This window comes from Rhipicephalus microplus, chromosome 2 (genome assembly GCF_043290135.1).
Source record: "Rhipicephalus microplus isolate Deutch F79 chromosome 2, USDA_Rmic, whole genome shotgun sequence".
Lineage (NCBI taxonomy): Eukaryota > Metazoa > Arthropoda > Arachnida > Ixodida > Ixodidae > Rhipicephalus > Rhipicephalus microplus.
This window is the reverse complement of record NC_134701.1, coordinates 48,601,939-48,746,117: the sequence shown is the minus strand read 5'-3', so window position 1 is coordinate 48,746,117 and position 144,179 is coordinate 48,601,939. Positions and strand designations below refer to the sequence as shown.

Here is a 144,179-nt window from a genome sequence, read left to right as displayed (position 1 = left end):
CTGCTTTGCTTGCGGTTACGCCGGTCACGTAGCCCGTTATTGCTCTCGACTACAGCCGGCTCCCACTTCTCCTGTTGCTGGCCACCTTAGCCGTTCGTATAACGAGGAACTGCCGTCTGTGCCACTGTCGTCTCGCCCAGGTCCGTCTGCTCGAAGGTCGCCGTCTCCACGACGTCGGTCTCTGTCCCCCATGCGGCCAAGTTCTTCTGCTCATGAGCGGGAAAACTAGTCGTCGCAGTCCCAGAGGCAAGGACTGCGACGCTATCGCATTGTGAAAGCCCTCAGAGCCGCCCATCTAATGTCATTGACGTGCTTGTGGACGGTGTTCATGCATCTGCTCTTATTGACACTGGAGCTGCGGTATCAGTTATGAGCGAAAACCTTTGCCGCTTGCCTCGAAAAGTGACGACGCCGATTTCTGGACTGTCCCTTCGTACCGCTAGCTCACATCGTATTAATCCTACAGCAGGCTGCACAGCTCGCGTTGTCGTTCAGGACGTTCTGTATGTCGCCCAATTCATCATCATTCCTGCATGCTCTCATGACGTCATCTTGGGATGGGATTTTCTCTCCCGCAACGACGCCGTCATTCATTGTGCCGCCGCCGAAATTGAACTCTCGCCCTTCTCGCATTTGACGCCAGAAGACGGTCCCTCGACACTGAACAAGATTCTTGTGAAAGACGATACTATAGTGCCTCCAAGCTCGACGATGGGCGTATCGGTCTACTGCGCCGGTCTCTCCGACACAATTGCACTTGTTTCGCCATCCTACCGTGCTTACAGGAGGAAAGGGTTGCTAGTACCTTTCGCAACCGTGCAAATCACCCAAGGCAACGCCGCTATTTTTGTGACCAACCCATCCCCGTACACTGTTACCTTGGTTCGAGGGGAATGTCTCGGCAGAGTGGAACCAGTCGACGACGCAAGGGTCCTGGACGTACCCGAAGACTCGCGTTGTCTCGATTCACGTACCATCAGTGCTGTTTCTACTTCTGACCCATCATCTCCTGATGTATTTGGCCCATTCATTGATGACAACCTTACGTCAGTGCAGCGTTCCCAGCTTCTAGACCTGTTGCAAGAATACCGTTCTTCTTTCGATGTCGGGCGAAGTTCTCTCGGTCGCGCGTCCACTGTTACGCATCGTATTGACACTGGTGCCCATCCACCATTACGGCAACGTCCATACCGCGTGTCGCCTGCTGAACGCCGGCAAATTAACGAGCAGGTTGACGATATGCTCCGACGCGACGTCATTCGGCCCTCGGACAGTCCATGGGCGTATCCTGTTGTTCTTGTTGCGAAGAAAGATGGTTCTGTGCGGTTCTGTGTGGACTACAGACGGCTCAATAAGATCACTCGCAAGGATGTCTACCCACTGCCGCGCATCGACGACGCAATTGACAGCCTTCACGGAGCCCAATTTTTTTCTTCTCTCGATCTGCGCTCGGGGTACTGGCAAGTACCCCTGGCTGATGACGCTCGACCGAAGACTGCCTTCATCACACCCGACGGCTTGTACGAATTCAACGTCATGCCGTTTGGTCTGTGTAATGCACCTGCGACATTTGAGCGCATGATGGACACCGTTCTGCGCAACTTGAAATGGCACACGTGCTTGTGTTACCTCGATGACGTTGTTGTCTTCGCTTCTGATTTCTCCACCCATCTCCAACGTCTAAAAGAAGTTTTCGCACGTGTGAGCAATGCCGGCTTGCAACTAAATCTGAAGAATTGCCGCTTTGCAGCACGCCAACTCACCATCCTAGGGTACGTCGTGTCCAAGGATGGCATTCTTCCTGACCCAGCCAAGCTTCGGGCCGTGGCCGAATTCCCAAAACCTGCGTCCGTCAAAGAACTGCGTAGTTTCGTGGGCCTGTGCTCATACTTCTGACGCTTTATACGAAACTTCGCCACGATTATATCACCGCTGACGAAGCTCCTCGGAAGTAACGGGCCCCTCAATTCGTGGTCGTCAGAGTGCGACAACGCGTTCTTGAAGCTCCGCCACTTGTTGACGTCTCCTCCCATTCTCCGCCACTATGATCCTACAGCCCCAACAGAAGTGCACACGGACGCCAGTGGTGTAGGCCTCGGCGCTGTCCTGGCGCAGCGCAAACCCGGGTTCCCTGATTATGTTGTGGCATATGCAAGCCGTACGCTCACAAGAGCCGAGACAAACTACACCGTCACGGAAAAAGAGTGCCTGGCGATCGTCTGGGCTCTTACAAAGTTTCGACCTTATTTGTATGGTCGCCCATTCGATGTCGTCACAGACCATCATGCACTATGCTGGCTGTCATCATTGAAGGATCCCTCAGGCCGCCTCGCCCGTTGGGCTCTTCGCTTACAAGACTACGACATCCGCGTCCTCTACCGCAACGGACGCCAGCATGCTGACGCCGACGCCCTCTCGCGCTCCCCTCTGCCTGAAGCTAACGTGCTCTGCTCAGTATCCTCGGTTGTTGTTTCTGCCATTGATGTTGACATCATCGCTACCGAACAGCGAAAGGATAATTGGATCGCCCAACTGATCGACTTGCTCTCTGATCCGTCCGCAACGCCATCCACGCGTGCCTTGCGTCGTCGAGCTCACCATTTCGCCATTCGTGACGGCCTCCTACACCGACGCAATTACGACGCCGATGGCCGGCAGTGGCTACTCGTGATACCCCGCAGTCTGCGGTCGGAGATATGTGAATCCTTCCATTCTGATCCACAGTGCGCGCACTCTGGGGTATTCAAAACCTACCATCGCATTAGACAACGCTACTTCTGGCGCGGGATGTACCGCTACGTCCAGCAGTTCGTTCGCTCCTGTCTCGCTTGCCAACGCCGCAAACCGTCCGCACACATGTCACCAGCCGGTCTGCAACCGCTACCTTGCCCTGACCGTCCGTTTGGGCGCATAGGTATTGATTTGTACGGACCACTTCCTCTGACGTCCACTGGCAACCGCTGGGCCATCGTCGCCGTAGATCATTTAACGCGATACGCCGAAACCGCCGCTCTCCCTGCGGCTACTGCGCGTGATGTTGCGTCCTTCCTACTACATCGATTTATATTGCGCCACGGTCCACCCCAGGAGCTTCTCAGCGATCGAGGCCGCGTCTTCTTGTCAGAAGTCGTCGATGCCATTCTCACTGAGTGCCATTCTGTCCACCGCAAAACTACTGCTTACCACCCGCAGACGAATGGTCTGACCGAACGCTTTAACCGCACCCTCGGCGACATGCTGTCGATGTACGTCGCCGCCAACCACACGAATTGGGATACCATACTGCCCTTCGTCACTTACGCCTACAACACCGCCCCCCAGAGCACGACTGGTTTTTCACCTTTCTTTTTGCTGTACGGAAGGCACCCGTCACACACCATCGACACGATACTCCCGTACAGGCCGGATCCATCTGAGTGTACACCTATTTCCGAGACCGCCAGGCTTGCTGAAGAGTGTCGCGAGCTTGCCAAGACTTTCACGACGCATGAGCAAGAGCGGCAAAAGAGTATTCGTGATGGCTCCGCCACTTATGAGCCCACCTTCCTTCCTGGTTCCCTTGTATGGCTCTCAATCCCGACCTCTGTAGCTGGCCTTTCTTCCAAACTACTCCCGAAATATGAAGGTCCCTACCGTGTGATCGAGCGCACATCTCCGGTCAACTATCTTATCGAGCCAATTGAACAATCTTCGGACATGCGCCGCCGCGGGCGCGACATAGTCAACGTGGAGCGCCTGAAGGCTTACTATGACCCGCTCGTAGTGACAAGCTGTTAGGTCGCCAGGCGGCTCCCTCTTCGACCCCGGGGTAATTGTACAGAAGCCGCCGAACACTGAAGTGGGTCGAACTCTTATGTGCTTTCTAGTGGGTCTGCCCAAAGAGAACGCCGCTCGCGCGGAGACCCCGTGTTTTGGCCGTTACTGTCGCCATTGTGTAGACTCGCTGTGTGCCGGCTAATAAACGCCATAACAAGCATAACTGATAACCCTTTCCACGCCATCAGTTTTTGCACAAAGACGGCGCCGAGTCCTACGCTGCTTGCGTCGGTGTGTACTTCTGTTTCGGCGTATTCGTTTAAATGCGCAAGCATCGGTGGTGTCTGTAGGCGTCGTTTAAGTTCCTGAAGTCCTTTCACTTGTGCCACTTCTCACCTAAATTCGACGTTGCTTTCGTGAGGCGAGTTAGCGACTCGGTGATCTGTGAAAAACCTTTGACGAAACACCTCTAATAGGCGCACAATCCGAGAAATCGGCGTACAGATTTCTTGTCAGTGGGTTGCGGGAAATCAGCGATGGTGGCTGTTTCGCGCGGGTCGAGACGGACTCCTGCAGACTTGCTAGTGATGTGTCCCAGGAACAACAGCTCCTCATATGCAAAGCTACACTTTTCTGGCTTCAGGGTTAGTCCAGAGGTGCTGATAGCTTTATGTACCACTTCAAGGCACCGGAGATGCTCGTCGAAGCTAGAGGAAAACACGACGACGTCATCAGAGTACACGGGGCAAGTCTGCCATTTCAATCCATGCCGCACGGTGTTCATAACGCGGTGGAATGTCACAAGAGCCGAGCAAAGGCCAAATGACATGACCTTAAACTCGAAGAGGCCGTCTAGTATAATAAAGGCCGTCTTCTCTCGATCACTGTTGCCAACCTCGATTTGCTAATAGTCTGTTTTTAGGTCCATCGAGGGAAAATACTTCGCGTTTTGGAGTCGGTCCACAGCATCGTCTATACGTGAAAGAGGGTACACGTCCTTCTTTGTGGTTTTGTTCAAATGGTGGTAATTGACACAAAAACTTAGGTTCCCGTCCTTCTTCACCAATACCATAGGTGGCGCCCACGGACTCTTGGACGCCTGAATGGTGTCGTCGCGCAGCGTTTCGTCGACTTGTTTCTACACGGCATAGCATTCCCGCGTCGAGACTCGGTACGGGCTTTGTCGAACTGGCCGGGCACTTTCTTCAGTTATGCAGCAATGTTTCGCGACTGGGGCTTGTCGATCTCGCGATGATGATGAGAAGTAGTCCTTGAATTGCGCGAGCAGGGACTTGAGCTGGCCTTGCTTGCACTTCGAAAGGCTTGGGTTGACATCGAAATCCGGTTCGGGACCTCGATACGTGGAAGCAGCATCGGCAGCATAGAAAAGGAAAAATGAGTTTCTGGTCTCCACGAATTTATCGACGTAGGCAATCGTCGTACCATGGTTTATGTGCCTGTATTCACGACTGAAGTTTGTCAGCATCACCTTTGCTGTGCCGTCACGCAGCTTAGCTGTGCCTCTAGCGACGCAAATCTGACGGTTTAGAAGAAAGTGCTGATCGCCCTCGACGATTGCTTCAAGGTTTTCGGCTTTTTCGATGCCGACGGAAATGACAATGCTAGAGGAAGGTGGCACGATGACCTGCTCTTTTAGGACATTCAATTTGTCATTACATGGCATTTTAGGGGTCGGCAGCGTGTTTTCTGAGGTTAGTGTGATTGACTCAGACCTCAGGTAGATGAGAGCGCTGCGTTGACTAAGAAAGTCCGTTCCCAGTATGGCATCCCTGGAGCAATTATGTAACATGACAAAGCTCGCAGGATAAGTCTGGTTACTAACGGTTACTCTAACTGTGCGGACCCCGGTAGGCGTTATTAAGTGACCTCCAGTGGTCCGAATTTCGGGTCATTGCCATGTAGTTCTCACTGATTTCAACTTCGTCGCGAGATGCCCAGTGGCGGCTGAATAATCAGCTACAGTATCGACGAGACCACTGACTAGGGGGCCGTCGGATGTTACGTCGAGGTCGCTGGTTCGTCGTCGTGCGTTGTGGTTGGGTCGGGGTGTCGGGTCACGGCTGTGTCTGTTTGCTCCGCTTCTTCCACGTTGTCATGCCGTCTTCATGATGCAAAGGTTGCACGTCTAGACCCTTTTCGTCTTACGACGGGCGCTTTCGATTTCGTGATGACGGCGTCATCGGGAGCGGCGGAGGATCTTTGGTAGTTCATCGTACAGCAACCGCACCTCCATCGGTTGCTGCCCTTAGTTTTCCGAATAAGGGCTCGGAGATTGGCCCCGAATAGAGCCAGTGTACTGCCCGTGGTGCGGTGAGGCGTAGCGGCCTGGCGACGGCGAACGATAGGGTCATCGGGGTGTCGACTGCACTCCCGCGAGGTAGTCGGGGAAGTCATACGGTCGTTCACCCCGTTGTGAACACGACGCGTTTATGTCGAAGCCCCGTAAACCCATCTGTCAGTACTGGCAGTGGCGGCAGGTGTGCCCGGCTTCGCTGCAATGGTAGCAGAGCGGGCCGTTGTCAGGCGCACGCCAAACGTCGAATTTCCTTGGCGCGCTGCGCTGGCCCACTAGTGAACGGTATGACATCGGTGGTGGTGGTGGTGGCGGCGGCGGTAGCGTTTGGCGACGGAAGTTCGACAGGGCGGCGTCTTGGCGAGCAGGTGGAGGAGGGGCATGACGGCGGGCTGCACCAGCATAGCTTATGGCTTGCACATGTGGCTGTGGAAGCTGAAGAAAGCACCGTGATTGTTGGATTTCCTGACGCACTACGTCCATAATGGAATCCACTTGAGGCTGCGCTGAAGGTAGGAATACCCGCAGCTAAATTGCACGATGTTTTGATTGTCTCACGCAGGTCGGTGCTTCCCAGCGCTTGGATGTCGGCGTAGCTTGCAGCCTAGAAGCTGCGGTTGTATTGTCGTGTCGGCATCTAGAGCGTCATCTGAATTTTGAGTGCTTCCGAGGCGAATTCAGTGATCGTCTTCAGCTGGTTTCTGATCAGTTTGGCGAAGAGTTGTGGCGTCACACTCCTCATAAGGAAGCCCATTTTCTTCTCCTTGGCCATGTTGAGCTCGGCGTGACGGAACAGCCAGGTCATCTCTTCGACAAAGATGTTCACGCTTTCGTTGGGAAGTTCAACACGTGTTTCCAAGGCAGTAGCGGTACGTGCCCTGCGAATGACGCTCGTGAAGATGCTCAGGAACGTCGTCCGAAAGACATCTCAGGTTCGTAAGGTGGGCTGTCGGTTCGAACCACGTCTTCGCGGCGTCTTTTAGGTAAAAGTAGACGCGGTGAAGTTTTTCGTCGGTGTTCTAGCTGTTCAAGGTGGCAACTCTGTCGTAAGTCTCCAGCCAGCTTTCTGGGTCTTCAAACGATGATCCCCGGAAAGTGGCGGGCTCCTTGGGGTGCTGGAGCAGGATTGGCACAGGTGGTACAGGGGCTGTCATCCTCGCCGTGGCCAAGCTCAGGGTTTAAGTCTTCCGGGTTTGGTCAGGTAGAGGCCTGAACTCTGGTGGAAGCCCTTGCTGCCGGTGGCTGGGTTGTTGCTCAGCGTTGGCGTCGATGTCTCCTTGACCGTGTGGGCTCGGCTCGCGGCTGGAGGGAGGTGTCCGGTACATGGGCCGGGAAGCACCTCTACCAGATATCACGTGGTCGCGACGTCGACGAATGGAGCACACTGCGAGTCGAATAAAAAGCTGTTTTTTCGGGCGAACTTGTACTCAGTAAGCGGGAAGTCCGATTGCAGCCTTGCACTGATAGCGGCGAACGGAGCGTCGGCCGTCGATCAACTAACATGGGGCGAAGTGTGTCGGCATTTACACTCTTGCCATCGAATAATCTGTAGTTATTCCTAGCGATGACGTAGCTTCCAGAATAATCTTTATTGTTTACGAAGTGGGCGTAATGTCAACAAAACAATCTTCTACGGCGTCGCAGCTTCTCGAACATCGTAGGCGTGGTTCGCGCTGAACGTAGTGTAACGAGGCGATAACAAAACATTAGGAAAAGAACATGGCAATATCCACAGTCCGAGAGGTCTGGGGGCAGTCTCGTGGGGTTGCAAGGAGGCTAGTGGAGGCTTACTGTGTCATCAAGGGAAGAACCGGCAGCTCGGATACAACGTCATGGAGGTGACCCAAGACGTGTACGAGCCCGGCGCTCGCCCCTTTGCACAGGATGGCATTTATTACAGTAATTCGACCTCAGGTGGGTTGATAATAGTATGGGTCTTCAAGCCACAGTTTTTTAGGGGGATCCAGAGCCCTTAGGCCAACAGTTTAACCAAAGACGATTCTTAAGGAGCTCCAATATTCAAGCCACATGGAGTCCGTGGGAGAAGAAATCGACGTAAGCACAAGGGCCGAGCTAATTCAAACATAGTGTATATTAACATGCAGGGTGGCAGAAATATGTTAAAGTGGGAGTAAATGAATGAGCAGTTAAAGCAAAAGGAGCTGATGGTATATGGGGTTGCAGAGACACATCTTCGAGACATGGAGCAACCACCTTGCAATCCGGACTATGTATGGGAAGAGAATACACTGCAATATAGAAGGTAGGAAAAGGGGGTTGCAGTTCGTGGCATTATTACACAAAAGTATGGGTTGGCAAAGCGTCAAGCAGGAATGCAGAGAACATTTATGGTTAAAATAGAAAGTTGTTAGGCAGATGACACTCTTTGGTTTATTGTACTCGTGAGCGGGAGCAAAGGCCAGCGAAGAAAACCAGGCAACAGTGGAATGTATAACAAATGGCAATAAAATATGAGGAGAGTGTAAGGTAATTATAATAGTAGATATGAATGCACACATAGAATTTATAGATGGGTATACTGACCCAACAGTCAAAATGATTATAGATATGTGTGAAAGGCATTATTTGATCATTTGCAATACTACTGAGAAGTGTGAAAGGCAGATAACATGGGAGGTAGGAAGCCTGCAGTTGACGATAGGTTATGCGCTGATGTCACATGGAATGTATGATAGGCTCGGGGGACTGCGCATCGATAAATGTGGCTCCACAAGTCTGGGTAGTGATCACAAACGTATCAGGCTAAGTTTTGGAAGAGCAATGAAATTGGGAAGCAGACAAGATGAGCAACTACAGGGGCATTTTTTATTTCGAAATACAAATAGAATTAGCTTTTAAACAAATTGAGAAAGCAATTATTGATAATAAAACAGTGTGGACGTACACAAATCTAATTAGACTGTATGAGCTAAAGCTAGCTAAGGCACGTAACAAGTCACGTCAAAAAAAGGAGATAGACACCCAAAAGTTGGTGGGATGAGAAAGTTGAACGGGCCCTGAAACACTTTCTTGAGTGACCATGAAATCAATTCACTGGAAAAGCATATTGCCTTAAAAATCAACGCTGCTAAAATTTTAAATCTGTCCAGAACGAGCGAAGTTACTAAGATTTGTAACACGATGCAATCGCATTCTCTCGTCTTTCGTCCCGACGAAAGCGCTGGAAGCTAAGCAGGAAGGGATGGGAGGGGCAAACAAAAAACCGGACGCGTGCCTCCTGACCTTGAGCACTTTTTTTCTTTTCCTTTCTTCGAATGCGCGTCTTTTTCAGTGTGATTGTGCGTGCATGCGTGGACAGGTAGTGGCCTCCCGTGGCGATCGAGCACGCCATATTCAAATCAGCCAATGGCTCATAGATGGCCTTACTACGAGGGATTTTTCGGGCTTCTTCAGTGATTTGTCGAGAGAACAGAAAACAATATTTGGCTGACTGATAATTTATTGTGAATTTGAGGCCGCGTGCTGCGCTATAACCTTCGGCTCGCGTGCTGTCGGTAGCCTCTACAACCAATCGGCAGCGTTTTCTGAGCATGCTCAAAACGTTTTGCAGGGCCCTTTTAGGTGAGCCAAATATAGCAAAACGTCAGGACGTCTCTAGGGAACACAGACTTGCTAAGCAGCGGGGTGAACTAACAGGTGATGTTGAAAGAAAATAAGATATCTTTCTAAGCTATAAGTATACTCCGCAAAAAACAGACGGAAACACGAAGCAGGTTTATCGAAAAATTCACATGGCCCCTCGTGCCTTCTTCTCATTGCCCTCCCTTGCTTTTTATTCTTTCCTTTTTATATTGCCTCGGTTTTGCAATAAACTTTCAGTTGATAGTGTGCGCTTGTCTGTCCTTTCTCTCTACTTCGTGTTTCCGTCTGTTTTTGTAGCGTTAGCTACACTGGCCTCGCTGAGCCGATTTTGCGTGGCACTGGCCTGTGCATGCGCAATGATACTACGCCACCACCGCGCGCGGCTTGCCGCCGGTGTGCACACAATTCGATGCGCTGCGCAGACGATCAGTGGTGTCACACACCGGAGCCGGCACCTCCCTCGCACTCGGCCGCGCGCGACTAGCCGCCGCCGGTGTGCGCTTTCCAGAGGAGTGCCGTCATAGCCTTGGTAGACATATGGACGCCAACGCGCACGCCTTCCCTGTGCAGTCGCCATCTGACACTGCGCTGGAGCCGCTTGATAGCGCCTCTGACTGGCGTTTGCCACTGTGGTATAGCCATGGAGAAGGAGAGTGCAAATGCTGCTCAACGATGCAGTAGAGCGGAGAAGCTTAACTCATCGGATCCCGAAGTAGTTGCCCGGCAATATAAATATACATGTGCCACATAATACGTATATCGTGTGTGTTTCATTGGAACAGCTGTAAGCATGATAATCAAGCTAATTCTTGACAATCAAGAAAGCTTTCCAGAGGAGTGACGTTATGGCCTTGACAGACACATTGGCGCCAGCGCGGGCGCTGCTATGCTATCAAAGAAAGACACACAATTACGAATACCGTTGTTGGGCCATGAGACGGCAGCATGTTACTTCAATGACCACCAAGCCGTCTTTGTGGCAATAGAGAAGCTACCTGGACGCTGAACAGAAAATATAAATGTCCCACATAATACGTATACCGTGTGTGCGTCATTGCAGCAGCAGTAAGCATGATAGTCAAGCTAATCCTAGACACTATGGAAAGCTAACAATAATCAGCTGAACCTTTGCTAACGCTACATATATCGTGGCATAGCTGAGCTAAGCCACTGCCATTTTTTGCACAGTACACTTATGGATCAGTATCAACTTGCCCAACTAGCCATTCTTCTTCCTAAGCTGTAGAAGGAAAGCATCCTTTCTGATCAATGAAAAGATTAGCAGAAAGGGAGCTCAGTGGCTTCCAGAAGTACATAAAAAAGAATAGAAAGGCAGTTGCGAAACTTGGGAACCATCGAAATTCCCTAAGAAATGAGACAAGCCTAGAGCAGAGGTTTATGACTACAGCTCAAGGTGTTAGCCTAGAAGGGGAGGAAGCTACCGAATATATAACTACAAAGGTGGCAGAAAAATGTCAACAAGTGCCTTATGCACTGTAACAGACAAGGATATATCATCTGGCGCACTGGCTCCATTTTCACAACGAGCGTGGGAAAGGGCTGAGAAGAGGGTTCACAGTGCTACATCAACAGGCCTTTATGGCATTTCAATTATGCTGATAACGGCATTGCGTCCCAAGTATAAACAGACTTTGAGAGAGGCAGCGAGAAAACATTAAATGACGAGATTGTTGCTGTTGTCTGGCACGCTGTCCACCAAAAAAATTCGTCCCTTCAGTTCACAAGCCCTCCGGAGCTCATCACTCGATACGCAACTTCAGGCTACCCAGAAGGCCCAAGAAAGAGCTGAACATCACGGTGCCCCAGCCCCGACTTGGACGCGGCCACCGCTTTCCGCAGGTCCCCAATAAGGGTTCACACGAAAGCTCCTCAGAATCTAATAGAGTTTTTTGTCTGTCTGTCTGTCTGTCTGTCTGTCTGTCTGTCTGTCTGTCTGTCTGTCTGTCTGTCCTTCAGTGCAGCCAGAAGATTCTGGCGATGATTCTAGCTCGTACGCGAAAAAAAAACATGCGCACGCTGGAATTCCATGCTCTCTGCTGTCTGCCGCGGTCATGGATACTTATTTCTCCATGGCCGCGGTGTCCACCGGAAAATACTTTCTTTCAGTTCAGCCAGAAGATTCTGCCGGTGATTCTTGCTCCTACGCAAAAAAAAAAAACGTGCGCACGCTGGAATCCCATGCGCTCTGCTGTCTGCCGCGGTGTCCGCCAGAAAATATACTTTCCTGCAGCTCAGCCAAAAGATTCTGCCAATGATTTTCGCTCGTATGCGAAAAGAAAAAAAAATGGCCCCGTATCTGCATGCAATCTGCAAATGTCGTCGAAAGACGATAGTGTTGCGGGTGGAGACAGTGAACAAGACATTTATTTATTCGTTGTTATGCGCAAGAAAATCGGTGAATGGTATTCCGGAGGCGCTGCGTTAGAGTGCCTCGAGCGTGCACCGGAGGCTCACGAGCGCATCATGTCATGTCACACGTGAGCCATGAGCGCCATCTAGCAGTTTGTTTTGGAAAACAAAGCGCGTGGCCGTGCGCGCTCTTCTCAAAGGTGATAAGGTGTAGAACGCGAGGCGACGGGTAGGTGCCACCACTATCTCGTCTTAGCAAAGCGTTGGAAACACTTCCTTTTCCATGCGAGCGTTGCATGGTAAGGGCTGCGTGATAAGCGCTATGGTCCTTAAAATTACTTATGTATGCGTTTTCTAGTAGCACATGCATATGCAGAATATATGCGTGTTGTTATGGTGCCCTAGACATGCGCAATAATTGCTTTTTAATTGACAATTGCACACGCATTACCGCTCAACCTTGAGCAATAGTAGGTGGTCGCTGTGGATGGGGTCGGCCTTTTCAAATACCCGATGCCGGGAAGAGTGCACAAACAGAAAAAGTACAGACAGCCAGACAGACCAAAAATTTTGTGTCGAAGGTCTCCAAGAAAGACTATGATCTTTAAAAACATCCACACGCTGGAATCTCATGCGCTCTGCTGTCTGCCGTGGTCATGGATACCTCTTTCTCCATGGCCGCGGTGTCCACGGAAAAATACTTTTTTTCAGTTCCACCAGAATATTCTGGAAATGATTTTCGCTCGTACGCGAAAAAGAAAAAAAAACATGCGCACACTGGAATCCCATGCACCCTGATCTCTGCAGCGGTGACGGATGCTTCTTTCTCCGTGGCCACGGTGTCCATCGAAAAATACTTTCCTTCAGTTCAGCCAGAAGATTCTGCCGATGATTCTTGTTTGTATGCGCAAAAAACAAACAAAAAGCATGCGCGCACTGGAATTCCATGCGATCTGCTGTCTGCCATGGTCACGGATACTTCTTTTTCCGTGGCTGCGTTGTCCGCCGGAAAATACTTTCCTTCAGTTCAGCTAGAAGCTTGTGCCGATGGTTTTTGCCTGTACGCGCAAAAAAACATAAAAAACTTGCGCACGCTGGAATAACATGAGCTCTGCTGTCTATCACGGTCACGGAGAATTCTTTCCCCGTGGTCGTGGTGCCCGCCGAAAAATATTTTCCTTCAGTTCACACAGAAGATTCTGCCAATAATTTTTGCTTGTACGCGCAAAAAAAAAAAAAAACACGCGCTTGCTGGATTCCCATGCGCTCTGCTGTCTGCCGCGATGTCGGCCGAAGAAAATATTTTTTCTGAGTTCAGCCAGAAGATCGTTGCAGTGATTCTTGCTCGCACGCGATAAAAAAAACATGTGCACGCTGGAATTTTGTTTGCTCTGCTGTCTGCCACAGTCACGGATACTTCTTTCTTTGTGGTCATGGTGCCCGCCAAAAAATACTTTCCTTCAGTTCAGCCAGAAGATTCTGCCGAAGATTCTTGCTTGTACGCGCAAAAAAAAAAAGAAACATGCGCACGCTGGAATTCTATGCACTCTGCTGTCTGCCGTGGTGTCCACCGAAGAAAATACTTTCCCTGCGTTCAGCCAGAAGATCCTGGCGGTGATTCTTGCTCGCACGCGAAAAAAAAAAACAAGAAAACATGCACACGCTGAAATTTCATGTTCTCTGCTGTCTGCCGTGGTGTCCATCAAAAAAAAAGACAATACTTATACCTTTAGTTCAGCCAGATGATTCTCGCAGTGAGTCTTGCTCGTACGCAAAAGAAAAAAAGAAAACATGCGCACGCTGGCATCTTTTGCGCTCTGGTGTCTTCCGCGGTTTCCACAAAAAATACTTTCCATCAGTTAAGCCAGACGATTTTGGCGACGTTTTTTCCTCGTACGCAAATTTAAAAAAAAGCATGCGCATGCTGGAATCGCATGCGCTCTGGGGAGCGCCACCGTCTCGGCAGCCGAGTTAGTCGTGCTCCAAATGGGCTCCGTTAATTTTCATGCACATCCCCGGAAATTTTAATCTTAGCGAATTCGCATCAATCCCAGCGGATTCCTGATATCTCCAGGAATTTGCGGAAACCTACTTCGACGTAAGTCGACCCAATTCAAGTCTTTTTCGGCAAGTTTTTCATCCCGCTGCGCCCCTGGCAAGTGAAGCCTAACGCGCCGTTTTGTGCTCGTTATCTATCGACGCGGCCTCGCCGCCCGCTTCGCTGGGCATTGATCGCGCTGTTGGTGTGCCATGAAGGTGATCGTCGCGGGCACGGAAATTACGCCAAATGAATTTGAAGCCAGCGAATGGCTTACGCAAGTGAACAAAAGCCGTGAAGCCCGTACATCAACAGGGACCACCATCCTCCCTGCTTCCGGCACCCAGGACGGACGATCTTTGTCCCATCAAACCTGGAATGCCACGAATGGTGATGCTGCAGCGACCGACCATTCGCTCACACCACGCCAACGTGGGTGGCGAATATCCCTCAACTCGATGACTTCTAAGCAGCCTCGGCTGCCCAGCGATGCCCTCAAGCTCATCGTCCGCCCCAGGGGAGGACTTCTAATATCTAAGACTACCAACTTTCAACTGTTCGAAGCGGTCTGCGCTGCAGAAAACTAACCCAAGGCCTCGATTCGCGGTTAATACCTCATTCAAGTAAACTCTAAAAAGAACAAATTCGCCTCTTGTACCTCAGCCATTGAAAGAGCCCAACTGGTACTGTGACTTAAGGAATTCACACCCGTCAATACGAAATTTCGGTGTACTGTGCACCTGTTGAAAGACAAGGACGCTGTGTGATCCGAAGTGTCGACCTCCGCCTTGACCACCAAGGTATCCATGAAGAATTACAAGAGTTTCGTACCCCCCCCCCCTCCTATCGCTGACTTTCGCCATCTGGGAAACACCACCGCCGTGCTATTGACCTTCATGGAACCTCGTGTCCCTACATGGATATGCCTCTGCAATGCCCGTAACCGTTACGACCTGTACAAGAAGCTCGAAGTGTGTTACCAGTGCAGTGAACCAGGCTACAGAGCTTATGTGTGTTCCAGCACAGTGGTCAAGTGTCGGGGCTGCGCCATCGCCAACCCACCCAGTGATCACGAATGCGTTCCAATGTACCGCTTTTGCGGAAAACAGCATATTACCGGAGACAGCCGTTGTAAGGAAATCCACAGGACCCCATATATCATAAAGTGGCGCCAATGGGAGGCCCTCCATCGAGAGGAATACTCCAAGCAACAAGATCAAGCAACTCAACGGCGGGACACCCTTAAACACTTCAGTCGCTGGGACCGTCACTGGTCTGGTAGTACCCTGCGCAAGCATAGAAACCGCTCTTCCTCGTTCCCATCACTTGGGGCCGACTCTTCCCACAAGTCACCATGGCCATCGTTCAACTCGAGGGTGCCAACTCCTACTACTACTTTCCCAAGTCTACCAGCAGGGAAGCTACGCGGACCAGCAGTTCCCGAAAATCCTGCGGTGGTGCCTGTGAGTATGCAAGGAGGGACTCCCAACACTACACTTGAGAAAGCCATTACTCCCCTCACTGCTGTAGTCACGCAGCTTATGCACAGAGTTAAAACAATAGAACAGCGCATAGCACCCGGTGCTTTTCCACATCCACCTACCATGACACAAACACCCACATCCACCTTCATGGACACTGACCCATCGGCAAGCACAGCCACAAAACGAAAGGCCTACGAGGTGGGCGGGACACAACCGGGTGACACGCATGCCCAAGTTGAACGCTTTACATCAGCTCTGACTATGAGTGAAACACACACAGACCAACGTTTCGCGGTTCTGGAGTGCACCATGGAGAAATATTTTCAAACACTCACAGCACAGTTCACCCAGCAACTCGACTCGTTGAGTAAAGCATTAGACGCTCGGTGTAAATCTTACGACGCTGCCCTAGGCCCAGCTACTTCCTCGGTCCCAGGCGACACAAGCTCTTAACCATGGCGAGCCGGTTGCGTAACACCGCCATCTGGCAGGGGAACTGTCGGGGCTTCGCACATAAGCGTTACGTGCTCCAGCAGTTTCTTGCCTCCCGCGATTGCCCAGAAATCATAGCGCTTCAAGAGGGTGGCAAGCACGCTCACTTAGCTAGATACAAGAAATACACGTCGGGGCGCGCTAACTCTCAAGTGGCAACTCTTGTGAAACGCACCATGAATGTCATCCCCCTTGGAATTGGCTCTAATTTTGCTGATCACGTACTTTTAAAAATTCTGCCCCACCCTTCTCGTAGGCCTGGTTACTGTCTTTTTGTGCTTAACGTCTACAGCCCACCCCGGTACCACCGGGTCGAATTCGGCCCCTTATTTTTCCGTGTTCAACAACTAGCCCAGCTACAGCCGCAAATTATAGTGAGAGACTTCAACGCTCCCAACTCGTCATGGGGCTACCACTACGACTACCCCAAAGGCCGTTCTCTATGGGACGAGCAGCACTCGCTACATCTGAATCTTCTTACTGACCCAGCACATCCCACGCGTAGAGGGGGAGGAGTGGCCACACCAGATCTCATCTTCGTGGTGCCTGGAGTAAATGCCACCTGGTGCAATACACAAGAAACTTTCGGCAGTGACCATTAGGTTCTCGAAATAGTCATTTAGGAGCCCACACGTGAACGTTTTCGTTCAGCAAGACTGATTGACAGGGATCGCTTTCGCACCAAGCGCCAAGAATTTGGAACCTCGCAGCATACTACTGATATTTCCACATGGTCCGCTACCCTCCTCCAGCACGTCGCGGACGCCACAACGGACGTCGAAGTCGAAGAGTCGGTGCCTAGCTGTGACAGATACTACGCGAAACTTTGGGCGTGGAAACGCAAACTTGAGACTCTTCTGCAGGCCTGAAAATGGGATAAAGGGATCCGCCATCGGTTGGCTCGAGTGCACACAAACATTGAAAACTATGCCATAGAACTCACCCGTCAGAACTGTAATGACATCTGTTCCCAAATGGATAAGGCTTTTAACTTCAAGAACACATGACAACTTCTGCGTCATTTGCTGGATCCTGACAGTGGCAAACGACAAGCTAAATATCAATTTGAACGTACCTTGCGTGAATTTGTTGGCTCATCCGCTTCACTACGTCAAGAGCTAACACCTATATCCTTACTGGACCCGGCATTTCTCTTCCTGCATATGAAGGGGATGATAACCCACTTGATGCCCCCATATCTATAGCAGAGGTGTGGGCAGAACTAAACCATCTCAAGACAAATTCTGCAGCTGGTCCAGATCGAGTCACCAATCGCATGCTCCGAAACCTGGATGATTCTTCCGTCCAAGCCCTCACGGGCTATATGCAGCAATGTTGCGAGTAAGGCACTGTACCCCAGAGCTGGAAACTTGCCAACCTCATCTTGATTCCCAAACCGGAAAAAAGCCCCACGCTAGCAAACTTGCGTCCCATCTCCCTCGCATCCTGTGTAGGCAAATTGATAGAGAAGGTTGTCCAGACCCTTCTTATCCGCTACTTGGAGGATCATCATCTACTTCCCGACACCATGTTCGGCTTCCGCCCACACCTGGTGGCACCGAATATCATCCTCCTACTCAAACACCAGATGCTCTAAAACCGCACTCTAGACACCGAAGTCATCGTTGGTCTTGATGTTTCTAAAGCCTTTGATAATGTACAGCACACCACCATCCCTGCAGAATTTACAAGCTTTGGGAGCGGGGAACAGGACGTATGCATACGTGAAGGATTTCCTAACCAATCGCCAAGTGCAACTTGACATCGGAGAAGGAGAGCCTTCCACCATCACCCCCGGCAGCCGTGGAACACTCCAAGGCTCCATGCTATCCCCACTCCTTTTTAATGTTAAACTGTTAGGACTTTCCAAACTACTGACTGACATCCCAAATCTGCATCACACACTCTCTGCAGATGACCTCACCCAGTGTGTTACAAGAGGTTGTGATGGCCAAATCGAAGAAACCCTACAAACAGTAATCGACAGCGTGGGTAGCTACGGTAGGCCTGTCCTGCTCGGTGACCAAATCCGAATACATTGTAATCAGATCACCGGGACGCAAACCCAAACAGCTCTTTCGATCTCCAAGTGAAGGGGATGTGAATTTCCCAAAGAGATCACATACGAATCTTAGGATTGCACCTACAGGCCAATAGAAGCAATTCTACTACGCTTCAGCGAATCGCCCGATCTGCCAACCAAACTGGTCGCCTTCCCAAGCGCATTGCCAACAAGCATGCAGGCATGCGCGAATCCAACCTTCTTTCACTGGTTCAGGAATTAGTCTGCACACTTATCACCTATGTGCCTCCCTACCTCTGCCTTACGCGCACTGATCTCGATTTCCTCAATACTTTGAGGGCGGGTGAAAAAATGCAAGGCATACAAGACCGCCTTTGGACTCCCAATGTCCCCTTCTACCGCCAAACTTATGGTCCTTGGGGTGTCAAACATGGTCAATGAGCTTATAGAAGCTGCCCTTACGTCCCAGTACCAGCGGTTCTCACTCACGCATGCGGGACGTGCTGCATTGCACCAAATCTGACTAATTCCCATGCGGGTGGCCACCACTAAGATGCACTGACAGATCAATGACTCAGTCTTCTTATTCCTCTGATCCCCAAGCACATGCACCCTGAACATCATGTGGATTGTAGGGCTGATCGAGCGCACCAACTACAGAAACGCCTGTCAAGTCGTTTCGATGTCACGTACACAGACGCCTTGCGACATCCACATCGATCAACAATGGTGGCTGTCGCCCTGTCCTCACATCGTGGGTGGAGCACGGCATGTAGTATAATTCACTCCACCGATATAACAGTAGCCGAAGAGGTTGCCATTGATTTGGCAATGACCGACCCAATAACCAAGGTGATTGTAAGTGATTCCCAACTCGCCATCCGAAATTTTTACGTGGGTTATATCTCTACACAGGCATACTCAATCATAAAGCATCACACCCCGCTTGTCTCGCCTCGTTTTCTTACTTGGGCCCCAGCCAATGAATTCCTTAGTAGAAATGCGCAGGCACACACACTCGCCCGAGATCTCAACTGCCGGGCGGAGTTGCTTACGCCTTACACTTCTCATTCTTCGCCCTCCCAGGCCTGAGAAGAATTGACTCCTTTGGTCACTGACAAAAACATTTTAAAGCACTAGAGACTAGGCCATCTCCGCTATCCTCCAGCTCATAAAGACATCCCTCGACGTGATGCCGTCCTGTGGCGCAAGCTTCAGACAGGTGTCTTTCCCAACCCCTGGCTTTACAGCAAGGTATAACCACACATACCTCTTGACAGCACACTGTCAATACTGCTCCCAATCGGCCACCCTCATATACATGGCTTCGACGTACCACAGTACGCTGAAGCTTCTCACACAGAAGATACATGGGAGTCTCTTCTGCATATCCCTGACTCGGCACAGCAACGCCGGATAATCTCACGCGCATTGGAGGCAGCGGTGTCCTAAGAGATCACCGCTGACCTCCTCAAAGCAGCGTAACCGACCTCTCGAGCGGTCCCCTCTTTTGGGAGAAATAAAGTTTTCATCATCATCATCATGCGCTCTGCTGTCTGCCGCGGTGTCCACCGAAAAAAATACCTTACTCCAGGTAAGCCAGGAGATTTTGGCGATTATTCTTGCTCGTAGGCGGAAAAACAAAAACATGCGCGTGCTGGTATCCCATGCGCTCTGCTGTCTGCCGTGGTGTCCAGCGAAAAATACTTTCCGTCAGTTCAGCCAGAAAATTCTGGTGGTGATTCTTGCTCGTACGCGAAAAAAAGAACGTGTACACGCTGGAATTTTATGCTGCCTGCCGCGGTGTTCGCTGGAAGGAATAGATTGCTGTGGCTTTACTCTTTAGATCATGTGGCGGCTAACGCTACCTTGCCGTAAATACTTAGTGAAGCGAAAACTCGATTTCTCTTTTTTTTCCTTTTAAATAGTGAAGTTTAAGAACGGTACTTTGCAGCGAAGGATCTTATTTTCACTCATGACTTGATTGTGGTCGCTAATCAGGTAACCTGCTTCTAGTTATTTCTACCCGCTTAAAGTCTATTTGCCCTCCCTGTCCCTAAACCCCAGTGCTTTGATAAACTCTGCGCCATCATTCTGAACTATAAGGTGAAGCCCTTTACAGAACATTATCCAGTGTTCGGCAGTTTCCTCCTCCACTCCACATGCACTGCATACCTTGTCTACCCCTTCGTATTTGGCCCGATATGTTTTGGTTCGCAATACTCCCGTTCTTACCTGAAACAGTAAAGAGCTACCCCGAGAGTATTCTTAGATCTTATCCTTGGCAATTTCCTCCTCAAATGTTTGATATATCTATAGTGCCGACTTCTTAAAGGCCAACTCCTGCGATTTTTTTAGCATGTCAGGATGATGGTGCTTTTACGTTCCTTAGACACCCTTCTCACGCGCCCTATAACTAAAATGCTTAAGAAATTCGAAAATAATTTTGATTACCGAAAAAACGCAATACCGAAACAGAAACCCAACCAAGTACACTTCTGCGTGTGAGGTAAATATACGCCTGACGCTGCCGGAACCAGCCTGACTGCACATAATGCCCACCAGATGACATCATGGCACTGTTGATGGTACTGCTCATTATGGCACTGTTCATGGGATGGATTGCTGTGGCTCTACTCTATAGATCATGTGGCTGCTAACGCTACCTAGCCGTAAATACTTAGTGAACCAAAAACACGATTTCTCTTTTTCCCCTTTAAATAGTGAAGATTAGGACTGGTACTTTGCACTAAAGGATTTCATTTTCACTCATGCCTTGCTTGTGGCAGCAAATTTTTGGCTTGGACTGTCACGGTGGATGGACGTGTTTTTAGCGCTCGCGATCGGCTGTGCAGATAAGTGGTTTTGCATGTTTTGAGTTTGTCTTTATAATTATAAGGAAGCAGTTAAAATCCCTGTAGCACTTATAGTACTGTACGGCTTTTCCGAGGGTTAGTCACCAGGTATTTATTAGTTTGTACGTGTGTGTTTGGTTTTTGTTCGTTTTTTGTTGTTTTTTTTTCTTTGGCCACCCCGTGGGGGAGGTGCACGTAAGTTGAAAACGCAAATTTTTGTAGTAGAGCTCAGACTTTCTCTTTTTCGTAGGGCAGGGTTTGAATTTTGTAATTATCGACTGAGACAAGTCATAGGGACAATAGGTGTCGAAAAGACATGGTTAAAAAGACTGTAAAGTGTTCAGGATGCGGGGTGGGTTTGAAAGTGAACCCAAGTGTAGAAGCGAATGAAGAAGAGGCTGACGCGAAGTTTAGACAATGTGAGGTCGAGGAAAAAATGCAGAAATCGATAGTTGCCCAGAGTTAACTGCTGATAAGAATCACCGAGCTTGAGACTGCGTTGGCGACAGTGCAAGAGAAAACGAGGACAATGGGAGAAAGGCTGAAGTCCGCCGAGAAAGCACTAGCCAAGGTGAACAGAGGAGCAGCATACAGAGAGAACAGTAGGGAACCGGCAACCATAACGGCGGAGAAGAAAGAGCAAGCAAGTTTGGAAAAAGCAGGTTCAGCCGGTTCAATTGTCACAAAGCCCAGCTTCAGCGAAGTAGTGGTGGGGCTGGGAGGGGACAAAGCAGCCGGCGTCACAGGTGCAAGTAACCCCCAGGTGCAGGACGCTACAGCTGAAAAGTCACAGCATGTGATAATCGCCGGGGACTCGAATTTGAATCGATGCCCAGAAGCCATCAAAAAGAGGGTAAGAGGTGACAACAGAGTTGCAGTAGAGGCATTCCTAGGACGCAAGCTGGAAGCAGTTCTGAGGCAAGCGAGCGCGAAACTCAAAACTACAGCTGATAGACGACACCTCGTGATAATCTCAGGTGGTTTAAACGATGTCCTAAATGAAGATACAACAGGACTAGCAACCACACTGGTGAAAGGCATCGATGACATGCGCGCCAATTCTTCTCAAGTACAGGTGGTGATATGCACTATACCGGAGTTACCGGTGCGTGATAGCAACCTGTTAAGAGCAGTTGTGAACGCAAACCAAGAGATATGGTAGATGAGTCGAGAGAAAGACTTTGAGTTGGTGAAATAAACAGAGAGGTGTATAGGTTGGGTGGTTGTCAACGAGACAAAATTCACTTCAATGGGCGGCAGGTCATGAGGTGGGTTGGCGGCTTGAAGGACGCACAGTAGCTTTTTTTTTGGGGGGGGGGGGGGCAAGCGGGCTCTTCGGGGTTCAGGATAGCTAGTAACGAGGAAAACAACCAAGGAGACTTTATGACAGGTGGTATGAACAGAGACGATTCCGAAGTGGAACCAGTATCTAACATAAATAGAGTCAGGGGCAAAAATGGACGTAGCCACGAGCGCCGAGCCAATTCAGGCATAGTGTATATTAACATGCAGGGTGGTAGGAACAGGCTGAAGTGGGCAGAGATAGAAAAACAGCTAAGAGAGGAGAGGCCGAAGGTAAACGGTTTTGTCGAAACACATCTCAGGGACATCAAACAACCTCCTAACAATCCGGACTATGCGTGGGAACATTGTAATAGAAATGAAGGCAGCAGAAAGGGGGATGGTATTGTGGCATTCGTTGATAAAAGTACAGACTGGCAAAGGGTCAAGCAGGAGTGCAAAGAACATTTATGCCTAAAAGGGAAAGTGGCAGGGCAAATGACACTCCTTGGTTTCGTGTACTTGTGGACGGAAGCAAAGGCCAGAGAGGAAAATCAGGCAGTGGTAGAGTGTATATCAAAAACATTCAGGAGTTAGGAGGAGAGTGCGAGATAATTATACTAGGAGATATGAAGGCGCAAATCGAAGATATATACGAGTATACCGACCCGACCGGCAGAATGATCATGGATATGTGTGAAAGGCTTCATTTGATCATTTGCGGCAATAACGAAAGTGTGAAGGGCAAACAACATGGTAGATAGGAAGGCTGCAGTCGACGGAAGATTACGCATTGATGTCACATAGGATGTATGATAAGCTCAGGGGAATGCACATAGATGAAGGTGGCTCCAGAAGTCTGGGTAGTGATCATAAACGTATAAAGCTAAGTTTTGGAAAAGCAGTGAAAGTGGGAAGGAACCAAGATGAGCAACTACAGGAAAATTTTTATTCAGAAAGGCAAATCAAAATAGCCACTAAACAAATTGAGAAAATAATCACTGAGGATAAATACAGTGTGGACGCGCACGAATCTTATTAGACTGTTTGAACTATAGCTTGCTAAGGCACGTGACAAGTCACCCAGGAAAAGAACACCCAAAACCGAAGGTTGGTGGGATGAGAAAGTTAAGAGCGCCATTGCAAAACGTCAGGAAGCCTCTAGGGAACACAGACATGCTAAGCAGCGGGGTGAACCGACAGACATGTTGAAAGAAAAAGGGAAATCTTTCTAAACTGTAGAAGGAATGGATCCCTTCTGATCAATGAAAAAAATTAGAAGAAAGGGAGCTCAGTGGCTGGCAGAAGTACATCAAAAGGATAGAAAGGCAGCTGCGAAGTTTCGCAACCATCTAAACTCCCTAAAAATTGAGTCAAGCCTAGAATAGAGGTTTATAACTACAGCTCAAGGTGCTAGGCTAGAAGGCAAAGAAGCTATTGAATAAGACTAAGGGTGACAGGAAAATTTCAACAAATAAGTGCCCCATCCACAAAAATAGACAAGGATAGATCAAGTGGCGCAAAGGCTTCATTTTCACAACGAGAGTGGGAAAGGGCTGAGTAGGGGGTTCCTAGTAGTACATCAACAGGTCCAGATTACATTTCAATTATGCGGATAAAGACATTGGGTCCGAAGTCTAAACAGACTTTGAGAGAGGTGGTGAGCAAAACAATAATCGATGGTGAAGTCCACGGTGGGTGGAAACTTAGCAGGGTTAGCATGATCGATAAAGGAAAGGGGGCCAAAGCTGACATAAACAACTACCGACGTATAATACTGACATCAGTGGTCTACAGACTGGCAATGCAGATTATAAAGGAAAGACTGCAGGCATGTATAAGAGATGAGGGGATGCTGGGGGAACTGCAGAATGGGTTTCGGAAACACAGGAGGTTGGAAGACAATCTGTTCTCACTGACGCAGTGCATCGAAACAGAAAACAAACACAGGCCCCTGTGGCTAGCATTTGTGGATATCAAGAGAGCATACGTTAGCGTTATTCAAGAGGAATTGTGGGTAATACTGGACACACTGGGCGTGAAAGATGTAGTCACTGATCTTTTAAAGGATATCTATAAAGGTAACAATGTAGTTGTAAAGTGGGAAAAACAGGTATCCGAGTCTGCGGAGGTGAAACGGGGGCTTAGGCAGGGTTTTCTTCTGTCACCCTTATTAATCATGATGTACCTACAAGGATTAGAGGCCAAATTAGAGGGAAGTGGACTGGGCTTCAACCTCTCTTTCGTCAAACAAGGGAAACTCATTGCACAGGCACTACCAGCATTGATGTTCGCAGATGATATAGTGCTAATTGCCGACAACAAGAAAGATTTGCAGAGAATGGTGGACATTTGCGGTAATGAGTAGATAGGCTAGATTTCAGATTCAGTAAGGAAAAATCAGCAGTCATAGATTTTTAATGACAATGAAGGTAGTGAGCTTAAAATACAGGAGGTCACGCTAGAGATAACAGATAAATACAAATATTTGGGCGTATGAATAAGCAATGGGGTCGAGTACCTAACGGAACACGAAATATATGTGACGACTAAAGGTAACAAGAATGCAGCCGTAATGAAAAACAGGCCACTGTGGAATTACAATAGGTATGATGTTGTCAGAGGAATATGGAAAGGGGCCATGGTTCCTCGTCTGACGTTAGGCGATGCGGTCTTGTGGATGAGATCAGAAGTTCAAGCAAGATTAGACATTAAGCAACGTGAAATAGGTAGGCTTGCCTTAGGAGCTCACGGAAATGCACCAAATCAGGGAGTACAAGGTGATATGGGATGAACATCATTCGAGGGCAGGGAAGCTAGCAGCAAGATAAAATATGAGAAGCGATTGAGAGAAATGGGGGAGGAGCATTAGGCTAGGAATGTATTCAGCTACTTGTACATGAAGATCGTCGATACAAAATGGAGCAAGTGAACCAGAAAATTAACTGGTAAATACTTGAAAAACAGCAGGGGCCAAACCAAAAAGAATTATCGGTTAAGAAGAAGGTGAAGGAAACTGAGACCGATATGTGAAGAATTCGCATGATTAAGAAGTCTGCACTAGAGATCTATCGAACTTTTACGGAGGAAATTGCCAAGGAAAGGATCTACGATAATACTCGGGGTGGTTCTCTACTGTTTGAGGCCAGGATGGATGTATTGCAAACCAAGACATAAGACATATCCGGACAAATACGAAGAGGTAGACATGGTATGCAGTGCGTGTGGAGAGGAAGAACAAACTGCCGAACACTTGATAATGTTCTGTAAAGGGCTTCACCTTAAAGTTCAGGATGAGTGCGCAGAGTTTTTCAAAGCACTGGGGCTTAGGGACAGGGAGGGAATTATAGAATTTAAGTGGGTAAAATTAACTAGAGTGGGGTTATCTGATTAGTGGCTAAAGTCAAGTCACTAGTGAAAATTAAACCTTTCACTGCAAAGTACGACTCCTCAACCTCAGTATTTAAAGCAAAAAATTAATCTAGTTTTTGGTTCATTAAGTATTACGGCTTGGTGCTGCTAGCCAACGCCCGGTGTAAAAGGTACAGCCATGTCCATCCATCCATCCATCCATCCATCGGCATAACTCCAGGGGTCTGGGGGCAGTCTCGTGGGATTGAAAGAAGGGTAGTGGAGGCCAACTGTGTGACTAAGGGTATGAGCCGGCAACTCGGATAGAGCGTAATGGAAGTGAACCAAGACGTGTGCGAGCCCGGCGCTCGCCCCTTTGCACAGTATGGCTTTCACTACAGCGCTGCGACGGGCAGGAGGGTCGGCATAAGATGGGTCGTAGAGCCACACCACTTTTAGGGGAACCCAGAGCCTTGAGGCCAACAGTGTAGCCAAAGACAGTTCTGAGGGGCACATATATTTAAGCCACACGGAATCCATGAGAGAAAAAATCGACGTAAGCACAAGGGCCGAGCTAAGTCAGACATAGGCTATATGACATCTAGGGCGGCAGGAATACGTTAAAGTGGGAAGAGATTTGATTGATTGATTTGTGGGGTTTAACGTCCCAAAACCACCATATGATTATGAGAGACGCCGTAGTGGAGGGCTCTGGAAATTTGGACCACCTGAGGTTCTTTAACGTGCACCCAAATCTGAGCACACGGGCCTCGACATTTCCGCCTCCATCGGAAATGCAGCCGCCGCAGCCGGGATTTGAACCCGCGACCTGCGGGTCAGCAGCCGAGTACCTTAGCCACTAGACCACCGCGGCGGGGCTAGGGGAAGAGATACAAGATCAGTTGAGGCATGAGGAGCTGATGGTATATGGGGTTGTGGAGATTAGTGGCTAAAGTCAAGGCACTAGTGAAAATTAAACCTTTCACTGCAAAGTACGAATCCTCAACCTCAGTATTTAAAAAAAATTAATCTAGTTTTTGGTTCATTAGGTATTACGGCTTGGTGCTGCTAGCCAACGCCCGGTCTAAAAGGTACAGCCATGTCCATCCATCCATTTATCCATCGGCATACATTCTTCATAAATTCATAAATTGCTTCATAAATTGCTCTTCGCGCCAACGACCACCACTTTTGGGCGAGCGATCCTCCACTGCGGACTGCTCTGACCGGCCACAAATCGGAATCATCTTTTGACCCAGGTAATACAGTGCGAATTATTTTCTTGAACTTCTAATTGGTACCGCAGTGTGGATCGCTCGCCCCAACCATGAAACCCACTGTCGCGTCACTTTCTGATGAGTTCGAACAATATCAGGTTGCTGTTGATGCAAAATTGGAAAAACTTTCTGCATCACTGGACGCGCTGAAACTCGCATTGGTAGACAGCAAGTCTGCTGAAATTAAGGATCTACAGCGTGAACTAAACGAGATGAAACTTTCCATGGATTTCATGAATAAGACGTTTGAGGCTGTCAAGGCGGAAAATGCCACCCTTGTTGCCAGTAGCAAGTCACAGGCTGAGCCCAACCATCGCCTTTCCAAAAAAGTGGCTCAAGTCGAGCAATACTCACGTTTAAATAACGTTGAAATTAGGGGAGTTCCTCTAACTCAAAACGAAAACTGCTCAGAGATCCTGGAACTAATCGGAGAGAAAGTCGGTTGCCCAGTGACTCCTGATGATTTTGATACTGTGCATCGGGTCCTCACACATGTAAAAAAATCAACTAAACATCATTGCCAGGTTTCAGTCACGAGACAAACGTTCCAGTTTCCTTTCTGAAGCCCGCAAAGCCCGTCTTGCGACCTCATCCGTCAATTTCAATGATCGCGAGGATTCACCCATTTTTATCAATGAACACCTTACCCCGGAAAACAAAAGATTGCTCGGAAAGGCGCGCGCGCTAAAGAAAGACAAAAACTGGATGTTCGTGTGGACCGAGAACTGTGTTTTTAAGGCGCGTAAAACAATCAACAGTCGTGTATTTCGGGTACTGAGTGACCACGACCTTGCAATTTTTGAAAAGTAGGCTACTTTCCTTGGCTTTGTAGCTTTCTCTCTTCTTCTGTAATGAATTGTGCTTCACCAGCACAGGTGGCTAAATGTTCAGGTAACGCGAATGTTTTCAGCGCAATACATTTCAATGCTCGTAGCCTTAAAAAGAACTGTAACAAGATTTCCACTCTACTTCATACTCTGAACCATCATTTCTCCATCATCTGCTTCTCCGAAACCTGGCTTACTTGTGAAGATCGCGATATGTATGGCTTTGCCGACTATGGTTGCGAATACGATCATCGTAGTGGTAGCCCTTACGGGGGCTCTGCCATTTTCGTTTCAAACCAGCTCTCGTATTGTCGACGCAAAGATCTAAGCATAAATGTTCCCAAATGCGAATCTGTCTGGGTTGAACTCGATCCAATTGATTCTTCAAATGTTAATAGGACAGTCTTTGGCTCCGTTTACCGCTCTCCTTCATCTAATGCAGCTGATTTCTGCGATGCACTTTTTCTTGTGCTTGATAAGTTGTCTTTCGAAAACACAAATGTGTTCATCATGGGTGACTTTAACATCAATCTTCTTGATTCTGCGAATCCTATCACTTCGATCTACACTAGTGCCTTTTGTAGCTACGGTTATGAGTCACTGATAAATACGCCTACACGTGTTGTAGATCATTCTTCCCATTCCCTCCTCGACCATATTTTTTCTAATCATGATTCCCCAATAGAAGCTGGCACTATCGACTGCGATATTACCGATCACTTCCCCGTGTTTTTTTACTTGCACAAGCAGAAAAAAAACAAAACTGAAACCTTCAAGCATTCTATATTTGATCGTGAAAAATTTTTAAACCTTGTATCAGAAATAGACTGGTCCAGCATATTCAATGTCTTGAATCCCGATATCGCTTCACAGCAATTTTCTGATGCAATGATCAATGCTGTCGGTGACTGTACAACAATAATAACTTCCAATAGGCGTTACACTGCCCCTCGGTGCCCTTGGCTTTCATATTCCCTTCTTCTTGCCTTGCGTAAAAAAGATAATCTATACAAAAAGATGAAGCGCAAACCTTTAAATTCAAATCTCCGAGCACGTTATAAACGCTACTCTCAAGTTCTGTGCTCGCTCCTTAAAGCCGCCAAGTGCCGCTACTACGACAATGAATTCAATAGGTGCGGTAACAACATAAATAAAAAATGGAAGTTAGTTAAGGAATTCCTGAATAACGCTACTCAGCACAAGCCCATCAAGTCCATTGTTCAGGGCGACTCATCATTTACTGAACCTGCAGACATTGCTAATGCATTTAGCAATCATTTTTCGGGTGTATGCTCACAACTTCCCTCGTGCCCTTATTATTCTGACCTTTTGCGTTGCCCCCAATCATTTTTTCTATTTCCTACTTGTTCCGACGAAGTCGAAGCTACCATTGCAGGATTAAAGACTACCGGGCCTGGCTTAGATGGTATTCATGGGGTCCATTTGAAACTTGTACGTCGACTTGTTGCGCCACTACTTTGCTATATATTCAACTTAATTTTTAAAACGGGATTATTTCCACAGTCCTTGAAAATAGCAAAAATTGTTCCTGTACTCATAAAAGGTAACGCGCGCTTTATGGATAATTATCGACCCATTTCTATTCTTTCCTTCTTAGATAAGGTTCTAGAAAAACTTATTGAGACCCGTCTTTCCCGCTACTTTAAAAAATTCAACTTACTCACCCCCTCTCAGTTTGGTTTTCGTGCTGCCCTATCAACTAATATTGCGACTGCATGTCTAACAGATAAAATTAAATCTTTCATTGATAACGGCGACGTTGCTGCTGCTGTTTTCATAGATTTTTCAAAAGCATTTGACACCATTGACCATGACATTCTTTTCACTAAACTGGAGCGTTATGGCATTACGGGTCCTGCTCTAACTTTGTTACGCAGCTTTCTTTTAAACAGGCAACAAATAGTTTCTGTTTCCACAGCAACATCACCCCCGGTCACAGTTAACAGAGGCGTTCCACATAGCTCAATCTTGGGCCCACTTCTTTTTTTAATTTACATTAATGACCTTCCTCGCTGTTTAACCTCTTTACAATGCGTACTATATGCTGACGACACTACCATCTTTAACTCCCACCGAAACATGTGTACCTTAACGCAAATGCTCCAAGCTGACCTATTTTCCCTCGAGCGATGGTGTCTCTTCAACAAGTTATCTATTAACGTTCTTAAAACTTGCTTTCTGCTTTTTAGTTCCCCGCAAAGAAAAATTTCCGAGTTCCCTTTCCTGTATATTTCCGGTATTAAAATTGAACTTCGTCGTAGCACTAATTTTCTTGGCGTAATAGTCGATTCTCACCTTAAATTTCATGAGCACGTAATCTTCGTTTCAAAGAAAATTTTGTTCGGCATAAGAGTTTTGATTAGAGCTAGACCATACTTCAACTTGCAAACTCTCCTAACTTTGTATTACGCTTTTGTCCACAGTCACCTAAATTACTGCATTTCTTCCTGGGGTGGTACGTATCATATCCACATCGCCCCATTAATAACACTGCAGAAACAAGCGTTACGCATCATTACATTTTCCCATCGACAAGCAAAATCTTCCCCGCTGTTCTATCAGCTGCGTGTTTTGCCCCTTCATCATCTGTTTAGGTACAGCATTGGTATTTTAGTTTTTAACGTATTGCACGATCACCTTGTCTTGGATATTCTCCCTCATTGCATCACTAATAATCTCAATTCAACGCGCTTTGCCTCACGCCAGAATCTCCTACTTCCGTGTATACACACTAACTACGGCAAACAAACGATTCTATTCTCGGCCATTTCGCTCTGGAATTCACTAACCTCTGATGTTAAATCTTCTAAATCACTTTGCATTTTTAAATCCAAACTAAAGACTTTCTTGTTAGGACCTTCTGTTTGATTGAATTGTAACTGTATTATCATGTCTTTTTTGTTGTGGTATTCATATCCACTTTTTTTTAGATTGACGATGTATTCCCTGTTTTTTAGTGTTCCTGCTTATTATTCTAATGGTTTTTTTTGTTTTCTTCTGTTTTTTAATCATCTTTCTCTTTTTTATGCTGTGTTTATTTGCTGACAATGTATTTCAGTGTTGCTTGATGATTACCTTTTCTTTTTTTTCTTTTTTTTCTTCCATCATGGGAGGTCCCGCCTGCGGTTCTTACCTTGGGACCTCCCAGTGAATCTGTACCCATGCACTTTTCCATGTTCACGCTTGATGAATAAAATTCAATTCAATTCAATTCAATAGCTACAGGGGTCTGGGGGCAGTCTCGTGGGATTGAAAGAAGGGTAGTGGAGGCCAACTGTGTGACTAAGGGTATGAGCCGGCAACTCGGATACAGCGTAATGGGGGTGAACCAAGACGTGTACGAGCCTGGCGCTCGCCCCTTTGCACAGTATGGCTTTCAGTACAGCGCTGCGACGGGCAGGAGCGTCGGCATAAGATGGGTCGTCAAGCCACACCACTTTTAGGGGAACCCAGAGCCTTGAGGCCAACAGTGTAGCCAAAGACAGTTCTGAGGGGCACAAATAGTCAAGCCACACGGAATCCATGAGAGAAGAAATCGACGTAAGCACAAGGGCCGAGCTAAGTCAGACATAGGCTATATGACATGTAGGGCGGCAGGAATACGTTAAAGTGGGAAGAGATACAAGATCAGTTGAGGCATGAGGAGCTGATGGTATATGGGGTTGTGGAGACACATCTTTGGGACAAGGATCAACCACCTTGCAATCGGGACTAGGTATGAGAATAACGCAATAGAACAGAAGGCAGCAAAAAAAAAGGGGGGGGGGGAATTGGTGCATTCATACATAAAAGTATGGGTTGGCAAAGAGTCAAGCACGAGTGCATGGAACATTTATGGTTAAGAGGGGAAGTAGCTGGGCAGATGACACTCCTTGGTTTGGTGTACTTGTTGACGGGAGCAAAGGCCAGAGAGGAAAACCAGGCAATGGTGGAGCGTATATCAAAAGACATTGAGGAATTAGGAGGAGAGTGCGAGGTAATTATACAAGGAGATATGACTGCGCACATACAAGATAGAGAAGGGTGTACCGACCCGACCGGCAGAATGATCATGGATATGTGTGAAAGGCTTCATTTGATCATTTGCGGCAATAACGAAAAGTGTGAAGGGCAAATAACATGGGAGGTAGGAAGGCTGTAGTCGACGATAGATTACGCACTGATGTCACATGGGATGTATGATAAGCTCAGGGGAATGCACATAGATGAAGGTGGCTCAAGAAGTCTGGGTAGTCATCACAAACGTATCAAGCTAAGTTTTGGAAGAGCAGTGAAAGTGGGAAGGAACCAAGATGAGCAACTACAGGAAAATTTTTATTCAGAAAGGCAAATCAAAATAGCCACTAAACAAATTGAAAAAATAATCACTGAGGATAAATACAGTGTGGACGTGCACGAATCTAATTAGACTGTTTGAGCTATAGCTTGCTAAGGCACGTTACAAGTCACCCAGGAAAAGAACACCCAAATCCGAAGGTTGGTGGGATGAGAAAGTTAAGAGCGCCATTGCAAAACGTCAGGAAGCCTCTAGGGAACACAGACATGCTAAGCAGCGGGGTGAACCGACAGACATGTTGAAAGAAAAAGGGAAATCTTTCTAAACTGTAGAAGGAATGGATCCCTTCTGATCAATGAAAAAAATTAGAAGAAAGGGAGCTCAGTGGCTGGCAGAAGTACATCAAAAGGATAGAAAGGCAGCTGCGAAGTTTCGCAACCATCTAAACTCCCTAAAAATTGAGTCAAGCCTAGAACAGAGGTTTATAACTACAGCTCAAGGTGCTAGGCTAGAAGGCAAAGAAGCTATTGAATAAGACTAAGGGTGACAGGAAAATTTCAACAAATAAGTGCCCCATCCACAAAAATAGACAAGGATAGATCAAGTGGCGCAAAGGCTTCATTTTCACAACGAGAGTGGGAAAGGGCTGACTAGGGGGTTCCTAGTAGTACATCAACAGGTCCAGATTACATTTCAATTATGCGGATAAAGACATTGGGTCCGAAGTCTAAACAGCCTTTGAGAGAGGTGGTGAGCAAAACAATAATCGATGGTGAAGTCCACGGTGGGTGGAAACTTAGCAGGGTTAGCATGATCGATAAAGGAAAGGGGGCCAAAGCTGACATAAACAACTACCGACGTATAATACTGACATCAGTGGTCTACAGACTGGCAATGCAGATTATAGAGGACAGACTGCAGGCATGTATAAAAGATGAGGGGATGCTGGGGGAACTGCAGAACGGATTTCGGAAACACAAGAGGTTGGAAGACAATCTGTTCTCACTGACGCAGTGCATCGAAACAGAAAACAAACACAGGCCCCTGTGGCTAGCATTTGTGGATATCAAGGGAGCATACGATAGCGTTATTCAAGAGGAATTGTGGGTAATACTGGACACACTGGGCGTGAAAGATGTAGTCACTGATCTTTTAAAGGATATCTATAAAGGTAACAATGTAGTTGTAAAGTGGGAAAAACAGGTATCCGAGTCTGCAGAGGTCAAACGGGGGCTTAGGCAGGGTTTTCTTCTGTCACCCTTATTAATCATGATGTACCTACAAGGATTAGAAGCCAAATTAGAGGGAAGTGGACTGGGCTTCAACCTCTCTTTCGTCAAACAAGGGAAACTCATTGCACAGGCACTACCAGCATTGATGTTCGCAGATGGTATAGTGCTAATTGCCGACAACAAGGAAGATTTGCAGAGAATGGTGGACATCTGCGGTAATGAGTAGATAGGCTAGATTTCAGATTCAGTAAGGAAAAATCAGCAGTCATGATTTTTTAATGACAATGAAGGTAGTGAGCTTAGAATACAGGAGGTCACGCTAGAGATAACAGATAAATACAAATATTTGGGCGTATGGATAAGCAATGGGGTCGAGTACCTAACGGAACACGAAATATATGTGACGACTAAAGGTAACAAGAATGCAGCCGTAATGAAAAACAGGCCACTGTGGAATTACAATAGGTATGATGTTGTCAGAGGAATATGGAAAGGGGTCATGGTTCCTCGTCTGACGTTCGGCAATGCGGTCTTGTGGATGAGATCAGAAGTTCAAGCAAGATTAGAAATTAAGCAACGTGGAATAGGTAGGCTTGCCTTAGGAGCTCACGGAAATGCACCAAATCAGGGAGTACAAGGTGATATGGGATGAACATCATTCGAGGGCAGGGAAGCTAGCAGCAAGATAAAATATGAGAAGTGATTGAGAGAAATGGGGGAGGAGCATTAGGCTAAGAATGTATTCAGCTACTTGTACATGAAGATCGTCGATACAAAATGGAGCAAGTGAACCAGAAAATTCACTGGTAAATACTTGGAAAACAGCAGGGGCCAAACCAAAAAGAATTATCGGTTAAGAAGAAGGTGAAGGAAATTGAGACCGATATGTAAAGAATTGGCACGATTAAGAAGTCTACACTAGAGATCTATCGAACTTTTAAGGAGGAAATTGCCAAGGAAAGGATCTGCGATAATACTCGGGGTGGTTCTCTACTGTTTGAGGCCAGGATGGATGTATTGCAAACCAAGACATAAGACATATCCGGACAAATACGAAGAGGTAGACATGGTATGCAGTGCGTGTGGAGAGGAAGAACAAACTGCCGAACACTTGATAATGTTCTGTAAAGGGCTTCACCTTAAAGTTCAGGATGAGTGCGCAGAGTTTTTCAAAGCACTGGAGCTAAGGGACAGGAAGGGAATTATAGAATTTAAGTGCGTAGAATTAACTAGAGTGAGGTTATCTGATTAGTGGCTAAAGTCAAGGCACTAGTGAAAATTAAACCTTTCACTGCAAAGTACGAATCCTCAACCTCAGTATTTAAAGCAAAAATTAATCTAGTTTTTGGTTCATTAAGTATTACGGCTTGGTGCTGCTAGCCAACGCCCGGTATAAAAGGTACAGCCATGTCCATCCATCCATCCATCCATCGGCATAGCTCCAGGGGTCTGGGGGCAGTCTCGTGGGATTGAAAGAAGGGTAGTGGAGGCCAACTGTGTGACTAAGGGTATGAGCCGGCAACTCGGATAGAGCATAATGGAAGTGAACCAAGACGTGTACGAGCCCGGCGCTCGCCCCTTTGCACAGTATGGCTTTCACTACAGCGCTGCGACGGGCAGGAGGGTCGGCATAAGATGGGTCGTAGAGCCACACCACTTTTAGGGGAACCCAGAGCCTTGAGGCCAACAGTGTAGCCAAAGACAGTTCTGAGGGGCACATATATTTAAGCCACACGGAATCCATGAGAGAAGAAATCGACGTAAGCACAAGGGCCGAGCTAAGTCAGACATAGGCTATATGACATCTAGGGCGGCAGGAATACGTTAAAGTGGGAAGAGATTTGATTGATTGATTTGTGGGGTTTAACGTCCCAAAACCACCATATGATTATGAGAGACGCCGTAGTGGAGGGCTCTGGAAATTTGGACCACCTGAGGTTCTTTAACGTGCACCCAAATCTGAGCACACGGGCCTCGACATTTCCGCCTCCATCGGAAATGCAGCCGCCGCAGCCGGGATTTGAACCCGCGACCTGCGGGTCAGCAGCCGAGTACCTTAGCCACTAGACCACCGCGGCGGGGCTAGGGGAAGAGATACAAGATCAGTTGAGGCATGAGGAGCTGATGGTATATGGGGTTGTGGAGATTAGTGGCTAAAGTCAAGGCACTAGTGAAAATTAAACCTTTCACTGCAAAGTACGAATCCTCAACCTCAGTATTTAAAAAAAATTAATCTAGTTTTTGGTTCATTAGGTATTACGGCTTGGTGCTGCTAGCCAACGCCCGGTCTAAAAGGTACAGCCATGTCCATCCATCCATTTATCCATCGGCATACATTCTTCATAAATTCATAAATTGCTTCATAAATTGCTCTTCGCGCCAACGACCACCACTTTTGGGCGAGCGATCCTCCACTGCGGACTGCTCTGACCGGCCACAAATCGGAATCATCTTTTGACCCAGGTAATACAGTGCGAATTATTTTCTTGAACTTCTAATTGGTACCGCAGTGTGGATCGCTCGCCCCAACCATGAAACCCACTGTCGCGTCACTTTCTGATGAGTTCGAACAATATCAGGTTGCTGTTGATGCAAAATTGGAAAAACTTTCTGCATCACTGGACGCGCTGAAACTCGCATTGGTAGACAGCAAGTCTGCTGAAATTAAGGATCTACAGCGTGAACTAAACGAGATGAAACTTTCCATGGATTTCATGAATAAGACGTTTGAGGCTGTCAAGGCGGAAAATGCCACCCTTGTTGCCAGTAGCAAGTCACAGGCTGAGCCCAACCATCGCCTTTCCAAAAAAGTGGCTCAAGTCGAGCAATACTCACGTTTAAATAACGTTGAAATTAGGGGAGTTCCTCTAACTCAAAACGAAAACTGCTCAGAGATCCTGGAACTAATCGGAGAGAAAGTCGGTTGCCCAGTGACTCCTGATGATTTTGATACTGTGCATCGGGTCCTCACACATGTAAAAAAATCAACTAAACATCATTGCCAGGTTTCAGTCACGAGACAAACGTTCCAGTTTCCTTTCTGAAGCCCGCAAAGCCCGTCTTGCGACCTCATCCGTCAATTTCAATGATCGCGAGGATTCACCCATTTTTATCAATGAACACCTTACCCCGGAAAACAAGAGATTGCTCGGAAAGGCGCGCGCGCTAAAGAAAGACAAAAACTGGATGTTCGTGTGGACCGAGAACTGTGTTTTTAAGGCGCGTAAAACAATCAACAGTCGTGTATTTCGGGTACTGAGTGACCACGACCTTGCAATTTTTGAAAAGTAGGCTACTTTCCTTGGCTTTGTAGCTTTCTCTCTTCTTCTGTAATGAATTGTGCTTCACCAGCACAGGTGGCTAAATGTTCAGGTAACGCGAATGTTTTCAGCGCAATACATTTCAATGCTCGTAGCCTTAAAAAGAACTGTAACAAGATTTCCACTCTACTTCATACTCTGAACCATCATTTCTCCATCATCTGCTTCTCCGAAACCTGGCTTACTTGTGAAGATCGCGATATGTATGGCTTTGCCGACTATGGTTGCGAATACGATCATCGTAGTGGTAGCCCTTACGGGGGCTCTGCCATTTTCGTTTCAAACCAGCTCTCGTATTGTCGACGCAAAGATCTAAGCATAAATGTTCCCAAATGCGAATCTGTCTGGGTTGAACTCGATACAATTGATTCTTCAAATGTTAATAGGACAGTCTTTGGCTCCGTTTACCGCTCTCCTTCATCTAATGCAGCTGATTTCTGCGATGCACTTTTTCTTGTGCTTGATAAGTTGTCTTTCGAAAACACAAATGTGTTCATCATGGGTGACTTTAACATCAATCTTCTTGATTCTGCGAATCCTATCACTTCGATCTACACTAGTGCCTTTTGTAGCTACGGTTATGAGTCACTGATAAATACGCCTACACGTGTTGTAGATCATTCTTCCCATTCCCTCCTCGACCATATTTTTTCTAATCATGATTCCCCAATAGAAGCTGGCACTATCGACTGCGATATTACCGATCACTTCCCCGTGTTTTTTTACTTGCACAAGCAGAAAAAAAACAAAACTGAAACCTTCAAGCATTCTATATTTGATCGTGAAAAATTTTTAAACCTTGTATCAGAAATAGACTGGTCCAGCATATTCAATGTCTTGAATCCCGATATCGCTTCACAGCAATTTTCTGATGCAATGATCAATGCTGTCGGTGACTGTACAACAATAATAACTTCCAATAGGCGTTACACTGCCCCTCGGTGCCCTTGGCTTTCATATTCCCTTCTTCTTGCCTTGCGTAAAAAAGATAATCTATACAAAAAGATGAAGCGCAAACCTTTAAATTCAAATCTCCGAGCACGTTATAAACGCTACTCTCAAGTTCTGTGCTCGCTCCTTAAAGCCGCCAAGTGCCGCTACTACGACAATGAATTCAATAGGTGCGGTAACAACATAAATAAAAAATGGAAGTTAGTTAAGGAATTCCTGAATAACGCTACTCAGCACAAGCCCATCAAGTCCATTGTTCAGGGCGACTCATCATTTACTGAACCTGCAGACATTGCTAATGCATTTAGCAATCATTTTTCGGGTGTATGCTCACAACTTCCCTCGTGCCCTTATTATTCTGACCTTTTGCGTTGCCCCCAATCATTTTTTCTATTTCCTACTTGTTCCGACGAAGTCGAAGCAACCATTGCAGGATTAAAGACTACCGGGCCTGGCTTAGATGGTATTCATGGGGTCCATTTGAAACTTGTACGTCGACTTGTTGCGCCACTACTTTGCTATATATTCAACTTAATTTTTAAAACCGGATTATTTCCACAGTCCTTGAAAATAGCAAAAATTGTTCCTGTACTCATAAAAGGTAACGCGCGCTTTATGGATAATTATCGACCCATTTCTATTCTTTCCTTCTTAGATAAGGTTCTAGAAAAACTTATTGAGACCCGTCTTTCCCGCTACTTTAAAAAATTCAACTTACTCACCCCCTCTCAGTTTGGTTTTCGTGCTGCCCTATCAACTAATATTGCGACTGCATGTCTAACAGATAAAATAAATCTTTCATTGATAACGGCGACGTTGCTGCTGCTGTTTTCATAGATTTTTCAAAAGCATTTGACACCATTGACCATGACATTCTTTTCACTAAACTGGAGCGTTATGGCATTACGGGTCCTGCTCTAACTTTGTTACGCAGCTTTCTTTTAAACAGGCAACAAATAGTTTCTGTTTCCACAGCAACATCACCCCCGGTCACAGTTAACAGAGGCGTTCCACATAGCTCAATCTTGGGCCCACTTCTTTTTTCAATTTACATTAATGACCTTCCTCGCTGTTTAACCTCTTTACAATGCGTACTATATGCTGACGACACTACCATCTTTAACTCCCACCGAAACATGTGTACCTTAACGCAAATGCTCCAAGCTGACCTATTTTCCCTCGAGCGATGGTGTCTCTTCAACAAGTTATCTATTAACGTTCTTAAAACTTGCTTTCTGCTTTTTAGTTCCCCGCAAAGAAAAATTTCCGAGTTCCCTTTCCTGTATATTTCCGGTATTAAATTGAACTTCGTCGTAGCACTAATTTTCTTGGCGTAATAGTCGATTCTCACCTTAAATTTCATGAGCACGTAATCTTCGTTTCAAAGAAAATTTTGTTCGGCATAAGAGTTTTGATTAGAGCTAGACCATACTTCAACTTGCAAACACTCCTAACTTTGTATTACGCTTTTGTCCACAGTCACCTAAATTACTGCATTTCTTCCTGGGGTGGTACGTATCATATCCACATCGCCCCATTAATAACACTGCAGAAACAAGCGTTACGCATCATTACATTTTCCCATCGACAAGCAAAATCTTCCCCGCTGTTCTATCAGCTGCGTGTTTTGCCCCTTCATCATCTGTTTAGGTACAGCATTGGTATTTTAGTTTTTAACGTATTGCACGATCACCTTGTCTTGGATATTCTCCCTCATTGCATCACTAATAATCTCAATTCAACGCGCTTTGCCTCACGCCAGAATCTCCTACTTCCGTGTATACACACTAACTACGGCAAACAAACGATTCTATTCTCGGCCATTTCGCTCTGGAATTCACTAACCTCTGATGTTAAATCTTCTAAATCACTTTGCATTTTTAAATCCAAACTAAAGACTTTCTTGTTAGGACCTTCTGTTTGATTGAATTGTAACTGTATTATCATGTCTTTTTTTGTTGTGGTATTCATATCCACTTTTTTTTTTAGATTGACGATGTATTCCCTGTTTTTTAGTGTTCCTGCTTATTATTCTAATGGTTTTTTTTGTTTTCTTCTGTTTTTTAATCATCTTTCTCTTTTTTATGCTGTGTTTATTTGCTGACAATGTATTTCAGTGTTGCTTGATGATTACCTTTTCTTTTTTTTCTTTTTTTTCTTCCATCATGGGAGGTCCCGCCTGCGGTTCTTACCTTGGGACCTCCCAGTGAATCTGTACCCACGCACTTTTCCATGTTCACGCTTGATGAATAAAATTCAATTCAATTCAATTCAATAGCTACAGGGGTCTGGGGGCAGTCTCGTGGGATTGAAAGAAGGGTAGTGGAGGCCAACTGTGTGACTAAGGGTATGAGCCGGCAACTCGGATACAGCGTAATGGGGGTGAACCAAGACGTGTACGAGCCTGGCGCTCGCCCCTTTGCACAGTATGGCTTTCAGTACAGCGCTGCGACGGGCAGGAGCGTCGGCATAAGATGGGTCGTCAAGCCACACCACTTTTAGGGGAACCCAGAGCCTTGAGGCCAACAGTGTAGCCAAAGACAGTTCTGAGGGGCACAAATAGTCAAGCCACACGGAATCCATGAGAGAAGAAATCGACGTAAGCACAAGGGCCGAGCTAAGTCAGACATAGGCTATATGACATGTAGGGCGGCAGGAATACGTTAAAGTGGGAAGAGATACAAGATCAGTTGAGGCATGAGGAGCTGATGGTATATGGGGTTGTGGAGACACATCTTTGGGACAAGGATCAACCACCTTGCAATCGGGACTAGGTATGAGAATAACGCAATAGAACAGAAGGCAGCAAAAAAAAAGGGGGGGGGGGGGGAATTGGTGCATTCATACATAAAAGTATGGGTTGGCAAAGAGTCAAGCACGAGTGCATGGAAATTTATGGTTAAGAGGGGAAGTAGCTGGGCAGATGACACTCCTTGGTTTGGTGTACTTGTTGACGGGAGCAAAGGCCAGAGAGGAAAACCAGGCAATGGTGGAGCGTATATCAAAAGACATTGAGGAATTAGGAGGAGAGTGCGAGGTAATTATACAAGGAGATATGACTGCGCACATACAAGATAGAGAAGGGTGTACCGACCCGACCGGCAGAATGATCATGGATATGTGTGAAAGGCTTCATCTGATCATTTGCGGCAATAACGAAAAGTGTGAAGGGCAAATAACATGGGAGGTAGGAAGGCTGTAGTCGACGATAGATTACGCACTGATGTCACATGGGATGTATGATAAGCTCAGGGGAATGCACATAGATGAAGGTGGCTCAAGAAGTCTGGGTAGTCATCACAAACGTATCAAGCTAAGTTTTGGAAGAGCAGTGAAAGTGGGAAGGAACCAAGATGAGCAACTACAGGAAAATTTTTATTCAGAAAGGCAAATCAAAATAGCCACTAAACAAATTGAAAAAATAATCACTGAGGATAAATACAGTGTGGACGTGCACGAATCTAATTAGACTGTTTGAGCTATAGCTTGCTAAGGCACGTTACAAGTCACCCAGGAAAAGAACACCCAAATCCGAAGGTTGGTGGGATGAGAAAGTTAAGAGCGCCATTGCAAAACGTCAGGAAGCCTCTAGGGAACACAGACATGCTAAGCAGCGGGGTGAACCGACAGACTTGTTGAAAGAAAAAGGGAAATCTTTCTAAACTGTAGAAGGAATGGATCCCTTCTGATCAATGAAAAAAATTAGAAGAAAGGGAGCTCAGTGGCTGGCAGAAGTACATCAAAAGGATAGAAAGGCAGCTGCGAAGTTTCGCAACCATCTAAACTCCCTAAAAATTGAGTCAAGCCTAGAACAGAGGTTTATAACTACAGCTCAAGGTGCTAGGCTAGAAGGCAAAGAAGCTATTGAATAAGACTAAGGGTGACAGGAAAATTTCAACAAATAAGTGCCCCATCCACAAAAATAGACAAGGATAGATCAAGTGGCGCAAAGGCTTCATTTTCACAACGAGAGTGGGAAACGGCTGAGTAGGGGGTTCCTAGTAGTACATCAACAGGTCCAGATTACATTTCAATTATGCGGATAAAGACATTGGGTCCGAAGTCTAAACAGCCTTTGAGAGAGGTGGTGAGCAAAACAATAATCGATGGTGAAGTCCACGGTGGGTGGAAACTTAGCAGGGTTAGCATGATCGATAAAGGAAAGGGGGCCAAAGCTGACATAAACAACTACCGACGTATAATACTGACATCAGTGGTCTACAGACTGGCAATGCAGATTATAGAGGACAGACTGCAGGCATGTATAAAAGATGAGGGGATGCTGGGGGAACTGCAGAACGGATTTCGGAAACACAAGAGGTTGGAAGACAATCTGTTCTCACTGACGCAGTGCATCGAAACAGAAAACAAACACAGGCCCCTGTGGCTAGCATTTGTGGATATCAAGGGAGCATACGATAGCGTTATTCAAGAGGAATTGTGGGTAATACTGGACACACTGGGCGTGAAAGATGTAGTCACTGATCTTTTAAAGGATATCTATAAAGGTAACAATGTAGTTGTAAAGTGGGAAAAACAGGTATCCGAGTCTGCAGAGGTCAAACGGGGGCTTAGGCAGGGTTTTCTTCTGTCACCCTTATTAATCATGATGTACCTACAAGGATTAGAAGCCAAATTAGAGGGAAGTGGACTGGGCTTCAACCTCTCTTTCGTCAAACAAGGGAAACTCATTGCACAGGCACTACCAGCATTGATGTTCGCAGATGGTATAGTGCTAATTGCCGACAACAAGGAAGATTTGCAGAGAATGGTGGACATCTGCGGTAATGAGTAGATAGGCTAGATTTCAGATTCAGTAAGGAAAAATCAGCAGTCATGATTTTTAATGACAATGAAGGTAGTGAGCTTAGAATACAGGAGGTCACGCTAGAGATAACAGATAAATACAAATATTTGGGCGTATGGATAAGCAATGGGGTCGAGTACCTAACGGAACATGAAATATATGTGACGACTAAAGGTAACAAGAATGCAGCCGTAATGAAAAACAGGCCACTGTGGAATTACAATAGGTATGATGTTGTCAGAGGAATATGGAAAGGGGTCATGGTTCCTCGTCTGACGTTCGGCAATGCGGTCTTGTGGATGAGATCAGAAGTTCAAGCAAGATTAGAAATTAAGCAACGTGGAATAGGTAGGCTTGCCTTAGGAGCTCACGGAAATGCACCAAATCAGGGAGTACAAGGTGATATGGGATGAACATCATTCGAGGGCAGGGAAGCTAGCAGCAAGATAAAATATGAGAAGTGATTGAGAGAAATGAGGGAGGAGCATTAGGCTAGGAATGTATTCAGCTACTTGTACATGAAGATCGTCGATACAAAATGGAGCAAGTGAACCAGAAAATTCACTGGTAAATACTTGGAAAACAGCAGGGGCCAAACCAAAAAGAATTATCGGTTAAGAAGAAGGTGAAGGAAATTGAGACCGATATGTAAAGAATTGGCACGATTAAGAAGTCTGCACTAGAGATCTATCGAACTTTTAAGGAGGAAATTGCCAAGGAAAGGATCTGCGATAATACTCGGGGTGGTTCTCTACTGTTTGAGGCCAGGATGGATGTATTGCAAACCAAGACATAAGACATATCCGGACAAATACGAAGAGGTAGACATGGTATGCAGTGCGTGTGGAGAGGAAGAACAAACTGCCGAACACTTGATAATGTTCTGTAAAGGGCTTCACCTTAAAGTTCAGGATGAGTGCGCAGAGTTTTTCAAAGCACTGGAGCTAAGGGACAGGAAGAGAATTATAGAATTTAAGTGCGTAGAATTAACTAGAGTGAGGTTATCTGATTAGTGGCTAAAGTCAAGGCACTAGTGAAAATTAAACCTTTCACTGCAAAGTACGAATCCTCAACCTCAGTATTTAAAGCAAAAATTAATCTAGTTTTTGGTTCATTAAGTATTACGGCTTGGTGCTGCTAGCCAACGCCCGGTATAAAAGGTACAGCCATGTCCATCCATCCATCCATCCATCGGCATAGCTCCAGGGGTCTGGGGGCAGTCTCGTGGGATTGAAAGAAGGGTAGTGGAGGCCAACTGTGTGACTAAGGGTATGAGCCGGCAACTCGGATAGAGCATAATGGAAGTGAACCAAGACGTGTACGAGCCCGGCGCTCGCCCCTTTGCACAGTATGGCTTTCAGTACAGCGCTGCGACGGGCAGGAGGGTCGGCATAAGATAGGTCGTCAAGCCACACCACTTTTAGGGGAACCCAGAGCATTGAGGCCAACAGTGTAGCCAAAGACAGTTCTGAGGGGCACAAATATTCAAGCCACACGGAATCCATGAGAGAAGAAATCGACGTAAGCACAAGGGCCGAGCTAAGTCAGACATAGGCTATATGACATCTAGGGCGGCAGGAATACGTTAAAGTGGGAAGAGATACAAGATCAGTTGAGGCATGAGGAGCTGATGGTATATGGGGTTGTGGAGACACATCTTTGGGACAAGGAGCAACCACCTTGCAATCGGGACTAGGTATGAGAATAAGGCAATAGAACAGAATGCAGCAAAAAAAAGGGAGGGGGGAAATGGTGCATTCATACATAAAAGTATGGGTTGGCAAAGAGTCAAGCACGAGTGCATGGAACATTTATGGTTAAGAGGAGAAGTAGCTGGGCAGATGACACTCCTTGGTTTGGTGTACTTGTTGACAGGAGCAAAGGCCAGAGAGGAAAACCAGGCAATGGTGTAGCGTATATCAAAAGACATTGAGGAATTAGGAGGAGAGTGCGAGGTAATTATGCAAGGAGATATGACTGTGCACATACAAGATATAGAAGGGTTTACCGACGCGACCGGCAGAATGATCATGGATATGTGTGAAAGGCTTCATTTGATCATTTGCGGCAATAACGAAAAGTGTGAAGGGCAAATAACATGGGAGGTAAGAAGGCCGTAGTCGACGATAGATTACGCACTGATGTCACATGGGATGTATGATAAGCTCAGGGGAATGCACATAGATGAAGGTGGCTCCAGAAGTCTGGGTAGTGATCACAGACGTATCAAGCTAAGTTTTGAAAGAGCAGTGAAAGTGGGAAGGAAGCAAGATGAGCAACTACAGGAAAATTTTTATTTAGAAAGGCAAATAGAAATAGCTACTAAAGAAACTGAGAAAGTAATCACTTAGGATAATAAAACAGTGTGGAAATACGCGAATCCATTTACACTGTTAGAGCTGGAGCTTGCTAAGGCACTTGAGAAGTCACCCCGGAAAAAATACACAAACCCAAGAGTTGGTGGCTTAGGAAGTTAATAGAGCCATATCAAAACGTCAGGAAGCCTCTAGGGAACAGATACATGCTAAGCAGCGGCGTGAACCGACAGATGATGTTGAAAGAAAATGGGACATTTTTCAAAGCTGTAGAAGGGAAGCATCCCTTCTGATCAACGAAAAGATTAGAACAAAGGGGTCCCATTGGCTGGCAGAAGTACATAAAAACGAAGAAAGGCAGCTGCGAAATTTCGGAACCATCTAAGATCCCTAAAAATTGAGTCAAGCCTAGAACAGAGGTTTATAACTACATCTCAAGGTGCTAGGCTAGAAGAAAACGAAGCTATTGAATATATAAGACTAAGGGTGACAAGAAAATTTCAACAAAGTACCCAATGCACAAAAATAAACAAGGATGGATCAAGTGGCGCAATGGCTTCATTTTCACAACGAGAGTGGGAAAAAGCTGAGAAGAGGGTTCCTAGTAGTACATCAACAGGTCCAGATGCCATTTCAATTATGCGGATAAAGACATTGGGTCCGAAGTCTAAACAGACTTTGAGACTTTGAGAGAGGCAGTGAGCAAAACAATAATCGATGGTGAAGTCCCTGATGGGTGGAAACTTAGCAGGATAAGCATGATCTATAAAGGAAAGGGGTACAACTACCGTCCTATAACAGTGACATCAGTAGTCTACAGACTGGCAATGCAGATTATAAACGAAAGACTGCAGGCATGGATAAATGATGAGGGGGTGCTGGGGGTACTGCAGAATGGGTTTCGGAAACACAGAAAATTGGAAGACAATCTGTTCTTATTGACGCCGTGCATCGAAAAAGAAAACGAACACAGGTCCCTGTGGCTATCATTTTTGGATATCAAGGGAGCATACGATAGCGTTATTCAAGAGGAATTGTGGGTAATACTGGACACACTGGGCGTGGAAGATGTAGTCACTGATCTTTTAAAGGATATCTATAAAGGTAACAATGTTGTTGTAAAGTGAAAAAAAAAACAGGTATCCGAGTCTGCAGAGGTAAAACGGGGGCTTAAGCAGGGTTGTCCTCTGTCACCCTTATTATTCATGATGTACGTACAAGGATTAGAGGCCAAATTAGAGGGAAGTGGACTGGGCTTCAACCTATCTTGCATCAAACAAGAAAAACTCATTGAACAGGCACTACCAGCATTGATGTACGCAGATGAGAGAGTGCTAATGCCCAACATCAAGGAATATTTGCAGAGATTGATGGACATCTACGGTAACGAGGGAGATAGGTTAGTTTCCAGACTCAGTAAGGAAAAATCCGCAGTCATGATTTTTAACGATAATGAAGGTAGTGAGCTTTGGACAGATGAGATCACGCTAGAAATAACAGATAAATGCAAATATCTGGGCGTATAGATAAGCAACGGGACCGATTAACTAAGGGAACACGAAATATACGTGACGACTAAAGGTAACAGGAATGCAGCAGTGATGAAAAATGGGGCACTGTGGAATTACAATCGGTATGATGTTGTGAGAGGAATATGGAAAGGGGTCATGGTTCCTGGGCTGACGTTCGGCAATGCAGTCTTGTGCATGAGATCAGAAGTTCAAGCAAGATTAGAATTTAAGCAACGTGAAATAGGTAGGCTTGCCTTAGGACCTCACGGGAATACACCAAATCAGGGAGTACAAGGTAATATGGGAATGGCATCATTTGAGCGCAGGGAAGCTAGCAGCAAGATAAAATTTCAGAAGCGATTCAGAGAAATGGGGGAGGAGCGTTGGGCTAGGAAGGTTTTCAGCTACTTGTACATGAAGAATGTCGATACGAAATGGAGGAAGCGAACCAGAAAATTGACTCGTAAATACTTGGAAAACAGCAGGGGGCCAAACCAAAAAAAAAAATTATCGGTTAAGAAGAAGGCGAAGGAAGCTGAGACCGACATGTGGAGAATCGGCATGGTTAAGAAGTCCGCACTAAAGATCTATCGAACCTTTAAGCAGGAAATTGCCAAGAAAAGCATCTATGATAATACTCGGGGTAGTTCTCTACTGCTTGAGGCCAGGACGGGAGTACTGCGAGAAAGACATATCGGGCCAAACACGAAGGGGTAGACACGGTATGCAGTGGGTGCGGTGAGGAGGAGGAAACTGCTGAACACTTGATAATGTTCTGTAGAGGGCTTCACCCAATAGTTCAGGTTGATGGCACAGAGTTTTTTAAAGTACTTGGGTTTAGGAACAGGGAGGGCAAAATAGACTTTAAGCGGGTAGAAATAGCTAGAAGGAGGTTATCTGATTGACGGCTAAAGTCAAGGCACGAGTGAAAATTAAATCATTCACTGCAAAGTACCAGTCCTCAACTTCACTATATAAAGGAAAAAAAAAAGAGAAATCTAGTTTTTGGTTCACTACGTAATACGGCTAGGTGGCGTTAGCCACCGCCCGATCTAGAGAGTACAGCAACATTGATCCATATCCAACCAACTAAATCGCTTACGCTGCTATGGTGAATATATAGCGAATCCTGTGTGGCTCGCAACACAACACCACTTTGCACATATCGCACGCCCACCAACACGGAAACGGAAATCGCACACTCAACCAAGGAAGCGCCGGCCGAACCCATATAATCCATAGCAGACAAGCAGACGCTGTAGTGCCAAATAAGTTCGTCACTTCCGCAAGGCAAAACTCTATGACACACACACAATGTTGCCATAATTCTGACAAGCGGGGTGAGCCTTTCAAACAAGCTGTAAAGTTTATTTGAAAAGAATCTGCGAAACTATCAAGCCTACAATTTGGCATGAGTGGCGCAAACGTGTAATTTACCGTACCCAGTAAATTTCATTGAGATCCACTTACCTCCAGAAATCGCTGTAGTTGGCCTTTATTCATGTAAATTCTTCACACACATCTGTATCCGTTTCCTTGCCCTTCTTCTTAACCGATAGTTCTTTTTAGTTCGGCCTCCTGCTATTCACCCGTCAATTTTCTGATTCGCTTCCTCCATTTTGTATCGACATTCCTCATGTACAAGTAGCTGAAGACCTTCGTAGACCAACGCTCCTCCTCCATTCCTCTCAATCGCTTCTCAAATTTTATCTTGCTGCGAGCTTCCCTGCCCTCGAATTATGTGCATCCCATATCACCTTGTACTCCCTGACTTGGTGTGTTCCCGTAAGCTCCTAAAGCAAGCCTTTACCTATTTCACGTTGCTTAATTTCTAATCTTGCTCGAACTTCTCATTTCATGCACAAGACCGCATTGCCGAACGTCAGACCAGGAACCATCACCCCTTTCCAAATTTCTCTCACATCATACCTACTGTCTTCTATGGTGCCCTATTTTTCATCACCGCTGCATGTTACCTTTAGTCGTTATGTACAGTATATTCCGTGTTCCCTTAGGTACTCGGTCCTATTGCTTATCCATACGCCCAGATAGTTGTATTTATCTGTTAATTCTAGCGTGACCTCCCATATCTTAAGCTTACTACCTTTATTATTATTATTAAAAATCAGGACGGCTGATATTTCCTTACTGAATCTGAAATCTAACATACCTCCCTCATTACCACAGATGTCGATCAATCCCTGGAAATCTTTCTTGCTGTCGGCTATTAATACAACATCACCTGCATACATCAATGCTGGCAATGACTGTTCAACGTGTTTTCCTTGCTTGGCAAAAGAGAGGCTGAAGCCGAGTAGACTCGCCTTTAATTCGTGACTTCTAGTCCCTGATTGATTGATATGTGGGGTTTAACGTCCCAAAACCACCATATGATTATACGAGACGCCGTACTGGAGGGCTCCGGAAATTTCGACCCCCTGAGGTTCTTTAAAGGCTTTTAGTTCCCAGCTGTAGATACAGAATAAATAACAAAGGTGACATGGGACATCCCTGTCGGAGCCCGCATTGTATTTGTATATGTTCGATACCTGTTCTTCCTATTTTATAACTACCTTGTTACTTTTATTGATATCCTTTAGAAGATTAGTTATTCCATCTGCCACATTTAGTGTGTCATGTATTCCCCTCAAGTCGATCTTCTTGAATCACAGTATTGTAACCTCCCTTGATATTTAGAAAAGCCAGCCACACAGACCTGTGTTCTTTTTCCGCTATTTTAATACACTGCACTAATCAAAACAGAATGTCCTCCAACCTCCTTCGTTTACGGAACCCATTTTGTAGTTCTCCCAGCGGCAAGAGGCGCGTCGTCTGCTAGCGCTGCTCCGTGGATTCCTCGAGTGGGCACGCGTGTAGTTGTCACTACCTTTCCAGATATTTGAAACAACGCGGGTGCATGCAGTGCATGGCGCGGGTGTGGTTGCTATTGGCCAAGAATATGGTCATATTCTAGTTCACTATAATATTGGCTAAACAGAGCTGGTTTGTAGAGAATTCGCCGTAAAATGTCAGCAGAGCTCCATGCGCTACTCGCTTCGCCTAATTTTTGTGGCGGTGCCCATTATTTCATTCTTTTTCCTGCGCATTCTATACCGACGCGCGGACAGTCTCTCCGCCTCCACGAGGAATTGGTGGGCTGGTGACATCGTGGACTTCGAGGGCGCCGACAATGTGACAGGATTTGACCGGCCGATCGTGCCCAACATCGTGCACTTCGTGCGCCTAGGCAACGCATCACTGAGTCTCGTCGAGGCAGTCTGCATCCGAGCCGCGTGGATACAACAGCGGCCCGCGTCGATCGTCGTGCACTGCGACCAGTGCGACGAATGGGCTCGCCGCTTCTCGAGTGCGCACTGGCCGCTCGTCTCCGGGATCCCGGGCCTGCGGCTGGCGACGGTGAAGAGACCGCGCTACGTATTCGGCAAGCGGCTCAGTTCCATCTACCATGCGTCGGACATCACGAGGCTCCGCATTCTGCGCAAGTACGGGGGCATCTTCCTCGACGGTGACTCGTACCTCGTGCGCTCCTTGGATCCGTTTCGACGCTTCGAAATGGCACTGGGCTGGTACCCGAAACAAGCTCTAGGCACTCAGGTATAGCACGGGAATCCTGCTGGCAACGAAAAAGCGCGCTAACTATACCGGGACACGATGTATTGGCCATGTAGTCGCGTTTGGTCGCGGTGGGGTGGAGTGCTTTGCAATCCGAATATCGCGATCTGAATAAGAAAGCAACGGTAGTCGGAGGTCGATATAAAAACATTTAAAGAAAAGCTAGTTGTAACCAAGTTAAATAGCTATTAATGCATCACAGCTGAAATTAAGGATGAATGGACATGGGTCGGGCATAGGCAGGATAACCGCCTGCAATAAGGTAACTGGCCGGATCCTGAGATAAGGCAAACGTTGTAGGGGAAAAAAGAAAGTTAGGTGAGCAGAAGAGATTAATAAGAAGTTTGCAGGTGTAATGTTCTAGCAGAAAGCACACAATCTACTTCATTGGTGGAACACGTCAGAGACTTTTGCCCTGCAGTGGGCGTAGTCAGACTGCTGATGATGTAACCTAAATGATTGGAAGCTTGGGCTAGTTTGTTCGTAGTCATATTTGCAAGTTCGTTTTCCGGCGCGCTGGGGAAAAAACTTGGTGTGTTTGGGCGCTAGAAGAAAACTTGCAAAAATTATGAAAAAGCAAACTTTCATTCTACTCTTAGTATGTTATTATTAACCTTAGTTTTCATTGGTAAGTATGATGCCGGGTAGTCTAGATAATTTCAGACCATCAGTTGTCAATGATTAGTTTCTATTATTGGAATATGATGACGAACCCTTAAATTTTCATAACGCAAAAGTTTGTGCCCACAAAGCTGTTCGTCTGTCATTGTGACAGATTGATTTTTCAAAGCAACTAGCAGCCAGGGGCTTGACATGAACCATTTGAACAACAGCGCAACAATCAAGTTCACAAGGACAGAAGAGTTTCTCTGCTTCCTTGTTGCACTATGCTGTTGTGGTACACTTTTCTGACCCCATTTGTTGTACCAGTCATGCGTGTTCGTATGACAGGTCCAGCTCACTGTTCATAGAGGGATTCACTGATTCCTGTATTGCTCTTTCTACCTGGTGATGTGCAATCATGCGAACAGGAGAACTAGTGAAACGATGGAAATTGGGCTTGTAGAGAGTTTGCTACTTCCTGGCTGCCGTTGAGGAGGCAGTACACAAAGAAGTGACGGAGACGACCATAATGGAGGCCCAACTGGACAACTTGTGTTATTTTTCAAACATGAACATTCGTCAGGTATTAATTAGCCTTGTTGGCACCTGAACAAAAGGGGAAGTCAGCCGTAATCAAACTGATATCAATATTATGGCATTCTAGAACCCCTCCGGCTCCTCATTAAGTTGTAAGGTGGCATTCTAAAGGACAGGGCATAGAAGCATGGACACAAGAATGAAGTCAGAAGACCACACATGTCTATATTAACAACTGAACAAGCACACAATGGCAGAAAAGAAAGAAGGCACGAAAGTGTATCTGTGCATGCCAATGCAGTATGTGAACCTGTCAGTCTGGCATGCGTGGGGTTTGTGGCAACGATCACTGTTAAGGCATTTGATTTCATGTATGCAAAATAATCGATGGTTGGCTGACACATATCAATATGCTATGCTACAATGATCATAAGACGCGTGTTTGCATTCCCGTGCTGGTACAAAACCGCACACTCATTAAATTTTGATGCGTAGCTAAGCTCTGGACAATGTGAAGAAAATTGAGGTGAGCCTTCAGTTAGTGATCTCTTATGTTCCAATAATCTGTGTTGAGTTGGTGTGAGGCATAGCAAGGCTTCAACTTGTTATTAGCACTTCCACTGTTCACGCACATGTTTTGTGCATGTTGAAAGTATATAATGGGCAGCATTTCTGTCAAACAATTGTCAGGGTCTGCTGAATGTGCAGAGATTGAAAAAAGGGTTACTACCACCTCATTTTTCTTTTGTTTTGCTTCTAGGCATAGTTTTATCATTTCTCTGTCATGCCAACTAGCCCCCCGCTGCTACACCCACTGGTAGCTTCCCTCTCCAAGGCAGCAACACCTTCAGGCCAGGCAGCTGTTAACAGTGTTCTGCTTCGACACTGCATTCTCTGTTTTGGTCGTGAAGGTCATTGTTGTGTTGTCCATTCCTCAATATCAGCAGGATGCATGAGTAAAAGAATGCTTCCAACAACAGCAAGTTTTTATAGATCCTACAGAGACTGTTTGTGAAGCAAAAATAAGACTGTGAGAAGCGCGGACCGCTGGGCGAGTTGGTAATTCATCTTAACTGAGTGCACGAAAAAATTTGAAGTACAAAAGGGAGACACGCGTACATTTATAGAATATAAATGCATCAGCACATTGTCCACTTCAGATGACTTCACTTCATGGAAACAATTGTCTACATAGCTTATAAACATAAGTGGCTGGAGCTGAAACTGTAAAGTGATGACAAGCACAGCAAGCGTGACCGAGATCGTTGCACCCAAGTACTACCACTGGCCTGCAGCACCCACCCCTCGCCCTTCTTTCTCACTCTCTTTGGCCACGGCAAGGAGGAAAATAGAGTTCGGTATAATGGCAGTGACAGGCTCCTGGACGCAATGTGACCAGGTCATGGCGGTTGCGTCATCTTGGAAAAGCATAGTTTGCCACACTAAGCTGGATCACTCAAACCAGCAAGCTATGCCAATTGTGCCTACTCGTTTCAACCACTTCATCCCCATGACTGTTGGGTATCAATTACTTAGCCTGCAGATTAGTTTGTTTTATTTATGTTTTGCTTTGAATGAAGAGGCAGTCAATTTCAAAATGCATTCTAAAGACAGAAAAGCTGTACATGAAGTTAGAAGCACTGCTCCAAATAATTAGTGCCTTTCACATTTTGTTCATTCAAACTCTGACTGTAGTTATGTGTTATATAGACATTAAACTAAACCGTACTTAGTTCACTTACAAATGGTTCTATGCGAAATTAAGGACATGTCGGAGTTCAGGGAACATGAGCATGCTATTATCAGACCTCCACAGATGCCTACAGACAGCCGTCGACTCTCCTATGCGGAGGGAAAAGTCAGAACCACTAACAGAAGAAACAAGGTATTTGAATAGACTCCTCATATATTTACTTGATTAGCTGCCTGTATAGTATTTATGGATGGAAAAAACAATTACTAAATCTAGAGGGTAAAGGATAATATATACACAAACTTTACAATTATGCTCACATGTCTAAGAAAGCTGGCGACTATATCATTATTATAGGTACAGTAGGCATGTCAGCATGCGCTGTTGATGAGAATTTCACGCATACAGCTGCTTCTGGGTCGATCTTGTGAGAACTCTTTGCATTCTCATGCATTTCTTAAATTCTTGAGTCAGCAGTGAGCGGCTAATATTGCCAATTGCAAAGGCTTGCTGTCATGCCACTGCCATTGATGAATCATTACACAATGTTGCCCCTGAATTTTTTTTGGAGTTTCCAGGTAACAAGACTTGTAAAAGGCACTTCTTATTGCTGTTGCCTCAACGAGTTTACATGCTTTTGTTTGCTCTTTTGCTTCCAGGTCCTTGTCGCCCACAAGAATGCCAGATTTCTTGAACTGTGGTACAACTCGTACCGATACTATCGCCCCGAGCTGTGGTACTGGAACGCGGGGCGGCTTCCCACGGAAATGATTTTGGTGCCACGACCACACCTTGTTCACCGTGTGCCTTACGACTTTGGTGTTCACAATGTGGCGCACCTTTTGTATGGAGTTTGCAAGCCCGACTGGAGACATTTCTTTGCCATTCACCTTCTCTTTCGACACAGGAGCTACCTCGTGACCACAGATACGTTCGGGCCATTGACGGTATCCAACGTGGGCCGCTACAACACAACGTTTGGACAGATGCTTAGGCTGGCTTTGTTTGGCACTACAAGACTTGGAGATAACACTGTGAAAGAGCCTCAGTGGTTTCTTGAAAACCAGCTAGACTACGTCCTAGATGCTTGTTAGTTTCTAAGGCAAGAAGTGTAAGTTTAAAGGCCCGTTTTCTTTGTTATGCACAATATTTATGTGAACTAGGGAATTGAGAAGTAACAGTTCTTACTAATATTACAGGCTATTATGGGACTCTGAAACTTCTTTTTTTTTTCAGCATTTGAAAAAGAAAAAAAAAACCATAGCCACTTTGTAGGCAAAGCTCTCATCAAGACATGTGAGCCGAATTAAATGCAGTTGATGATGCAGAGTTGTCAAGGACAGCCAAAAATTACTTCTGGTCTCTTTCTCAATGTCCAGATCAGTTCTGTAAGAAGCGGGCCCAATAATGTTTGGCTGATTTATTGGTTGCAAGAGTATTGTCGGTAATAGTACTGTTGCTAATCTTTAATTAAATGACATCATTACGTTATTACAGTCTTCCAAGCTCGATGGATGGCCTCGTGCTTATAAGGACACTCAATACAAGTACTGTTACGTTGGCGTGGATTGTAAAACAGCATTCCAGAAACCTTTGAGTGTTAATTGTGTGGCAAAGAAATGGTTAGTTTGGAAGGAAATTGCGTTTTGGTTGTCGATATACCATTAGCGGTAGTCAAAGTACCCTACTCTCAGAAAAGCCTTCTGACGTAACAATTGCCATGCTTGTATTTTTCAACAGTCAGTGGAGCAAGTGGCTCTAGTGGAACATGGCGCAGAGAAAATTTAGCTTTCATTGTTTGTAAAGTTACCGTTAAGCTCTTTCTTGTGTGAATCAGTCTGAAAAGCAAAAAAAAAGTGGTTTCGTTTTTCATTCAGTTTTGTAACTTTCTGAAGTCTGCTTTTTGTTAAGGGTGGTTCAAGTATATGTGACTCTACAGAAGCCCTGCTGTGTCATCAGCTTGTGTTCTAGAATGACTCACTGCTGGCGTGATTGCGGTCTACTGTTACTTTTCTGAGTTAGGATAGCCCTGCTGCATATAATATTAATGTTTTAGATCTTCTAAAGTCTTGACCTTTCATCCTGACATTATATGTTATTTGCATTGAGTGTTTTTTGAATGTCTTGTTTGGTTCTACATTCATGCAATTTGGCATCTAGCATATGTCAAGCGTGCTCTTTTGAATACTATGTGGCCAGTTCAGTCACTTTTCTTATACTGAGTTCATCATAGCAGCCATGTAAGTTTGGACTGGGGCCCCTATTCTGAGCCTCTTAGCATGTACTCTAATCCAGCAAAACCGCTGTGTTTAGTCCATTGTGTAACGTAAGTAGTGTGGCGTCCTTCTGCCGGATGGGTTTTCAGACAACGGCAGCAGGTATGGATTAGGCAAGTCAAGTACATGGTGCCTGAGGATTATTTATAGAGGGCACCACACACTCCTGAACTCGAAATATTTGTTACATGCACAAAAGCAAAACTGATGCCCTATGTCTAGACTCACAATGATGTAAAGTTGGGTCAGTTCACTTTGTTCAATGTAGCTGTGCGCATAAGGACAAATTTCTAAATAAAGCGACTCAGTGGGGGCGCTGTCACTACCTGCAGCTTTGCTTATACTTGAATTATCTGAAAAATTGTGGCATCGCATTCCTGAGTCTATTCTATTATTACGTAGAAAATTACTTCAGGGCCTCAGTAGAGCTATATGAGCACCAAATAAATGAGCAGTGTTTCCCAGGCTGTGTTCAACTGGGGAATTCATTGAAATGGCAGCCATAGCCAGCTGCCTTCAGGCATGCCATATGCAAATATGTAGTCCACACTGTGGATTCCTGCAGGAATTCTTGGCAAGCAAGCTATTATATGCGCTGAACTGCAGGCCTGTTCTCTTTAAAGTAGAATATGTAGTTCGAAAACTGGGGATCAACATAGATTCTTCAGTGTGATGTTGCTGCTAGGGTCGGACTAGATGTCTTGAACACTGTATTGAAGTGTAACCTTCGAATCGCGGTAGCATTCTGCAGAGTCTGGGAGGCAAAGCTTGCCGCTGAAAAAAGGTGTGTGCAGTCTGCTTTACATGCAGTGCCTCATGTGCAGTACAGGTGCCTTTTTTATATGTATGAATAGGTCACACATGTTGCCAGGGATTACAACATGAATCATTGTTTACATTCCTAAAAGGATAATGAAATGTGTATTGATATTACAGCCAAATGTTTTTTTAATTACGTTTACATTTCAGGAAATTTTTTATCATTCTATACCTCTCTAAACTCTAGCAGACAGCCAATTTTGAGTAAATACATATGAGCATAGGGTGGTTCACCCATTTTGTGGTACCGTGTGAAATTCTGTACATAAATCAAAATCTATAAAAAGGAGCTTTGGGTAGAAAGCGAGAATTTTTTAGACAATGCCAACCATGTTTTGACCGTGTTCATATTGCTCATGTCTTGCCTTGTCATGGGCGTCAGCAGGAATTTGTCTTGAGGGGTGCAAACCAGAGTTGTGAACAACTAGGGGAGGAGTAGAAGATAGCATGGGTGGGGACAGGTGCTGTTGTTGTGTGATGGGGGCCCCTTATGCACTCCCCCTTCTGTTTGATGCCTATGATTATCATGCCAATTTCATCATGCAGCATGCTCTCATAATATTGGTGTTCATACATCTCAAGTTTTCTCAGATGTGCTCCTGTTGTTAGAGTGTAGAGAAAGTGGGCAGTTTTCTGAAGGCTATAATTTATAAGCCCTATACTAATTAAGTGCGACCACGACGTCTGTGTCATGCAATTCAATAAGCGTGCTTGTTGCTTTCAGTGCAACCAGTTTGTACGTTTCTTTGAAGATCACAATTCATTTAAATGGTTTATTTGCAAGTTTGTCGTTTACCTCTTACCTGGCTGGCCTCTGCACCTGTCTTAATGATGCGACTTAATTCCTATGAGAGGCAAAAGATTTATAGTTTTCAGGAGATAAATAAGGATTTGTCTGTGTGAGCCTCATGTATTGTTACTTAGTATTGGCAGCAAAAACAGCCATCGCTATATTTTATTTCTGTCATTTCCAAGCATAGCAGGCCTAATTGAGTCAAATCGGAGGAGCATAATGGCACAGTGAATACAGAAGTGTGAATAATTATACTGAATCTATGTTCAAATGCTGCTGGACCATACAATTTGCAATTAGATACTCAAAACTGTAACAAAAAATTATAATGTGGCAGGTGACGACAATTAACAAGATGATGTAAAGTAGAATGGCACAAATTGAAATGTTCAGATAACCTAGGATCTCTGCAGACCATTCGAGAAATGAATTTGTGCCTACTTTGCTATGAACCCATCGCATTCAGAGAAAGCACAATTCACTCTTCTGCCTCCCGGTCATTTCGAGTGATTTGATTTTTTGAACATATAAAGCAGGTCGTAGCGTCCTTGCCCCGCCGCATTGGTTTAGTGGCTAAGGTACTCGGCTGCTGACCCGCAGGGCGCGGGTTCGAATCCCGGCTGCGGCGGCTGCATTTCCGATGGAGGCGGAAATGTTGTAGGCCCGTGTGCTCAGATTTGGGTGCACGTTAGAACCCCAGGTGGTCTAAATTTCCGGAGCCCTCTACTACGGCGTCTCTCATAATCATACAGTGGTTTTGGGACGTTCAACTCCACATATCAATCAATCGTAGCGTCCTTCTGTAGGAATTGAAAAAAAAAATAAAGGGAGGCTTTCCTTTTATGTCTGCACTACACTGCACTATCGCCCTTTTAATTCACGCATATATGTCTTAATTGACTGGAGAATGGTTTATCAGAATGGGCACCTTCAATTGTTGATCATGATTCGTTTCTTTTGATGCCACTTCACAATTAACCCATTGTCGTGTGGACAATAATAGCTACATTACAATGGCAGCAGCGTTACTCAACATTTCCAGCTCTTCAACAGCGTGTCGCGGAAAAGCATGACAGTAGAGCTATACAGGCAAAAGTTTCCGTGTGACGCTCATGCTTTGCTACTGCACAGCCTCGAATGAAGTGACAAAGCGAGGACAATCATTTCATGCGGCCATGGGCGCCAGCAGACCAGTGCAAAAGGGGCACTTGCCTATCCAGAGGGGGCCATCGCCTGCCCCCCTCTCACTTCAGTGCCTGTAGTCTGACTCCTATCACCAATCAGGCCCCCCGCCCAAAATGATTGGCTGGAACCGAGCATGCACTCAGTCCCCTCAGGCTACACGAGCTCTTGCACCCACCAAAGCTACGCCAGTGCTCTCCCCCTTTCCTCACCACGATGCAACGCCGGTTTGCACCCCTTCCCCCCCGCGCCATATGAAATCCTGCCGAGGACCATGCATGCTTCAATTCTGCAGAGCGTGTCCCCATTTGCGCCTGCGAGCGTGCGTAGTACCCGTAGTACGTGCAGAAAGGAAATTCCGATTCCCTGCTCCAGTAGCTAAAACCAACGTTGGCTAAAACAACGCATGCTCTTTAACTGTCAAGGCTAGCCAGTTGTCTTCTCGCTGCTTGTGCACATAAGACATATTTCATAAAATTCAGTGAGACATGTTAGATGCTTAGAGCCACGGAGGAAGGAAATGTGCTTAGAGCCACCTCTTTAGGGCCAAACCTCATAAGCGCGAAAATGCACGCGACAGCGACGAGCGACGAAACAGGGCGTTCGCGCGACGTGTCGCGTGCTCGTTTTCGCGCGATCGCTCGGTTCTCCAGATTTGGAAACCGTCGCTCATCGCGCGATCGCTCGGTTCTCCAGATTTGGAAACCGTCGCCCGGAAGTGCTGGGCTCAAGCAGCCAGAAGTGTGGCAGCTTGGGCTAGTTGGTATGGCATGACGATAGTTATAGCGCGAGAACAAAACGACGACACAGAGACAAGAAGGACACGAAAGACACGAGCGCTAACTTCCAACTGAGTTTATTGCGCAGAGCACGAAAATATATATCGGTGCGGGCAGGTAACGCGAACAGGTGCCTTGGATTAGCAAGCCCTCCGTGGCTTAGTCCGAAAAGGAACGCAGGTTCCTCGAAGGATTCGGTGCAAGCAGGTAGCTCTACCTTTCTGGTTTGGTTTCTTCTAGGTTTTTCTTTGCTGTTTTCAGTGCCTTTGTATTTGTGTTGTTTGTTTTTGGTTTTCTTACTCATGTTCTGCTCTTGTGCCATGGTCACTGTCTCCTCTATATATTTTCGTGCTCTGCGCAATAAACTCAGTTGGAAGTTAGCGCTCGTGTCTTTCGTGTCCTTCTTGTCTCTGTGTCGTCGTTTTGTTCTCGCGCTATAACTATCGTCAAGCAGCCAATAGCGAAATACCGGAAAAGACAAAGACTACATAGGTGCACGTGACCCAGCCCAAGTCATGTATGCGCAACAATAAGTAACGCAATGTTTATTACGCATGTGCATATAAAAAGTGCTGCAAGGCAATAATAAACACTTTCCGTTTCATTACACAACAAGATATCTTATTTTTAAATTGCATATTGCTCACTACGCGGTTTTCTTGGTGCGAGTAGACGGCCTCATGCCAGCAACAGTGGAATTTGCTCGCCGAAGCCGTCGCGTGAATGAGGTTTGCCTGCGCTAGCGACTGATCGCGCGAAGCCGATCTACGTCGCGTCGCTTGTCGCTGTCGCGTGCATTTTCGCGCTTATGAGGTTTGGCCTTCAGCACAAACTGCATTACTGCAAACCCTCTAGTTTCGAATTCTAGGTTCGTTGAACTTTATTTACGCGACCCAGATCGGAAACGCTGTGTTCGTAAATGACTTAAGCGGCACAAATAATTGTTTCAATTATTTTTAACTTTGCGCGGTACACGACATTGTTTTGTAAGAGAACGTGCAACCGCCCTTACATTAGTCCAAACGCCGCGCAGCCGCGTGTCGCTAGTGTAGTGCAGCAGAGTAGGAGTGGTAGGTGTTCTCTGAGCCGGCCGTCATCCAGCAGCCGCTGCAGTGGCGTTGATCCGTGCGAAGCGAAACTGAGACCCTAGTAAGGCGAAGCAGCCCTCGTAAAAGGAATCAAACTCGGCACATACCATGTTTGTGTCATGTGGTGGATTTCTGAATCTAGGCGTTGGCCTCGCTCGTCGCATGTGCTGGACGTATGTAACTGCCAAGGTGAGGATATCGAACGACACTTTTCCACCAGTGTGCACGTTATGCCATCATTCACACATTTCGATCGTCGCCCGTACGCGTATCTATGGGTAGGTTTTTTGTATTTGATTCCTGCTAATAGCGCGAGCCTTCTCTGCGATCTCGTTAACCGTTCTCAGCCGGTATTGAACCGACTTAGCATCAAAACAAAAATTGGCCATCGACCTTGACCCGGAGTGAAATGCAGACATGCGCCGCATACAGCGGCCACATTTTTTTTACTCTGGCCTACAGTGAACTAGAATGCACTATTATCTGACCTAAATGTGTTCGTGCGTATATGATTGCAGTCGCTGCTCATGGTAGAGGAACTTGTATGAGGCGGTTCGTTGATGTTGCAAAATTTTACTTGCATAACCGGTCTTCCTAGGGAAGTTATTTTCCCTCTTGCTTCACTGTGAACAATATCGAAAGCCATGCGGAATATATGTAGGCACTTGCAACTGCAGTACTCGAGTGCAATTACAAGACCATCATTATTACCATTTAAGGAAACTTTGCGTGCATCGGCTATGAGTGTGGACAATATTTCCGTGACAATCGTAATAACTCGGACCGTTGGCGGGATCGTACCAGAATTGCGCACGCTTCCTTTGGTGAGCCGACGTTCGGACGCGGAGCCTCCTCATCTTTATAAAACCTCGACAATGGGCGACACACACTGGATTCCATCACTACCGAAGCGAGAAAAAAAAAAAAAAAAAAAAGCCCGAGCGTGTTTTTCTGTGGCGAGTCGCGCGATGAGCGCCCTGTGGTACACGTCACAAATCACCCTACCGACGATTGGTTCAAAGGCTGGGCTTTACGATTTACGTCAAACGTCTCACAGTTGGGGAAAGGGTGGTGGTATTTGAGTTGAGACGCGATTTGTGCGCCCCTCCAGAGACGTTCCAACCGAGGAGGATTTAACTTGAAAGTGAAACAGCTGCTCGCTCTCGGAGCTTGTGTTTCAGTGGGCGCGTATTGAATCCCTTGGATAACATGGTTGTCGCGGAGTTCGAACCGTTCGCGCATCCAAAGGTTGGTAGTTTCACTGATTGTTCAAGCAAATTTTGTTTTCCTTGATTCCTTTGCTCATCCTCGTCTTTCATTATCGTTAGTGCTATCCACTCAACCCAACACCTTTATAAATGAAAACCAATTATTGTGCCCATCACACGTAGCCTTTCGTAAGGCTATTTGTTGCAGTGCAAAAATAATGTGTTTGAAAGTTCTTCGATCAATCAATGTTCAGAAGGACGACATGCAAGGGGTGAAAGTATATTGCTGTCCGATATATTTCCACTTCTAGTGATAAAAATCAGCTGCTTTCAAATACATTTCTTTAGATATGTTAAATTATTATAAAGTGCACTCTAAAATTATATGTATATCACTACTTTCAACACTGTTTATCTTGGTGATACTCTGAACTCCAGAAAAATTGAAACAGGCTTACATATGCGGCGAGGCCTGCCTGCCCATCAGATTTTAGAAAGAGTATCTAAGCAAGCATCCGGCAGTTGTGGCACAAGCAGCTGTGTGTGTGTGTACATGTGGGCAGTTGTATTAAACATCCTTGTATAGCTGTGTTTTCACCATATTGCAGCAAGTTTCAGTAATCTTCTTTTTTTGGGTCGTTTTTTGCAGTAGCATTTATAAATTGCTCATTGTTCGCTGTCATCCTGGATATGGATACGTTGCAGGTCTGTTTTGGGAAAGCCATGTATAGCTTCACAGAAGACGGGAAGCAGAGTTGTAAGATTGACAGAATATATGAATGTTTGCACCTTCTTAAGTGGCACTGTGCTTGCACTATAGTCTTCTTTTGCTGAGACCAGTATTCACATATAGTCATCTCTCAGGAACAGAATTCTAGCTCTCCATTCATGCACATTACAGAATATCTGTTTTGTAATCTGTACTCTTTCCTAGTGTACATTATAATCTATAATTAATGAAACAGTAACAGACAACAATGGTCAGATGCCATTCCTCTACTCGTATGGTGCAGTGTGCTTTTTCTGAGAGGTTTTGTGAAATCACTGCATCATAATACATAAGTGAGAATGTGACTTCATGATGCACTTGCATATAAAATATATGCTGCTTTGAGTACATCTTCTGATGCTCGGAATTCTGGGAGTGAGTGCTCATGAAATGGGTTCTTGACATATGCAAGTTGTGGTTGCTGCATTGACTCTTTGGGCACTTTGCTGACTTTGCTTTCTAGCTTTGCAAGAGGTAGTAGAAATACAATCTGCAGTTGAGCCAAGTATACACCACTGTCCCTGTGCACGTATTCTAGCAGGAATCTTAGAATTGCCCCACTGTGTGCTGCTCACAATTTTTTGCAGAACATTGGAAGTTTTCCCGATTATGTCAAGGTTGTTGAAGTGGGTGCCAGGGATGGTCTTCAGAATGAGAAGGTATGCATGGTCTCCTTTCTTTCTTCTCAACTGTCAAGTTTAATGTACAGCGTTTATAAACCAAAAAAATATTGCCACGAACGTAATTACAGACAGCGACGAAACGACGTCTTGCTTGCCTCAGACCAGGACGCAAAAGCCCTCTTCTTTCTTTACTTCCCAAGGATTCCACCTACAGTTGATGGCTCATACCCATTACCTGTGACATTACTCCCTCTCCTCGAAAAGCATCGGCTCGATGCTGATAATGAGCATTGAGAAAAAAAATTAGAAAGAAAATATGCTACCATGGAACCCAACAACTCCGTCGTAAGGGGAAAAAAATAGGCTGGCGTCATAGAAGTACTCAATAAAGAAAGGGGTAAGTACACAAGACAATAAAAAAAAAACCAAAGTGACAAAAAATAGTCATTGCATGGTAAGTTAGTCCACGTTCGATGTATGACGCGAGAAATATGGCTTGAGTCTTGACACGTGCACCACATCACTTTGTGGAAACCGACGGGAACGTCTTGAGGTGCCCTCAGGGAGAACTTCATACTTAACGTCACTGAGTCGGCGCAGAACTTTGTAAGGGCCGAAGTAGCGCCGAAGCAACTTCTCAGAGTGACCACGCTGTCGGATGGGAGTCCACACCCAAACTTCATCGCCTGGTTTGAAGGTAACCTCTCGGTGTGTAAGGTTGTAGCGGTGTGCGTCGGCAGTTTGGCGAGCCTGAATACGGCATCGGGCGAGTTGACGGGCCTCCTCGGCGCGTTGAGCGAACAATGCAGCGTCCGTGTTGAACATGCTCAAGTTGTTGGGAAGGAGCATTGCGTCGAGCATTGTAGTGACCTCTCGACCATGAACTAAGCGAAATGGGGTGAAACCTGTACTCTCTTGGACTGCTGTATTGTAAGCAAAAGTTACGTAAGGGAGTATATCATCCCAGTTCTTGTGATCAACGGCCACATACATTGATAGCATATCTGCAATGGTCTTGTTCAACCGTTCAGTAAGTCCATTTGTTTGGGGGTGATAACCCGTGGTTTTCCGATGTTCTGTACCACTTAGTCTCAGCACTTCTTGAAGAATCTCTGCGGTGAAAGCTGTACCACGATCAGTAATTATTACAGTTGGCGCTCCGTGACGAACTACGGTGCTGGTGACAAAGAACTGTGCGATTTCGGCTGCGGTAGCTTTGGGCAGGGCCTTTGTTTCACTGTAACGCGTTAAATAATCGGTGGCAACCACAATCCACCGGTTTCCAGACGAAGAGGTGGGAAATGAGCCGAGCAAGTCAATGCCAATTTGATGGAACGGTGTCTTCGGCGTGGCGATAGGCTGTAGTAGTCCTGCTGGTCGGACAGGTGGAGTCTTACGGCGTTGACAGTCGCGGCATGTGCGGACGTACTGCTTGACTGTCTTCGCGAGGCGGGGCCAGTAGTATGAGCGGCGAATTCTTTCCAATGTGCGCGTGTAGCCAAGGTGTCCGGATGATGGTTCGTCGTGACAAGCATGTAAAATATCGTCCCGAAGCGAGGTCGGCGCAACCAGTAGGTAAGTAGCCTGGGTATGGTCGAAATTTTTCTTATAGAGGACTCCATCCCTGATGCAGAACGAGGCCAGCGAACGTGCGAAGTTTCGAGAAAGGCTGCGTTTTCGGCCTTGGAGGTAGTCAATCAGCGGGCTTAGCTCCATGTCGTCGCGTTGTTGTTGAGCCAAGTCGGTTGCTGACACAGAGGAAAGGAATGTATCGTCCTCTTCAACGTCCGCGTTCGTACTTCCGATTGGTGCACGTGAAAGACAGTCAGCATCAGTGTGTTTGCGTCCTGACTTGTGAATGACTGTAACGTCAAATTCTTGCAGCCGAAGGCTCCAGCGTGCTAGACGACCGGAAGGGTCTTTGAGGTTGGCGAGCCAGCATAAAGAATGGTGGTCGCTAACTACCCTGAATGGTCGACCGTATAAATAAAGGCGAAACTTTGTTATAGCCCAAACAACGGCTAAGCATTCCTTTTCTGTTGCAGAGTAGTTTTTCTCTGCAGATGATAGTGTTCGACTTGCATAGGCGATCACGCGTTCTACGCCATTTTGCCATTGAACCAGTACAGCTCCAAGTCCGACGTTGCTGGCATCCGTGTGTAGCTCTGTGGCAGCGTTATCGTCAAAGTGACTGAGTACAGGTGGGGCTTGGAGATGGTTTCGTAGCGTGTCAAAGGCGTGATGCTGATCATGACCCCAAACAAACGGTACGCCGTCTTTCGTAAGTTCATTTAGCGGTTCAGCGATTTTAGAAAAGCCTTTGACGAAGCGTCTGTAATATTTCGCAGAGTCCCAGAAATCGGCGGAGGTCGCGCTTGTTTGTTGGGACAGGAAGTGCGGCAACAGCTTTCGTTTTCTCAGGGTCTGAATGTATACCGGCGTGGCTGATGACGTGACCAAGAAATTTCAGTTCCTCGAATGCAAAGTGGCATTTCTCAGGTTTGAGAGAAAGTCCAGCTGTTTGAATCGCCTGAAGAACTGCCTGTAAGCGCTGGACGTGCTGCTCAAACGTGTCCGAGAAGATGACCACATCGTCAAGGTAGACAAGACACGATTGCCATTTTAGCCCAGAAAGAACCGTGTCCATCATTCTTTGAAAAGTAGCTGGGGCCGAGCATAAGCCGAAGGGAAGGACCTTGAACTCGTAGAGCCCGTCAGGAGTAATGAAGGCGGTCTTTTCGCGGTCGCGCTCATCGACAGATATTTGCCAATAGCCGCTGCGTAGATCCATGGAAGAAAAGTAACGAGCATTGCGAATGCGGTTCAGCGAGTCGTCTATTCGTGGTAAAGGATACACGTCTTTCTTCGTGATCTTATTCAACTTTCGGTAGTCGACGCAAAATCGCAGAGTACCATCTTTTTTCTTTACTAACAGAACAGGGGACGCCCAGGGACTGGTCGATGGCTGGATGACATCGTCCTTGAGCATCTGCTGGACCTGTTGGCGTATAACGTCTTGTTCTTTTTGCGAGACTCTGTAGGCATACTGTCGAATGGGTCTCTCGGTAGGCTCGGTGATGATACGATGCTTGGCGAGCGGTGTTTGGTTAACTTTCGAAGTCGTAGCGAAGCAGTCCCGAAATGAGCCGAGTAGCTTCAAAAGACGTTCCTGTTGTGCAGACGGTAGACCCTGGTTTACGTCGAGAGTGCTTGCAAATGTTAGGGCGGAATCGTCGCACGACGAAAGAGCAGATAATGTTGAGGGACCAGGGACGTCGGCAATATCCTCAAGGTATGCGATCGCAGTGTGTTTGGTAAGATGGCGATACTCCTCGCTGAAATTCGTGACTAATAGGCAAGCCTGCTTTCTACTGGGCTGAACAATACCTCGGGCAACACAGATTTGTTGTGCAAAAAGTAGGGACAAATTTCCTTCTGCAATTCCAGCTTCGGGGACGTCTTGGTCACATTCAACGTTGATGAAAAGGCTGCTGCGAGGAGGCAGAGTAACAGATTCGGAGGATACATGCAGGGCAGCCTTTGATAAGCGGGTGTTTTCCGGTTCAGGATGAAACGGGTCCTCGAACGACACCTACAAGTCTCGTAGGTCAATAATTGCGCCGTGTTCGCGAAGAAAGTCCAGCCCCAGAATGAGTGGACGGGAGCACACAGGTAATACGAGGAAAGACCCTATGAACGTCGAAGCACGGACTCGAACACGGGCTGTGCACATTCCAGTCGGCGTGACGAGGTGGCCCCCTGGCGTGCGCAATGGCGGTCCTTGCCAAGGGGTAGTTACCTTCCTCAGTTGGGATGCTAGGGCGCTGCTCATAACCGAATAATCGGCGCCGGTATCGACGAGAGCAGTGACGACGTGATTATCGACGTGTACGGTGATGTTGGCGGAAACAGTCTTATGACTTTGGGAAACGACTGGAAAGTCAGAACGGTCTTCGTCGGGTCTTTGCGTCGAAGGAGGCTCTTTGACAGTTCCTTGGGACGCGGCTTCACCCCCAGGAGCCGCGGTTTCTAGTTTCCCCTGTGGGGACTCGGTGACCGGCCTCTGAAAGGAGCAAAAGATGACGAGGGAATGCTAGGTGACGTGGGGCGGCGAGGTGATGGTGATCTTGAAATGGGGCGTTGACCAAGGCGAGGAGCTTGCTGGCCCGTAAGGTACGCTTCAATGTCGCGGGGACGCTCACCGTAACGCGGGCACCGAGCATCAGGGTGAAAGCCACGGAGACCAAGTTGGCGGTACTGGCAGTTACGGTAGACATGACCCGCTTCGCCACAGTGGTAGCAGAGTGGTCGGTTATCGGACATACGCCACACGCTGGCCTTTGTGGCGTTCTGCCGCGATCCAGACGGACGATAAGTTGGTGCACTCGAAACCTTGAGGCGGGTGGCGGAGTCGAAGAGGTGCCCTGGAATCGATGGCTAGCCTGATCCATTCTCCCCATGGTGGGATCAGGGCCATGTGGTGCAGGGGATCGCAGAGCCGCCGCATAAGTCAGCACAGGGGCCTCAGGCCTTGCTGGCGCGAGTGGGGTGACCACCTGTCGGATCTCATTTCGGAATAAGTCTGTGAGATCACTTACGGGTGGTTGGGGTCCCGCTGCTTGGAGTTGGCGCAGCTCGTCCCGCACGACGCTTCTTATGAACTCAGCGAGGGCATGCCTCTCGTTGTCAGCCCCGATAAAGCATGCAGCAGGGGTCACGTCGTGGCGTTCATACTGTGACGACCTAAACTGGAGAGTACGCTCCATTGTGGTTGCCTCATTTATGAACTCTGCCACAGTCGTCGGTGGATTGCGCACGAGTCCTGCGAAGAGCTGCTCTTTTACCCCACGCATTAAATGCCGCACCTTCTTTTCCTCGGACATTGCAGGGTCAGCACGCTTGAAGAGTCGAAGCATGTCTTCGACAAACATCGAAACTCTCTCGTTGGGTCGTTGGTTCCGAGACGAGATTGTCTGCTCCGCTCTCTCTTTTCTTTCAGTGCTGCGGTACGCATCACGAAACTGTCGGCTGAACTCATGCCACGTCGCGAAGGAACCCTCGTGATTCTCGTACCACGTTTTGGCAGAGTCTTCTAACGCAAAGTAAACTCTCCGCAGCTTGCGAGCTTCATCCCATTCGTTGATGTTGGCAACTCGATTGAAGTGGTCAAGCCAGTCGTCAACATCTTCATAAATGTCTCCGTGAAATGAACGTGGTGTTTGCGGCGCATGAAAAACATGCGGGAGAAAAGAATAGGCGTCGTTGGTTTGACTCGCCTGGTTGTTAGTTGAAGTTGCCATCTCGCCTTGAGAGAGGGGACCGTACTCGGGAGATATTCCTCGCAGGCGGCGACTGCTTCTTGCCGTGGGAGCTGTAGCTGTCTCCAAGTAGCTCGGTGTGTCAGCTGAAAATCTGCAGCCGAGGCGCATTTACCCAGCACCTCCACCAGTGCCACGAACGTAATTACAGACAGCGACGAAAGGACGTCTTGCTTGCCTCAGACCAGGACGCAAAAGCCCTCTTCTTTCTTCACTTCCCAAGGATTCCACCTACAGTCGATGGCTCATACCCATTACCTGTGACAATATGTTAGATGTTGGGAAAACACAGAGGCATGTGTCGTGTAAAGTTATGTGGTACTTCTATCTCACAAGCTTTGTGCTTAAGTGCCTTAGAGATGTGGCCCTATTTATTCCTAAATAAGCAGTGTCACACTTTACATAGAGCACATTTTTCACGCCAGTGGTGAGGATACACTATATGGCGTTATCTAAACGCAAGGATTCACAAAGGCATTTAACGTAACCTGATGTCTACTGCTGGCATGTGCACAGCACTACTAGGTGTGTGCACTACTGCAGGCATGTGCACAGCAAGCACAGTGCATCCATTCCCACCAATCACCTAAGGGAGGGTGTCCCATTGTTTGAGGTGCAGGATTTTGTCCTTGCAAGTTTATTACTAATGCAGTGGCCAAGGACACCGAATGTCACATTTGACGAACTGTTTACTTGCCACTTTTACCATTACTCAGATATCAGATTATTGTGTGCGAGCAGTTGAGCAAAGCACACTGTTGCCCCATTTAATTTTTGTATCCCCTCCATTTGAATAGTCTATGTAGTACACACCTGTGTGTACTACATAATGAAGACATGGGAAGGATGTTGTTTGGAGTCTTAAACTGTACGGTGGTGACCTTATGACACAAGTGGAAAGGAATTGAAGCGGATGAAAAAACAACTTGGCATTGGTGGGAAATGAATAAGATGCAATTTTCGAGCAACACATCGAATGCTGCATACGCACTGAGCTACGGTGAGAGTTGTTCTCTTGCTCATTTTATCATGAACTTTGACGCAAGTCATCCCAGTGTTAGTGACTAACAGTTGTGGAACACTCTTTTCACCATTTGGAATTTGACTAAATAAATAAATACATGAATGGCCATAGTTGCAAGTACATGAGGTAGCTATTCCATGAAACCATTGGGGGGGGAAAAGGCACTGCTCTATGAAATCCAAATAAAGGTTAAGGGAATGGGCAGGATTGAAAAGGTGGGAAATCCTTGAGTTCTGAAGGCTGCAGAGCGCAAGAGCAGCTGTCAAAATGAGCCTCACTTATACGAACTGTTCCTAGATATGCTACCTTTTCAGTGTAAAATTAAGTATAGAAAGCCGGGCTAGTTCATATTCGTTCAGGGAACTGGAAGCATGGGGGGAACATGCACAAGAGACCGAGAGAAGAGCTTCACAGCACGAGCTCTTTCCTTTCCCTTGTGTGTGTTCGCTGAAGGAATAAAATGTAAGGCTTGTATGGATAGTGCGTGACTTTCACAGCATTGCCTATTGGGACTGGTCGAGTAGACAACTGAAAGGCAAAAGAGAATGAGTGCAGTCAAAATGGCCATAATTTGCATACCACAACATTGTCTGGACAACTGTGTGCATTTCAAATGTCAGGATGAACCGCGAGGGGTCAAAGTAAAAGAGCACCTGTTCACATATTGTGTGTGTCTATTTGTACCCTTAAAATTTAAGAGCTGGATATTTTTGTAGTCCTGCCGTTGTGGTCATTTTCATGTGACTGTTGTATATTCTGCTACCTTTATTTACTAAACAGCCTTGGCCCAGTCTGTATAAAGTATGCCAAGACTAGAGAGACAGTTCCATCCTGTGATGCAGCATCATCTGTATCTAATATGAGCATCCTCTTCCTGACCTGGAGGGCCTTGTCTTGCATCCTTGTCACCTTTCTTAATTGTTGGCTGTGAATGCTCATCATTCTGCTACCACCCGACCTCACTGTTGGGCACAAAAGAGTGAAAAACAAAACATCACATTACATAGTGAAACACACATTGTTGGCAATACCTGAAGAAAACACACAGCACTGAAGAAAACTCCTACATCATTGTTAACAGTGTGTTTTCTTCCGGTGTCCCTGTCATTATTTGTGCTGTGTGCTTTACAGTGCTTTAACAACATGCCCATGTTCCCTCTATCACATTAGAGCCTGTGCAAGAAGCACCCTAGAAATCTCTAATGCCTATGTAACTGATTTAACCCAATAAAAGTGCATCTCTAATGGAGAGAGAGTACTCATTTAAGATTACACTTGCAGCATTTGAATAAATAGCTAGGATCAGTGAACTCACAACAATGTATCATTGCAGCAACCCTCATTAGCTTATAGTTAGCTTGAAGTTGAACTCTCATTGAACTTCAATGGCAGAGTCGGAGCAGCAGACGGACTCTGTCAGCGAGCACTTGACTCTGGCATAGAGCAGTGCCTCAAGGTCCACGATTGGAAAACATGTACTGCAGGAGCAAGGAGGAATTGGAAGGTCTGTCTTTCAAGTGACTTGTTGGCCCGAGTATCTTGAATACAGTTATTCTATCGCGCTTTCGAATTTTCTCGAATACCCGCTCATGCTCTGCAGTTTCAGCGTTACTGTTACTGTCTGATGAACCACTCGTGCTGGAACATGTTTCTTAGTCGATCACTATCAAGTAGCAGAAATAATACTGCACAGCTTGCCTAGCGGTGGTTGTCGTTTGCCATGGTCACCAAAACAAGCGACTGCGGGCTGTGCCCCTCAGCATGGAGGCAAATGTGTTGAAAGAGTTCTGTTCCACTCTGCGGATCTTGACGGAGCAACTTCACGGAGTGAATCACACTTTGAATCTGCTCTGACTGTGTCATTGGAACTCTGGACTTTTGAACTCACTCTGCCATTGAAGTACGTTTGCTCCAAAGCGAGCAGAATAAACTTGCTCTGACTCTGGCATTGGAACTCTGCATCAGACATGGGTCATGACATGGCTATAGACTATCACATAAGACACGTATGGGTACTGCCACTTTGGGCTCTTGAAGGAACACTTTATTTTTGTACCTCGCTTTAATAAGGCTGTCGAATGCCCGATGCATCAGCCTAGTCGTTTTCATGCTTTTATATGTCAACTGTTGCACTGTTCGTTTAGTTGTTGATGGTAGAAAATGTTATTGCAAGAATGAGGACACTATTCGGTAAAATAGTAGTCTATAACACTCTGCCATTGTTCGTGAACTTTCATGCTTGCTTTTTATGTGACCGCAACATGGAAAACGATTGGCGAGTCAAGTACCAAGATAATTACTAGATGCAAATATGTGCAGTTCCAGAAAGTCGAAATGGACACGTATGAGACAGCTTTGTAGTTCTGCTTGACATCGAGGTGATACCTGGGGCTCACAAATGCTCCTCAACTCAAAACTTGACCCCAGGGGATCCTTGAGACTTTTAGCGTTGCAGAAATCGCAATGTACAGCAGTTCTCAATGATCCCATGAGGTCGAGTTGCGAGCGGAGGAGCATTTGTGAATATGGGCCTTTGTCTCTGAAGTTCGTACGTTGGTTTACCATGTTTAGTAATTGCCTCCAAATGTTAGTGCTAATAATGCTTAACTGGCTGCTCAGTCACCTTCCATAATACTTCTTACTCACCAGCCGGTGATGTGGGCGGCAGTATCAAGAACACCCCAGCTGCATTAGTCAAGAGCTCTGCACTGCTGCACAGCAGTCAGTGATGCTCTTCTTATACGGGTGCTTTTTTTTAGCATCGCTAGAAGAGTACTCGAGAAAGTCACAACAGTTCAGCCAAGCAGATTGCGCTGTTCTATGCGAGTTGCTTCAATGGTGTTGTCGTTTCCCTTAAGATTTGAGACCTTCGTGCTTTTTTTGACATCCACCTTAACCTTTTTGTCTGCTTTGTCGTTTCTGCTTGTGTAGGAGATAGTGCCGACGAACACAAAGATAGACCTTATCAACAGGCTGGCCAGTTCGGGGCTCCCTGTTGTAGAGGCAACAAGCTTTGTCTCGCCAAAGTGGGTCCCTCAGGTGAGTGGAGATAACCTTCGAGTGTGCTCGAATGATGTTCTCTCGCTTTTACATTTCAAGGAAATGTGCATAAGGCTGTGGGGATTGTCAGGCATCCGCTTCATGAGCTTAGCTTGATCATGACAAGCCAGTAATGCATGAATTGACCATTGAAAGGATGTCTTGTGACAAAGAGACTTGTCATCTCAACAGTTGTATCGCGAAGCTGCAAGAAATGCGAGCTTCTGACGAAGGAAAACAGCGAACATGAAAAAACATTCATTGACCGACCTATACAAGGACCAACACCTTTACACCGGTAGTGGCCCATCATTGTAGTCGAGTTTGTACATTACTGGAAAAGGCAAGCTTGATAAGCATGTGAAACGGCAAGCAGGCCGAGTATGCCAATATAGTCTTCGAAAATGGGAAATCGTTGTGCATTGAGAAGTAGCACAACGCTCCAGAGAATGCGTACGCAGATTTTTGTAGTAGTTCGTTTCACTCAATTTGAGAGATTGCTTTTTATGTTGACGCTTTTGTAGAAGGCGTCTTTCTTTTCATGTAGCACTGATTGCTTTATATTGCTTATTTCCATTGATGAAATCAAGCCTACCTGTCGAATTATTTGCTACTTGTTATGAGTAATTCCCTTTGTTTTGTTTGAGAGAGCTTTATGCGAAATTTCAATATCTCATTTTGGCTCCTACCACTACGACTGAAATGGCATTTGATTGCAAATGCAGTGCACATATATATATTTAGTGTGGGCATATAAAGCACGCTTCTTCATCACCTGTACAAAACCATCATCACCCAGTGATCTTCATCGTTAGTGGGGATATGCCATGAGTCGGTTCTGTGCCTCAAAAGTAGCTGTTTTGGCCACGTCTTCCAGGCCTAATAAAAATGTGTGAAGGACTACGTCACAAGTGGTAAAGATTGCTCCTCGATTCCCCGTGCCTGCTTGCCCGCTTTAACTCCTGGAGCTTCGCTCAGGTCGCCGCTTGGGCTACGTGTCCACCAGCATGCCGCAGGACGAACGTTCAGGCACTTCTCTCTTTATCCCTGCTGCTACGACGGCTGCAGCTACTCACTCTTGGATCGTCAGTGGACCCCCCTCGCCAGCCCCCGCTATTTGCAGGACTCCGAAATGAGCACGTGGACGACTGGCTACACCAATATGACATAGTGAGCGCAGCGAACCGTTGTGACGATCCGCACAAGCTCTGCCACGTCTCCTTCTATCTTACTGGCATGGTGAAGGCTTGGTTTTTTAACCACCAGATTGACTTTCCCAACTGGAACGTCTTCAAAGAACATCTGCGACAAGTCTTCGCTACCCCGGCAATTCGAGCCAGTCTGGCGAGGAGAACGCTTGATGGTCGCAAACAACAAATTGGCGAGTCTTATACCTCGTATATTGAGGATGTTCTCTCTCTTTGTCGACGCGTCAACAACTCCATGTCCGAGACAAAGTGCGCCATCTGCTCAAAGCCATAGGGCCTGTCGCCTTCAATGCTTTAGTCGTAAAGAACCCAAGTACTGTTGCTGACATTGTAGCTATGTGCCAGCACCTGGACGAACTCGAATCCGCATGGCTGCAGCTGGACAACTCTCCTGCAGCCATCCCTGACAACCTTACTGCCGACCCCTCGAGCCGTGATCCGCAGCATGATACGAGAGGAACTGCAGTCGCTCGGATTTACAGCGTGTGAGTTTCCTTCTGACACCCCCAGTACAAATTTACGGAACGTCGTCAAGGAAGAGTTGGCAGGTACGACTGGTAATGTGTACACAGACCTTCACGTCTCTGACCCCACTTACTTATGCGCAAGTCGCCACAGTTACTCCAGCCTTCGTTCCACCGATACCGCTGCCGACGACGCCAGTCCATCTGGCGTCCCTGGCGCTCAGCACGCAAAACCTGCCTTACTATGCTCCACCGGCGCCAGCACACCTGGATTCCACAGTCCCCAGCCCAAACAACCAATCCTACTATCAATCATGGCCCCCTACGAGACCTACATGCTACTATTGCGAATAAGCCTTTGTTCCACCGATACCGCTGCCGACGACGCCAGTCCATCTGGCGTCCCTGGCGCTCAGCACGCAAAACCTGCCTTACTATGCTCCACCGGCGCCAGCACACCTGGATTCCACAGTCCCCAGCCCAAACAACCAACCCTACTATCAATCATGGCGCCCGACGAGACCTACATGCTACTATTGCGGATATCGTGGACACATCGCACGTGTCTGTCGCAAACGTTAGTGAGACGAGCGTCGTGGTTTGGACACTTACGAACGGGATGACCATGCCACAGCAAGTACTTTCCAGCCCTGTCCTTATGCTACGCTTCACGATCGCTCTTCCTCGCCATGAATAATTCCTGAAATGGCTCCTCGTTACCGTGGTGCCAAGTATCGCTCACCGTCCCCTCTGCGTCGCTCTACGTCGCCACTTCGACCAGCCTCATAGTTCGCCGACCGTCGCCCGGAAAACTAACTTATGCAGCTTCGGGGGGAAAAGCTGCATTCAGCGGAGTTAAAACCATTCCTCCAGAACATACTCGTAATATATCTGTTTCGGTGGAAGGCATAGAAGTGGAAGCATTAATAGGCACTGGTGCTAGTTTCTTGGTCATTCACAGAGATTTGTGTGCGCATCTCCACAAAGTTGCTACGCCCTTCGATAGACCTACGTTGCTCGCTCGTCAAGGAGACGCCATCCAACCTTCCGCCATGTGCACTGTTCGTGTCTACATTGATAGACGTTTCCATTATGTGCAATTTCCAGTGCTTAGTTCGTGTACTCAACAGCTAATATTGGGATGGGACTTTCTTTCAATGGCGTCCGCATCCATCTGCTGCTGGCAACGCGTCCTACAAATGAATGATACCGCCTATTCGCTTCACGCAGATGACGCACCACTTCATTTTTATGCTGCAGAAGACACCGAGCTACCTTCGCACAGTCAGCGAATCGTTACACTTCTGTCTGATGTCATCGGCTACGGCGATGTGCTCGTACAATCCTTCGTGCGCTGTGTCACCAGAGGAATAGCCTTCGCATCAGGTCTAATACGTTTAGACGATGGATTCACATTCACTTGCGTAAAAACCCGACGCCAGAAAAAATTCTGGCTCACCGTCGACTTGCGTCGCTACATCGGAGTCTTTCTCTGTGGTAACTTTTCAAGACGCTTCTCCTTGTTGCACGTTCCCCATCCACCTCCACCTTCAATACCACCACCAGCTGTGACCTAACCCCTTCGCAGACCCTACAACTATTTGCCTTGCTGACTAAGCACGAAGTTTTGTTTAACGTCAATTCACCCGTATTGGCACAGACGTGCATCACCACGCATCATGGCATTGAGACTGAGGGTACATCAATCTTATGTCGCCGGCCATATCGCGTACCAGTAGCTGAGCGGAAGGTTATTGAAGAAAACATCGACTACATGTTGAAACAGAATATAATACGCCCCTCTGCTAGCCCTTGCTCATCACTTGTCGTCGTAGTTCGAAAAAAATACTGTTCTGTACGCTTCTGCATAGATTACCAAGTGCCAAACTAGATCACGCGCAAGGATGTATACCCTATGCCATGTATAGATGACGCCTTGGATTCGCTACAAGGAGCTCAATACTTTTCATGTCTCGATCTACGTGCGGGATACTGGCAGATACCGATGCAAGAGGATGATAAAGAGAAGACGGCATTTTCGACACTAGACAGACTTTACCGAGTTCTATGCAATGCACCCGCAACATTCGAACGCATGATTGAGACCATTTAGCTCGGCCTGAAGTGGAAAACTTGCCTGTGCTATTTGGACGACATCATTGTTTTTTCGTCAACCCTCTCTACACTTACACTGTTTAGACGAAGTCCTCATGTGCCTTGGTACGGCTGGCCTTCAGCTGAACATGAAAAAGTGCCGTTTTGCCAGCAAGATAATTAAGGTCTTAGGCCACATTGTGAGTAAGGATGGCAGTCGTCGTGATCCCGATAAAATATCTGCCGTTGTTCATTTTCCTTGTCCTAAAAGGACCAAGGACTTGCACAGTTTTCTTGACCTGGCTTCATACTTCCACCGATTCATACGAGACTTTGCCTCGATAGCGAAACCTTTGCACAAATTACTCGGTTTCGGCGTTCGCTTTGAGTGGGCTCCTGTCTGCGAATCAGCGTTTGGTCATCTGAAAAATGCCCTCACATCTGAACCAGTACTTCGGCATTTCGATGAAACAGCACCCACACTCCTCCTGCATAGACGCTAGGGATCACGGAATCAGAGGTATTCTACTGCAGCGCGATGAATCATCATGTAAAAGGGTCGTTGCATATGCAAGCCGCATCCTGACCAACACCGAAAAGAGTTACACCATTACTGAACAGGAGTGTTTAGCTGTCGTGTGGTCGGTATTGAAATTTCGACCTTATTTACATGGCCGTCATTTTACTATAGTTTCAGACCATCATGCCTTATGTTGGCTTTCTACGCTCAAGAATTTCTCAGGACGCCTTGGTCAATGGATTATACGTCCTCAAGAATACGACTTTACTATTGCCTACAAGTGTGGCAAAAAGCACCAGGACGTAGATCCGCGTTCTTGCTGCCCGCTTCCTACGACACCGTCCACTGCTTCCTCCTCTAACATCAGTGACGAACGCTTGGATAGTCCTTCCACATCTGTTTCGTCCTTAGCCACCATTAACAAGATCCCTCCTGACGACCACGGCTCCACCATAACGCATCAACCCGCTGACGCTTACTGTAAACACATCATAGATCGCCTTCAGGTGAAATAGCGACCGCCCAATTCCCGCTTTCGGCGACAGCTCAGGCATTTCAAGCTCAATAACCGCGTTCTTTACCATCACATCTATCGTTTGGATGGTCAACGCCGGGTGCCCATTTTGCCTCGCTCCCCTCGAGCCGATATTCTTAAGGCCTACCATGACGACCTGACTGCTGGTCACTTAGGTTTCCAGAAAACGAACGATCGCATTAAAGGTCATTTCTACAGGCCAGGGATGTCCGCCAGCGTAGCAAAGTATGTCGCCTCCTGCAACCTTTGTCAGCGCAGAAAGCTTCCGACATCACCTCAATACAGAGAGCTGCCAGCACTTCTATGTCCGTCAGCACCATTTGAAAATGTTGGCATCGATCTATATGGTCCCCTTCACACGACTCCCAGTGGCCATCGATGGATAGTGACAGCTGTCGACCACTTGACACGTTACGCTGAAACGTCCTGCGTGAATTCAGCCTCCGTTTCTGACGTGGCTACATCAATGCTTGAAGCCTTGATCTAGGGTCATGGTGCTCCTCGTGTCATCCTTAGTGACTCTGGAAAAGCTTTCTTTTCACCAGCCACAAGACAACCTCCACCTACCACCCCCAAACCAACGGGCTCTCATCGCTTTCATCACACTCTGCTTTCACAGGGCGCTTTCATCGCACTCTGTCCGACATGATAGCCATGTACATTGAGCCATACCACACCAACTGGGATGCGATTTTACTGTTCGTAACATTCGCTTGTAATGTCGCCGTGCAACGTACAACTGGCTACTCGCCGTTGTACCTTGTCTGCGGCCGATCGCCTCGTTCCTTTCAGGACGTCTCGTTCTTGACAGCCCCGGTCACATCATCTGTATCCTCCTGTGAACAGTATGTGTCCCGCCACCATCACTGTCGCCAGCTCGCCAGACTGAACACTGAGGAGAGACAAAAACCCGTAAAAATCTGCATGACGCATCCCACACCGCTGTGACCTTCCACCCCGGCGACAAGGTGCTACTGCGGACACCAGTTCGCACTCCTGGCTTGTGTGACAAATTTCAGTTTTGGTTCCTCGGCCCATACACAGTCTTAGAGCAGACCTCGGTGGCCGGTGCTGTCACGGTACTGAGATAGTGCATATCTCGCGGTATGAAGCCTTTCGCAAGGCATTCTCCACATCTATACGTTAAGGCTAGGGTGGCCACTCTCATGCGTGGGGAATTAGTGTGGGCATTTAAAGCACACTTTTTTATCACCTGTACAAAACTATCATCATGTAGTGTTCTTCATCTTAATCGTTAGTGGGGATGACCTTTGAGTCGGTTCTGTGCCTCAGAGGTAACTGTTTTGGCCACGTCTTCCAGGCCTAATAAAGGCGTGTAAAGGGCTAGGTCGCAATATATATATGTGTGTGTGTGTGTCTGTGTGTGTGTGTGTGTGTGTGTGTGCGTGCGTGCATGTGTGTGTGTGTGTGTATTATATGGTAATATCACATTGGAACGTGTTTTCTTGTGGCTTTGCAATAATATTTTTTGCAACCTTATTTTTTTGTGCAAGGCAAGTAGTGGTATTGTGATTGTCTTTCTTGCATTGATTGGTCATTGCTTGCCGATTTTTCTTTCACATGCGTTTGCCGAGATGGTTTTGAATGAAAGCAGCATCTGCATTATTCTAGATGGCCGATCACACCGAGGTGCTCAAGGGTATTGAGAAGCACAAGGGCGTCAGCTTTCCTGTGCTTGTGCCGAACATGAAGGGCTTCGAGGAAGCGGTGTGTTGCTTTCACTGTTGCATGGAGTGTTGGTTACCTCTTTGTTTGGGATTCAAGGCCATGTTGAAGTGAACTTAGTTACCATATCATGTAAGAATAAGTGCATCGTCTTCTCATTGCAAAGTTTGGTGCATCTTGTGTCCAACTTGGTGTCTTGTAACTTTATAACAGTTATTTTTTATGACCTGTACTGCTTGCACGCGCACATAAGTTTGTCTTGGAAAGCAGTGTATTATACTTAAAGGCATACTTGATACAATGCATGCGGCTTTGTTTGGAGTGTTGGTCAAGTATTTGCTGTTTGCACCATCTTCCTCTGGAGAGCCTTCAGAAAATAACTCAATTAGCATTTGTTCTCGGTACTCTGGCATTCCATTAGTTTATTTTGAAATGTGGATGCATTATTTCACGAATGAACAGTTGTAGATAGGAAAAAAATGTTTCAGCACTAGGGTGGAAGAGCTGTAAGAACAGGTAGTGAAAATGAAAAAAGTGAAATGCTGCAAGTCCAAGAGTGTGCCTTTATTTCATACTATGGAACCAGATACAGTCCAGCCCGCTTATAACGAACCTGAGCGTGACGCGGCATCCGTTCGCTGTACTCCGAAGTTCATAGTAAATTAAACACAGCTTTTAAAGAAAGTTGCGAGTGAAAACAGAATTTTTTTGCCCCAGGAAGTCCGTGATGCACGTGTTTCGAAGAACAGAAGCGATAAGGACGGTCTCGAGTTCATTTATAACGGCAGGGTGCTCGTTGGCCGAGGCCCTTGGCATAAGCTGCATGAGGCACTGGCTTCAAAGTTTCGTCCTTCTCGCAATCGGATTTTTCCAAATCGCTCTCGCTACGTACTTCATTCACTATGCCCTAATCCTGCACGGTTCCGCAGTGTCGGCATCATCATCGGCCGTAATTAAATCATCGCAACAGATGTCTCACCCGCTCTCATAGGTCGGAGTCGACGACGCACCGCCACAAATCGCCGCCGCAGTGGTCCTGTTCAAAAGCTTCAGGCGCGGCATCGGGCCCGACATCGACAAAGTCGGCCTCGCGAAAACAGTTTAACGCGCATGTAGCCGTCACCGCTGCCCACGAAATATTCACAATCTCCACAGCTGAATACTGGGACGCCTGAAGCGGCAAGTTGGCTGCCAGGTGGTCAACAGCTATGAGCAAGCGCTCCGCAACGCGGCACCTAACGCGCGGATTAAGCTCAAGCCAAGCAGTCACACTTTCGGCGTTTTGTAGAGCGGCACAAAAAAGCGTGCTAGTCCTCCCGTCGACCATCATGACCACACGCGCACACCAAGAGCGAGCAAGACGCGCACACGCGACACACATGCCAGAACGCGTGGAACAGCTCTGGGCCCGTTTCCAGTCAGAAAACGAAACTAATTCGAGCCAGCGTGGCGGGCGTTGTGGATCGGTGGAGACGGGCAAAAGGGTTGTGATGAAGAGAGGAGAGCAGACTTGCGAGAGAAGGACAAAGAGTTGCGATAAAAAGAGGGGAAGATGTGGCCGGAGGGTGACCTTGAAAACCAAAACACACAGGAAGGAGGCAGGTTGGGTAGCTTGCTTGAAAGGTCCGCAAAACTCGCACGTAGAAAAACTTGAAAAGAGTGCATGGCCGCCTGAATCAGTGCGCGCTGCGGTGTTCAGATAATCGGCGGGCGTGGTAAAAAAATCGTTTGTTGCGCGGGCGGGTTTGCGTGGCCTCACGAACTTCGATATTTCGCGATTCTTTCCGCGCAAGTTAACAGCCTTTTTCGCGCTTCCGCACGCGTGCGGAAGATATGCTGAGCCGAGTGCGAAGTGAGCGAGGACAAGTCCTAACAACAAAACGAATCGCAGATTTAATTAGAGTCGGTGGGGTAGCGTACACGCGTGCACTATAGACGCAGACTATCAGATACAGTCGGTGGCCAACGATGTTGGCAAATGGTCTGGTCAGTCCAGGCTGGCGACGCCAACGACAGTACCAGCAATCAAAAACAGGGTAGATGGCCGACCGGTCTTCGAAAGATCAGTGGCAGTATGAAAACATGGGCCTTTTCTGGTGATGCAGGGTGCTCAGAGTAGCGGGGGGACAAAGGACGGTGAGGTGCATAACAAAAAGGGTCGGGGAGAGCGGCAACTAAAGGGGCGCGGAGAGAGCGTCGGCGTTTAACGATAAGAATGTATGGGCACCTCGCCGATGCCTGATCGGTGGTCGAAATTGTTTTCGCGGAAAGTCGGCACACCGCCGACTCCGTTCGCTGTAACCGATCAGCGATGCTCGGAGACATTCGTTGTGAGTGCAATTTTGTGCCATTGAACCAACGTATATTTTCACATTCACGCGGATATTGTTCGTTTTAAGTGAAACTTCGTTTTAAGTGGGGCCGTTATATGTGGGCTCGACTGTAGTGTCGAATTGCTTACATTTTTACACTGTCTTGTGGGTATGTTTGTATGTTTGTTGATATGGTAAAGCATAATTTTGTTGATTTTCTTGCATGTATCTAAGTCAGATGAAACCGTAACCATGACATATCATCACAGACTCTGTGCTCAAGGTGTTACAATGAGCGGAGAGCGTATTGGCCATAGTTATGTAATCATAGGCCACTAGCACGTGACATGGATTTTTATGGTTACTCTGATGGTTACAATCAAAGCTTTTACTAAGAGCTTCCTCAAGTGTAAGATAATGTAATAGCTATCCTATAATATGAAATGAAATCTATCATTATGTATACTGTATTATAATATACAGTCTAATTCCGCTACAGCAATCGCAGCTTGAACGAAATTTCTGCTATACAACGAAAAATTCACAATTCCCCGTCAGGGGTCAATGCATAAATATTGTCACCACAATGAACACTTTTTCTTTGATCGTCCTGCTTCAACAAAATTCTACGATGGAATTTTAGGCTCAGATACTTATTTGTATTGACCCGTGTCTACATGTGGACAAAAACGATGATGGGGGGATTTAGCGGACACCAGGTAGTGGGCCTCTGGCTTGACGCGAGAACGAAGAAGATCTTGTGGCTCAGCTGTTGAGAACACGCTGCTTTCGCTGCCTCAAGGCGTACTTGTGCTTTGTTTGCGTTGTACTGCGACACTGGTGGAGGTGCTGGCCCGCGACCCCGCCTGATGCTCGACACTCCCACGGGGAGCCGTTCATCCAGCCCAGAAGCACTTGTCAACACTCCCGTGCATCGCTTCAGCCGTCGCTTGCGAGGCCTCCTTCCAGAGTTCACTCTCTCACAGGAACACTCTATAAAGCACCACTCAGATCTACCAATGGCCATCGCCAATCTACAACAGTTACTACGAGACAGTAGTTTTCCAACCCCATCTCAGGTAACCTTTTTTTCACCGCTGGTGCCTGATCGCTTTGGTGGTGGAGCACATGAAGACGTCGAAGAATGGCTTGATCACTATGAACGTGTCGCTAACACCAACCAGTGGTCCCTTGAACAAAAGCTTTCCCGCGCCTATTTTTATCTCGACGACAGCGCTAAAACTTGGTACGAGAACAGAGAAGGCAGTTTGTCATCATGGAGCGACTTTAAAAGAGGCATGATTGACACATTTGCCGATGTCGACCGGCGCGAACGTGCGCAGCATTTACTCGAGCTACGGGTTCAGAAACCCAATGAAACGGTCGCAATGTTCGCTGAGGACATGGCCCGTCTCTTCCGTAAAGCTGACCCGCACATGACCGACGACAAAAAGTTGCGCTACCTCATGCGCGGCGTTAAAGAGCAACTGTTCGCCGGACTTTTGCGGAACCCGCCAAGCACTGTGACAGACTTCATCAAAGAAGCTACGGCTATCGAACGGGCGCTTCACCTACGATGCCGACAATACGATCGCTTGTCCAGCAGCGCCCACATGCAAGTCGCCGCTACGGCATCTGACCATCAAAGCTCGTTGCGCGATTTGATAAGAGAGATTGTTCGCGAAGAGCTGCTGAAGTTCCGGAATCTGGTCACGGAACCACCCACGGCATCTGTCGCTGAAGTCGTCCGCGAAGAAATACGCCAAGCGTTTTCAACAGCTGATCCTACTGACGATCAGCGACCTATGAGCTACGCAGCCGCGCTTCGCCGCCCGTTGCGCTGTCGTACCGCCAGCCATCGGCAGCCGTTCCTTGGTCGCCACAAGAACAGACACCGCGACGACCTGTCGTCGTACCGCCGTACGAAATGCCGCCGTACCAAGAGCCGTCTCCCAACGAGACACGGCATTTGCCACATTACGAGCCATTGCGGCGTCCACAGCTTCGTAAAACAGACGCCTGGCGCACTGTAGATAGGCGCCCGCTTTGTTTTACCTGCGGAGGTGTGGGCCACATTTCCCGCCATTGCTGGCACCGCGTAGATATGTTTCGACCTTTTCGGCAATGATCTGACGATCGACGCGCCAACGACGGCTACGCACCACGCCGGTACACTCATTCTCAATTACTCCCCTTGTCTCAGTCCCATTTTGACAACCGCCGTGCCAATAATGACGACAATGTGCCTGATTACCAGCCAGGTATGGGACGTCGACCACGCTCTCCGTCTCCGGCATATTTGCCTTCGTCGCGCCACCGAACTACAGCCGACTTCAGTGGAAGGAGGTCACCAAGTCCACGCCGGGGAAACTGAAGGCGGCGACCTCCGGGGGTGAGGTTGCAGGCCGTCAATACGACGAAAAAAAGCCCCCGTTACTTGTACCACAGGACGCCGTAAAGCCGAGAAGTTGTAACACCGACGAAACTGTGACCACAGATCTTACCGTTTCGGTAGACGGACAGCAAGTAACAGCCTTAGTTGACACCGGCGCCGGCCTTTCTATCATAAGTGAAAACCTTGCCGTACGCCTAAAAAAAGTGAAGACTACGTGGACGGGACCTCACCTGAGGACAGCAGGCGGCCAGCTGTTGATGCCTGTCGGAAGGTGTACAGCAAGACTCGACATCGGTGGCTCTTCTTTCGTGGCGATTTCGTCATCCTCACCTCGTGTTGCAAGGACTTGATCATAGGGATGGACTTCTTAAGAGAATATGGTGCCGTCATCAACATCCCGGACCGTTAAATTACATTCCTCAACAGCCCTGGTTTAGTTGACTGTTCAGACGCAATAAGCAACACTTTACGTATAATTGATGATGATGTGGTCGTCCCGTCCGGTCATGTACTCTTGTTTCAGTAGAAGGCGACGAAGCGTTTGATGGCGAAGGCATTGCTGACCAAATTGGCTCGCTGCTATTTAGTCATGGCATTTTGGTCGCACGAGGTATCGTCCGTCTCACTGGTGGACGCACGAATTTACTTCTGACGAACTTTAGTGCTGAGCGCCGGCACCTTCCGAAGGGCACAGCTATCGCTTCGTACGACAGTATTGTAGAAATGCGAGGCAGTTTATGTTTGTCGGTATTGGACGAAGAGCCTTATCAAGAACCAGAACCCATTCTCGATGTTGGCACCACTCTGTCAAAGGACGAGCGACAGAGACTTCTTCAGCTGCTAGCCGAATTCCGCGACTGCTTTTCAACGACATCACGAGTTGGCCGAACACCTTTGACAAAGCACCGAATAATCACCGAGGACACGGTGAGACCTATCCACCGAAACCCTCATCGCGTAGCTTCAAAGGAACGCGAAGCCATGCAACAACAAGTCGCGAAAATGCTTGCTGATGACGTCATTCAACCGTCGCAGAGCCCCTGGGCATCGCCTGTAGTGCTAGTAAAGAAAAAGGACGGCACCCTGCGTTTTTGCGTGGACTACAGGAAGCTGAATCGGGTGACCAAGAAAGATGTGTACCCGCTTCCACGTATTGATGACTCCCTTGACAGACTTCGGCACGCTCGCTACTTTTCTTCCATGGACCTGAGGAGTGGTTACTGGCAGATCGAGGTAGACCCAAGAGACCGAGAGAAAACCGCTTTTGTGACCCCAGATGGTTTATACGAATTTAAAGTCTTGCCTTTCGGTTTGTGCTCCGCGCCCGCAACTTTTCAAAGGCTTATGGACACGGTACTTTCGGGATTGAAGTGGAAGACGTGCCTAGTCTATCTGGACGACGTTATAGTGTTTTCGACCACTTTTGACGAGCATCTCAAAAGGCTGGAAGTTGTTTTACGTGCCATACGGTTCGCGGGCCTAACATTGAAACCAGAAAAGTGCCATTTCTGTTTTCACGAACTCCAGTTTCTCGGTCACGTCATCAGCAACGCAGGCGTCCGGCCCGATCCTGGAAAAATTGCCGCCGTCGCACAGTTCCCAGTACCCTCCAATAAGAAGGCTGTCAGACGCTTCCTAGGCCTTTGTGCCTATTATCGCCGGTTTATTGCAGACTTCACCCGCATCGCGTCGCCACTAACTCGTCTCACAAGAGATGATGTTGCCTTTGAGTGGAAAGAAGAACAGGAGGCTGCCTTTAATGACCTGCGTCAACGTCTCCAAACGCCCCCTGTGCTCGCCCACTTCGACGAAGAAGCCCCGACGATGCTTCACACAGACGCTAGCAATGTAGGTCTTGGGGCTGTGCTTGTGCAACGGCAAGAGGACACAGAAAGAGTGATCGCCTACGCAAGCCGAACGCTAACACGCGCAGAGGCTAACTATTCAACAACAGAGAAAGAATGCCTCGCCGAAGTATGGGCAGTAATGAAATTTCGCCCGTACTTGTATGGCCGACACTTCAAAGTTATTAGTGACCATCACTCCCTTTGCTGGTTAACTAACCTAAAAGATCCCACCGGCCGATTAGCGCGTTGGAGCCTAAAACTGCAAGAGTTTGACACGACGGTCGTGCACAAGTCAGGCAAGCGACATATGGACGCTGACTGTCTGTCCCGTTCACCCATTGAGTCGGCAACCCTACCCGAGGAGGAGTGTGGCAGCTTGGGCTAGTTGGTATGGCATGACGATAGTTATAGCGCGAGAACAAAACGACGACACAGAGACAAGAAGGACACGAGAGACACAAGCGCTAACTTCCAACTGAGTTTATTGCGCAGAGCACGAAAATATATAGAGGAGACAGTGACCATGGCACAAGAGCAGAACATGAGTAAGAAAACCAAAAACAAACAACACAAATACAAAGGCACTGAAAAACAGCAAAGAAAAACCTAGAAGAAACCGAACCAGAAAGGTAAAGCTACCTGCCCGCACCGAATCCTTCGAGGAACCTGCGTTCCTTCTCGGACTAAGCCACGGAGGGCTTGCTAATCCAAGGCACCTGTTCGCGTTACCTGCCCGCACCGAATCCTTCGAGGAACCTGCGCTCCTTCTCGGACAAAGCCACGGAGGGCTTGCTAACACAAGGCACCTGTTCGCGTGCCATCTGCGCAGCCTCGACAATGACCCGGGTGCTTACATCTCTGGTGTCGCTGTTTCCTCGAAGAGGGGAACACACTTGCACTCAGTGCAGTGCTGGGCAAGAAAACCATCTTTCCCGTTTTTAACATTGTTCGCGTGCTCTCTCAGCCGATCGTTCAGACACCTTCCGGTCATTCCGACATAACAAGCACCACATGAAAGGGGGGTCCTATAGACGACTTCCCGGGAGCAGGCCGCATACCTGTTTCGATGTTGAACTCTGCAATCTGTTGATGATTTCGTTTTCAGGGGGTTGGTAGATTTGGTGAGGCTGATTAATTTGAACGGTGCTGAGAACAGGACACGAACTCCAACATGTTTTCCGATTTTTTTGAGCCTATGTGATATCTGGTGTATGTATGGAATCACGGCTATCCTTTCACGTTCTGTATCCGTGTTGATCAGATTCTGTCGCGTCCTCTGCTCCGCCTTAATAGTCCGCAGGATCGTCTCCGCAACAGACGCGATAAACGCCTCGGGGAAACCTGAAGCCTTAAGGCGGGAAACTTGAGCTTTGAAGCTCGCAGAGATATTGTGGGCGCAAGACCTATTTAAAGCATTCTCAAGGCAGGTTCGTGCTATGCCTCGCTTAACTATCTTACTGTGAGCAGAAGAAAAGGAGAGTAGAGGTTTCTGCGCACGTGGTTCATAACACCAACAGATGTGCTGTGGGCTAAAAACCAGAATTAAATCCAAAAAGCGTAATTTGTCATTATCGGGCATTTCATGTGTCACCACAAGAGGCTGCAAACAATTTTCGAACACGCCTATAGTTTGAGTGGCCAACGAGTGAAACATAGAAGACTTACAATTTAGAATAACCAAGAAATCATCCACGTATCTAAAAATTTTGACGACATGCGAGCCTTTTAACTTTTCCTGCAGTTTTTTGCCCATTTTTGCCAATAGAAGATCACTGAGTAGAGGTGCTATGCATGAACCAATTGAAACACCCTTTTTCTGCAGATAAATGCAATAATTCCATTGCACGAAAGTAGACGTAAGATACAGCAAAACTGTGTAAGATACAGCAAAACTGTCTGTTGGAATCTTTTCTTCCCGATATCGGTGCTTGGTAGGAGGCACAGAACCCAGCTTTTTTTTTTGTCAAGAAAATTCCGCGAACTAATGCCAGTTTTTAATTGGAAGTTCAATTCCCCGAAAATTTCTATGTTATCCCTTATACATTCTAGTACCTCATCGTGAGGCAGCGAGTAGTATAGGTCCTTTATGTCAATTGAAAAACCGAAAAGATTAGATTGATTTGATTGTTTGAAAAATTCTATCAGAGCCTACGAGTTTTTGATCACAAATGGGTCGTCAATCTTTAGACACTTTAGATGGGTCTGAATAAACAAGCCGAGTTGCTTTTGCCACGTACCACTTTCTGTCACAATGACACGGAAAGGCATGTCAACCTTATGTGTTTTGGCAGAAAAAAACATGCTGAGCCCATTTTTGTCACTTTTGCTAATGTGCTGTGCTAACTGTTTTAACTCTAGTTTACGACACATTTCCCTGGCCTGCGTTTTTACCCTATCTAGACGAATGTCGGTACAACATTTGGTTTTTAGCCCACAGCACATCTGTTGGTGTTATGAACCACGTGCGCAGAAACCTCTACTCCCCTTTCCTTCTGCTCACAGTAAGATAGTTAAGCGAGGCATAGCACGAACCTGCCTTGAGAATGCTTTAAATAGATCTTGCGCCCACAATATCTCTGCGAGCTTCAAAGCTCAAGTTTCCCGCCTTAAGGCTTCAGGTTTCCCCGAGGCGTTTATCGCGTCTGTTGCGGAGACGATCCTGCGGACTATTAGGGCGGAGCAGAGGACGCGACAGAATCTGATCAACACGGATACAGAACGTGAAAGGATAGCCGTGATTCCATACATACACAAGATATCACATAGGCTCAAAAAAAAAAGGAAAACGTGTTGGAGTTCGTGTCCTGTTCTCAGCACCGTTCAAATTAATCAGCCTCGCCAAATCTACCAACCCCCTGAAAACGAAATCATCAACAGATTGCAGAGTTCAACATCGAAACAGGTATGCGGCCTGCTCCCGGGAAGTCGTCTATAGGACCCCCCTTTCATGTGGTGCTTGTTATGTCGGAACGACCGGAAGGTGTCTGAACGATCGGCTGAGAGAGCACACGAACAATGTTAAAAACGGGAAAGATGGTTTTCTTGCCCAGCACTGCACTGAGTGCAAGTGTGTTCCCCTCTTCGAGGAAACAGCGACGTTGTACAAACACAGAGATGTAAGCACCCGGGTCATTGTCGAGGCTGCGCAGATGGCACGCGAACAGGTGCCTTGTGTTAGCAAGCCCTCCGTGGCTTTGTCCGAGAAGGAGCGCAGGTTCCTCGAAGGATTCGGTGCGGGCAGGTAATGCGAACAGGTGCCTTGGATTAGCAAGCCCTCCGTGGCTTAGTCCGAGAAGGAACGCAGGTTCCTCGAAGGATTCGGTGCGGGCAGGTCGCTTTACCTTTCTGGTTCGGTTTCTTCTAGGTTTTTCTTTGCTGTTTTTCAGTGCCTTTGTATTTGTGTTGTTTGTTTTTGGTTTTCTTACTCATGTTCTGCTCTTGTGCCATGGTCACTGTCTCCTCTATATATTTTCGTGCTCTGCGCAATAAACTCAGTTGGAAGTTAGCGCTCGTGTCTTTCGTGTCCTTCTTGTCTCTGTGTCGTCGTTTTGTTCTCGCGCTATAACTATCGTCATGCCGAGGAGGAGGAAACGGCATTTCTCGGTGTCCTCGACACGACCGCCATTGCGCAGCAACAACGTGACGACACTGAGTTGCTTGGCTTAATTAACTAGTTGGAAGGCAGATCTCAGAAGGCGCCAAGAGTTTTCGCAAGAGTATTGTCATCGTTTTGTTTACGGGGCGGAGTACTTTACAAAAGAAACTTTTCGTCGACAGGATCCGCCTATCTGCTCGTCATACCAGCAGCCCTTCGTACCGAAGTACTCAAAGCATGCCACAACGAGGTGACCTCTGGCCATTTGGGTTACATGAGAACCTTGGCCAGAGTACAGCAAAGGTATTACTGGCCGAGACTAACCAGAGCCGTGAAGCACCACGTTCGTACCTGTCTCGACTGCCAGCGACGCAAGTCACCACCGACTAAACCAGCTGGCCTACTGCAACCCGTGCAGGTCCCAACAGCTCCATTCTACCAGATAGGCATGGACATTTTGGGCCCACTTCCTATTTCCACTGCAGGAAACCGCTGGGTTATCGTCGCGACGGATTATCTGACCCGTTATGCCGAGACAAAAGCTATTCAGAGAGGTACAGCAGCGGAGGTGGCGAGATTTTTCATCGAAAATATTGTACTGAGGCATGGTGCACCAACTGTCGTGATCACAGACAGAGGAACCGCATTTACGGCAGCTCTCTTAGATCACGTCCTGATGCTGAGTGGAACAACGCATCGTAAGACCACTGCCTACCACCCACAAACAAACGGGCTGACGGAGCGTCTGAACAAAACCATTGAAGACATGCTTTCGATGTACGTAGACATTGAACACAAAAATTGGGATGAAGTCTTGCCATACATAACGTTTGCGTACAACACGGCCAAGCTAGAAACGACCCGCATGACCCCGTTCAGCCTCGTTCATGGACGAGAAGTACGAACTATGTTAGATGCGATGCTGCTGCACGAAAGTGATGACATCGACCCAGACGCCAACACGTTTACGGAACGCGCGGAAGAAGCTAGACAACTGGCACGTTTACGGATCCGCCAGCAGCAAGAGTACGATGCAGGCCGCTACAATGCTCACCGCAGAGCAGTTGTCTATCAAACTGGCGACAAAGTATGGATTTGGACACCCGTACGGAAACGAGGACTATCAGAAAAGCTCTTAAGAAGATACTTTGGGCCATACCGAGTGCTGCGACAACTGAGTGACGTCACTTACGAAGTTGTTCCCGACAATTCGTGTAGTACCAATCGTCGCCAGTACCATCCTGAACTCGTTCACGTAGTGCGTATGAAGCCTTACGTCAGCGAGTGATTGCGTGAGACTTATCTTTTAACAAAAACTGCATTATTGACTTCGCATCGGGTCGATGCTCTTTGAGAGGGAGGCAAATGACCCGTGTCTACATGTGGACAAAAACGATGATGGGGGGATTTAGCGGACACCAGGTAGTGGGCCTCTGGCTTGACGCGAGAACGAAGAAGATCTTGTGGCTCAGCTGTTAAGAACACGCTGCTTTCGCTGCCTCAAGGCGTACTTGTGCTTTGTTCGCGTTGTACTGCGACAGTATGCAGTAAACCCAATCTTTAACATTTCGATGCATTTTCAGAGCCCGAAAATACGTCAACGAAGTCTAAAACACGTGTTGGCACTACCAGAAACCGCCGCTATATTGCCGCTGTTCAGCAAGCACGGGCGCGGCCATTGCTCGGTAGCGATGGCAATGAGACTGCCCCAACTGCCCTGCTTTCGCCACTGGCTTGCGCTTGAGCCACAGATAATCCGAAGCTGAAGCTTAGTCGCTCAGTTACGGTTTTCTTCACACAGCCGCTGGGTGCTACCGTGGAACGATGCTTATCATTATGTTCACGCTTGGCCAGTGTGGTAAATAATTATAGCGGCTGTTCGTCCGCATTATCAACAAAATCAGATAGCCACGAGTAATAAACGATAAGAACGGCATAGAATAATGCAAAATTCGCCCTCCACAATTCCCTGCCTCCATCTCGGCGTTGTCGGATACTTTTGACGTTGGACAGCTGCTGGTGTTTACGTGTTAATGCAACTGTTTCGTTCGTTCACAAAGACAGTTTTGATCGTTGTTTCAGTGTGCTTTTCACCATGGTCTAGCTATGCATGGGTGAGAATGACGCCGTGACGTTGCTGGGAAAGAATAGGAAGCAGGGGACATTTTTTGAATTTTGAGAATAAACGTTATTCTGTTTTGCTACCTCAGATCAGCTATATTTTTTTTATTTCACTACAACAAAATTTTCGCTTCTATGAATTTTTTCCGCGCCCCCTCAGTTGTAGCGGGGTTCAACTGTATTAATATATAATGCAGGCATATTGATTGACGCTGCTGATGTATTTTTCTTGATAATATTTGTGGAACATTAGAGTTGAAGCAGCAAAGCAATGTTTCAAGCAAGCATGTTTTTACTATTTAAACAAACTTCGAGGTGAAACTGACTTATAGAAGGAGTCACAGAAAATTGTACAGAGGTAAGGGGCAATATGTCAAATGACATGAAGAAAAAAAGTGTAAGTATAAGGGCTCAATTTCTTCATTAGAAATTATATTTGATTCAAAAATAGAAAAGAAAGAAAACATTGTTAGACAGGTCCTAATGTTTCCTTTCATGCATATTGTTATATTAGGTTTTTCACCATTAAGGCTTTAATTCACCGTATTTATTGCTTAATGCTTTTTCTTTTTTATCCGCAGCTTGCTGCTGGGGCCAAGGAAATAGCTGTGTTTGGAGCCGCATCTGAAACGTTCACACAGTGAGTGAACCTGTTAGCCCACACAGCTTTTATCAACATAACTGTCTTTACTCAATTTAAGGGGGGACGTTGGCACAAAATGTGGTCAAAATATTCAATTTATCATTTAATTTTCTTCAGCATTCATGAGACCATACTTTACGCCATAATAAAATACTAGACCAAAATGAGCAGTAGAAGTTGAGAAAAAGTTCTTACTAGTGTGCTGTCAACAAAAACATTCTAAAAAAAGTGGACTGTATAAAATGCAAATCTGCAGCTTTCCCTTGACACAATGTCACCTCATTGGCGCCATCATAAAAAAGGACTAATAAGAGCTCCAGATAGCCACAAAGCTGCATTTCTGGAATGAAAAATGAAAAACAGCTTCCTTATGAGATTCATTTTGTTGGAGTTGAGTTTTCTATGCTTTCATTTTCCAGCAGTTGCTGTCAGTCATCCACACGTCATAGAGATTTCTATAACTGGCTTTTTGTAGAAGTTGTTACTTAGAAAAAATATACAAGACGTTCAATAAATACTTTCGTAAGCTTCTCTGAGTACAGAAAAATAAAGGAATAGCTTTATGGTACAGAAGGGGGCCTTGTGAATATCCTTATGTAAAAATCTGGACGAACTTCTAATTCAATAATATTTTGGGATAGCAATGAGAGTGTATCAGATGTTGTGACTCAACAACCACAACACATAGCTAAAGAACAAAAAACAAATCGCATCTGTGTGTAAGAATTCATTCCTTCATCTGAATGAAGAATAGAAATAGTTTTCATTGCCACGTCTCGGTCGTATTGTAAGGTAGCCTAGATACGTATATAAATGTATTGCTGAGCATCATACAGTCACGCACTTGCAGCATTTTTACCCCTATTTTGAGTAGAGAATGGGAATCAGATCCTCTATTTTCAGTAGAGAATGAAAATAAGATAGTGCTTTTTACTGCATTATTCGGGTTTTGCAAGCTTTCTTTGTGTTAGGTGAACAACGTGTTGCTGCAGTGTTAAACATCACTGTTTTCATGATTGTCAAAATATAATCGGCGTGTAGTTTAGCTTAGCTTAGCTTGAGTCAGGAGAGGTATTCTTGATGTGTCTACTTAGTGAACTGTTGATTTTGGCCACTGCTGATTGGCTGGAACAGTGAGCAGTGCGCCCCCTGTTTCCCCTTCTTTTTCTGCAACATCCTTTTGACGTTGTGGAGTTTTCACAACTCCTGCCACAGATGAGAGCGGCGGAATACGCTTCAATGCTATGAACATGACCTCAAGAGATATGCATTTGGCCACGCAGGAACTAAGACATTGTGACTGCATTAGGCCTTGATTGAGATTTAAGGCCAGATGCTACTCGAAGACACTTTGTTTTTAATATTCACCCCCAGAGCAATGAAACTTGAGCTGTTTTGGAACTTTTTTTGCTGATTTCAATATATAATTAGTTTTCTTGCAAGTTGCATACTTCTAGATCTGCAATATGACAAAGTGAAAACCTTAACCCTTCTTTCATCCCTTTTTAACCCCATTTTTCATTCCTAAACTTCCGTAATTTTTTTACCATTCATAGTTCATAATGTTTCAAATGAAGTGTAGAATGCAAGTAGCTAATTACAAAGCACATACAAAATATGTAATAGGCGTGAAAAATATTAGACATAAAAAGTTTATATTTCACCTACCGTAGTAAAGGTTTACATACAACTTTTTATTATATAATAAAATATTGAAATTTAAACTAGATAACTGTATTTGTCATACTTAAGAAAAAATTTGGGCGAAATTTTATGCAGGTTCTTCAAGCAGTAGAAGTGCCTGAAAAAGAAAGGGCAAATTGAAAAAAATGGGAAAATTTGTTTTTTTGAGAAAAACGAGTTATAATTGAGTGTTTATTTATGAAAAATATCATTAAATGCAATGAAATTTGCACACCTAAAAGAAAAATTCTTCTTGTAGTGACCACTGCCACTAATACACCAGCACCATGAGTTTGTCCTTGTCGGCTTTTTCGAGCCAGCTCCTCACAGAAACTTCGCTCACCGCTTACAGACAGGGCCATGAAACGCTTGCCAAACTTCTTCTGCTCCATCTGCAGAGCCTTGTGCCGACTGCAATCTAGGAAGAAGTTCGACAGGATTGCAAAATCTAAACTATGTCTAGTGTCGAGGGACACAACAATGCCGATGCCATTTTGCGGCCACGTTTGTGCCACATACTGTCGTACATAATGGCAATGTCATCCCCGCTAAGTTGTGAGCTGTGTGAGCTCCTTCAACTTCGCGAGATTGGCTCTGATGTCATCCATTGCCGCATCACCAACTTTCCGGCTGATGGCTGTGAATGACTTTTGATTCATTGTCTTCTGCAAGCCAACAACTGCCGCAAATCTGAACCAGCTGCTCGTAGCCTATTCCTACAGAGCGCGACGCCACAATGACTTTCACGCGCGAGCAATGGCTTTTTTTGCATTCATAACAGAGATAAATACACGAGAAAAGCATTGGTCAGCTGTGCTGCTCGACAAGACATGGACCCTGCAAGTAGGCTTCACAGCACATACAGGCACGCAGCGGCCGATGGCGGTCCCCGATCCGTACCACGCGATAAGCCAGTCGCCGCGCTCAAAAAAGACGCAACAGCGTGCTTCTTTTTTATTATTTCTTGCGCCACATTACCGAGGGAAGCTGTCGGTATTTGAAGAATGAGGTTCAACTGTTCACCTCATGTGGTCGGCAATGGCGAGCGGCAGTGCAATATCGTCGGCAAGGTGCTCGAAGACTGCACTCTTTAGGCCTTTTGACAGGCACCTTGTGCTCTTTAGATGCAATTCTAAAGCATTTCCAGTTAAGTCTCGACATGTATTTTTTTTTTTTTTTTAAGAACAGTAGAGGTACTAATCTTTTCAAAACAGGCGAAAATGAAAAATTGGCAATTTTGAAGAAAACTTGCCTTTTTGGACCCGCATCTCTCTTAATGCAGCCAATTTTGAAGAAAACTTGCCTTTTTCGACCCGCATCTCTCTTAATGCAGCCATGCCTGCCTTACACATGTGTGTATTTTGGCATGCATTGCCTGCACCGTTCTCAAGTGTCAGGAACACATTAATATTCAAAGGCAGGCTTTTCAAGGCTGGTTAAGTGTGCTGTGCCTGTACCTTTTGTCGTTCTTATAGAGGGAGCATGCTGTCTGGTTTGGTGCGTCAACGTGGTCAAGTGCACATTGACCTCGTGGCTTGCTGCTTTCCTGAATAAAGAAATGTGCTCCGCCAAAATGGGCAGGTTCATTTTGTGAACTGTTTGAGACAAGCTCTCCTGGAGCCATACCTGTCAAATGAGCTCATTATGATGGACAGATGCAGTCGAAACCCTTTATAAGAGATACTGATGTAAGACACAAATGGGTGTGAAAGACACCAGGGCGCCTACAGTCAAATATGGGTGGATAAGAAAACCTACCCTGCTTATAAAAAACATCTCATATAAGGGGCGGGAATCGCTGCTTAGTGCATGTCTCTCATAAAGGGGTTACACTGTACTGAACCTGAAAGCATCGTTCATTAGCAGTCACTGTCATGAGCACTGTGGAAGTTTGTATGAGCTGCGTGAATAGTATTTTGTGTCAGTAGTCTCACTGTTACGAAACCCCTTTCTCTGTTTTCTCGTTCACTTGCAGGAAGAACATTAACTGCAGCATTGAGAAAAGCATCAAGAAGTTCTATGACGTCATCGAGGCAGCAAAGGCTAAGGACATTAAAGTCAGAGGGTGAGCATTTGGTCCTCTTCCTATTTTGCAGTGGTGGGAGGGGAAGCCCCGCATTGTTCACTTAACTTGAGGCTGCTGCACTGTTGCCACAGCTTCAAAGAAAATATGTGGAGAGAGTTGAATTATGTTCTGAGAAGCATATTTGAATGTGGGCCACATTGCCATCTAATCGCTGTTCGCATAACAGACTTTTGCAAACATGCAGATTTTAGTTTGAAGGACTGTCAGAGTTAACAGTAATTAGTACCAAACAGTTTACAAATGTATTGCTTATATAAATTCAAACCACATTGTATATAACAGAATAATGGATATAATGAAGTAAATGAAATTCCCCTTGAAAGCTCCATTGAGAACCATGCATTGTAAGCCTCATTGCAACGAAGTGAAAGTGACCGGTAAATGGATATAATGACTAGTCTATCAAATAGTCTATAAAAAAAAAAAAACTACCGTTGTGTATTGAGTATATCGATTTTTGCAAAGTTTGACGCTCGTTCAGCACGGCTCTTTCAAAACTCTCGCGCCGACCTCACAGCCACGCCCTGCGCGACCGAGAGAGCTGTCCTCACACGACCAGCCGAGAGGATTGAGGAAGTGCTCAGCGGGTCACATGACCGAGAAGCGGTGCCGTCGTGCAAAGCGATTTCTCTCTCACTTGTCAACGACTGCGTCTCTGCTGCTACCCACTGCATCAAAAAAAAGACGAGACCTCGCGACAGCTTCACTTTTTAGACGATAGTCTTTCTCGGGGACATTCAACGAAAAAGTTTTAGCCTGTCTGTCCGTCTGTACATTTGTCTGTGTGTCCGCCCTTAACAATTCCTCAAACCGCACGAAACGGCCAACCCCATCTGCAGCGCCCACCAATATTGCTCAAGATTTAGCCTTCAAAGTTGTGCGATTGTCAATTACAAAGCAATTGTTGCACATATCTGAGGTGCCATAACAGCATGTCTATGTTTTGTATGTCTGCCTTTATACTAGAAGAGGCACACACAAGTAACTCTAAGGACTGTAGCATTTATCGTGCTGCGCTGACAGTGCTACGAGATTCCCAAAAAGCTAAGTGTTTCCAAAGCTTTGCTACGACGACACGGTGGTGGCACCTGCCCGTCGCTTTGTGTTCTACACCTTATTATCTCCGATACTGGCGCGCATCTTTTTCCGCGAGCATGCACGCCTTCGTTTTTGAAGATAACTGCCAGATGGCGCTCATGTCTAACGTGCCTCGATGCGCTCGTTCCCCTTCGCTACACGCTTGAGGCACCGTAAGGCAGCGCCTGTAGACTACCAGTCACACATTTTTTTGCGTAGAACATAAAATAAACATTTTGTTCACTCTCTCCAGAAGCAAAACTATTGTCTTTCAATGGAACATGCAGATTCGGGCCACTTTTTTTTTTCTGTCTCCGCGCGCGGCCTCAAAAGAAGGGTCTCTGCATGCAGAGACGGAAAAGGGAGAAGCGTGGTACAGGCACGTTGCAGATCCGCATTTGAGAGAGAGCAAACAATCCGCCACAGTCTTTTCTTTCCTTTTTCTTTTCGTGCGCAGCGTTGAGAGGTGCCGCCACGGGATATGGCATGGTGCTGAGAGCATTTTCGGAGCGCAGTGTGTTCAAATTAACTTTCGCAAGTGCTTGTGCCTTCGAATTACAGGGCGTTTTCGCCCATTGAAATACACATAGCTTTGACGGGACCTCAGTGTGTGTTCGAATTAACCGGAAGTTCAAATTAAGCTTGTTCAAATTGATGAGATACGACTGTGTTTATTTTCCATTGCACACGTTATTGCGTATTGGTACTTGGTGCCGCGAAGCAGTTTCCTTCTTTGCATGCTTATAGATGTGCGTTCATCTGAGCATACATTGCCACAAACTGCTATAATCGATATAATGAAATAATGTGTATAGCGAAGTAATTGTGGCTCCCCTTCAACTTCATTATAACGAGGTTTGAGTGTAGTACATGTGAGGTTTGCATAAACCCTTAACAGTAGGTCATTTTTTGAAAAAAAAAAAAAATTCAATAAAAGTTGGTTGTTAGCTTGCAAAAGAATGAAGATTTTAATCTGTGGTTTGTTAATTTAAAAGATTTTTTATTCAGATACTTCTGTGTGAAATTGCAAGTATGCTACATCTTGTTAAACTGCGCTATAACTGAAATTAATGCTTATAAGTAATCCTAAGACATTCTGTATGTATATATGCTTGCCCTTGTCATCAGAAATGAACCAGCAAGTCCTTGCAATAGTATGGCCCATAAGATTACCGCACTCAAAATTCTTCAGCTTACTTCAAAATTTTGAAGACGTTAAATAAAATAAAGGACGAATACAGTCAGGAGCTATGTAGTGCTTTGTATGTCTCCCTTGTGTTTGCACCTTGTATATGCCCAACTGCCAATGTCCGTGTCATGGTTTTCCGTATAACTAAAGCTTACCGATGGGGCTCCTAGGTACGTGTCGTGCGTGGTGGGCTGTCCCTACGAGGGTGCTGTGTCCCCCGACGTGGTGGCCAAGGTGGCTGGCATGCTGTACAGGGCCGGCTGCTACGAAATCTCCCTCGGGGACACCATAGGTGTGGGCACTCCAGGAACCATGCGGCCGATGTTACAGGCTGTGCTTAAGGAGGTGCGCTCTGGCCCTTTTTATGCCCTTGTTTTCTAAAGTTAGTATGAAGAGTGTCTTTTTGCTCATATCGGAATGTGGTTCAGAAATCATTCGATATAAATGCTAATTAATCTCAAATGACATCAATCCGAGTACATCTGCTAGGGGGACATCTACGTCTAAAATTTAGAGGTGCAACAGGCGCACCGATTGCGCCAATTTGGTGCAAACTTTCATTTCTGCTTCGAGCTGCTCCAAAACTACGAAATTTGCTGAAATTGTGCCACACTGCGCCACTCAGCCCGACCAGCTTCAAGATTGTCTCAGTGGCACTACTTTTAGCAAGACATAGTGGCCACGTTGGTCATCTGCAGTTTTGTATCATCAATCATTTCAAGTGCACTGGCCCTAACCCTAAATCACAATGTCAGATATATTCCCATTAGGTCAGGGCACTCGCTAGACGCGATCGACCAGCTAAAGTAACAAAGTTGCGCGCCCATCGAGTTGCTGACTGCAGTGGATATCTATCCGCCGGACGACGCAACTTCTAGTTGAAATGCGTTGCCGAAGTACCAAGGCGTTGCGGGAAATATGAACTTCCTAGTCAGCGAACGTGGCTATGGCATATAACACCTAGAGCTGAAAGCTTCTACCGTGCTTTTCGCCCATGAACAGAGCCGACGTGCTGCAAAGGGCAGCGTTGCTGGCGACCACGTTGGTCGTAATAGCAAAGGCACATAAAACATTTTTTCTGTCTTTAAGTTGTGTTAGATGCATCGTCCCGGTGATAAATAACTGGTGCTGTCGCTCGATCACCAGTGTCCTGCAAAAAACCCATTATGATTTGAAAGAGGCTCTTAGCACTAGTCACGCAACATACCTCATTCTGTTCAATTACTCGTGCATGGATATGCCGCGTAACTGTGAGTACTAGTATGATTGCTGACTTCTAAATATGTTATGGCCAATCATTTGGAGCAGTGTATAACATTGCAGGCACCTTGAAAAATTTCGCCAGTTTTCTTTTTTTTTTGCCACCCCTACACCTCAGTTTCACTAATCCCCTGATTTTCAAGGTCGCCAGCTTGGCAGATCCACATTTGAATTAGTTGCAAAGTCTGTCAAAGCATCTGAAAGATGTAGTAAATGCTTATGTTAGCTTTATCATTGTTTGCCCTGGGGGGTGGTTCAAAATACTATTTTTATTGAAGTAGCATTGCACAAGTTCACTCTGCACGATTCATGTGGTGCTGAATGGTTTGTACTATACTCTTTTTTCTGAATGTAAGCCTTCTGTTTTTTATGCTGCTCCAAACTTGGTCTTTTGTGATAATAAATCGATGTTTTTTTGTTCCAGAACCTGCTCCAAGTTTGCGTTTGCATTTTAGTGCTCCAAAAGATAAATTTTGCTGCTCAAAAACTTGCTCCAAATTTTATTCGGCTGTTGCACCCTTGAAAAGGCTTACTTAAGATTTCAACAAGTCCATTTCTTTGAGATGCTTAATCTACTTGATGTTGTTTGAAGATTGTGCAAGTTTGTCTTCACATTCACATGTTTTCTGCTCTTGGTCTTTGTAAATACCTTCTACCCGGTGTGCAGCTGAACGTGCTTTGCCTTTTTTTATGCTACTTAAGGATCTTCGGCATGCTACAAAGATGCTACGCAGTTGTGTACAGCAGGTGAAAGAAACTAAGGCACCTTCACACGAGTGATCGCAAGCCCAAAGGAAGAGCATATTGCCATTTTATGATAGCAATCACGCTGCTCGTGTGCCTGTGACACCAAGCTGCTGCTAGTGCCGTTCATGTGACTTTGTATTTCATTGTATGCTGGGGGTATTTTTATGACCCGTATTATTGCAAAAAAAAAAAAGGAAGTGTGTGTTAGGTTATGATGAACAGCACTGGCATAATGCTCAAGTGCCTCACTCTGTCGGCAGGTGCCCGCAACTGCTCTGGCCGTCCACTGCCACGACACTTATGGACAGGCGCTGGCCAACATCTTGACCGCTCTGGCCATGGGTGTGGCCGTGGTCGACAGCTCAGTGGCCGGCCTTGGCGGGTGCCCATACGCGCGTGGTGCAACAGGAAATGTTGCCACCGAGGATGTGCTCTACATGTTGCACGGCATGGGCATACCAACGGTGAGCCTTTGTGTTATGCACAGCTTGTATGATCGCATGAACAGGCTTTGCGTTGTGTGGTTCCGCACCTTTTCATTCCCTCTTAATGCAAATATATTACATATATGCTCACCGCTTCTGACAATGAAGCTTGCAGTTATACTGAGAAGACTTTTTATAATTCTTGCAATATTGCTTTAAATAAAAGTATAGGTTCAAGTAACCTAGAACGAGTATTGTGGTGCTTGGGAATGCATGGAAGATATTATTATTCATCATCGTCATGATCAGCCTGACAACTATCACTGCAAGGCAAAGGCCTCTCACGTGTTTCACCACTCAACCCAGTCTTGTGCTTGATGCTGCCATTTTATACCCGCAAGCTTCGTACTCTCATCTGCCCAACCAACTTTCCTCTCCCCTCACCGGCTTGCCTTCTCTTGGAATACAGTGTGTGATCCTTAATGACCAGCGATTATCTTGCCTTCGTGCTGCAAACGCTGCCCTTGACCATTTCTTCTTCTTGATTTCGACCATGATGTCCTCAACAACTGTTTGTTATTGGGTACATTCTGCTCTCTTATTGTCTCTTGAAGTTACACCTATCATTTTCCTTTCAATTGCTCGCTGCGTTGTCCTCAACTCAAGCTGAACCCTTTTTGTAAGCCTCCAGGTTTCTGCTCTGTAGGCAAGTACTGGCAAGGTGCAGCTGTTATATACCTTTCTCTTGAGAATTAGTGGCAGATTATCATTCATGATTTGAGAATGCTTGCCGAATGTGATCCACCTGATCTTTATTCTTCTGCAGTCAAACCTCTTTAATACGTACCTTAATGTGTGACTGCGGTTTATACGTAGTCGCGAGGAATCCCCCGCCCAATTTCTGTTGAACCACATGTATTGGCTGACCGCGCTTAAGCCGTAGTCGCTTGTGGTATTACGTACAGGTAGTACGTACTATTTTTGTTCTCGTTATTCGTCCACAAACGGAAAATCGGCATAATTTCGTGTGTGCAGACATTCGATACTCTAGCTGTAACGATCGGACTGCAACAGTCAGTGATAGTGACGTCAAAACATGGTCACGTTTATGCATTTTCTGCGCGTACGGTTGTTGCTGATCGCATCGTGCAAAAGTATGACCTTAGAGATTAGTTTTTGATAACCCAGGAGCTCTAGGTCACTGCTTCCTGTAGAGGGTGCGAATTCGCAGTCGATTTGCAATCCAAACCAAGTATGTATTCTAAACGGCTCAGGAACGCTGAGTGAGGCTGAGAATATTTCTTTATTCGGTCTTCAGTTCTCACTTTTCCGCAGTGTTGATCGTGGCGGTGGTGTGGTGGTGTTTAGTTGCCTATGTTCTTCTCGTGCGGCGCGTCGTGTTTTTTTTTTTTTATTCTTGTCGTGTTGTGCGGTTGAATTCGCACACTAAAACTTCTTGTTATGCCGTAGTCTTGAGTGTAAAAGAAAAACTTGAGATCATTCGCATCATTGAAAATGTGGCCAAGAAATTTGCGGTAGCTTGCGAAAAGAACTTGCTGCTGTTGACTGTGCGTGGAATTCGGAACACTCGCGAATTGTTGACAGGCAGAGAAGGCAGCAATTTGAAGAGGTTCCGCAATAGAGACTCTGCTTATTCCGAAGTGGAAAAGGCCCTGCTTCTTTGGTTGAAAAAGGCACGGAGCAGGAATTTGCCGGTTAGCGGACCCCTGTTAACCAAAAATGCACAAACTTTTGCACATCAGCCTAACTGCCCCGATTTTGCTTGCAGCAACAGCTGGTTGTCATGGTTTAAAGGCATCATGGGGAAGGCTGTTTGAGGTGAGGCTGCTGCAGCAGACAGAAAAAAGGCGCTGTTGAATGGCAGGGCACCATTTTGCAGGAAGCCTTGACAGCCTACAATCCTGCTGACATTTTTAATTTTCATGAGTCAGCACTTTTCTATTACCTGCTTCCAAACAGAACATTAGCATTTAAGAACGAGAAGTGCACCGGCAGGAAACAGGCCGAAAATTGCCTATCTGTCGCTTTTGGCATAAATATGACCGGTAGTCGGAAGCTGCGACTGATGGTCACTGGCAAGTATGGAAATTCATGGTGCTTCAAAGGCGCTCAGATGCCATCCGGCATTGTTTACAAGCACAACAAAAAAGCCTGGATCACAGCCCAGCTGTTCGAGGAGTACGTGCGCCCGCTAGACCGATGTTTTGCTGCCAAGAAAAGGGGCATATTCATAGTACTACACATTGCGTCAGCGCATGATGATGTGGATAACCTGTCGGCTATTAAGCTGCTGTTTTTGCCGCCCAACACGACAGCGCTCGCCCAACCCCTCGATCTGGGCATCATCTGCTCTGTTAAGCAGATTTAGCGCAAAAATCTTTTGTGGAGGATGTTGCTTGCGATGGAGAGCAACAAGACGTACAGTATAGACCTCCTGGGTGCTATACACCTGCTTGCACACTCGTGGATGCAGGTACAGCCTGCAGCGACACGGAACTGTTTCGCGCGAACACAATTCAAGATGCCAGAAGAAGGCAACGACGACATCGAGGATGGTGTGGACACCAAAGACTGCGAGAGCTTCCTTGTTCAGGTGCTCGAGTGGCAAAAAGAGGGAGTAGAAAGGTAGAACTTTGGCACCATTTGAGATGTGAACGGAGAGGTTGGTACATCTCCGGACTTTTCCGACAGCGACATTGTTGCCACCTTTGCACCTCGTTCCAGTTAAAGCGGAATTGAGGAGGAGAGCGATGTCGAAGCAGACAATAGCCCCTCGGTATCTGAAGCTGCGCATGCTGTAACTGTGATGCGAGCCTTCGCCGAGAAGCGTGGTCTAATGAACGCTGGGTCGCGGCCTCACCGACTTCGAAGGTGCCGTTGTCGCGGCAAGGCCACCACGGCGACACGTGAAGATCACAGAGGTTTTTGCTGACAGTCCCTAAATAAAGCTTGCGTGCCTGCGTGTGTGCATGTGTGTGTGTGCAAGGATTGTGGTGTTCTTTTCTGACCGGTAAGTAGCCTCTAAAATGGCACTGACGGTTAATTCGTACATCGCTTAGTGCGTGCCAAAATGTCGTTCCCGGCCAACTACGTATTAATGGGGTTTGACTGCAGGTTTGACTCAGTCTTCTGGTTCGGCTCAGTGGTTACTACCTATCCAGCATGTTTCAGCATCTTTCTACCTATCACTAAGTGCTGTTTTCTGCGGAGAATGTTGCACATCACTTTAGTTTTGGGCATAATAATTGTCAGACCTACTTTTACGCTTTCCGTGTCCAGTTCTGTAATTATGAGCTGTAATTCGTCCCCTCAGTTACTTATCAAAGCAACGCCATCAGCGAATCGCAGGTTACCAGGATACAGTGGAGCCCTCTGTTACGTTCCTCACTGCTGCGTTTTCTTGGCTGTTACGTTGTCTTTCATCGGTCCTGGCATAGCTCTCCTAGAATCCCATGTAATGCGAACCCAGCTGTTATGTTGCAACTGTGAGAATGTTCCTGCATGATGCGTCGCAACTTAGTCTGCCGACCCCCCCCCCCCCCACTGTCCCCTCTGCCCCGGACACCGTCATTTTGATTTGACGTTTCAGTCTTGGACTGGCTTGGACGGCCGGAAGCGCGTGACAGTCCCACCGCTGCACGTTGTGACTCGTCTTCAGTCACTGTTGTGTGCACTAAGCTTGCTACCATTGCACATGTCAGCGCCATCTTTGTCAAGCCTTTATGGTGTCGCTTTAGGGGGGACACGGGTCTTAAAAGGCCGAAAATCGCGCAAATACCTGACTTTTTGAAATTAATATTTTCAGAATCTGCAACTATTTTCGCACTTACCTGAGAAGTTTCAAGCTTCTCGCGTTATTATTTCTGGCACAAAATCAATTTATAACACCCCTGTGAGATGAGTCTGAGCACAAATAGATGCTAAAGTCGCGCTTTTTCCACGCCGAACCGTTGCCGCTACACACGAGCTATCGTGGTCATCTTGGTCTCGTTTGGAAGGGTCGTTCTTCATCTTCAATTTCCCGCCACCCGTGGCTCGCCTTGCTCATTGGTTTTTCAAAAAAACGCGTCATGAAGAAGCACCACTGCATGATTCTATTGGCTGCTTGAGACACGTGACAAAACCTGGGCATTAAGTGGCATTTCCTTGGCCAAGTGGCGTTTCCGTCGTCTGTTTTTTCATCGTGACGCGCACGGACATGTGCCATTTTGTTATGGTGCTGTCGACTGCCTGCCGCAGTAAAGAAGTTCCTCACCGCGCTAACTTGTGAAGTGGTTGTGGCGATTGTTTGTTCGCTGTGAACTTCAGAAAACGCCCCGCTATCACTCAGGACAGAGAGGATAGCAAGCTCGCGGCGTTCAACGGCGGTCGCCGAGTCACCGATGTAGGCCTAACTTTTGTACGAGCCCGTCGGTTGTCGACAACGTCGCTGAAAGCGGCCGTGTTTTGGAGCTTCAACAATTACAGGACGGCAAGTAAAGAAGTAGAAGTGAAGCTACGAGAGATAGCAATCTTTGGAACGATAGAACGGAAGCGCTATCTTATCGCTAAACGCGCCGATGCTGCAGGTTCCCCCGTCTGACAATAACTGCGTGTCGGGTCGCCAGAGTGGAGTTCGCCGCGCGTCTGCAAACAGCACAAAATCAAGCCGTTTGCGGTGAACGTGTTCGCCACCCGCCTAATGAGAGCTACTGGCAACAGGTAAAGTGCTTGTAACAATGCGTCCGCAACGATGAACATATTGCGCCACGGCCTCAACACGAAAATGTGGCAATCTTACGTGGAAGGGAAACTAACATCTCACTGCTCTTGGAGCCTTGAAATGGATGAGCGAGTGCACGAGTTCAGTCCGCGACATCAACAACTCAATCTAGACAAGCCAGAAAATTGCTTTATTACGAGATGGATCGCGGATTACGCGTGCACATTTGTCGCAAATAGGCGTCACCGAACTGGTAAGCGGCTTAGTCGGCAGACGAGTTCAAGGCGACGTCATCAGCTCGCAAGTGTGCCTCTGCAAAAAACATGCAGCGGGCATTAAAAAAACGCCATTTAGGTGATGCAAAACAGACTACATGCCTGGTGCCTACTGAGAAAGCTGAATTTACAAATAATTGTAAATAAACAACTTTTCCATGCTACTGTCTGCCCAAAATGGACTTGTTTTGTTTTTGCATGATTTCTCAGGATTCAAATTTTGGTGCAGTTGCAAACTTGTCTAAAAAATATCTCTGCCTCCAGAGCAGCTAGGACTGTCATTTTTGTTGTGACATGTAGCTGTATCTTTAGTATACACAATGGTAGGTGTGAATTTTTGATTAAAATCTTCAAAAATTTGATTTTTGCCAGAAATTAATACAGTGGGCGTGTCTGCAACACTGAAGTGCAAGGTGCGACACTCTTGGTAAAATTATCAAATAAAAAAAGCACTCCTATCATTATGGTGTAGCTTATAAGTATACAGGCATGTGCCAATAGTTGTAGCTCTGCAATACAAATTTCCTGTCTTGTTATACCGGCAAACAATAGGTAATTATTTTGGGATACGTCTAAAACTAAGTGGTTTAGAAGAACAGTAATTGTATTTTAGAAATCAGCATCAAAAACTCAGTCACACTGTGAGTTTTCTTTATTAATGCATGAAAATATCGGACATTTCGTCTCAAGTACAGTGTCTCCCCTTAAGTGGAAAGCGCTTTTTCTTGACCAAAAGCCGGACGTACTTAAAGTAGTTGACAAGCAGCCAGCGCGAAAAACAGTCTACATTGCCAAAGACCTTGGACTGCCACCGTCAACACTCATCAGCATAGTCTGAAAGCGTGCCAAGATTGAAGGAATAGCGCTCTCTTCGACCCAAAAGCCAAGCAAGCTGATGGCGGCTAGCACGGGAACTTCGACGAGGCTCTTCTCACCTGGTTCAAGCAAGCTCGCGCTGCTGGTATCAACTTCGACGGCAGCATTTTGTGCGACAAGGCAATGGAAATAGCCGACATACTGGGCATCGCTGATTTAGCGGAGTCAAAAGGCTGGATCGATCGTTTCCGCAAGAAGCACGGCATCATTTACAGAACAGTAAGCGGAGAAGCGGCAAGTGTGAATGAGAAAACAGCCAAGTTCATATTATCTGCTTTAATGGAGGGGTACGAGCCTCGTGACATTTATAACGCGGTCAAACCGGCCTCTTCTTTCGTGTGAAGAAATTGTTAAACTTGAAAGGCGAAGCGTGCTATGGAAGCGAATGCAGCAAAGACCGGCTGACAGTTCTTTTTTGCCGCAATATAGATGACTCGAACAAACTAGAGCCGTGATTGATCGGCAAGTTTAAAACCCACAGTGCTTGAAAAACATTTGCCTGCGGCCATGCCACTACAGAAGTAACAGTCGTTTGTGGGTGACGTGCGCTTTGTTTGAAGAGTTTCGAGTCGTGAGTGATCGGCAAGTTTAAAACCCACAGTGCTTGAAAAACATTTGCCTGCGGCCATGCCACTACAGAAGCAACAGTCGTTTGTGGATGACGTGCCCTTTGTTTGAAGAGTTTCTTTGATAATAAAATGGGTTCACAGTGCAGGAGGGTTCTCCTTTTCCTGGACAATTATGCTGCCCACCCGAGAGATCTGCCATTTTTAAAAAACATCAAACTTTTTTTTTGCACCAAATATGACGAATCATTTGCAGTCGTGGGATGCTGGGTCACAAAATGCTGGAGGCATTCGTAGAGAAGAAGCATTGTGAAGCACTGTCTTGCGCATATTGGTGGTGGATAGCAGGCTACAATAATTTCGGAACTTGACGCCATGCATTACGTGGCGTCAGCGTAGACTGCTGTGAGCGCGTCAACTGTAGAACACTGCTTTGCGAGCTGTTGGTTCCATATGGACAGCGAAGGGGAGCCTGCCATGGAAGCTCAACAACGGAAGCAGCCTCGTATGAGCAAGAGCTTATTGAGGCATTCTTTATTGGAATTCTGTTGCTTTCCTCATGGAGAACTATGGTGGCCTTGGATCCACTGTAGGTTTCTTCCAGTATGTTTATGTAGGGTTCGTCGATGCCTTGATTTCATAATGCCTGCATCACTGCTGATGTCTCGGCTGAGGCAAGCACCTTCTTGTAATCTATGAAGGCTATGTAAAGGGGTTAGTTGCACTCTGCGCATTTATCTATCATTTGATTGATAGTATGAATATGGTCTTTTGTGGAGTAACCTGTAAGAAATCCTGCTTTGTCCTTTGCATGATTGAACTCTAAACTCACTTAAGTCTGTTAACAGTTGTTTTTGTGAATAGCTTGTAGACAATGGGCAGTAAGCTGATCGGCTTGTAATTTTTCAAGTCCCTGATGTCTCCTCTTTAATGGATTCAGACGATGTTGGCTTTCTTCCAAGATTCTGATACCCTTCCCGTCAAGAGGTACTTCGTATATAAGGTGGCCAGTTCATCCAACACAATTTCTCCGCCATCTTTCAGGAGGTTCGTCATCTTATCCTTACCAGCGGCTTTGCCTCTGTGCTTTCGTTCTAGGGCTTTCCTTACTTCCACTCTCGTTACTGATAGGATGTCGAACTACTCTGGACTATTATTGTATTTCGATATATTGTCCTGGCTGTTTTCGCTTCTGTACAGCTCTCTGTAGAACTCCTCCACCACCTCGACTATCCTATCTATATTGGTTATGACACTAGGGAGACGTCGTTCATAGCAAAAAAGCCAGGTGTCATTCACCAACAAAAGGTCATAGTCCCCTAATGCAGCACAGCAACATACGTGGCAGATCATGTCTCCCAAGAACATTTAATAATTGGAATTCTCTGCCTGTATCGTTGACAAGCATCGCGGACTTTCTTTAAATTTAAGAATATTTTTAAAACAGTCATTGCCTGATTATCCCCTTTTATGTTTTATTCAACAATTACCCTACTTTGTTTATTGCCTTTGCTATGAAATAAAAATAAAATTATGATTCATATGATTTGTTTAAGATATTTTGTGAATTAGCAGTATTAATCTTCGTGGCTCAGTCAGTTTGTATACATATATACATATATGTATGACATGTACTTTGTGTGCTTTTTTTTATGGTTGTGCATTGATTTTCCCTCTCTGAAATGTTCTATGTGCTCTGAGGATAAAATAAATGAAAATAATTACTTAGTTTTAAAATGTGCGGGAATTTAAAAGCATGCTGTAGAGCAGTGGTTCTGAAATGGGGACACCCTCACCGGCATTTTTCTTTAAGCGTGACTGGGCCTTGTATTGATGAACTGTCCAAAATGAAGTGATGTGGCACGTTTGTTTAACGTTTTTGGTAGCACTAAAAGGCAGCTTTTTCACGCTGCACTTGTTTTAATTTCCCTATGTACCCCTTCCCTCCACTGCAAGGGGTCCCCCATTACTTCCACCAGTCCACAAGGGGTCTTCGACACATCCCTGGCTCAGAACCACTGCTGTAGAGCATTCACAGCACAAAGAAGCGACCAATCTACACAAACACTAGAAGCCTTAGAATTTCGCTCATTAAATAATAAAGTTTGTAATAAAGCAACGCGATACTGCTCTCTAAAAATAGCAAATGCTACGGAAAATGTTAAAATTATTATTTTGCACACATAATACACGTGAAAAATCTGCATTTGTGAAAGACAACCATATAAGGGACCCTGCAACACTGTTTGAGCATGGTCAGAAAACGCTGCCAATCGGTAGTAGAGGCTCCCGAGAACACGTCAGCCCAGTAATATAGCACAGCAAGCGCTTCGAATTCACCATAAATTACCCGTCAGCTGAAAATTTATTTCTCTTCTCTCAATGAGGCTACAAGCTTAAAAATCACTCGTCACAGCTATTGTATCAGTCATTGGCTAATTTTATTGTCGCGCCTGCGGTCGTTACAGGGAACGCTGCCAGAGGCCGTGCGTGACTTGTCTATGCGTGCGTGCGTGATGGCACTTATAGAAACCACATATTTGAAAAAAAAAAAGATAAAGTTCTCAAGGTCACGAAGTGCACGTTGCACACTTTCTCTGTTCATTCATGCATGTTCTAAGCAGTGTTCATGGTCTAAGTGAATGCACAAACCATTGTTCCCTTGCCAGAATCCTGAGCCGTGTCCATTTTTGGTTCACTGTGTGCACATTTGGCATTATAGCAGTCAGCTTTGCCAGGTAGCTCTGCTTGGCTTCTGTCATGAGCATAGTGTTTGCCGACCTGTTTAATGCGGAGTATTGCTCCTCATCTTGTTCTTTGTGTTTGCAGGGCGTTGACCTCCAGAAGGTGATTGGTGTAGGTGACTTCATCTGCAAGGCTCTCAACAGGCCGAACAACTCCAAGGTGTCACGAGCCATCAGCAGGCTCTGAGTCGCACCTACAGCCAATCTTCACCGCTTCATCCCAGAAGCCAAAGGCCCATCACTACTCCCATCATCGTTATCATGATCACCCAATGTTGGTCACGTTGGCTCCTCCCTGGCTTGGCTTCGGAGGTGGCTCACTATAGTCATTAATTTTGCAAGAACCTCAGCAACTTTTTTTTTTTTTTTGGACGGCCTCGTATATTCAAGAACCTCGATATTGAGCAGTTCCCAATGTCATGGCAGAGGCCTCCTATTTATTTATTTTGTGCATTTAGTGTATTTTCATATACAGTTTCATTGTATACTTGTGCCAATTATGTTTTACACATCTGTATTGACACGCTGCTTTGCATATTCAAAGTGGCTTTTGTGGTCTTGGTAAAGATCATTGTAGCTAAAGGCCATTCAAATATTACTGCTTAGTGGTTTATGAAAATAATTAATTTGCATTCACTGCTGCTGAGATAAGCTCACTTAAAGGATTTACTTTCGTGTGTAATAAAAACGATAATGTTGTATGCTGAAATCGCTCTCAAAATAATAATTTAAATTCAGGTAATGTTACTAGTTTGGATACTGTACCGCCTGGCAGTTTCTCTTGTAATGTCCGTGCTGGCAAGTCACTGCCTTTGTCAGAACGTTTCGCATTGAGCCTGGTGTTTAGAGTTTGCCATTTTTCTGTAGGAAGCCAGAAGTTTGTCGAACTCAACGCTGTGATACTCGCGCAAGTTAGTGAACATTTGTACGAGGGGCACTAATCTTTTCTTTTTTTTTATTTGTGAAGTTCTCTCATGACTTTTTGTGGTGAACATTCAAGAAGAATATTGATGCATTGACAATCATGCTGCCTGTACCTTCTGTATAAATATCCTTATGTACTGAAACTTTAATGTGCAGTTAATGACAAATAAAATTTGTTACTGCGAATTTTGCTGTTTTGGTCGAGTTTCTTACAAGCGATCTGCTGTAGCCAAGAAAGAGCAGGATTGTTTTCCATCGACATTCTCACTTCATGCTTTGATAAAACGGCAGTGGCGTAGTCAGACATTTGTTTGAAGGAGGGGTTGTACGTGCATTTGCGTGTGTGCATATGAACGCAAGGTACAAATTGAAATAATTTCGAAGGGTTTGATTGTCCCCCTCGACTGCACCACTGGGATACAGGTTGCCTTAGCAGTGTGACAGGCCTGTAGCCAGGGGAAGAGGAAGCCTGGAACTCGACCCCTTCTTTTGCAGTATTGATGAAGGGGTTAGTTTTACTGCAAATACGGTAAATAACTAAGGTATGTATTTTTCTCGAATAGTAAAAGCCTTCAGAAAGTGCCTCCCTCAAAAATAATTCTTGCTATGGATTTCGCATTTGATAAGGTACTTAAGTAGTATAGTAGGCTGCAATCGTGCAACGACTATTCTTTTTTCTGTGCTTTTCGCCATCATTAGCAGTTTTCGTATTTGTCGAAGCAACTTGCAGATGTCTAATGACGGTGAAAAGCATAGGAAAAGAATTGTCCCGCAATGGGAGCCCTACGATATGTAACGCCATTATGCCTATGTTGGTGAAATTCCAAAATAGTAGCCAACTTCTATTGTTTTCTGTATGCAAATGGTTGTTGATTGTGTATGAGCCAAGGCGAGACCAATACAATGTCAAAAAGAGGATGCCGCCTCTGGTGAGTATGTCGCTGTCCGCCATAAGGTGTTTGAGCAGCCCCCATTTGCTTCCACTCCGCATTTTGCCATCTGCTTCGTCACATGTGTTGTTCCATTGCTGGGGGCAGAGCGTTTCGGCGTGAGATTCGATTTCACGGCCAAGGTCTGCGATTTTTGTGCTTAAGTGTCTGTTGAGCCTGTTTTTACGCCACGCTTCTTCTGTGGAGCTTGTTTTTACCCCACGCTTCTTTTCGGTCATGCTTTTTCTGCAGCAAACTGGCCAGGTGAGAGTCCATGGCCTGGATGGGATTCATCAGTTTGGACTTCTTTGATGACCTCATTTACTGCCATTTTTAATTCATTTAAGAGGGCTTCATATGATAGTTCTGTACTGCTTTTCTGCTTCCTCATTTTACGGAACTAGTCCCAGTCTGATTTTGAATTTTCTTGGCGCTTTCACCTCGTTCTCAACGGTAATTTCCAGGATGCAGTGATCGCTACCTGGGTCCTCGGCGAGATTATCCCAGGTAGCTCTGACGTTCTTGGTGAAGGTCAAGTCGGGCAGTGTGTCCCGCTGTACCGAATTACCTCTTCTTGAAGGGAGGGCAAAGTTGTTTATAAGCTGCAGGTCCAGCGCATTCGCGCTTTCTGCTAACTTGGTGCCTTTGCCTTCGCTTTTTAAGTATTCCCACTCGGTGCTCCTGGCGTAAAAATCGCTCGCTACTATGAGCGGATTGTCACTCGTCATTTTCTCAACGGAGGTAAGCAGTCTGTTGAAATCTCTCTTCTTATCTGATGGAGGACTGTGAACATTGGGCATAAAGATGCTTCTTTTAACAGCCCTGTGTGATAAGATTTCCGCCAGGACCGTTTACAGGCCTTTTTTGTACACGTGGGCAACCCTTTCGGCGAACATTATGTCCTTCCGGATGAAGGTAGCCACTCCTCGCGTCTTGTTCTGTTCGGGATGCAGGGTCGGCCATGCTACCCTGTACCCCTGTATGCCAATGATTTTAGCAGTTTTGCTTTCTCCACATTCGTGCAGCAATATTATATGAGGCTTTTTTTACAAGCTAGCAATAGGTGTGTTAGTGGTGCTTTGCGTTTCTGAAGTGAGGTACAGTTCCACTGTCAGATCTTAATCTCGTTACGATCAGCAGCCGTTTGGGCTTGGTAGCTTGTGTGCGTCGCGGCTATTTACCTGCGCGAGATTGCGTGCTTTGACTGGTCGGACTTTAGCTCTAGAAGTTATGCTTGGCACGCTTGCCGTAACCTCTGGTTTGTCCACGCTTAGGCTCTGAGGAGCAGCCGCCACAGGGGGGTTGGCTACTATCTTCTCCAGACTCATGAACCTGTGGTTTGCTTTGTCAGTGTAAGTCTTAAAGGTTTCCATAAACTTGGCAAGCGTGTTCGCCAACGTATCAATTTTGTCGTTGAGTTTAGTTATCGCGAACTCGGCGATTGTCAGTGGGGCCTCTTTATCGCTCGAAACGATTTTGATCTCCTCCGTCGTGTCGCTGTCTACGGCTTTGCTTGGATGTGTGTTGTGGATTGCTTGTTGTAAGCGTGTTGTCGGTGGTGCTGGTGAGCTCGACAGGTTCATTCCGTGGCTGCTCTCTATTATAGCTATTGAGGCTCGGAGCACTTCAAGCCCCTTCTTAAGGGCCCTGTTTGCTTGTTCAAGCGCTAGAATGCGAGAATCGGGAGCATGCTCGGGCTGTGCCTTACCTTTGGGCTGGCTACTTGTGCTTCGTGATGCACCTTCAACCCTGCTGGCCCAGGAGCCATTGTTCGGCTGTTGCTGTAGCTGCTTGGCTGTTGGTCTCGTTCTCGATCGGGATCTGGAGCACTCCTGAGATGACAGGCGGCTGTCGGATACCGACAGGGTCGAGGGGCGCCCTCCGGAACGAGAATGCCCTCTGGATCGGGAACGCCCTCTGTATCGGGATCTCCCTCTGGATGGAGAACGGTGATGGACGTTTGAGGCGTTCTCCCGTCCCGGCACCTGGTTGTGGCAGGGTTCCTTGAACGTGACAGATGTTGGTGCGTCTTGACGTTGTTGTGCTTGCCACTTTTGCTTTCTGCATCTTCTTCTCGCTATGTATGGAATGTGGAAGCGTGTTTTGCATTCGCAATCTCCGATGGGGTGATTGCCATTGCAAAGCTTGCATTTAAGCTCGCAGTGATGTACGCCGTCTTCTTGTATTGTTTCATCGCAGTTGGGACATTTCTTGCTCGTTGCGTTTATGTGCCGGCAAACATCGGCGCGATGGCCGACTCCAGCACACGTTCTGCAAACATTGACTTCTCGCTTGTAGAGGGAGCAGGGAACCATGGCGGTTCCGCACATCACTGTGCTCGGAACGCACAACCCGTCAAAGAGAATAGCAACGAATTTGGTCTTTTTGATGCGCCTTGCCTCGATGGCAGTGGGACTGCGGTCGTGCACCATCAGGCGTTTGAGCGTTAATTGTGTCATCAAGGGAGAGGTCAACGTTCTTGATGACGGGCCACGTTTGCAGCAACTTCGAACGAGCCTTGGTTTGTGTGCAGTTTCTGCACGATCACGTATGATGTAGCATTATTTTGTTGCGGCGTAGAAATAACACTGATGTTTTGCATATTGTTGGGGCAGATCCTGTCCTCCTGTGCTTGTTCGTCGGTGATCTGGGCGGCCATGATGACGGCTCTCGCCAGCAAAACGAGATCGACTCTAGCTACGTCCAATCCTCCTCTTGGTCTCATGATTTTCTGATATGGTCCTTGGGTAGGCGGGGTAGCTTGGAAGCGGATACCACACGGTGTTGTGCTGACTGGCTCTTTTTGAAGCCCCCCGGTGCTTTGTTTGAACGTTGTGCTCGACCGTCCCAGTGGCCAGCTCTTCGTGCGGCGGAGTCGTCTGTCTTCGGCGTCCCATGGCGGTGGCCCATCCTGGTCCATCGAAGATCTCCGCGCTTACTTCCATTCCCTCCACGATTATGGTGGAATGCATTTTCAGTGCCTGGTGTCAGCTGCGACGTACGGAGGATGATCCAGCAGCTGCCGCGTCTGGCCGAGCCCTTGGCTACGTCTAACTACCTTACTTCTCGCCAACCCTAGGCGTGGTTAGGGTTAGCGAAGACGCTGGCCGCGTCGCAATAAAGTTCAGAAGGATGTCTAAGAGTTCACTCACCGACAAAAATGGCGTCTCCACTAAAATCGCAGAGCTTGCTTGTTCGAATAAGCACAAAGTCAAGTGATCTTGGAGGATAAAAACGACCGAAAACATTTATAGAAGCGGGAGTGGACGTTTTAACGTCCGCGCTCCTCGACATCACAGCGATCTCTGCCACAATGGACTTGCGCAGACGTTGCATTTCGTTGTCTATAGCCAAGGCCACTAGAGGCGTAGCGAGACATTTTTTCAGGGGGGGGGGGGGGGGGTTTACACCGACTTGACTAGGGGTGGGAGGGGGTACAGGCATCAGCTTTTCTCTGTGACGTCATTATCGATGGTATTTTGAGAATATTGTGTACATCTATATCAAAGTCATGAGAGTCCCCCCCTCCTCCCCCGATCCCCATGCGTATATGCTTGTGAAGAGAGTATAAGCAAAAGTAGAGTAATAGCAGTAGAACATAAAGTAAACGACTGGTACCGTGGTCGTTTCAAGCAACGGCCTCAGTAAATGGACTAGTCTTCGAAAGCGCATCACTGCGACGACCCGCCCGATCAGAGAAGACCTCCTTAATTGTTAATCCCTGTTAAGCACAGATGGCGTAGTCCTTGTCGGGGCGATGTGCGTTTCACAAGTCAAGGATGGCTCCGCTTACAACGTGAAATGAAAATGACTGCATGCCTATACGAATGATTTTTATGTTGAGCTCCATATGTCAAGAAGCAGCCCTGCCACAGTTATAATTTTTAGTAAACATTTTTACCTTACTGCGCGCATTCATGCATGCTTGCGGTGTAAACTCTGCTGCACGTTGGCAATGCGATTTCGCACGCGTTATTTTTTCAGGCAGATTTTCTCGCAACCATGGGTGACATTGCAGTTGCATTGTGACTTTTGATATTGTGAGCGTAGTCACCGACTCTTCTTTATCAATTTGACGTGTCATCATCATTTGTATATTTCCTCATCTGTAGATATCATCATCAGTGTGGGCCAGCTCGAGCTCGTCTCGAATAAAGCTCTTCCTCATAAGTGGTAAACGGTGCTTCTCGATCGCAAAGTCCTGTCGCACGTTACCACTGGAGCTCTGCTCGGGTCGTCATCTATTACCACCTGGTATGGCAGTGCAAGACAATCCTGGTTCATACAACACCACCGGTCCAGTGCAGCCTCCACCATCAACCCTCGCCATTCATAGCCACCAGCGTGATCCGCCTGTGTTCTCGGGTCTTAAAGGGGATGACGTTGAAGAATGGCTACACACCTACGACCTCGTAGGCGAGTTGAACAGGTGGGATACTCTGCACAAATTACGTACGGTCCCTTTCTACCTGACTGATGTTGCCAAAATCTGGTTTTGGAACCACCTCCAAGATCTTCCCGACTGGGACACGTTCGCATGGCAGATTCGTCCGATTTTTGGTTCTCCCCATGTTCGCGCTGAAGCAGCAACGAAGAAGCTTGCTGAACGCATTCAACTGGCGGGTGAATCATACACCTCGTACATTGAGGATGTTCTTGCCTTGTGCAAGCGAGTAAACTCATCTATGCCTCAAAGCGACCAAATATGCCCACATTACCAAAGGCATATGGACTATCCTCCATGGGTGCTTGTTATACCAAGCATTGAATTCTCAGTGGATGGCATTATTAGAAAGAGAGACATGTTCATCCAAGCTGCTCAACAACTAGTGCTTTATCAGATACACATGCGGTATCCAGAGTACATACATATTTACACAGATGGCTCAAGTACTACAACGTCTTCAACATCGGCATTTATCATACCACAGCTCAATATTCAGGAATCGTTTAAATTATGCCGCACGACGTCATCTACAACATCTGAGCTCTTTGCTATTCTGTATGCTCTAAAGTTTATAAACTCGGTAGCAGATGCTAGAAAATGGGTACTTTTCAGTGACTCACAGGCCGCATTAAGATCACTCTCCAGTACAAACAGGACAGTAATAAGTGATAGTATGACATACGAAACGCTGAAGGAGCTCACTAAAGCAAAGAAGGCGCAACATGAGATCGAATTCCAGTGGATACCTGGCCACTGCAACATTCCTGGAAACACAGCTGCCGATGAAGCAGCACGACAAGCACATCGTAAAGACGTTACTGTTTCTTTACCGATTTCGAAAAATGAATTGCGTAGTATTATAAAGAATACAACTTTTAGAATGAGCAAAACTGCTTGGTTTGACCAAAGTACAAAGAGCTGCGATTTATATCACATCGAACCATTTATTGAATTCAAAATTACGCTGGCATTAGATAGAAGGATGGAAACTCTAATTCACTGATTGAGGCTAGGCACCGCATACACAAAACATTTTTTGCACAGAATCGGCAGAGCTGAAACTCCCGAATGCGATTGTGGATTTATAGATGAAGACGTATGTCACCTTCTCATAGACTGTCCACATCATGACACGCCAAGACGTCGTCTTAAAAGCGAACTGTTCGCATTGGACCACAGACCATTTAGCATGAAAAAACTTCTGGGCCCGTGGCCAACTGGAGTTTTACAGTCCCACGCTTTAAGAGCATTAACACGTTTTTTACAAGACAGCGGGATTGCTGACAAGTATTAACAAAGAACAAGCTTTCATTTGTAACACATATGTACTTATTATATACAGTATCATGTGACACCCATCACGTGTGTGTTGTGAAATGAATGACGTGTCGACTATTATGTACATACGAGCGAATGCATCTTTATAAGGACCAGACGTGTGCTTTGTTGTTTTGTTGTTGTGTTTTGTGTTTGTTGTTTGTGTTTTGTTGTTTCCAGAGACTTCTTACAATGACTCTCAAACATTTACTTACCATTGTGATATGTACGTATAAGTGTGTCTTTACATATCTGTGCCTGAGTTTTCTATTTTCCATGCACTGCTTTGTATGTTTTAGCTTCAAGATACGTGTTCAAGTTTCAATTAACGGCTAAGGAGTAGCCGGCGCCATAATGGTGCGCCAACATCTCCTTATATATCATATCAATAAAAAAAAACCAAAGGCATAAATACCGTCGCATTCAAAGCCCTTGCGTCGCGAAATCCTACCACGACTTAAGATGTCATCACCATTTGCCAGAGACTAGAAAAACTTCAGTCTCTTCGTTTCTGCCATGATGCCTCGGGCACTCGTCTTCCTGCGGCCCTCGACATCCGTGCCCTGGTCCGCGACATCGTTCGCGAGGAGCTTCATGGGCGCTGCTCTTCCTGTGCTCCACCATCTACTTTAACCTCAGCTCCACCCAACTTGCGGGACATCATTAAGCAAGAGATTGCTTCTGCGTCACATCCACCATGTTCTGCCGAATCTAGACCTCGTCAGGTACCAACGTACGCAGAAGTTGCGGCGCTCTCAGCGCCCACCACTATCCCAGCGGCTACACCAGGTGGCCATGTACCTGTGGCATCAGTGTCGCCACCAATGCGCCCACAGCCCTATTACACTGTGCCGCCTCCTCCTCGCCCAATCTGTTATTATTGTGGCTATAGGGGTCACATATCTCGCTTTTGTAGAAGGCGCCAACGGGACGAGCAACGTGGCTACGCTACAGAGAAACGTGGACGCTTCAGTCCACTCATGAACTACCAGCGCACGCATTACCGGTCTTCCTTTCAGCGTTCGCCCTCTCCACCTTACAGTACGGGTCTGCCTGTGAACTCCCGTGAGTCTCGCCGCCGCTCACCATCTCCCAATTGCCGTTCCGTGTCCCCTCTGCGACCTGCCTCCAATGTTCTGAATGCCCACTCGGGAAACTCCCCAATGCAGTTTTAGGAGGGGAAACTGCATTCACCGGACAGCCAGCGATTCCTCCAGACAGACCATCGAACTTGTTAACAGTGTTAGTAGACGGTATACGCGTCGAAGCTCTAGTGGATACTGGCGCTGCTATTTCGATTATTCGCTCTGACCTTTGTTGCCGTCTCCGCAAAGTCACAACACCTTACATAGGCCCATCTCCCCGCGCTGCGACGAACACCATTACTCGCCCACTCGCCCAGTTTACAGTTCGTGTTTTCATAGACGGTATTCGCCATCATAATGCCGTTGCAGTTCTCCGTGAGTGCACCCACGAACTCATTTTGGGGTGGGATTTCCTATCGTCTGCATGCGCTTCTATATCTTGTCGTCAGCGCCTCATCCACCTCAATCCCACCGACTCTTCTGTATCGGAACACGAAGAGCACATTCGCCTCGTCACCACATCAGATTATGTTCTGAGGCCATCCCAAGAAGAAGTATCTAGCTTTAATTGCATCAACATTGTGGATGGCGACGCGCTTCTACTACCTTATGGCCACACGGTACATCGAGGCATTCTGAATATTCCAGGCCTTGTTCGTTTTTCAGAAGGGTCTGCTTTTATTACTGCATTAAATCAGACCCCCGAACCCTTATTGTTGCCCTGTGGATCAACAGTGACATGTACAATTGACTCGCATCCCGTTGCAATTGTTTGCCCTTCAAAGTCAAGAAGATCTACCAGAGCAAAGCGCGCCGCCACTCAACTCTCCCACTCCTCTATCGGTGACGATAAGCCCTGATTTGACAGCAGTCAAGAGTTGCTGAATTTGTTGAACAGACATCGCTCTTTGTTTGACTTTCATTCTGCTGTCCTTGGTATGACAACTTCGGCAACTCACCAAATTCAGACTGACAGCTCCCGAATTATTCACCGGCCCCCATACCGCGTGTCTCTTACAGAAAGGAAGATAATCGAGGAAAATGTCTCAGACATGCTACGACGGGATGTCATCCATCTTTTTTCGAGTCCATGGTCTTCGCCAGTTGTTTTGGTGCAAAAGAAAGATGGAACAGTACGTTTTTGCGTTGATTACCGGGCACTGAACAAAACAACGTGCAAAGATGTTTACCCCCTCCCACGAATCGACGACGCACTACATTCGTTGCATGGCGCAGAGTATTTTTTCCAGCCTGGACCTGTGATCGAACTACTGGCAAATACCAGTGTCCGAATCTAACAAAGAGAACACTGCTTTTGCCACCCCAGATGGGCTATATTAATTTAACGTAATGCCTTTCGGACTTTGTAACGCGCCCGCTACCTTCGAACGCATGATCAATAGCGTACTGCGTGGCCTGAAGTGGAAAACCTGCTTATGCTCCCTCGAAGACATCATTGTGTTTTCGTCTATCTTTTCGCAACGCCTGCAATGTCTCGAATAAGTCCTAGGTTGCCTTGCAAAAGCTGGTTTACAGCTGAATACGAAAAAAAGAATGCACCATCACAAGCAAGACGATCAAGGTTCTAGTTCACTTAGTCAGCAAAGACAATATTCGACCGGACCCTGAAAAGCTTGCCACCGTCCTCGAGTTTTACCGTCCGTTGCGTCAAAAAGACCTGTGCAGTTTTCTCGGCTTGGCATCCTACTTTCGGTGCTTCATACGCGATTTCGCAAGGCTTGCATCTCCGCTCCATCAACTGCTCGCAAGTAACAACACGGCATTCGTCTGGTCCAAAGACTGTGAAAAGGCTTTCCTGACGTTGAAGCAAGCCCTGACATCCAACCCGGTACTATGTCACTTCGATCCAGGTGCACCCACCATTCTTCACACTGACGCCAGTGGTCATGGTCCCGGTGCCGTTCTACTGCAGCGTGACAACACCGTACGCGAACGTGTCCTCGCTTACGCCAGTCGTGCTTTGACTGCTGCCGAGAAAAATTACACAATAACCGAACAAGAGTGCCTCGCTGTTGTATGGGCGGTACAAAAATTTCGTCCATACCTCCATGGCCGTCACTTCACTGTCGTCACCCACCACAATGCATTGTGCTGGCTTTCGTCGCTAAAGAACTTATCGCGCCGTCTTGTCCGCTGTGTGTTTCGTTTACAAGAGCACAACTTTGATGTCGTCGTCGGGTCTGGTAAGAAGCACCAAAATGCTGATGCTCTTACTCGCTGCCTTCTGCCCAACCGTGATAGCCCACCGTCACCAATTTCCACCGTGGCATTACTCATCGCGGATCTCAATTGGCTAAGATCCGGCCACACATCTACCCTTGTGTCGCATCAACGCGTTCACCCTTACTGCCGCTCCATAATAACACGCTTAGAAGGCACATCCGCTCCTCCAACCGCCCAACTTTGTCGACAACTGAAACAATTTAAGTTTCACAATGGTGTTTTACATCGCCATATTTACCACGTTCAAGGAAATGAATGGGTCCCCGTTATACCGCGTTGTCTACAACATCAGGTTCTTGAGACATTCAATGATGATCCTGCTGCTGGGCATCTCGGCTATCACAAAACGTACGACAAAATACGCAGTCTGTTCACCTGGCCTGGCCTCTCATCCGCCATTGCCAAATATGTTTCTTCGTGTGCCTTATGTCAACGGCGGAAACGACCCACTACTGCTCCTTCTGGCTTTCTCCAACCTCTTCCGTGTCCCGCTTTGCCATTCGAGTCGTCGGATAGGCTTGTACGGCCCCCTTGCCGCGACCTACAATGGAAAGCGTTAGATTGTGACGGCTGTTGACCACCTCACTCGTTACGTGGAAACAGCCTCACTGCACGCTGGTAAAGCAACTGAAGTAGCTGATTTTTTTCTGCGTAACATACTTTCACGCCACGGAGCTCCACGTGTTCTGCTCAGTGACCGTGGCAAGGTCTTTCTTTCCTCTATTGTTGCTGAGGTACTACACGCCACCAACACCTTTCACAAGACAACTTCTTCTTATCATCCACAAACAAATGGCTTGACGGAACGCTTTCATCGTACCCTCTCGGACATGATTGCCATGTACGTCAACCCTGACCACACAAACTGGGACGCCATTTTGTCATTCGTAACGTTCGCCTACAATACAGCTACGCAAAGCACCACCGGCTTTTCTCCCTCTTTTCTGGTTCATGGCCGCTCTCCAAGTGTAACTCTGGACGTCTCCTTCCTTTCGGATCCTGCTACCTCAGCAGGCCCTTTATCCACACAATTTTTGTCTCGCCTCGAGCACTGCCGTCATCTGGCCTGAATCAACACTGGCATCTCTCTGGAAGCTCGCAAGTCTCGCTACGACTCAACTCACCGTGCTGTCCCCTCTTCTCCAGGAGATGAAGTTCTTCTCTGGACTCCCGTGCGTGTGCCCGGCTTAGGTAAAAAATTCCTCAGTCGTTTTATAGGACCTTGTATGGTAATTGAACAAACGTCCCCCTTCAATTACCGTATCTCACCACTTAACCCTCCCTCCGACCATCGTTGTCGTGGGACAGAAATTGTGCACGTTTCTCGACTGAAGCTGTATACCCGACGCAATTCTTAATGTTTTTCGCGCGGCCAGGAGGCCGCTTCCAGGGTGACGGGGAATTAGTGTGCGCGTAGTCACCTACTCTTCTTTATCAATTTGACGTGTCATCATCATTTGTATAATTCCTCATCTGTAGATATCGCCATCAGTGTGGGCCAGCTCGAGCTCATCTCGAATGAAGCTCTTCCTCATATATCAATGAAGTACTCCAATCGCAGAGTACCTTGCCATCGCAGATCGTGCAATCTGCGAGGGCAAGATAATCATTCTTGAGAAATGTTCACTACACCCTATCGAAATGCACCTGGCACCAGACAATACCTACTCACATTGAAATAAGTTGTTCGCTTCGTATATGCGCTAGAAAACGTAAATATGCACAAGAACGCGTGATTTTCTCGTTTTTTTTTTCGTATCTTTCGTCGCTGCGCTCCCTGAAACGATAGCGCTGCAGCAAGGTGTATTCCGTCGTTTCCAAGCGTGCAGCCGTCATTTCCTTTTACGTTACTAGATTCAGAACCATTCAGAATATTTCACTGCGCAGCATGGATATCCCTTGTATACACTGTTCCAACTAGTTTGTGCATTGATGTTTGCAGCACGTATACGCCATCGAGAACAGGAGCAGCCTTGTACCACGCAAACTTTCGAGCGATGGGTTCACTGATGATGAAGGAAAGAACTACTGTCTTCTTTAGAGCATAGTGCACCATAATCAATTTCTCAGAATGCCTGAACTCTAACGAGAACTGCCAGCGCATGCAACACAAGTTTACTTATGCTGTACTCTGCACCATTCGTGACTGTCGGTTGTCTGTTTCATGTATTCTGATGCGAGGTGCTGGAACTTCACTGCTACAACACCTTCACGTTCATTCACGTTTTTAGTATGGCACCACAACGAAACAGAACCCACCAGCCTTCTGCAAGGGTACAATCACAATCGCGAGACATTTCGCGCGCAGTGTAAGATACAAGGGGCACGCGACATTACCGGCACCTGAAGGGAAGTAGAGGAAATGTATACTGGCGAATCTTTCCGACAGGGGAAAAACGAGAGCTAGTGTTTAAGGCGGTATATTACCAGCCGACATGTATAGTCGGTAATGTTCTCGTTCCTCACCTTCAGTGTCATTGCCCGAACTTTGCTGAGCGCGTTGCTTCCTGTCATTGCGAAGTCACCCCATTGAAATACGCTGCCTACACGTATTGCTGGGTAGTTCAAGTTCTGTGTCAATCAGCGCCCCTCTATGAGACTCGATAGCCGCGCTATAGTAGAATCTAACCGCGCCGAAACTCCGTAAGGTAAAGCTTAATGATTATATCTTGAAAGGCGATGTTGCTCCCCATGCACACACAGCAAAAAAGCTACAGCAGCCGAGGAAACGGTTCCAAACTGTAGTTCTGCACTGCCTGAATACGGCTAGTGTGCCGAGAAAACTTCTGAAAACCGATCGGAGCATGATGCATCCACCGAAACCACGGTTCCTGACAACATTGTTCCTTACGTGTTTAACGGGTCAAGACGATGAGACGGGTGAAGCACGACGAGACGAGACAACGTTTGCTAATAACGACATGTAAACCAGGCGCTCAATACGTGCAGCTTTCTCTCAGTAAGGGAAACTGAAGTTCCAACCTCACTGGTAAGAAATCTTTTCTTGGCTGCTAGTGTATTCTATAGTATTATGAGGGAGAAAGATATGTGTGTTTTTTGGAAAAGAAAGTTGAGGCAAGGGAACTCACCAAGTTCTTGGTAGAAGCATGGTCCCCTCTTCATTCACACGTTGGAAGAAGGCGCTCGACAATTTCAGAAACCAAAATGAGCGTGACTACCACAAGACCGCTGCTCTCTAAGCAACAAATTTTCTAGAAACACTGAAAGGTGAGTCAATCGCTGAAAAGGTGGAGCCATCCGCGCAAGCAGAAAATGAATTAAACAGAAAAACAATACTGATCTCCATCGTAAGCACTGTGATCTTCTTTGGGCGACAAGGTGATCATGAGAGACGATTATGAGAACCACAATATTGAAACGCGCTAGCGAAGATTCGACGAAGAGGAGGAAGAGACTCGACTGGCTCGCGAGCGCCGCTGTGGATCCTTCGCTGAACTACACCTCTGCATTGCCCATCTTGTAAATAAACGCGTTCCATCGTCAAAATTGTGGTGGAAGGTGCTGGGTGAGCTAGCTACTACCAAGTGATACCGGAGAGGCACCATCCCCTAACGACGGAACCGCTACACGAGCTTCGCCGCAGCCGTCGACTAGCGGGCTTGGCACCATTACCTCAAAAAATGAGCTCGGACGGAGACAACCAGCAACCAACCGCAATGACGTCGCCCTACCACTACAGGGAGCCGCGAACCTTCACAGGGAAACCCGGCGATGACGTGGACGAATGGCTAAGCCACTATCAGCGGGTGAGCCGTTCGAACGGTTGGAATGCGGCTAGCCAGCTGTCTCACGTGGGGCTCTTTCTCGATTTTACGGCGCTGGTATGGTTTGAGAACCTTGAAGACACATTGACAACATGGGACCAGTTTGTGGAGGAAATTAAGAAATGCTTTGGAGACCCAGCAACGAAGAAGAAACGTGCCGAGCAGACGTTGTCGCAGAGGGCTCAAGTCACCGTTGAGACATTCAGAACCTACATTACAGAGATTCTGAAGTTGTGCAAGTCGGTGGATGCCCACATGACGGAAGAAGACAAAGTGGGCCATATACTCAAGGGCATCGCCGATGACGTCTACCACTTCCTCATTGGCAAGGAGAGCCTGGAATGCGTGGCCGACGTGGTTAACCACTGCCGAACCTTCGAGGCTCTTACAACTCGTCGATTCACATCGAAGTTCGGACGTCTGGCCAACGTCACGACTGTTGCCACCGTCGATGTCTGCCAGAATTCTCTACCTGCCGACCTTTCCTCCACCATTCGTCATATTGTACGGGAGGAACTGCGTCGCCATGTCTCTGTTCCCATGCAAGCTGGAGACCCGCAGTGTGATACACTATCCCCAAACATCAATGCTGCGAGTTTCGACGAGCACAGTTACTTCACCCGCCGTCTACGGCTGAGGGCTCCGCCACCACAGGCTACTTACGTCGAGTCGTCTTATGCGCCCCGCAGCAGTTATAGCTACGACAGCCAACCGCCTCCGTTTGTGTCCGAGTGGCAACAGTTCCCTGAGCATCCTCTCCACATTGCAGCATTCAATGTGCCTCGGGAACGCCCCGTGCGCTGCCAGTGCGGTGTTCGCGGACATATCGCCCGGTTTTGCCCATCGCGACGTCGCCCGCGCACGACGTTTTCTGACCGACCCTGCGATGCTTGCACGGCGAAGCCAACAGCCCGATTACGCCTACTGGCCTTCGGATTCAACTGCCCAGAAGCACTGCCCGCCGAACATCCGCAGTGACTCGCCTGCCTCTGTGAGGAGCCTGACGCCACCTACTACGCGCCAGCGACGGTCCCCATCTCCCCGTCCCTGGCCGCGGCTTTCCTCTCCGCCACCGGGAAACTAGCCAGCGTGGCTGATGGAGGCGAGGTCGCTAGACGTACCGCTTTGCACACAAGTATGCCTCCATTAGTTCACATGCTTCACAGCAAGGTTCATGTATTCATTGACGATGTTCCCACGATGGCTCTGGTAGACACCGGTGCAACAGTTTCTGTATTGAGTTTAGTTTTCAAGGAGAGACTTGGCCGCAAGGTTATGTTTTATTGGGATAAATCTACTTTTCGAGCAGTCAGCGGCACGGCTTTGTGTCCAGTAGGTGTGTGCACTGTGTGTGTTCGTGTTGCTGGTAAAACGTTCAGGGCAGAATTCACAGTGCTCGCTCATTCCACACATGACGTTATCCTTGGAACTGACTTCTTGCAAGAGTGCTGTGCGACTGTCGACTACGGGGCAGGCGAGGTTCTGTTGTCCGCCCTCGCCCAGCAGCCTCAGCGTAGCGGAGACGACAACCTCGTTGTAGTTAAAGACACTATTCTACCGGCATGGTCTACTGCCAGCGTGCCCGTTACTGCTTCGAATGCTGACTCAAGTTTCAGTTCTCCTGATATTGTGATTGGGCCGTTGTCTTTGCCTTGCATGAAGAAAAACATCTTTCTGCTGCGCTGCGTTGTGTCTCTCACTGAGGGAAAAACTAAATTATGGGTAGTTAACTGCTCATCCGAGTCTGTTGTACTACCAGAGAGAATGCGCCTTGCCATGTTTGAAGGGCAGTGCAGTATCTGCATAGGAGCTCTCAGCAATGCGGCAAATTCGGACTATGCTGATGTATCCGGTACGGAATACGAATTTTATAAGATGGTTAGCAAGTTTATTCCCTCGTATAAGCGCAAAGTGTTGGTTACACTGCTGGCCAGGCACGCTAAAGTATTTGATTTTGCACGGAAGTCGTATAGACCTTGGACGCCCAGCACAAGCACTCGTCACAAGATCGACACCGGATCTGCGCGCCCCCTCAGACATAAACCTTATCGAGTTTCCGCGTCAGAGCGCAGGGTAATTTCAGAGCAAGTCAGCGAGATGCTAACCTCTGGCGTAATTCAAGAATCGTCAAGTCCCTGGGCCGCGCCTGTTATCTTGATCAAGAAAAAAAATGGGTCCTGGAGGTTCTGCGTTGGCTACCGACGTCTCAACTCTATAACTAAGAAGGACGTGTACCCGCTTCCTCGCATCGATGATGTCATCGACTGCCTGCATTCAGCGTCCTATTTTTCATCGGTGGACTTGTAATCCGGGTATTGGCAGATCCCCATGGATCCGGCTGACAAAGAAAAGACAATCTTTGTTACACCCGACGGTCTGTTTGAGTTTAATGTTATGCCATTCGGCTTGTGTAATGCCCCCGCCACATTTGAAAGATATATGGACACCGTTTTACGGGGCCTCAAATGGGAAATTTGCCTGTGTTACCTGGACGATGTGGTGATTTTTGGCCGAACATTTGAAGAACCTATTCATCGCCTTGACCTCGTTCTAACCTGTCTCGAGGAAGCTGCGCTTACACTGAACTAAAAAAAAAATGTCGCTTTGGAGAACGTGAAACCTTGGTTCTGGGACACCTGGTGGATAAAAATGGCGTGAGACCGGACCCGCAGAAAGTCGCCGCTGTCAGCAACTTCAAGCAGCCGCAGCCCCCCAGGGAGTTGCGTAGCTTCCTGGGCCTGTGTTCTTACTTTCATCGATTTGTTCCGAATTTCGCTGATAAAGCACAACCACTGACTGACTTGCTGCAAAAGGATGTCCCTTTCCACTGGACACCGGATTGCGAAGCAGCCTTTAAGCAGCTTCGGTTCATACTGACTTCAGGACCGGTACTACGCCATTTCGATCCTTCTGCTGAAACGGAAATTCACACAGATGCCAGTGGAATCGGCCTTGGTGCAGTGCTCGTTCAATGCCATAACAATGCTGAACACGTGGTCGCTTACGCGAGTCGTTCGTTGAGCAAGGCAGAACGAAATTACACAGTCACAGAACAGGAGTGCCTCGCAGTCGTTTTCGCCGTGCACAAGTTTCGCCCATACATCTGCGGCCGTCGCTTCTCGGTAATCACCGACCATCATTCTCTATGCTGGTTGGTAGGCCTCCGAGACCCACTGGACGACTGGCTCGATGGGCTTTGCGCTTACATGAGTTCGACTTTACAGTACGCTACAAGAGGGGTAACCGGCACGCAGACGCCGACTGCCTATCGCGCCTTCCTCTACCGATGACGGAGTGCGACGCTGACAACTTCGACCAGTATATCGGCGCTATTGCCTCTGAGTTCCCTGATCTCGCGACTTTCCGGGCAGCCCAACAAGAGGACCGCTCCTTAGATTATCTGTTCGCCTCCGCAATTGAACACGCAAACCCAAGCTCTTTTGTGGTTCATGACGGCGTCCTTTACAAGAAGAATTATTCTAGACAAGCCGCCCGTCTGCTTCTAGTTGTTCCACGCACTTTACGGGCTCACGTCTTTCGGTCCTTACACGACGACGCAACCTGCGGCCACATGGGCTTCGCCAGAACGCTTCAACGAATCCAGCAAAGGTTCTATTGGCCCAAAATGCGACACGACACGGAAAAATACGTTGCTGGATGCGAACAATGCCAACGACACAAACGTCCCACGGCTACGCCGCCGGGACTTCTCCGTCCTGTTCCACCTCCTAACTCTTCCTTCGAGACTGTTGGTGTCGATCTGCTCGGTCCATTTCCACGATCGAGCAGTAACAATCAATGGGTCATCGTCTGTGTTGACCACCTAACGTGCTACGCAGAAACTGCTGCAATACCTGCTGCAACGGCCATGCACGTGTCGCAGTTTATGCTTCGCTGTATAATTCTCCGCCATGGTTCTCCACGCGTTGTCATTGGTGACCACGGACGTCAGTCCGTTGCCGACGTTGATGAAAAGATCCTGCGTCTGTCTGCCTGCCATTTCCGCCATGCCACACCATATCACCCGCAGACCACAGGTCTGCGGGTGATATGGTGTAGTATGGTGATATGGTGTTCGTGTGCTCTACGAGACCCGCAGGTCTCGTAGAGCGCACGAACCAGACTCTCACGAACATGCTGTCTATTTATGTCGATTCTAAGCACAAAAACTGGGACGAAGTGCTACCTTACATCACGTACGCGTACAATACCGCGAAGCATGAGACTACAGGTTACTCTCCATTTTACCTGCTGTACGCTCGCTCCCCACGATTTTGTCTCGACACTATACTACCTTTTACACTAGACGTGGAAACCTCGACAGCCGAGACGCTCTGCCGCGCAGAAGAAGCCCGTCGCATAGCACGCCTCCGAACCTTGGCATCCCAGCAGCGTTTTAAGAAACGTTACGACGCCTGCCATCGCTCCATATCTTATAGTAAGGGCGATCTTGTGTGATTATGGACACCAATCCACAAACGTGGTTTGTGCCAGAATTTCTTGGCTCACTATTCCGGTCCATTCGTCATTCATGACCGCCTCAGTGACGTCACGTACGTAATCTCAAGCGTCACAAGCAATGGTCCCCACTCTAGCAAAACACAACTGACACACGTTGCGCGCCTTAAACCGTGCCACCATCAACCATCTGAGTGACTCGCCCAGAGGGCATCATCTGCGAACCGGGAAGTGAAACGCGCTAGCGAAGATTCGACGAAGAGGAGGAAGAGACTCGACTGGCTCGCGAGCGACGCTGTGGATCCTTCGCTGAGCTACACCTCTGCATTGCCCATCTTGTAAATAAGCGCGTTCCATCGTCACAATATGATTATGAGAGACGCTGTAGTCGGGCGTTTCGGAACTTTTACCACTTTCGATGTTTAACGTGCACCTAAATCAAAGTGCACGGGCCTCGCACATTTTCATCTACATCAAAAATACGACAGGAATTCAATTCCGCGACCTGCAGGTCAGCAGTGGATCACCGTAACCATTGGGCCATCATGGCGGGTAGTAAAAAAGACGGTTTGGGTAAAATGATTATGCGCTACTTTTCGTCCAACTGTAAGAACGCAAGTTCAACTCATTAGGATATATAGCTGAAAATCACTTTTGCGCAGCGCCAGAGTGATTCCATTTTCTCCCACTGCATACTTTTTGTTTCCGGTGGCGCCTTTCACTTGTAGACGTGGTTCGCGGATACAAAAGATCTGAACGACAATGCAACAAGCCAAGTTTGCATGTAACGATTCTCGTGAATATAGGGTAACATATGTGGCATATATGACATGTATTGCGCAGGGTAATCCTCGTGCCAATAGAAGAAGATAACCAGCAGTATTCCGCTGTGCCATGTGTCAGTTCTTTGCGTCAAATATCACTTGTACACAGTTTATTTCATTTCCCTAAAATTATGGTTACTATGTATATTGTTCTGAATATTGCATAATAACATGTCCACGTCCACCCATGTTTCTTCATTCTGTGCATTTTTCGTTGTGCGTTTTGTCGCTAGTTGCAGAAATCGCTCGGTGTGCCCTAGCTTCTAGTCATGCCAATATAAAAGGACGAACAGATGAAGCGAATCAATACAAATATTTTTAATTCGTCGCATATTTTCAGCTTTAGGTTATTTTTTCTTGCACTGTTTGCCACGCTGCTGAACAATAAAACTCGTGATCACTAGAACTTCCCACGCTACATTTCTCATTAGGCAGCGTTAGGTTTATGACCATCACATTTTTACACCTTTCTAAGGTTGTAATTGGCCTGCACGTTTGCCTGTGTTGCACATTCTCACTAGACAACACTTCACAGTGCCTTTAGCAGTTAGGGCAAAAGAAAATAGGTATCAATATATTGTAAACTCACATACAAGTGAAGTTCGCTGGATGAGCCAAATATTCTATTGCGCGCCTGCGTGCGTATGTGTGCCTGCGTGCGTGTGCCTGCGGGGGGGGGGGGGGTTGTTCACGTGTGGGTGTGTATGTGTGTTTAGATGTTAGCGGAACGTGCGATGGTTCAATCGAAATGTTATTATATTTAGGTATATATTGGCACACGTTCGAAGAGTCACAACGTAATATGCTTGAACGTAGCCTATAAGGCCTCAAAACTGTGCATGGTTTTTACAATTAGTACGAACCTCTGCCTAGAGAAAATTTTTCGTAGCGATCGACTCCGGTGAGATCTGTTCCGGTGGGTATGACCACTGTTGCATCATTAATACCGTACTTGAAACGCTCGCGGCCCAAACTCCTGCCCAAAATTTCACAGTGTACTGATATCCCACAGACGTACTGAAATCTCAGAGACGTACTGATATCGTATTTCCTGTGGCGAAATGCAAATCAGTCTGGCTCGAATTCGACCATGACTTTCTTCCATCTAACAGAATAATTATCATTCGATCTACTCATTGGTCCCAATCATCGTCTTGCGGTGACTTCTGTGTTGAAATTGATGATATTCTAAGTTAGTTTATATCTGAAAATCACAATGTGATAATTTTAGTCGTAAAGAGTGACATTACAAATACTAACGGTACCTCTTGTGTGAAATACTCTAATGTTGCATGGGACAAGGTTTAGAATCTTTCCTGAATTCTCGAACATGATGTGTTTCTCCCAGCTGCAACACGCCTATTGACCACATACTCAGTAATGTAATATCTGTTCAAAAGGCTGGTGCGGTCAATTTCAATCTGTCAGACCATTATACAGTTTTTCTGCTATTAAATACGCAAACTAATAGCAAAACTTAAATGGCCAGTAAGTGTGCTTTAGAGTCTGCAAAGTTCGTTGCTCTGGTATTGTGATGACCGACGTGGACGCTGCAGCAGCTTTTGCCAGAATTCTTTATTGCACAAACTATAAGAGCATATTTAGGTACGGTGGGTTGCTTTATCGATTCACTTGGTGGTGCTAGTTTGAACACAAGGCATGCGCAGTACACACAAGTTCACTCAGTTCATGCTGTTGTCACATCCCTTCCCCCCTAGCAGTCAATGCCATAGCGGAGCACAGGTCATCGTGCACGAGTAGAGCGGCGGCATGCTTGCGCGGTATCAGGTACAGTCGATGTCGGCCCATCATCTGCTGGCATTGCAGCTTCTCCCACAGGCGATCTGGCCACCGGAGCTGGCGTCACCGGAAACTAGAAGTGAGGGTCAGCGGCGTCTGGTGGCACAGACTTCTATGCTCGGCGCACATGGTCACGATGACGTCTGTGTATCGCACCGCTCGTAGTTTGCACTTCGTACATGACGTGGCCTAAGGACCTCAGTACGAACGCGGCTAGTCACTTTGGCCTACGAGAGAAGTTCCGTGTGTACACAGGATCACCACGTTTGAACGTCGACTTTGGGTGTCTCGTACACATTGCGTCTTCGACGTCGGGCTGCATGCTTGACAAGGCAGAACGGAAGCTCCTTCGCAGCGTAAATTCTGCTGGTGTTCTCCCTGTTTCCGTGTGTAGCATGGAGTGCTCCTTGAATAGAAAACGAGAGACTTTACACGCCACTGTGCCCTGGCTTTGCTTTCGAAGCACACAGTTTAGCTCGCGAACCTTGTGCTCGGCCCTTTCATTGCTTGCGGGATGGTATGGCGCTGTAAACATGTAGCGGACACCGTTACGCTTCAAAAAAGATTGCATTTCTTGGTTCGAAAACGCCATCCCATTATCCGAAACGACCAGCTCCGGTAATCCGTATGAAGCAAACATCCTGCCCAGTTTATCGATCATCACTGACGGGTGAAGCGACGGCACGATTTCTATCTTAGCCCAATTTGATAGTGCGTCCACGACAACAAGAGAAAACATCTTGATTTGGTCCGTCAAAATCTAAATGTATTCTGCTCCATGGAAGTTCGGGCTTCGTCCAGAAGTGGACAGGCATCTTAGATTGACTTTGCCTGTTTGTTTGGCATGGTTGGAAATGACGAACAAAATCTTTGGTCTAGGCATCAATCTTCGGCAACCACACAAGTGATCTTGCCAGAGCTTTCATGGCCGTAATGCCAGGATGATTTGCATGTACCTGCAGAGAACATTTTTTCTGAGTTCGTCTGGCAGTATCACCCTGTTACCTCACAAGAGGCAGTCGCGGTGCAGTGACAACTTTTTACTCCGCACCTAATAGGCAGCATACTCTGGGGGCGCACCTTGTTCTGGCCAGCCGTCCCTGACCCGTTTATTCACCCTGGACAGCCAAGGATCATGCAGAGTGGCTGATGAGACATCTTCTGCACTCACAGGCGGGTACTGGAACAGGTTTCTCTAGCACCTCTGTGAGCCAACACAGCTCCTATGCCCACCGGGGATGCATCGCAAGACAAAAATAATGATGCATCGGGATTGTAGTGCACTAGAAGCGACTCTGACGTCAGCAGCTTCTTTAGCCCTTCGAAAGCTCGCTGTTGCTCTTCACCCCACTTCCATGTACTGTCACTGTCTAGTAGGCGGTATAATACTTCGGCAACTTCAGAACGACCTTTTATGAAGTAATTGTAAAAATTCATCATGCCTAGAAAGACTTGAAGCTCCTTTTTTTTTGTTCTGTGGTGTAGGTGCTTGGTGAATGGCCTCGACTTTGCTTTCCGACGGGTAGGTACCCCTTCCGTCTATCCGGTGGCCCAAATACTGCAAGCTCTTTTAAAAACTGTCATTTGGCACCGTGAACACACAGTTTGGTCTTCGGGGGTCAGTTGAAAATTTCTTTTAGGACCTTGTGATGCTCCTCAGCAGTTTCGCTTGCCACCAGAATGTCGTAGAGGTAGGCCGCCGCCTGCGGCAAGCCTGCAAGCAATGTATCCACTGTTCTTTGAAGTAATCCGGGTGCCACTAACACACATAACGGCAAACGTCGCACTTTGCATAGGCCCTTTACTGTGTTGATAGTGAGCACATCTGCTGAAGCATCATCCACCACAAGTTGCTGGTACGCCTGCGTCAAGTTATTTTTTGAAGAAATACGGCCTTTCCCTAGCCTTGCGAAAAGTTCTCTGCCAGTAGGTAAAGGGTAAACTTTGTTTCTTACTGCTTGGTTGACTGTGCTTCGGTAGTCACCGAATATTCTCAGCTAACCGTCCTTTTTTCGCACAATCAACACAGGAGTGAGATCAGAACTTCAGAACGTTCTAGAACCAACCCAGTACCCGTTCCGCGTACTGGGTTGGTTCTAGAACGTTCTGAAGTTCTAGTTTATTCAGCTAGGCAATAACATCATCTTTAAGAGCGAAAGGAATGCTGCGGCACTTAAGAAACTTTGGCTGGGTGTAATGCTTCAGTTCAATGTGTACTGGTGGTAGGGCTGCGCCGGGAAAGTTCTCACCGAAAACATCCGGGACGTTTTCGACAAGCGCTTCGGCACTGTGGGCGATGCTGCGAATTCCACCAACGCTGATGTTGAAAGCCTTGGACCCGTCATGACTCAGAAGTGTGCTACCTTCGTTCCTTACAACGAGAAGTGGCAACTTGCAGTCTCGCTCTTTAAACTTGATTGGCAGTGTAGCTGTTCCGATGACGTCTATAGTCCTTATTTGGTGCACGTGATGAGCTGCGCGTCTGTTTCCTCAAGAAGAATGCTTGTTGCCACCTTTAGCTTTTGGAACGACTTTTCGCTCATAATTGATCTAGCTGCTCCGGAATCCACTTCCATCAGTACCGTTTCTCCGCCAATGCTTACGGTAACCATAAACTTGGTACAACTGCTGATTACTTGGCTGATACTTCACAAGTCATCATATTTAGTTTCCGCTGAACTTGCCGTACTTTTCAGCTGATGGTTCACCTGCCCACTATTTTTATTCCGACACACTTTGGCTATGTGACCTTGGCCGGAACAGTTAAAGCATACTGCGCTTTTAAACTTGCAGCAATACGCGGCGTGGTTGCGCGAGCACCGGGAACACCGTTGCTCAGCCTGCATGTCTGACACCTTTTCCTATTGCCCCTTTTCAGACGTTTATTTATTTATTAATTTATTCACCCTCAGGGTCAACAGACATCGCACAGGGGAGTGGTAAAAACAACAAAACAAGTTTGTAACTACTAGAGGCAATGCAATGTTTAAGGTTATACAACAGCAGATTGAAACAAAGCAAAAGAAAGAAAGAAGTGAGAAATATAAAGATGACATGTAAGAAAATAGAAAGATACATTCTGATACAAAAGATAAAAATAACGTTTCTAAGTATACAATGAGCATAATTACACTTCAGTGTAACAGGTACAACAAATTCAACAGGTAACAGTGAAATCTTATTTTTAGAAATGTATAAGGTGAAATACTACGACCAGGTATTCAAATAATCGGTTAATACAGTCACAAATACGTCACGATTTGAAATTGTTACAAACGATTCAGGACGGCCATTCTAATCGCGTGAAGTGCGTGGTACGTATGATTGTCGAAATGACTCTGTTTGAGACGATGGGATGCCAATTTTATGAGCGTGATCTAAACGACGAGAAACGTAATGCGGCGGAAGGATCAGTGAAGCACGGAAGTATGAGTGGTGATATATTTTATGGAAAAGGGTGAAGCCGTTAAGCGTAGTACGACGAGAAGCAAGTGAACGTAATTTAGGAGTATATTTCATTAGTGTGATGCTCGTGTTTCGATCGTAATTAGCTGTTATGAAGCGAACAGAGTTATTTTGTACCATTTCTAATGAATGCACCAAATTATGGTGGTATGGATCCCAAACAGATGTGGGATATTCAAGTTTAGTACGAACTACTGTTTTATACAACACCAGCTTGACAGAAGAAGGTGATTTGATGAAGTTATGACGAAGATATCCGAGCATGCGATTAGCGTTACAAACAACATAGTTAATATGAGTATTCCATGTTAGGTTTTACTGATATGAACTCCGAGGTACTTGTATGAGGTGACACTGTCTAATTGTGTGTTATGGAAGTTATAAGTAGGTAAAGTGGTTATATTTCTTGACACACGCATAAATTTACATTTTTAATATTTAATTCCATGAGTCATGTGTTACACCAGTTAAGGACAGCAGTGAGGTCAGATTGAAGAAGGGCGACGTCGTTAGGTCCAGTTACTTCACGAAAAATTACGCAATCATCGACAAAAAGATGAACAGATGAGGTGACGCAAAATGGCAGATCGTTAATATAGATTAGAAAAAGAAGCGGACCAAGAACGGAGCCCTGTGGTACACCAGAATGTACCGCACATTTTGCGGAATCAATTCCATTAGCCGAAACGAATTGTGAGCGGTTAGCAAGAAAGCTTTCAATCTAATAAAAGGCAGGGGTCAAGGTTAAGTAGACGTAATTTGAAAATGAGCAGTTTGTAGCGCAACTTGTCAAAAGCTTTGAAAAAATTGAGGAAAATGCAGTCGGCGAGCATGCTGTTGTCAAGAATGGTGTTTAGTTTATGCACAAAAAGTGTTAATTGAGTTTCGCAAGAGTATGATTTGCGAAATCCATGCTGCGATTGAGTGAAAATGAGTGTGACTCTCAAAAATTTGCTAGGTGAGAAGTCAAAATGTGTTCTAATATTTTACATGGTGTACTAGTGAGAGAAATGGGTCTGTAGTTTAAGGGAGAATGTTTGTTACCCGATTTGTGGATCGGAACTACCTTCCCGACTTTCCACTCAGATGGGAGAACACCGTCGTTGAGCGACTGTTGAAAAGTTTTGGTTAGTATTATGGATGAATAGCAGACAGTATTTTGGAGGAGTTTGACGTTTATTTGATCACAACCCGGTGCCGAAGATGGTTTCAGTGACTTAATAATGCTTGCAACACCATCGTAGGTTAGAGTGACAGGAAACATATCATGGTGGTGATATGGTTGCATGGGGAGCGTTGGTGTTGGTGGGTAGAGAAAATTTCTTTTGAAAAAAACTTCGTTAAGCATGTTCGAGCATTGGTCAGTCGGTATAGCGTTACGGCTAAAATCATTAAGTACTATAAGATCACTTTCTTGAGGATTGATAACTCGCCAAAAATTTTTAGGGTTAGTCTTCAACATCGTAGGTAAATGTTGCTTAGAAAACGATCTTTGGCAACTTTTAAGGCCTGCGCGTATTTATCAGCAAACTTCTTGTAATCTGACCAACGAGCCCTACTATTGATAACTTTAGTCGATTTGAAGAGACGCTTCTTTTTCTAACTCTTTGCCTAACTCATTTGATGACGTCCATCAATGTAGTTAGAAAAGAGGCTTCTTTAGCCTCTTTTCTAACTACATTGATGGACGTCATCATGCAAGATCTTACGTCGTCATTATTAAACATAAAGACAGGGGTGCCTCAGGGGTCTGTCCTGGGGCCACTGTTATTCTCACTATACGTAAATGATTTGCCATGCGTACTCGAATCGGCCGAGATGCGAATGTACGCTGATGACATAGCTGTAATAGTTACCGCCAATAACATAGCCAATCTAGAATGTAGAGCTAATGAAGAACTAGAAAATATTTTTAAGTGGTTTACAGTGAACAAATTAACACTCAATGCAAAGAAAACCAAACACACCATTTTTCACTCCCGTTACCGAAATGTAAACTGTGAGACATTTCGACTTACAATGAACAACTTCCAACTTGAGCATGTAAAAGAGTTTAAATATCTTGGTGTAGTGTTTGAAAGCCAATTACACTGGAAAAAACAAATTAACTCTGTTTGTACTGAGCTAGCATCTGCCTGCAGTATGCTACTGGCTGCTAAAAATACTGTAGCAGAAATATTCTCAGAGTCCTTTATTTTTCGTTTGCTCATAGTCATCTATCATACTGCTTAGACTCATGGGAATGGACCTTTAAAACTTATCTTGATCCTATCCGAATACTACAAAAGCGTGCACTTAGAATACTAAATTATGTGGCATATAATGAACCCAATGCGTCTTTGTTTCACAAGTTGGATATTCTACGTTTTGATTACTTACGGCAGCATAAAACCGGAGTCACCATCAATAATGTTACTGCACACAGTGTCTATCGAACACAGTGACACATCGAACACAGACACATCGAACACAGTGTTCGATGTGTCTATCTTTTCTTCCTCGTCCCGCGTCACTAGATGAATGACGTTACGGAGTTTTAATCTTCCACCTACTAAAACGTGTATGGTGAACGCTTACTACAGTTCGTAGGAGCTAAAGTGTGGAATAACATACCACTTCAGATTAAAGATTCCAAGGCTTTCTCGAGTGCACTCAAAAACTATTTGCTACATGCAGATCAATAGTAATGACCATGTACTAAGACTTACACCTAGTTTGATGTTTTGTCTGTTCTTGATTATTTCATTATTTATGAACAAAGTGCAACAATTTGTTCTATATACATTTCTGAACCTTTACTTCACCTTAAATTCCAATGATATCTTCTTGTATTTTTGTTCGTGTTTTGAAAAATCAACGTTTTTAATGTTATGACTTTTTATACACAAATCTTATTCTGCTTGTATACTTTCTCCCGTTAGACCCCCTACTAGCCTATTTCTATGGGACTAATCAGTGTTGTGAATTTTTTGAAGTGTAGTCATAACAACCTCAATAAAATAAAAAAATGAAAAATCAGTAGCGCGCTAATGTGGATTATAGAATTTGACCAGGAGAAGACAACGACGCACCAAGTATGAGATGATTGCAGCTGTTCTTGTTAATTTTCCCCCTTTTTATCAACCACCGGTTTAATGGCCAATTCAAGTAATGGGCATTAGCCAAATATAAAGATTCAAGCAAGCAAGAAAATCCTGTCAGCATAAGTAGCTTCTGACGACCACACAGCACCGACATCTGTCTGACTGTTTTCACAAATGTGATTTGGTAGAAGGACACTCCTTAACGCCTCTAATGCTGTCTCGCAAAAGCGTTGACTCGCGATGGGTGTATTATCAAGTTCTTAGACCTATTGAAGCATCAGCAAAGTGATGAGCTGCGTCGGTGACGTGTTACCTTAAAGACTCGTAGTGGGCCCTTCACTATTTTAAGAAATGAAAAATTGTGGCGTGCACTCAAGTCTTAAACTGACATTCTAGAATAGTTTGAAACGCCATGTTACGGGCCCAGTCGTTCGTTCGCTCACAGCATGGTTGAGGCACGCACCGAGAACGTAAGCCAGGCTAGCAGTTGAGAAGGCGATTTGCATGGGGCCTGATAAAGCTACCGCGTTCTTCCCTAGAAAGCGAAGCTAAAGCATCCAAAGTTTTTCCTTTTTGCTTGCTGGACTTTCTGAGAAAACATCACATTGATGATGTTTGATGTTTCGTGGCGCAAGGGCCATTTAATGGCAAAAGAGTACCAGTTCATGGTACCAGAGATATGGACAATGGTTGGGAAAAGCGGTTGTATAAAGACCTTAAAATTCATCGCGCTAAGGTGGGTAAAAGATAGAAGTAATGAAATCATGACCTTGCCATGAAAAGTGTGTGATGTAAATAATGACGAAAGTTTGTGATAATAAAAATGATGATGGGCATTAGCACACGTGCCTCACTCGTTCACATCCTTGCGTTCAAGGGCCATGAAGCAAGTGCTTTGTTCAGTGAAGCCACCGCAGCGGAGACCACTCTGAAGAGGTCGTGCTACGGAATGCCCGGGACTATGATATGAAAAATACGAACCTCTCCTAAAAAAGCTAACAATAATTTATGTGTAAAAAGTGGTTCCCTACAGACGAACATTGCAAGGTGGAGTGGTATCTGCGGTCAGTCGGGTAATGGAAAGCGTTGTCTTCTTAGCGTGTCTAACTCTTTACACTGGATCAGAATCTGAAGTACCATGAGCGCTTCTTCACATTTTTCACACGAATTTAAATCGCCACCAGACAAAAAAAATGAATGTGTAGTGTATGTATGGCCTGTTCTTAACCTCGTATTACTTCTGTGTGGCATGATCTTGATACCGGTGGTCAATGACCAAGTTGCGGCTTGATGACATGCAATTTATTAGCTGTGTGTTTGTCCCATGGGCTCTGCCAATAACCCCTGAGCTTTCGCTTTAAAAAAGCTGTCAAGTGAAGTGCAGGATTTGGTATCGATGTATTGCTAGCCGTTTCGTTGCCGGATCCAGCTAGTTGGTCCACCAGAGCGGTGCCTTGTATTTAGCGGTGTCCTGGCACCGAGCAGACTAGAACATGCCTCTTGGATGAGTATACTGTCCATAGGAGTGAGTAAAGCGTGACAAGGACAGGGTTTTTGTGCTTTTTAGGTGTTTTCAGAGCTTTTACTACACTTAAGGAACATGTATATATTATTGCCTTCTGTAGATTTATTCGTTTAATGTGTTTCACAGCCGCAAGCATCGCATAAGCTTCGCCGGTGAAAATGCTTGTATCAGAGTGCAGAACGCCGGCTTCCGAAAAGGATGGGCCGACGGCTGCGTACGAGACAGAAGTGTTAGACTTTGAAGCATCCATAAAACACTCAGGACATGCGTATTCATGTTGTGGTTCAAAGAAGTATGTCTGAATATGTGCAATTGGTGCATGCTTCGTAACCTCCAAGAAAGACACGTCGCAATCCATCGCTTGCCACTGCCACGGTGGCAGGCATACTACGGTAGCCATCAAGCGGTGTTCGAGTGGCACATTGGTGTCCTTCGCTAGGCCCCTTACACACAGCGAGTAGGGCTGTCTCATAGAAGGTCGTTTCTCAAACACAGCAAGGCTTGATATGTCAATAATTGTGGAATGTGATAGGTGATTCTCGTCTGTGTTTTTACATTAAGTTAATATTTAAAAACATGTAACATCTCTGTAGAAGGAGAAAACACTCGTTCGATTCCACATACAGGCTTTCCATGGGGCTAATGTGAAAAGCGCCCGTAGAGAGCCGGTGCCTAGATGATGAACAGGATCAAGCATTTTAAGAGCAGCAGGTGTCGCAGACTGATATGCTATTGCCCCATAGTCTAAACGGGTACGTATGATGCTCTTATATAGATTCATTAAACAATTCTTGTCACTTCGGCATGCAGTGCGTGAGAGCACTTTTAGAACAATTATGGCTTTTAAGCACTTGTTTTTAAATACTTCATGTGTGGTATGAGGCTTAGCTTAGTGTCCAATATTAGGCCTAAGAAGTTATGTTCAGTATTAACAGCAAGACCTTGCCCATGCAGTTGAATATCAGATTGGAATGAAGGCCTCTCTTCCTGGAAAAGAAGATACACGCGCTTTTCTGTGCATTCAGCCGGAATCCGTTTTCTTCTACCCTATTAGAGGCTTTGTTCAGACAGAGCTGAACCTGCCACTCACACATTGCCAGATTACAAGACTTAAAACCGAACTGGACGTTGTCGACATATGTGGAGTAAACGACATTTCGAGGGATAGACAAGCGCTAAGAATTCATTTTTATAATAAAAAGTGTGCAGCTAAGTACACCACTTTGCGGCACTCCTGTTTCTTGGACAGATGTTTGCGAAAGAACGCTGCCCACTCGAACACGAAATGTCCGATTTGACAAGTAACTTTCGCTTATGTTAAACTTTCTTCCGCGCACGCCAAGATGGGACAGGTCTCTTGATATTCCAAAGCACCATGTTGTAACGTAAGCCTTTCTTATATCGAGGAGCACAGAGAGAAAATATTGTTTATGGACAAAAGCGTCTCTGATCTGTGCCTCGATACGAACAAGGTGGTCTGTGGTGGATCTACTCTGTCGAATCCTGAACTGAAATGGGTCGAGTAAATTGTTTGTTTCAATGAAATGTACAAGTCGGCAGTTTATCATTTTTTTGAAGACTTTGCACAAGCAGCCTATAAATTGTTCGTTTCAAGGAAATGCACATGATGGACCGTGTACATGGTGGACCAGTTTCCAGCATGTTGCCTTACAAGCCTTTCGCCTACTTTGTGCAGGTTTTTCTGCTTGGTCTCGCCCATTCATAGGAACAAACCACTGCTTCATGGGCTACCGACACGTGCCTATAGTACCCGGACGCACCAACGTTATTCAGTTTGACTTCCCTACCCCCATCGGCCCTGCACAACACCCCAGCTGATGCACACGTGACATCGACAAGCCAGCCTTTAAAAGAACGGTTTAAGGCGTTTTTCTTCAGTGGGCACGGTGGACCAGTTTCCAGCATGTTGCCTTACAAGCCCTTTCCCTACCTTGTGCAGGTTTTTCTGCTTGGTCTCACCCATTCATCGAAACAAACCACTGCTTCATGGGCTACCGACACGTGCCTCTACTACCCAAACGCACCAACGTTATCCAGTTCGGCTTCCCCTCCCCCATCGGCCCTGCACAACACCCCAGCTGATGCACACGTGACATCGACAAGCCAGCCTTTAAAAGAACGGTTTCAGGCGTTATTCTTCAGTGGGCACGGTGGATCAGTTTCCAGCATGTTGTTTTACAAGCCTTTCGGATAGCTTGTGCAGGTTGTTGATTAGTATTGCTTTATCAAAAGTGACTGTCGTGGTCTTCCGGTTCTGCCGTGCCCACGGAAGTGCCTTCACATTGCCTACGATGTATATTGGTTGTGCAAGCTACTTGTGTGCGGTGACGTTGAGATGAATCCTGGACCCTCTTCGGATGTATCCGACAGTCTGTCCGCGAAAGATAATAGTCATGAAATGTTAAAGCAAACTTTGGAGTGCCAGAAGGTGTTGACTTCCGAAGTGGCTGGTTTACGAGCTCAGCAGGATGGCATGCAGAAATTACTTGCGGACTTGTCTGTGCGAATCAATCAACTAGAAAAAAAAGTAGACAATGTGGATAGTGTGGAACGAAAGGATGACTTTCGTCAAGAAAAAATTACTGACTAGGAAGACAGAAGTAGGCGTTCAAATCTTACTGTTTTTGGCATCAAGGAAAATTCCTTGATTTAGGGAAGGACGTTTTGACTGATATTTTTGCCAATAAACTTTAAGTACCATGTCGTTCTGTTGGTCGAATTCATAGAAGAGGAAAGCCGGGCAGCCAAAGTCCAGTTATTGTGTTTTTTCAGTACTACAACGAGAAAGAAAAAAATCTTTAAAAACGCGCACAACGTTCTGACGTATCAATACAAAACGACTATTCGAAAGAGACTCTCAGAAAAAGAAAGCTTTTGTGGGAGAGCGCAAAGTCTGAAAAAGGTCAGGGCAAGAAAGTAACCCTCAATTACGACAAAATTCATGTAGACCGAGATACGTACAAATGGAATGATGCAAAGAACGCTAGGGTTAAAATCACCAGCCAAAAGAACCGCCCACCCAGTCCCTGACTCATGACTGCTGTTGATAAAGAACTACGTATTTTGAACTTGAACGCTCGTAGTATTGTCAACAAGGCGCAGAAACTAGAAGCGTTCATTTTCCTTGCTTCCTTAATTGAAATATTCTCCTTCACCTTCAAAGTAATTATCTCTTTTTCTTCTAGTATGTTCAGGAGTGTGAATATGCGGCATGGTTTCCTTCACAGTTACACAGTGTGGCGGTTGTTTGCAGTTCTCAGACACGTGGCCCAGGACTCCACATTGTGCACAAGTTTGGCGACCACGACAGCTTTCAGAGCCATCGTCATACCTCTGGCTTTGGAAGCAACGACGAGGGTTTGCTGTGTACGGCCTGAGGGATGTCTTCGTGTACCCTGTTTGAATAGATTCCGGTAGTTTACTGGAAGCAAACGTGAGTATTAAGTGTTTCGTTGGTGTTTTCATGTTATCCATTCTGATGATAATTCCATGTACATTAGTCACATTTTGGCTTTTCCACCCTTCCAAAAGTTCGTTTTCAGTCAGGTCAGGTAAGTCTATGTCAGATACTACTCTGCGAGTTATGTTCATTGATCTGTGGGGTGTTATGGTGATCAGTACGTCACCGAAAGATGAGAGGCCGTCTAGCTTTTCAAATTGTTCTTTGTCGCGAATAACGAGGAGGAGGTCTCCACTAGTGATTTTGGTTACCTTGTATCCAGCCCCGAGAGTTTCGATAAGACGCCTGATAACTACAAAAAGAGATAACGTCCTGGCTTGCTTTCCAGTTTTCTCACAGTGAATGACGTGGAGGTGAGGAAATGTTTCTGTTGGCTGGTTGAAAAAAAAATGATGTCATCGGTGCGTACCCGCTTTAAGGCGGTACGACCATTTCACAGAAGAAAAATTTGATACATGCCTGTTTTATATTCTTCAGAAGCGTTGGCGGCCACTCACCACAAAGCCCAACGAGGGGACGCTACAGGTTTGCGGATGCTAAAACCTGCAGATGCCAGCCGTACAACGCAACTATAACCCAATGCGCCTAGGCCAAGGTAGGCTATTTGCATGGGGTTAACCCTTGCTGCCAGGAAAATCGGAAGTAAACAGAAGAGAGAAGTAGACAGGACAGATTAAAAGTGAGTGATGAAGATGAAGTTGTAGGGGAGAGATATATGAAAGGTGACTGCCGATTTCTCCTAGGTGGGTCAGCCCAGGGGTGCCGTCTACGTGAATTCGGGGCCAAAAGAATGTGTCGCCTCTGCCGGGGGGCTCTAAAGGTCCATTCACCCAGCGTCGGCTCAATTCCAGGATTTCCTTTTCTCCGAACACGCCTCAGCTACACACGGCTAGGCGTGAAAGGGGTCTAAATACCCCACGTTAGCTCGAGTCCGGTTTGTCGCTACGCACCAAACACCTACTTGCACAGGCACCCCTGCGGGGGAGCGCATCACATTACGTCTTCGTCCATTTCCCTCCAAACTAATGAAACTCTGAATCAATTATTAATATTTCATGGGGTCTTCAGCATTATATCTCTTCGGTGGGTTCCTTATTAGTTTTTAAAATTTCGGGGGTTTTCACGATCGGATTTTTTGAAATTCGGCCTCTAATTTTTGGCGTTTTGATAGGCATTCAAAATGCGAAAATTCAGAATGACGGATCGTCGGAGTGCTGCAATTTAAAACACCGCAAAGGCCGAATTAAAGAAAAACCGAAATTTGAAATGTCATAACATCAAAGTGGCAAAACATTGAAATGTAGAAACGATGAAATGTCTGCATAACCTAGATATGGTGCAACATAAAGTATTTTGCCCGAATGAAGGTTCCGCTGGGTTGTGGAATATTTTTACGCTTTGGCACCTTTTTTTCTTTTGAACAGCCGTGTTCTCTTCACAAGTGGTTCGAGCCTTCAAAGAAGTAATAAATTGGTAGATCCCACATACATTGGGAATCAATTATATCTGAAGCACGAATAAGTAAGGTTGATATGTCACTTTAAAATCAGCACAATGCTATCAGGAGGACGTAAATCATGCTGAACATGGCTTTCATGCCATGATTATCATATTTGGCCGTGTCATTCACAGTCGTCGTGTATTCATGGCACGTGATACCGAATTTGGTATATGTGAAGCTAGCGAAACGGCCACGAGCATATCATGAGCGGGACACGTAGTCACTTCGCATTTAAAACAATATACACAATACTGCTGGAGGCGGAAATGTTGTAGGCCCATGTGCTCAGATTTGGTGCACGTTAAAGAACCCCAGGAGGTCGAAATTTCCGGAGCCCTTCACTACGGCATCTCTCATAATCACATGGTGGTTTTGGGACGTGAAACTCCACAAATCAAATAACACAATACTGCATATATGTCATCGAATAGAGGAGCGATTCTTTGTATAGATCGGCATGAGCCGAGGTGCGGCTTGCACTGGCGTCACTAAAACTGAATTTTTTGGCACCGCATGACAGACACAAGGATTGTGACGTCACATGTTATTGCTACTGTACGTCTCTGGCTTTTGTTATTGACGCAACCGGTTAAAGGGCGTGTGTCGGCAGCTGGCATTGCGTCACTAAGAAAACTTAGACAGCACGGGAAAAAACACGAAGGACAGCACTGGCCTGTCTTTTCCTACATTTGCGTTTATACAAGTGCTGTCAAAACTTTTTTCTTATTGACAGACACAGGCCAAGAAAATAT

General features: G+C 46.4%; 2 protein-coding genes and 1 long non-coding RNA gene across 5 annotated transcripts; 2 read left to right on the top strand and 1 right to left on the bottom strand.

Moving 5' to 3' along the window:
• Positions 1 to 49,008: 49,008 nt before the first annotated feature.
• On the top strand, positions 49,009 to 53,923 carry LOC119169102 (uncharacterized). Its single transcript, XM_037420197.2, has 2 exons — positions 49,009 to 49,719; positions 53,230 to 53,923. The coding sequence occupies exons 1-2, from the start codon at positions 49,147 to 49,149 to the stop codon at positions 53,662 to 53,664; spliced, it is 1,008 nt and encodes a 335-aa protein (XP_037276094.1). The 5' UTR covers positions 49,009 to 49,146; the 3' UTR covers positions 53,665 to 53,923.
• A 5,558-nt stretch (positions 53,924 to 59,481) lies between these two features.
• Positions 59,482 to 108,934, top strand: Hmgcl (hydroxymethylglutaryl-CoA lyase). Of its 3 annotated transcripts, none has more exons than XM_037420199.2 (9): positions 59,482 to 59,696; positions 62,072 to 62,143; positions 71,381 to 71,488; positions 77,942 to 78,037; positions 90,847 to 90,905; positions 94,567 to 94,656; positions 97,114 to 97,288; positions 99,211 to 99,414; positions 108,645 to 108,934. In XM_037420199.2, the coding sequence occupies exons 1-9, from the start codon at positions 59,616 to 59,618 to the stop codon at positions 108,744 to 108,746; spliced, it is 987 nt and encodes a 328-aa protein (XP_037276096.2). In that variant the 5' UTR covers positions 59,482 to 59,615; the 3' UTR covers positions 108,747 to 108,934. The 3 variants fall into 3 exon arrangements, with proteins under 3 accessions (XP_037276096.2, XP_037276098.2, XP_037276097.2); XM_037420200.2 differs by lacking the exon at positions 59,482 to 59,696 and adding an exon at positions 60,601 to 60,755; XM_037420201.2 differs by lacking the exon at positions 77,942 to 78,037.
• LOC142796245 (uncharacterized) lies at positions 69,197 to 71,235 on the bottom strand. The gene is made up of 2 exons (XR_012893645.1): positions 71,096 to 71,235; positions 69,197 to 69,411 (listed from the first exon to the last, which is right to left on the bottom strand). It is a non-coding gene; the product is annotated as an uncharacterized LOC142796245 (long non-coding RNA).
• Positions 108,935 to 144,179: the final 35,245 nt, after the last annotated feature.

Bases quoted from the DNA above. Each gene is read 5' to 3' on its own strand.
- LOC119169102 (XM_037420197.2), top strand. From the start codon at position 49,147: ATGCGCTACTCGCTTCGCCTAATTTTTGTGGCGGTGCCCATTATTTCA. The intron at 49,720-53,229 runs GTATAGCACGGG...TTTTGCTTCCAG, and splicing joins AACAAGCTCTAGGCACTCAG to GTCCTTGTCGCCCACAAGAA.
- Hmgcl (XM_037420199.2), top strand. From the start codon at position 59,616: ATGTTTGTGTCATGTGGTGGATTTCTGAATCTAGGCGTTGGCCTCGCT. The intron at 97,289-99,210 runs GTGCGCTCTGGC...CTCTGTCGGCAG, and splicing joins TACAGGCTGTGCTTAAGGAG to GTGCCCGCAACTGCTCTGGC. The intron at 99,415-108,644 runs GTGAGCCTTTGT...TTGTGTTTGCAG, and splicing joins ACGGCATGGGCATACCAACG to GGCGTTGACCTCCAGAAGGT.